Source organism: Gobio gobio (genome assembly GCF_949357685.1).
Source record: "Gobio gobio genome assembly, chromosome: 24".
Lineage (NCBI taxonomy): Eukaryota > Metazoa > Chordata > Actinopteri > Cypriniformes > Gobionidae > Gobio > Gobio gobio.
Window position 1 is genome coordinate 12,441,886 of NC_137120.1, and position 144,179 is coordinate 12,586,064.

Consider the following 144,179-nt stretch of genomic DNA (forward strand, 5'->3'; position numbering starts at 1 on the left):
TGTGGACTTCCAATGGCCGCTGCGTACAGCGTGTCCGTTAAGTCCACGAGACCGCAGTGTGTCCCATTTGTCAATTTAGGCCTCAGAAGGGTGTTCGCGAGTGCCCCCTTTGAGGTCGATATGTGCCCTCGATGCATACTTTTGCAGAGCCCGCACCAAGCCTACAGCACTCCTCTCAGAAACTGAAGCCTCCGCGCCTCGATAGCCCCCCGGTGGTTGGTCCCAGTATAGCTCATAACCCCCTCCCCTCCGTGTTTTCTAATAGACAAACTAAACAATTAAATTACACTTCAAATAACTGTTCCCTAAAGATGGTTTCTGTCATTTTAGGCAGTTTTTATCACGATGATTTCATGTCAAGCGTTCGCTTTTTAAATAAGTATGGTTTTTTAAATAAGTATGGTGCTATAAAATGGGGGGTTTGACATCATGATTGACAGCTGAGATTGACGGCTTCTCTGAGTGAAGTTGTCACTGAGGCACTAACAGACTTTTTCGGGATTTTTGGGAGGAGATTGGAGCTTTAGCTTTAATTTCTACATTTTCATAACTGTTTATTTCACACCAACATAATGAATTGTTCTGCATCTGTGAGAGTGTGGGCGGGCTTTTGATATCGTGTCTCTACTTCCTGCTCTCTACCGCGCAGATTCCGGTCCCGAGATCACTACTGCACAGACTCAGTCCCAAATCGGCGCAAGATGTCAGCGCCGTGTGCGGGCCTCCGGAGGCATCAACTCTCGTCAGCGGAAGCCAATGAAGTCACGTCGCCCATATTTGTTTTACGGTCTATGGCCCGCACTGGTGCGGGTTACGCAGCGGACTTCTTCCCGGCAGTCAAAGTGGCATTACGTCGTGAAAGTGCGGAGTCAGAGGAAGACCGTGAGGGTTTAGGGTGTCATTTGGGACAGGGCCAATTTCCCGAAACCGTATTGTCGCAAATATGTCGTTCAACCACGTTGATTAATGATGTCACGCAGATGGTGGCGTACTAACTGCTTTTAATGAATTATTTTGAGATCGAATTGATGCTAGATTTTTTGCTATAAATTATGGACATGGCACCTGAGGACTTATTCTTATTTTTCTCAGTTATTTTGCTTTATTTCCAGATTCAAATTGGCTCATTCTTACATACTAGAGGATGTCCGCACATGCGCACTCTTCCAAAAAGGTTCCTTAAATCTCTTGACAAACTAAAAGACATAAATTACATTTGTATGTATTCGAAATAAAAGATATAGATTGTACTACATGTCAGCTTGCTTATTTTGCTCAAGATAAGGATTTATGAAGTCCACATGTCGTGCAAACAAGAAACTATGCTTCTTAACCACAGGTCGAGAGCAGTCGTTCCAACCACACAAGTTTGCGATGCTGTTTGCGAGCGTTCGTTCGAACTATGGTTTCGGGAATCACCGACTGGTTGAACTAGCCTGTGTGCAGAATTATTAGGCACATTGATTTTCTGATCATATTTTTTTTCCAGGCACATTTGACCAATTCCAAACCACAGTAATCCTAATAACTACTATTAATTTAGTATTTAATAATGTATAAGTGATATATAATTGTTCATGAAGGCTGGAAATGAAAAACACCTTATATTCAGGTGTGCAGAATTATTAGGCATGTTTTCTTTTACAGATAAATTGAGCCAAAAAAGAGATTTAACTCAGACTGAAAAGTCAAAAATTATTAAATGCCCATGAGAAAGATGCAATACTAATGCAATACTAGACATTGCAGTTAAGGCATGACCATTGGACAGTGAAATCCTCGTTGGGTCAGAAGGGTCAGACAAAAACATGTGGCGGAGAAAAGACACCTGTTAACTGCGAAATAATTAAGGTGTTCACACTTACATCAAATTAAATAGAGTAAAGATTATGCGTATTTGGCGTGCTGTCCGGGGGAGGGCTCCGGGCTCGGAATTTTGGCCCGAACCCAGAGTATCCCCCGTGATAGAGATACTGTAGTCTAGAACTAGACTGTATTTTATTATGGATTGTCTAATAAGAGTTTATTACTTGGAACTTGCGACCATAGTTGGCTAACGATGCTTTTGGCAAACGCACCCCTGAGTAGCTCTCACTCTATTGCATACGCTCAAGCTCTTTGCATTTTTCCAAATTGATGTATTTTAAAAACATTAATCTCATCACGGTTGTAATTGTTTTTGGTTTCTGTTAAACAGTTCTAAAAAGATGTTCAACTCTACAGTGAAAAAAAACATTGAGTGTGAAATGTGAAGCTGAGAAGAAAAAGAACCCTTCAGTTTATATTCCACTCTGCTTAGTTTGATCTTTATCTCTCATCACAACTATTTTAGCACATTTTATTATTTTAGTCCACACTCAACTAAACCAGTGACATCAGCTGCATCAGTCTCTGAGTCACCACAAGATTTCCAGCAAGAGATAAGTACAATACAACAATCTCAATGATTTACATGAAAATCAACATATATTTTGTACAAATATACAGGTGCTGGTCATATAATTAGAATATCATGAAAAAGTTTATTTATTTTACTAATTCTATTCAAAAAGTGAAACTTGTATATTCTATTAATTCATTACACACAGACTGATATATTTCAAATGTTTGTTTCTTCTAATTTTGATGATTATACAACTAAAGAAAATCCCAAATCTCAAAAATTTGAATATTGTGAAAAGGTTCAATATTGAAGACACCTGGTGCCACACTCTAATCAGCTAATTAACTCAAAACACCTGCAAAGGCCTTTAAATGGTCTCTCAGTCTAGTTCTGTAGGCTACACAATCATGGGGAAGACTGCTGACTGGACAGTTGTCCAAAAGACGACCATTGACACCTTGCACAAGGAGGGCAAGACACAAAAGGTCATTGCAAAAGACGCTGGCAGTTCACAGAGCTCTGTGTCCAAGCACATTAATAGAGAGGCGAAGGGAAGGAAAAGATGTGGTAGAAAAAAGTGTACAAGCAATAGGGATAACCGCACCCTGGAGAGGAATAATGCCTAGAGGTATGCAAGACATGGGTTTCAGCTGTCGCATTCCTTGTGTCAAGCCACTCTTGAACAACAGACAGAGTCAGAAGCATCTCACCTGTGCTAAAGACAAAAAGGAAAAAAAGTGGTCCAAAGTTATGTTCTCTGATGAAAGTAAATTTTGCATTTCCTTTGAAAATCAGGGTCCCAGAGTCTGGAGGAAGAGAGGAGAGGAACACAATCCACATTGCTTGAGGTCCAGTGTAAAGTTTCCACAGTCAGTGATGGTTTGGGGTGCCATGTCATCTGCTGGTGTTTGTCCACTGTGTTTTCAGAGGTCCAAGGTCAACGCAGCCGTATACCAGGAAGTTTTAGAGCACTTCATGCTTCCTGCTGCTGACCAACTTTATCGAGATGCAGATTTCATTTTCCAGCAGGACTTGGCACCTGCACACAGTGCCAAAGCAACCAGTACCTGGTTTAAGGACCATGGTATCCCTGTTCTTAATTGGCTGACCTTAACCCCATAGAAAATCTATGGGGTATTGTGAAGAGGAAGATGCGATATGCCACCTGAGCAGTGCCACAGACTGATCATGCTCATACTTTTCATGTTCATGCTTTTCAGTTGGCCAAGATTTCTAAAAATCCTTTCTTTGTATTGGTCTTAAGTAATATTCTAATTTAATTTAATATTCTGAGATACTGAATTTAGGATTTTCCTTAGTTGTCAGTTATAATCAACAAAATTAAAAGAAATAAACATTTGAAATATATCAGTCAGTGTAATGAATGAATATAATATACAGGTTTCACTTTTTGAACGGAATTAGTGAAATTAATCAACTTTTTGATGATATTCTAATTATATGACCAGGGGCCTCATTTATAAACGTTGCGTACGCACAAAAGAAGGCGTACGCCGCTCTCTACGCAATAATTGGTATTTATTAAAAGCAAACTTGACAGGAAAATGTGCGGTCCTTCAAGCAAGCTCTGACCCAGGCGTACACACTAAAACGGGTGAAATGAGAAATGGCGACACCGTCGGCAGATGGAAGAAACACGTGAAAGTGTGTGAAACTGTAGACCGTTGTGTAAAAGAAATGGCAATACTGCCTCTCATAAATAACATGAAGACTTCACAAAGCAAGTATTACAATTAACAGCCTACACTCTAAAAAAAAAAAAAAAGGTTCTATATGGCACCAAAAATGGTTCGTGGCTTGTAATCATAGGGGAACCGTTTTTAGTGCTATATAGCACCACAATGTGGTGCTTCAGTGGTTCTTCAGCGGTTCTTCAGAGGTGCTATATAGCACCTTAGTCAAAGAACCGGTGAAGAACCTCTGAAGAACCACTGAAGCACCAAAATTGGTGCTATATAGCACTAAAAAGGTTCCCCTATGATTACGAGCCAAGAACCATTTTTGATTCCATATAGAACTTTTTTTTTTAGAGTGTACACAAACAACCGTTTGATCGATCTGCAGTGTAAAACAAACAAAATCAAACGAAAATTACAACAGAAATGCAAATTAACACATATTTACAAAAAGAAAAGTGAAATATGTTCTGCAATAATATTGGCATGTTATGCAATTCATCCTCATAAATAATATGGTAAACAGAAAGAAATAATGTACAAAACTGATATTCTCGTCAATGTGTCCATCTGGCGGAGCAGATATAGATGCAATTAGATAGACAGATAGATAGATAATTAGGGAGATATATAGATAGATAGATAGATAGATAGATAGATAGATAGATAGATAGATAGATAGATAGATAGATAGATAGATAGATAGATAGATAGATAGATAGATAGATAGATAGATAGATAGATAGATAGATAGATAGATAGATAGATAGATAGATAGATAGATAGATAGATAGATAGATAGATAGATAGATAGATAGATAGATAGATAGATGTATTAATTGTCCACTGGGGAAAGTTGTTTAGTAAAATGTCTGCATCAGCTACGGAATCATGGTATTCATGCATATGTGGAAGGATTCGGAGTGAACGCATCTTCAGACAGCAAAAAGACTTGCTGGCAAACGAGGACACACTCTGGCGATGGAGCGCTAGACGATTTTTTCCTCGACTTTGATGTCCGACCATTTCTTTTTTATTTCGGCCACGGTCCGAGGATGTGAGGCTACAGCATTTACGGCGTCTGCAACCTTTTGCCACTCAAGTGCCTTTTTGGCATTAGTATAATGCCCACACTGTGCCCTCCAAAATAAAATAAAATATTTCTCCTCTTTTCCACCTCGCCAACGATAACTTCTACTTCACATTGAGTGAAGTTACGTTTTTTTGATTTCCTCTCTGTGTTTGCCATGATTTCGCAATCAATGAATATTAACTTGTGGGCGTTTCACAGACTATTTATGGGCAACTATGGGCGTGACATGAAGCCGCAAAAGCTACGCTACATTTAGAATTCATTGTGATTTATTAAGGGAAAACTGCGTAGGATGTGCGTGCGCACGGTTTTATAAATCAGATTATTTCTGTGCGTACGCACGTCCTAAGTTTCATCCGTACGCCACTTCTGACGCAAATCCTACGCAAAGTTTTATAAATGAGGCCCCAGCACCTGTATAAGCAAGCAATCAAGTGAGAGCATATGTTAGAGAGGAGCTGTAAGACACTTTATCTGTAAACACGCTGCAGCTTAATGCAGATATTTCTGCTTATTTTCATGTGTGAGAAAGATAAAGTGTGAAAACCAGAGCAGGAACTGACCAGTGCAGTGGAAAGTTTGTTTTTAATACTGAACATTGACATTCAGACGTGCTTTATATAACACAATCATATTATGTCGATATATAAATTTTTTTAAGATTATAGAACATTATAGAATGTTTAGACTAAAGGTCAAAAGGTCAGACATCACACACAGTGAGCTGATTATCATATTAAATGGATTTTTATTCAGCAATTTATGGTCAGTCCACATGTAAGATTAATTTGTTTTGACTTGGTTTAATAGTTTACAGACAGTATGTCTCTCCTACTAGACTGACAATGGAAAATGCTTTGGGTTTGTTATGGAAAAATTTAATCATAGCTATACATTAAACATTGCGCATGAAATGTTTATTGATTTGCATATATTCATACAGAACCAGCTTACTGGTTAAAAGGTCATATATAGAATATAGAGAACACGTTCTACACTCAGGGGTCAGGATGGCCTAAACGTGGGGATCAGAGTTAAAATTAACAGCACACTTTGGATTTGAGCAAGTGCTGCTTTTCTTGTCATGTGTGGAAATTTACAGGAGGAGTGACTTTGTTTGGGAAACTGATAAAAAGCTGAGTGCTGTTATGTCTAGTTAGTGCACTCTGCAGACATTGAAGATGGCTGTATTACTGTGACTCATTTCTTGCAAGAAATTAAATCTTTATAAAGACAATTGGGCAAGGTTTTGTCTCTTATTCAGTAATGCGGCGATAGTAGAAATTTTGCCACGACAGTTGGTGTCAGAAGCGGAGATTCCATGGATGTGCCTTCTGGACCCCGGGAGCGGATGGTGACTGATCATCCTGGACTTTAGAGTCACAGCTCTACCCCGACATATTGAGGGAGAAAGGCCAACCGCTCGGGGGGTCCGGAGGGTCCGACCACTGGAACAAACGAACCCGAGGTGGCAACGGGACGCTTCTGGTAAGAGACAAACTTAAAATTCGGGGAAGAATTTTGATGAATAGAATTTGTTTAAATTGAAAATTGAGTTAAATTGAAAATTGAAATTGGGGTGGATAAACCATAGTGGGGTCTGACTCTGTGGCGAATGCAACGTGGTTGATTTGTTTATGGGATAGAAACTGAAACCATGTGGGCGAATTGCAACGTGATTAAAATTTAGAGAATTTTGAGATATCACATGGGCGAGAAGACCGTGCTGTGAGCCGGTTTTGGGCTATTGGGAGCCAATAAGAGAGGACACTACTGGGAGTGTCCGCCCGTCTGGTCTTGGGTGAAGAAGATCAGATCTGAACGGAGACGTCCGACAGATTCATTAGCGTACACTAGAGGGGAAAAACCACAGAGACAGACAGCCAGTATGGGGAAGTCCCAAAGCAAGCTAGCTGAATATGGTACACCGGTGTTTTGTCAAATGAGAAAATTATATGGGAAAAATGCATGCAAGAAAGAGAAGTTAATTAAATATCATGATTTCCCAAACAAGGGAGCACCAGACTGAAAGTGGTGAATGAGTCAGTTGAAAAGGGGAGATAAACTGAAGGGCTGTTGTGGGAAATATATGTGAGAAATGCGAACAAACAGTGAAATGTTGCTTAAAAGAGTCAGATAAGAGAGAAAGGAAAATGTTGTCTTATCACGCAGAAGTCACAGCTGTTTAAAGATCGCTGGTGAGTATGAACATTGACTAAATTCTGGCTAACATTTTTAGGGATATGATCGGTAATTTGATTAGTTGGTATAAAGATTTTGAGATGAACAAGAGCAAACGCTGTAAGCAGCTCCGCTCTGAAGGCCTGACTTCAAAGGAAATTGGTGGACCAGTGAAGGAAATGGGCAGAAATGTTTTTATTGTAATTGGAAAGTTGATCAGCAACTTGACTGGCTACATACAAAGAGAGAACAAGAAAATTCCAATTTCTAGATTCTTTTTTGTTTATTCATTAATTTGTAAAATGGGTAAGGTGCAGTACACCCGAAGGGAAAATCCCAGAAGTGACTGAGATATACAATTGAGTAACTAAAAGTGATGTTGGTGAAAAAGCAGATAGCACCATAAATTGCAAGCCATTGTTTGTTTTATTAGACCTCGAGCGAGCTCTGTTCTCAGACAGACACTTTTGGAGCACACAGGTTGCTGAACGTTGCTCCATAAGCTAAAGATGAGAGTGTTTTAATTGTGGTCAGCAGGGCTATTTTGGATGTAATTGTGTTCGAACACCCATAAGGCGTAGAAAGTGTGGCAGATCAGGCCACCAGACTAAATTCTGTAAACGAAACGCAGTAAAACGAAAGAAACAGAGATTTACACTCTAAGAAAATGAGATAACAATAAGGCTAATAAAGTCTTTGGTGATTATTTTTGAAGGAAGGATTTGAGATCATTTTAATATGAGGTTAAAATTAAAAATAAAGATGATAAAACGTGCTGCAAAGATATATAAATCCTGATTAACCGAGTTTCAAATAAAAACTATATAATAAATATGTTCTTGCTCTTCTCACTTTTGCAAAACTCTGATAATGATGATTTGATAGAATATTGGGTTGTTGAAGTAACTATAGGCAAGTTAAAATGTTGAAAACCCTAGAAGCTGATGTTTTAGTTTCAAAAGATAAGCTTGTGCTGAGCTAATAAACAATTTGTTATCTGAATCTAGCCACCACGTGGCCTAACTTGAGTAACAGAGACTCAATCTGAGTGAAAATTATAGTTTCTGAATTCACTGTGAGGGCAAAAGACAAATATAAAATTATGATCATTTGAAAATGTAATTTCTGGCAAAGGATAGAGTTAAAAGGAAAATGTCTGATGTTTATTTGGAAACAATTTTAATTTCTAGCCAGATTTTACACTGAGCTAGTGTGAAGAGTGAAACGTTTATGAAAACGCAGTGTACCAGACCTGAAGGTCTCAGTCTCTCTCTCTTCCCAGACCAGCTCAAAGCTGATATCTGAGCCTGTGCCACAGATGATAGAAGATATTGATGAGTAAAAGCACAGGGCATTATGTGAACATAAAAGACAGTTAGTTGTTAAGATATATAAAAAAAAAAGGTGCCATCAAGAGGGCAATAAGAGATGTTTTCAAAATACAGACTTTTAATTAACTGAAATTTTTTGACGAATGTATGATATGACCAGTAACTTCTGTCTGCTCTTAGCCTTCACCATGTACAGAACTGATGGCCTTGGTCACAGATGTAGCAGAACATTAAATTGAATGGACAGTTGTTTTGGCTAAATTTACTGAGAATAATCTAAGCACTGCTATGGGGCAGCTTTGAAGAAGTGATTAAGTTGTGTTATAATTAACCTGTCTCCATGTTTTTACTAATTTGAAAGCAGACATGATGGCTCTGGTGACTTTTGAATGCACTTTCCAAAAGGCTCCAGAAAATATCTGATCCTGTTGAGGGTCAAAGATCTCAAGCGATGACGAGGTGGGCATGATGTGGTTTTTCCCGATGACGGGTAAGACTTCCTATGGCCTGACGGGAGGCAACCCAAGCCAGGGAAATCACGATAAGTCATCTCGGACCCCCCCGAAAAAAAAAAGAAAAAAAAATGGAGGAGGGGGTTTTATGTGAGGTGTGTATGAGAGGTGAGGCAGATGTCTGTGAGGCCAGCAGCATCACTGATGTTGGGAGGAGAAGCTGTGTTTCGTAGGGGCCAAGGTCAACACTGGACACAGCAGCCCCTGCCCTAATAATGGCCCCTCTATACCGCTCACCAAATACCGCATAAATTGAGAGCCAGGAAACACCCTGAAGAAAAGAGCTAAGATTGGCATTTAAGAGCCAGCTGAGACCAGCTGTGATTGTGATTGATAACTTTGTGGAACAGAACAAAATTTATTTGTATCAGTAAAACTGTATGATATTGAAATAATATGTCTGTATCATAGTCTAAATCCTGCAGGTCATTAGGATGGCAGAGGATAATTTGGAGACATGGTGATGGCTTTAAGATGAGGATGGCTTTTGAAGTTTAAAGAGAAGGTCTGAATAACAGAGGTATCTAAACTAAAGATAACTTGAAACAATTTCACAGTATAACTTATTGGAGATGTTCTAATTTGAAAGTTAAACAGTTAAATTTCTAAACTTTGTGAAGGATTAATGACTAAGGGTTAGTGAATTTAACATTATAGAAAAAATCTTAGAAGACTGTTGAAAAGATAAATGTGGGTGAGAGAAGGAGAGAGAGACTGCTTCAGTGGAACAAGGGATTGTACTCTGTCTGCGATCTGAGACAAAACAAAAACAATGATATCAGAACAAAACAACCCAGCAGACTTTTCTAAAAATAGATTAGTAATGAACAGATTTGAAACGGGTTAAGAAACCATGTAAAAGCACATTTTGAGAATGAGCAGTTCATATTTATGTGTCCTGATTGAGTGTAGTGTGCTATTAACCTCTGGAATGAGTGTTTTTATCATTACAGATTAAGTGAGACGACAAACGCTAAAGAAGCTGATTATTCTGAGCGAATCTGGTGAAAAGATGATCCAGATCATGGACGAGCTTTAAATGGATTGGTATCCAGCTCAGTCTGTTAATGGTAATTATGACTACTTTGTCATTTATGATATTGTTTTTTGAATTAATCTATGGATTAGTGCATATGTTAAAGCGGAATAGTTAAAGATTGCCGCCCATCATTGTATAAATTCAACAGAGGGTCGGAGTTTAAATAATGTAAATTGATTAAGAATGGCAAATGTAAATTTTATAGACTGGACGGCAGAGACAAGGAGACAAATTAACTAAAGTCACACTATCTAAATTATCCAGAGACTCCCTAATATTTATGAAAGGCCAGAGGGCGAACAAAGGGAGAACTTATAAAAAGAGAGTTTTATTTTATGTTTCCTCTGAACGGAGGCATGACATTAGATGTCTAAGAGAGCTTCTATTTGTGTATTAAGGGCTGAAGGAGCAGGCAGAGAAGTCTTTCTGTGTGACTGGAATTGAGATAAGAGGAATATAATATTTTGGTTTCTGCAGAGCAGTAGAGATAAGAAACAATAATGATCACATGGTGCATCTGCAGACGAGCTCTTTGATAGAGGAATAATGTGACAAGTTAAAACAGAAGAGAAATAGCCCAAAAAGATTGATTTTTTGGTGGAAAATTGATTTTCAGACAGAATTATGAAAAATTTATGAACACCTGTAAAGTTAAATAGATTTAATATATATATGGAGTTGAAAAATCATTTTGAAACGGCTTTAAAGAAATTGATGGTACTTGTAGTACAAATTTGAATACTTTATACAGTGATATGGGAGATTATGAAAATTTGCAAGTTCTTGGTAAAGTTATAACAATTTTGGGTTTAAGTGGCAAGGTGAGGATTCGATGATAAGTTTAAGATTTTGGGCCAATTGGAGCATATGTCTAAAGAGTTTTAATGGACAGGGCATGGAGAAAAGGGTACTTTAAAAGAAAGCCCTGATGAATGGATTTTGGATGGTTTACTGATAACAGGAACTGAAAAGACTTTAATAAAAATTGGATATTGATTATGATTAAGTATGATGTCACAAGATAAAGATAAGTGAACAAGCTGATTGAATGTAATACGAATTGATAACTATGGCATTTTGATGAAGTGTATTTAAAATTAGCAAATTTAGATTTATGTTCATTAGTGGTTAAATATGGTGTGGGCTATGGTGAGTTAGAATGGGTCTGCTGGAAATAGTATGTTTAACAAAAACAGGGTGGTTTGTGAAGAATGGTGTTGAAACAACTGACTAGAGGAAGGTTGATTGTGAAGCGGAGTGAGAAACTGTGGGCATTTAGCAAAGTGACCCCATTGACAGACACAAAAAAAGAGACTCGGTGCATGACAGACATTTGTGCTTTGGAACTATGCCCTGCATGGGCAGAGGTGTCCTCTGAACTGTGAGCAAAGCACAAAATGTAAACTGAAGGATGGTTTATGTAGAGACTTAAAGTGCTAAGATGGATTATTATCTATCTTACTTATTTTTATCGTTTAGTTTGAGTTGTACCACTATTGTGTTTAGGACCGCAAAAAGGTCTGTTATGATTTTGATTAATTAAGAGAACCACTGATTGTTTGTTTCTTCATATGTGTTTTCTAAAGTGTGTATTGGGTCTCTGAGGAGCGACTGTGGGTCTGGCCTAGGGATGTGTGATGTGTTACTAAACGCTTGATAGCAACAAGGTGTCGTGTGTTTGGATTTTGTAGGTATCACACACCCCTAACATGTCGGGAGTGCAGTAACAGTGAGTACTCACTTAGTCCGGCTTCCAGAGATGAAATATGGATTTGTCTTTCATTTTATAGGATATTTTCAGTATGTTTTGGGGAAAACCTTCTGGTCAAGACTGCCATTCGTAGCTTGACGGGAGCATGCAAGCTGATGGAGGGTAAGAGTGTAACGATGTACACAGACAAGCGTTATGCGTTCGGAGTTGAGCACGATTTTGGGGCCCTGTGGAAACGCAAGAAAATTTTAAAGTCTGATGGGCGCACAATTATGAATGCTTCTTTTGTGTCTAATCTGCTAGACACAATTTTCTTGCCTGGCTAGGTTGCTATCTGTAGAATGCGCAGCGAAACTAACAACAAAGAGTTTATTTCAACAGGAAACTGTGAGAGCAGACACAGCTGCGAAGGCCATGGAATTGCAACAGACGACACAGCCAGAATGTTTTTATTATCTGAAATAACCACGAATGTTTTGCCTTCCTTATAGACTATGCAGTCTTTCAACTCAGGGCCAGAAAAAAGCAGCGATTGGAACAGTGACTACGTTTACATGGACAGCAGTAATCTAATTATTGACCTTACTCTGAATAAGACAATAATCTGATTAAGGCGTTTACATGAGTTGCTTTTAGAATATTACGTTCACGTTCCCATTTTACATGTTACAGAACATAGCTCGAATAATAGTACGTCATTACGTACCCATGCCACGCTACGCTGTCCGGCGTCCAATCATAGGACGCCGTAGGTCTGTTCAAATCAATGGGCTCAGGCAACCCGCTGTAACTTTACCTGCGGGTGTCACTGTTGGACAGTGTGACTTTATAAAAACGAGTGACTTTTATACTTTTTAATGTAAATATATTTAATTTATATTTAAATATTATTTTTAATGTATATATATAGTTTTATTTTTTGTATATATTGTGTCTTTCAGTTTTTTTTAAGAGACACTGCCCATCTTGCCTCCTTCTTGACAGCCAACATTTCGAATAATATCTTTGATTAATGATGAAAATTAAGGTTTCAAAATCGTGATTGTTTGGATTGTTTTTTTCTGCCATCGAGCCACAAGCGCCATATGGCTCGCGAGCCTAGAGGTTCCCGACCGCTGTTGTAAGCAGACAATTATGAATCTGGGATTACAGATACAAACGTATTGTATTTTACTTTTACAATGAGCAGAATTATTACAACACAAAGAAAAAAAATATAGAGGAGGCCATGTCCGAGTGAGCAGTCAAGCAAGACACGCAGTCACGCACCATAGCAACACGTCATGGCAACGACATTTCAGACTGAAAGATACGTAAAAGATAAACGGGAATTTGAGCGCATTGTTACTGTTTTGTACGCGCGGTTATATTAATTATAATCCAAATTCTGTTTTATTTGTCACAATATTATTGATGATTGTTTAGAGGGGCACTTTATATACTTTTGATACGAGCCCCCAAAGCCCTCCCCTCTGCACTTGCCTGGTGTGTGTGCCTGGTGTGTGTGTCCTGTCACAAAATGCGGCGAAAACTCATACACGACGTTAATAGTTAGATTAAGGTGTGTACATGTCTACAATGCACTTGGATAATGCGACTAAAATAGGCATACTCCACATGTCTTAATTCGATTTTTGTTTAATTCGAGTATGGCTTTAACCGGATTAAGGTAATTAGAAATCGCTGTTTACATGGTAGTTTCTTAATCAGAGTATGGTCTTAATCAGATTAATATCGGAGTATTGTTGTCCATGTAAACGTACTGAGTGTGACTGCACTGTGCAAAATGGCGTCTGGACGAGTAGTGATGGCAAGCCTTGTTTACCCCAAATTTTTTTTTTTTTCGATGATTATGATTAATGGCTGCATGGGTGATCACGCAGCCAAAGGGGGAATGATACTCAAATTCAAGTTTATGAGGAGGTTACAATATTTGCTGAAAATGTTTCGCATCTTGATGCGTATTGATATACACGAAAACGAGAAAAGGCCTCGATTAAATCTGAGACCGCTTGAGACCGTTTTTTGGAAGACCACCATTCATGGGAATGGAAGGGGGTAAACAATAGCTTACATCAATAGAATTGTGAATTATTGCATAGAGATGTCTTTTCTGTTGTCTAAGGTCTGTGTGCAGGTAAAATTTGGGGAAACCAGCTGGGACTCTTTTACATGACATCAAACCAGGTGATTTCGTGTTGATAGAGTGTCTGGCAACTGGAGGAGGAGCCTCCTAACAAACGCTTACCGCTGTAAAAGTGGCTGAGAGGGAGACGTGGGTACATGCAAGCCACTGCAGAAAGTTTTCCACCAGCAGGAAGGGGAGGAGCAAAACCGGAAGTGAAGAAAGCCATGACGAAGTGCCAGGGGAAACAAAGCCTGTACTTTTGCACGGCTGCAGAAACAACAGCTAGAGATAAAGACGAGCTGCTGGCTATGTCTGCAAATGTCCCATGTCTGCAAAGCAGTACCACTGACTGTTGTAACACTAAATGAAACTGACTGTTTGATCCCGCAGCAAATGACTGAGATAGTGAGAGCTGCGAAGAACATTGAGCACGGGAAAATCCCAACAAAACATCCAACATCTGACTGCGAGAGGACTGAAGTCAGAGTCTGAGTCAGAATTGACATGGTAGTGGGTGGCATTACAACTAATTTTACCTGCCAGGTTAGAAGACCGAATGACACTTCAACTGCGACAGTTTGGTTTTATGGTTAAGCGTATCATTTTATGGAGGGGGGAGTTTGGAAAATGCTTGGGGTATCATGTTGCTTTCATATTCCAGATTATAGTGACAATGTAACCAATATAATTGAGTAGCCTGCATGAGACAGGCTGTAAAAAACCTGAGAGAGAAGGAAAAAAAAAAAAAAAAATAGCTGATGACTCATGGTTTTGTTGGATGACAAATCTGAAGGGATGGGGATACTGGTTATGTTTTACTGTATTGCAGGGTTTTTAAATTATTGTGCTGATTTGTATGTGTTCACAATGTATTTTTCAACGCATTTCCAGGATAGTTCAACGAGTAGTGAAGCCCAGTGTATCACAACAGATGGTCAAATTAGACATTTATGACGAGTACGAAGAGTGGATGAACAAATCTAGTGATAGGAGATAGTGACTAGCAAAGTGAAGAATGAAAAAAAAAAATAGGGGATTATGTTTTCGTTGGTTTACATCTGGGCGGCCTTTAGAGGCCTCAGATATCTATGCATATTTTCTTTCTTCCTTCACAAATTCAAGAGTATAATGAGAATGGATTATTGAATTTAATTATTATTATTATTATTATTATTTTTCATTCAGTTTAGATTTTCGTTTTAATCATTTAAAACTTTACTATTACATTTATTCATTGTCATATTTACCCCATTTTAACCTTACTATTATGTTTACTTATTTTCGAGGTTGCAGTCATATATAATATATATACAATGATACAATTTTCATTATGGTTTATCAATGATGTGATAAAAAGAGGGGATTGTTATGGAAAAATGTAATCATAGCTATACATTAAACATTGCGCATGAAATGTTTATTGATTTGCATATATTCAAACAGAACCAGCTTACTGGTTAAAAGGTCATATACAGAATATAGAGAACACGTTCTACACTCAGGGGTCAGGATGGCCTAAACGTGGGGATCAGAGTTAAAATGAACAGCACACTTTGGATTTGAGCAAGTGCTGCTTTTCTTGTCATGTGTGGAAATTTACAGGAGGAGTGACTTTGTTTGGGAAACTGATAAAAAGCTGAGTGCTGTTATGTCTAGTTAGTGCACTCTGCAGACATTGAAGATGGCTGTATTACTGTGACTCATTTCTTGCAAGAAATTAAATCTTTATAAAGACAATTGGGCAAGGTTTTGTCTCTTATTCAGTAATGCGGCGATAGTAGAATTTTTGCCACGACACCACTTTTCGAATATTTTCAAAAATTTTAATTGAAAATAAACACCTTTCTGATCTGATATGTGATGGGAAAAGGAAGTACAGCGAGTTCGGCAAAAGGCGGATTCGAACCTCAGGTCAAATTGCGTCAAAACTTTGTGCCACGCACCTTACCCCTACACTATCACGACTGACAGACACTGATGGCGTGTTCCCGGCTTTACAGAATGAGCCTACACTTGGAATTGTAAAGTCTTACCGTAACTTGTGGCCTGATGGATGGGTTCTCTCCCGCGTTAATGCAAGTTTTTAAAAGTCCTTTTTATAGAATTATGCATCACTGCTGTTTATCTATCACACAACTGCAAATTATAGGCTAAGTGAATAGGTAAACACACTTCATGAACTCACAGGCACGAGCCGCGCAACATACATGAGACAGCCTGACACCTAATTGCCTAACACACAAACTCATCAAGCATTATGCAAAAACCATAGCTCCATAGTCTGATCATAGTCTGATCAGCTCCAACCCTGATCAGACACACGTGAACAAGCTAATCAATGTCTTCAGGATTACAAGAAACTTACAGACAGCTGAGTTCGATCAAGGCTAATTCATTATTCGGCCTCATTCTTTACCAAACATCACAACATAATGCATTTGTACAATCATTCATCTCTTACCGCATGAATAAGGAAATCTACTATAAAAGTGTTATATAGTCTTATAGATTTCACATGAGCACCCAACAATATAATCACTGAGAATAACAGATTTATACACTGACAAAAGCATTTTGTGATATAAAACAAAAACACTTCATATTGCTTCTGGATTCTGCAGTTACTTATATTCATTTAGCATTCACTATTATCTAGAAAATAATATATTAATCAGTGAATTCCAAACCTTGTGTTTTAAAAGGTGACAAACATTAATCTCATCATGCCCTTGGGTGTTTCTGTTGTTAAACAGTTCTAGGAAGATGTTGACGACAGGGGTGAGAAAAAAACGTTGAGTGTGAAATGCGATGAGGAGAAGAAAACAATTGACCACAGGCACATGTGGTCACGAAAACAAATGTGCGAACTTTAGTCATTTCAGTTTATATTCCACTCTGCTCTTAGTTTGATCTTTATCTCTCATAGCGACTATTTTAACACACATTTGCATTCATGGCTGTTGAACCCCATGAGTTTCTTGACATGTACTGATCTTCAGATGTTTGGCCTGATCAAGTCTCTCATTGTCCTTCAGCTGTTAAAATCATTGTTTAGTTTAGTTCGGTTTTGGTCCAGTGGTTTTCTGCTCTTCACAAACCATAATGAAACTCCACAGAGCAACTAAACCATCAGCATCAGCTGCATCAGTCTCTGAATCAGCACATCAAACGCTTTACAGCAAGAGACGAGTTCAATACAACAATCTGAATGATTTACATCAATAGAACATGTATTTGTGCAAATACAGTGAGTGATCAATTGAGATCAGATGAGAGAGAAGAACTGTAAGTGCAGAGACACTTTAACCTTTAAACACACTGTGGTTTACTGCGCTTCAGATTAAAAATAAATTCTAATAAGCAGAACTACTCGAAACTGAAGCTGTCAGGAGCTAAAGTGTCAAAAAAATGTGGATGTGAGAGAGATGAAGTGTGAAAACAGAGCAGAAACTGACCAGTGCATTGGAAAGTTTGTTCTTAATTTTATATATATATATATAATGTTTTAATATGTTCATGACATCAGACTTTTCTTCTGAAATGTCAGCGCCGCTCTTGGAAATGAATGAGACTCTGAACATGATCGACATTTCTGTCTTGAAAAATAGATTCGGATGAATCCGTATGACTCACTTCTGCAGTATTACTGTATTAAACATAAATATTTTTAGTTCTAATAACATTAGTATTTTATGAGAATTTTTAATAATTTAAAATAGATTTTCAACATGTTTAATGTGATCCTGAAGTCACTGTGTGATTAATTTAGACTAAAGGTCAAAATGACAAACATCACACACAGGCCCGTCGCAAGTGGGGTGTGAGGCCCTGTGCGAACGTGATGTGCGAGGCCCGGGGGTATAGCCTATTAACGGGGGTCTACTGTTGCTATAGTGACAAACAATTTGTTGTTTATGTGGAAATTTAAGGAAATATATTCAGTTTAACTGCATTAGGTTCAAGAAGTTAAGCTGTGTAACTGAACTGCGCAGTGCACACATTTTGACACTTAAATTATGTTCTTAATTATGAATGGGTCAAACGCGTTTGCCAAACGGCCTGAATCCACTTGAATGAGTTTGGACTGCTCTCTCACTGAATCATCTGAAGAGATTTCTCAGTCAGTTGTAAGACCGCGTGAATTCGCACCAAGGATCGGTAGCGAACCGCGGTGAAGGCCGCACGCGTTCAGTGTTTCAGCTGGAAGAATGGATTTGATTATAATATTCTTTATCTGACTCCATTTATCATAGTTGTCGCATTTAGAAGAGAATCCCAACCGGTTGTTTGATCATTTATATTTGATAGTTAATCATACATTTAGGCTCAATCCCATTTCTACCCCTTAGCCCTTCTCTTTCCCCTTCCCCTTCGTTTTGCGCGTTCACGTGAAGGGGTAGGGGTGTCTCGATTCTCTTTTTGCTGGAGTGGTAGGGCTAAGGGGAAGGGCCAGATAGCCCTTCAAACGAAGATTTTTCAGGACCACACTTCAAACGAAGGGGTAGGAGGAGTTTCCCTGATTACACCTGTTACACCGACAACATGGCTGCAGAAGCGAAGAAGGAGACCCATAAATGTAAGTATTTTGTACCATTAATAAGGATTTCAACAACAAATAATCGTTTGTTGTATGTAAAATGCAATGACGTTTTGACGTTTTCCAAAGAAACGTTCGCGGAAAAAATGCGCTAAAGTTTGCTAATGTTACTGACTTGCACGATAGTAGCAATATTTTAATTTCTGATACCGACTGACTTTACATAATAACATGTCAGAAATACAAGTTCAGTGGCAGGGAATTTGCTTATGTTTTGTCGCTTGTCTGCTATCAACGCAATGTTTTCTTGTGGTTACATCCATGAATAGGCTACGTGAATGCAATGTACAGTTAAATGAACAGTGCTTACAGTTTCGTGCTTATTGCAACAATATCCATAAGTCTTGTATGTTCTGTATCAACCAGGGACGCCTGAGGAAACCCGAAGGCTCATACGCTTTCGTGCTGAAAACGAACAATGTTTTCTGAAGTCTAAATACAGTGCAAAACAACTCTGGGAGTGAGTAATCTGTTAAACGTTATACTGTGCTTGCGGCTGATTTCTGTTAGATATGTGCACTTCGTTACTGTTCACATTGTTTATATGTAGGACACTATTAAAAGAAATGGGGTTGCAAGGAAAGGTGACAGGCCAACAAGCATCAAAGAAGTGGGAGAACTTAAAGAAAAAATATAAGGTAAGTATGCTCCTAATAATATAATATTCATAACTATTCATTTCATACCACTACACATTTCACATTAGTAATTGAGATGTTAAAGGTTTTCAAAATGCACATACACATGTGCACACAGAAATATTTGAGAAGCTGTAATTTCTTACAATATTTGCATATAATTATTAATGTAAAACATGTAGTGAAATTAAAATAATAATTATATTAGTTATATTATTATGAGTATTGTGTTTGCGTCTATTGTTTTCAGGACCTAAAAACACCTAAAACTGGTTCAGGAACAGATGCTGGAGAGGTAACAGCTTCTATGTGGCAGTACTTTGAAGACATGCATGAGGTGTTGGGTGGCAGGCCTTCTGTGGACCCTCCTGTGGTGGTTGCATCATTCATTGATGAGGAACCAACATCAATCATCATGGTAATCTTTTAAATACAAAGCTTATCATGTAATCCAGTATTTTTTTTTTTTATGGTCAGGAATTGATGTTTTTCAGAAGATATCTATTGCACATGACCACAGTACCCATTTCTGGATTGTAAGTACTTATGTATTGTGTTGTTCTCCTAGGAGATTGTTGAGCCCAGTACTTCTAGTGCAGGTGCCTCTTTGCCAAACACATCAGCCACAGCCTCTCTCAGTACAGCATCCCCCACAGCCACAGCAAGCCCCCAAAATTCCTCACCCAGGAAAAGAAAAAGAAACCCTATTCTGGACTTTTTAGTTGAGGAGTCCTTTAAGGAGCAGAAACGCCACGAAGAGACAGAGTCCAAGACCGAGCGGCTCTTGGGTCTCTTTGAGAAAATGATAGACAAAATGTAGTTGTCTTTCAGATGCTTTAAAATTTTGCACAATTATTTACAAGTTGCCTTTGTTATTTGTTCACAACTGTTTACATTTGTTGTTTAGAATATTACATACTTTTAAATGCTATATTTTGGTGTAAAAGCTGTATTTTATTGTTATTTACAAAGTTTTTATAAATTCAAGTGCAATATTTTTTTTAATGTGACTGATATTGCCATTCCTTTTTGTAACAGAGTTTTACACATAAGCCAATAAAAAGCACTATTGTTGTTTCTTAAAGTTGTTTCTGTGCATCAATAACATTACCAAACAGTTAAATACCTGACACTGAAAAACAATTCACCATGCAATATAGATGAAAACATTTTATTGCAAATAATACAGATCAATTGTAGGAACAGCATCTCCAAACATAAAGTAATTAATATGAAACCCTTTTATGCATAGGAAAACCTTTAAATTATACACATATATACACACATTAGGCTATATACATACACATTTGGGACATCTTCACTGGGCTTGCACAATGCCTGAAACTAGGCCAGCCAGTCTGTCCCTAGTAGCATTGCCAGAGGTTTCATTGTATGCCATGGGTTCACGGGGAGGTTGGCAGTCAAAAGTGTCCCTTGAAATGTCATCATCTGGCTCGAGCATGTCCCCATTGTCCAAACACACATTGTGCAAAAAGGCACAGGACGCAATGACCTGGGGTGCAAATGTTGGTTTGACTTCCAAGGCTCTAAACAGTGTAGACCTCCATCTTGTTTTCATAATTCCGAAAGCCCTTTCTATTATGCTGCGCCCCCTTGAGTGGTAGCAATTGAAGCGACCCTGGACTTGCCCATTCACTGGCTCTTTGTAGGGTGTGATCAAGCAGACAGGGGTGTCTAAACAGGGATACCCCCCATCACCCAGAATAATGTACCCTGTAGGAGGATACCGCTGTGCCCTATAAAATGAACTGTTTTTCATTACTCGAGTGTCATGAACTGACCCTGGATAGCCAACAAAGATGTCTAGGAATCGTCCACTAGAATCACATATTGCTTGCATGTTGATGGAATAAAAACCCTTGTAGTTTAAATAGTCCATTTGGTGGAGGCGCGGGGGTTTGATCCTTATGTGGGTGCCATCTATAGCACCAACAACACTGTTAAATGCAGGGGTTCTTGATATGTCTACAAATCCTTGCCCCACTGCCTGCAGGTCCTCTGCTTGTGGGAAGGAGATGGCTTTCTTCAGGTTTAGCCATATGTTTTGTGCCACTCTGTGAATTATGCGGTGGACTGTTGCCTTCGGCACATTGAAAACACTGGACACTACACGATATGATAGTCCATGAGCCAACCAGTAAACGTAGATTAGAGTTTCCAGGTAATTACCCCAGCCATGGTCCTGTTCTCTTTGCAACAGCCTCTGCAGAGCATTCATTGCTCTTCTGCTCAGGCGGAAATCCTGCTTCAGCTCAGACTCCACATCAAACCACAACCGCAAAATGGGCATGTTATGATTTAACCTGCAGTATGTTACTGGATGAGCAGCCTGGAAAAAAAGTAGTTTACGTTATTATTATTATTCATTAAAAAAACTATTGTAAACAATAGGCTACAGCTAGGTCATAGATCACGATCGCGTAACTTCAAAAGGTCGTTTAAATCCTGTAAACATTTCGCACAGTCAACACATAAATGGGTACAAACATAGGTCTGCTCCAACGGTTTCATACAACCCCACATAATACAAGTTCACAGAAGTTTTACATGTCCAGCTTCTATAACGTTACCGACTTGTGCAGTTAGCTACGTTAAATACAACACACCTTTGTAGCGATCATACATACCATAAACTGATCCACCAGCAAACTTAGGCGTCGAAGATATCGTCGTCTCCTTTGTCTTCTACGAATTGCAGAAGATAGATGCAAAAAAATAACTGTAAGCCACGCAATTGGGACAACTGCTGACGACGGCATCTTGGAAGTTTGCGATACATTGGCGCATCTCTGACGTAGGAGCTAGCGACAACTTTTGATGACGTGTAATGCTGTAGTAGTGGTGTCCCATTACTTAGGGGAATGTTTTCACCCCTTCCCCTTGCCACTCAGTTTCAAGGGGTAAGGGGGAGGGGGAGGCGTAGGGGTAGGGGAAGGCGAAGGGGTATAAAACAGAATTGGGATTGGGCCTTAATCGTTCCGTTTTAACCCTTTGTTGCAATTATACCGTTCCACATTGGAGATAGTTAATAATTACAGATTAATTCAGAAAGGATCAAAATGTAACAATTTATTAACAATCAAGTAAATGTAAAATGTAAATTACATCATAGACATAAATCTCTTTTAAAAGGAAACACAAATTCTAGTTATGGTTACACTTAAAATAGATGTAAACATAAACTCTTAATTATGCTCAGTAGGCCTCTGCCTAGAATGTTACCTGTGAGATAGAGAGAGAGAAAGAGAGAGAAAGAGAGAGAAAGAGAGAGAGAGAGAGAGAGCTAAAGAGCAGCTCTCTCTAGAGAAAGCCAGAGAATCCAAAAAAGAGCGAGCTACAGTTGAAATCCTCTTTTATCCTCTTCCCTGATGTCACCAAATCTGACTCTTTTAAAACTGACCAATCAGACCAAACCGTAAGACGTTTGAAAATAACCAATCAGACAAAACTTCCCCCATTGTATCAAAGGTGCGAAAACCATTTTGCCAGCCAACCATTCTTTTGTTCTTTTAACTCCAACTGGCCCTTCTGATGCCGTTGGGGGGGGGGGGGGGGGGGGGGGTTTTGAGTCAATTTCAAATATCTTGATCACGACGATGGCTGCTAACAGCAAAGCAGATGATTTTGTTCTATTTCAAATATCTTTGATTATTTTCCACCTTACAGTTCCCCGTTTGGCACCATTGGCCACAATCATTGAGTCCAAAGGTGGCATTGTCCACAAAGATATGCTTTCTGTTGTGTGTAGATGTTATTCTTCAGACTTCTCGTCCAGACTTGTTGCAAAAGCAGCTGATCAGCTTTCAGTCTTTGTTGTCCTTGTAGCCCTGCATGAGAACTTCATCATTGATATGCAAAACGTCCATTGAATACTTCACACCTCAAGAACAGTCACTCTTTTTGAGGCAGGACACAGGAGCGAACTTTTGCTGCAGGTATTCTGTGATTAAAAGATAATTTAGCACAACAAAGAACAAAAGCATACATGGCATTTTTCATTGGTCAGAAGTCTGATGTGGTCATATCAAAATAGTCTCTGGCAATAAGCCCTTAAATCAATATACTTAATAAAGTGGTCAAGGTTTGAGAATAAAAGAAGGTTTCACAAGCTAGTACATTGTTTCTGGGAACATTGAAATAAAATGCATTATAATAAAACAAATCATTGTTGATTTTAAGTCCCTCTTTTCATGAGGAGTATTAGCAAAATATTCAGTGTAACCAAGACTCGGAAATCAAAACTCAAAGTTCATCTAACTTTCCACTATTTTGGTGGTAGTGGAATTTAAGCATTTTGGTCAGTGCAATTGATACATTAAAAAAGATGGTACGCATCAATAAACCATATAAGAATAACAACAAATAAATCACATTTATGAAAGCATATATATATATATATATATATATATATATATATATATAAATATATAATAACCACTGTTTGTTCAGGAATCTTCCAATGTAATTAATGCAGATCTAAATACGTGTAGTCATACAATAATGGGTATTCCTGGTAACAGAGTGTGTGTGTGAGTGTGAGTGTGTGTGTGTGTGTGTGTGTGTGTGTGTGTGTGTGTGTGTGTGTGTGTAGCTATCTGGATCTGTTAGTGTGAAAAGATGAACAATAGATCTTTAGTGAAGTAACACTTTTAGACTCTATGCCATCTTTGTCGTTTATGATGTGTAGTGTTCAGCCTGAATAGATTTGGTCTATTCCAGGTGATGTTGTCGTGAGTGTAGGGTGTGTTCTGTGTTAATGTTTTGGAGATGGGTGGAATCTAGTCAATATCAATCTGTGTTGCATAATTTAATTCCAGTTTTACACTGGGAGGTCATGTAGACATATTGTGAGGTGTGATTGACCCCATCAAATATATATAAATATATTCGAACCCATCTCTCACATCTCAAGTTTTGAGATGCAGGGGGAGGGGGGCCTTTTGGCCGTCCGTCCTCCAAGGAATTACAAGTTTAGAGAGAAACACAGTTAATTGCTGCTAATGTTTCTGTGTATTAACACTTAAGGCTGTTCTGGCAGTCGAGCCTTCACAATCTGAGACTTCATTACAGTCATTTTGAGTGAAGGAGGAATTGGTTTTATATTATCTGTGCCACATTTTAGGATGAATTGGTTTTATATTATCTGTGCCACATTTTAACAGCACAACTCCCCTCCTTTTTGGCACTGGGAATTGAACCAATGAAAAGTATTAGAACTTGCTCAAATTTGAAATTGCAAAGGTCAGAGTTATTGGGTCCTGTTGTGATGAAGACATTTTCATGGTTAATGCAATTGTAATTCACACTGTAGCCACATGGCAATTATATGCTCCTGTACTTGGTTTAACTGCAGCTATATAGAAAATAGCAGAGTTTACAATTCGGAGACTAACAAATTCAACATAGACACACATGCAACTTGAAATTGCTGTACAATTCCAGTATTAAAGTTATTCCAATTTACACAAGATGCATGGCCTAGAATGCATAGCATTTACAGCCTTTATCCTAAGTGTTTCATCACTTACAGTAAAGCAATCATGTGTTTCAAAGAATAAACTTAACTAGTCTATGTGTATCTCGTAGCACAAACAACTATAATGTGTAATCAATGCGCACAATGTGTTATACAATTACAAATTTGAAAATACAAACAGGATCATTGATCAATCTGAATGTTTTACTATTAAACTCCTTTCTAAGAGGCTGCTAGCCCGCTCGCAAGTGAAGTTAATAGCTGAAGGCCTTGCATGAACACTGCAGTTAACTCACTGAGAGTTTTACCTGCAAATGAGCGCTGTTCTTTGCCCTTAGAAAGTAATTTCCTATTTTTCTGAAAATAAGGCGGAGGTCGACCTCTTCCCAGCGACCAGCATTTTCCCTCGGCATGACCGATTTTCTGACAGGATCTGCAAAACCTGTCCTCTTTGCCATTGGGTTGTATGCTATGTTCTCCTGGAATTTGAGGATGTTTATGACTCTCGAATGCTTGTAGATCATTCTGCATCACCTTAAGAATTGAAATAGGTACACTTTCTTGAACATTTTCTGAACTAAACGTTTCAGATTCATTAGAGCAAGTCACCTCATCTACGAAGTGAACATGCTTTTTAATCCCATTGCTGTTAAGCATTATGGGAGTCATGCACTTTTTAGCATTTAGCTTAGATTTCCATCTATTTTCTATTCTTGAGCCCCAGTCTACTATTGATTGGAACGTGTTTTTAACTGGATCGAAGCCATTTGACAAAGCCCGTTGGATTGGGATGCCAGCATTATTTTTTACAAGTTGTAATAACGCGTCATGGTCTCGATCTGCATTTTCTAATCCTGAGTGTTCTCTGTACGTTACCCATAACCGCTCGGCGTATGTCTCAAATGTTTCATTACTCTCCTGTTTCTAGTATTTTGCTCCAATCTGCGTGTGTCAGTCCCCTCATTTCTAATAATGCCTGTTTTAGTCGTTCATATCTGGCTTCGTCGGTCTATTATGCTGCCAGATTTCATGCCTTCGGTTAGTTTTGGTCTGAGCTCTTCAGGGAGAGTGAGAAGTGCTATTTGCCACACGTCCCTAACTTCTAGTTTATACACCGTGGCCTGTAACATCAATGTTTCCCAGTAGGGTTGAAACGGACATTTTCTTGGCATTAGTCCAACGACTTGTTTGTGTCTAGAACATTCTTCGCAGGTTAATGGACGGCTGATCGTTGTGATTTCGTCGTTCGCATTAGTCATAGTTTTAAGCACGGCGACCTTAACTGATTTCTTCGCTGTGTCGTTAGCTTTTGTGCGAGTCTTTATCAGGCTTCGTTGTTTTGGTTGTTCAGGCATTAACACAGGGGCTCGGTTACGAGTTTCTCTCTGTGGCCTGTATCCTAACGTAGCATCATCGTCATCACTTTCATTTGGCTTTGCTGGTTCAGAAATTTCATCCAGTGCTGCTTGTTTTACTGCGGCCACTGGAAATCCTGCATTATCACAACAATCTTCGAGAGCAGATATGTAATTATTGCCAGTTTGAAGTTTTCCTTGTAACTGATCAATTTTTGTTGCCATTTCTTCACGCTGTCTAGCCCACTCTAGTTGCTCGTATGAGACCGCTTCGACTTTTGTTCTTAACTTTTGTAATACGTCAGATCGCAATCTTTCAATTTCTTTGATATTTGCTATCGTTCGTTCGTTCTCGACCATTGTCTTGAGATCGTTACGACGAAGCAAATAAACAATTGCAGCGGGGATTTTCTTGTATTTTGATTCAGATGATAGTTGTGCGCCCATAGCAGTATACCAAGATATAATTTTGTTGTTACTCCATTTCAGGCCCAATCCTTTATCGCTTAATCGAACGAGGAGATCTTGTAGTTGTACGCCTAAGATTGCCATAATTTCCTCATCTGCACTGCTGCTGTTATTTACCTGAAAAGTCATGTTTCACGTCTAATTCTTACACAATATCGGATTTCTACGGTTCCGATCTATAGTGGGCATACCGCTATATAGAGTTGCAAATAAACTTTCCCTCAACAATTCTAAAAGGCAAAGAAGGTTTACTTACTCATTCTCTGGTCAGAGGGTCAGCTTTAATCCATTCACAAGATCAACAGAACAGCTGAAAAAAGAGAAGCTCAAATCTCTTGTTGATTTTAAATCCAATACTTTGCTGAAAATACGTTGCTCGTCTGAGTCGCAAGTTCTCACATCACGTCGGGGTCACCAACTGTAAGACAGCATGAATTCGCACCAAGGATCGGTAGCGAACCGCGGTGAAGGCCGCACGCGTTCAGTGTTTCAGCTGGATGGAATGGATTTGATTATAATATTCTTTATCTGACTCCATTTATCACAGTTGTCGCATTTAGAAGAGAATCCCAACCGGTTGTTTGGTCATCTATATTTGATAGTTAATCATACATTTAATCGTTCCGTTTTAACCCTTTGTTGCAATTATACCGTTCCACATTGGAGATAGTTAATAATTACAGATTAATTCAGAAAGGATCAAAATGTAACAATTTATTAACAATCAAGTAAATGTAAAATGTCAATTACATCATAGACATAAATCTCTTTTAAAAGGAAACACAAATTCTAGTTATGGTTACACTTAAAATAGTTTCAAATAGATGTAAACATAAACCCTTAATTATGCTCAGTAGGCCTCTGCCTAGAATGTTACCTGTGAGATAGAGAGAGAGAGAGAGAGCTAAAGAGCAGCTCTCTAGAGAAAGCCAGAGAATCCAAAAAAGAGCGAGCTACAGTTGAAATCCTCTTTTATCCTCTTCCCTGATGTCACCAAATTCAAATCTGACTCTTTTAAAACTGACCAATCAGACCAAACCGTAAGACGTTTGAAAATAACCAATCAGACAAAACTTCCCCCATTGTATCAAAGGTGCGAAAACCATTTTGCCAGCCAGCCATTCTTTTGTTCTTCTAACTCCAACTGGCCCTTCTGATGGCGTTAAGGGGGGGGGGGGGGTTGAGTCAATTTCAAATATCTTGATCACGACGATGGCTGCTAACAGCAAAGCAGATGATTTTGTTCTATTTCAAATATCTTTGATTATTTTCCACCTTACACAGTAAATAAACAGACAGTATTGAGAGAACTAACACTGTTTTCCAGTATTTCCTCTGTGAACATGCGCTAAATGGAGGTCTGACAACTTTGTTGCTTTTGGCAGTTTTGTTCCTTTTTTCAGATTTAAAAAAGTTTAAAACGTCTAGAGATAGAGAAGGCTTTACTGGTTCTGCGGTGCCATTGCTCTCACTGATTCTCTGAAAGATGGGTAATAGTTAGGCTGCGCTTATTTAACTTTAATAGTGTTAAAAAAATGCAGGCGTCCATGCTTTCTCTGTCCATGCAATAAATGCACATCCTTCAATGAGTGCGGATTTCTAGCGTATATTTACTTTAACTTCTTAGGTAATATCTATGGTTTGACCAAGCGGCAACCTCCCCCAGTTTCTCTTGAAGCCAATACAGAAGTGACTTAAACTGCAATTCATCGAATGGCCGCTAGAGACAGGCTCCAGAAGGGAGCAGAATCTCATTGAGCCCCATGTTAAAATGCCCAACTTTACAGCAAAATAAAACATGTTTACAGCCTGGGACAAATTGTGGTTTTGGTCTATATGGCTAATTTTGCCCTTCATGACAACTGTGAGGGGGGTGAATTTTTTAAAACTCATTCGTTTACATTATATAAAGCCTTAAAGTTCTGCATAATTAAGGGCGTGGCCACTTTGAGTGACAGGTGGATAGCCATTTATCTGCTGTCTGTTAGTCATCGCATCACCTCAGCTCCACCCACGTCCCGCCTTTTTGCCCATTTTCTGTTATCCGGGAGTGACGCGCGATGACGCGCTGCCAAGATGGCAACGGCCAGCTCGACCCTACTTTACGCTTCAAAACTGCTCTTCAGAAACCTATGGGTGACGTCACGGACACTATGTCCATATTTTTTTTACAGTCTATGGGTTTGACCCATATCAGAGGCAGCCAAAATCAGAATTTGAATGGACTTAATAAAGCTCTACGTGCGATGCTGACTGATATGCATTCGCGTGAATCACTGTCACACGCACAGAGAAATATGGTAAGTTACTGCATAATAAATTTAACAAGCCGAATAATACAGCATCAAGATACACATTTTTAGCTATGTCTTTTAACTATTATAGTATTTTAACTATTGGCTTTGCATCGTCAAGTCAGCTGACACTTTACTTTTGCGCAAGGCCCTGTGTGGTTGCACACTTGGCACAGCCCATGTGTCGGTACTGATCACACAGAAAGCTGATCATCATGATATTAAACAGACTCTTATCAGGGGTTTATGACCAATATACATGTCAGAGTCATTTTTAAACTTCAGATTCAGTCATTTTAACTCAGTTTAATGGTGAGTGTGTCTCTCCTAAAGACCCTGCTGGAGCGCCAACTAGTGACTGAACATGGAAAAACAACTTTCATGTATTTTAGAGTCAAAGGACTTAAAACTGACATGTGGAAACTTATTTTTTCAAGATATATTAAATATTCAATAATTCAACAATCTGTTGAAATATAGTTATGTGATTTTTGATGTGATCATCATCACTAGAATCTCCTGTGAAAACTGTCAGTATATTATTCTGTGATCTGTGTTTGATCAGAACATATCAACAGGGCTCAGTTAAAATGCTTGGTTAAAAACATTCAATAAAGATATTCTATAATGATATTACGCAGTGCCTGAAAATAGTCCCCATCACACTCCTTGTGCAAGCAGGTTGTCACATTGGTTATGTTGACGGAAGTTAGCCTATTTTCAGGTGGTGTGTAATATCATTGCGCCGCTGCACTCATGGTATGGCAGCAAAAGTTCCTTAATTATGAGAGGAATGAGAGTATAGTTCCTAGCCATATCGGCCAAGAAAAATCACAACTTTTCATTTTCCGTCGGTCTTAGTACACGATGTAACTACAGAAGAGTCAAGTTTTGAATAGGAAAAATATTTTTTGAGCGAGATGCTAACAGTCTAATCAGATTCAATGATCTATGCTAAGCTTAGCTAAAAGTGCTACCACCAGACTCGGAGATCGGCTGAATGGATTTGTACCTGCTGTTGTGATACTTTTGGAGCTGTGATCCGATTGGTCGTCGCTGCAGTGGTGGGCGTGGCTGTTGTTGCTGTGCTGTTTTATGACATCAGATCTACAAGAAGTGAAGAACACAGAAGAGACGTCAGCATCAGACCCATAGAGTGAAATCAGACCAATGGTGGAGAAGCCACCCAAGAAGGTGAAGATCCAGGCATTCTTGCTGAAGGTGTCTGTTTAATCCCCAAAAGATAAAACATACATTAATGCTTGCACAGCATTATTTATTGCACTCATTGGCTATTTATTGATCAAATCTGCACAGAATGAGGTTGACTAATCAATTTTGTAACTTGTGCAAATTTTTTTATAAAAACACAAATGATGGCAAGAATGATATCATACGTTTAGTTTCTGTTGGACCCTTAAAATTGATTTTCAAAGTTAACTACATGACATATATATATATTTTCTCCCACACTACTTGATCCACAACAATCTGATGGGCTATTTTGCACTGTAAAATCGTTTCCCCCAATAAGAATCCTTGGTAAAGTTACACTGAATTATTTAATGTAAATTAGTCACAAACGCTAACACACAGTAGGATTTTTCGAAGCGGTAGCATGGATCGATAGATATATAGCTATAATTTTGCGCTACAGTAGGAAAATCTGACAAGGTAGGACAAATCAACAGAACACCATAATTTCTCCTCTTGGGTTTTAGGTATGGGAAGGAAAAAAATTCCACCCCTCGTCCAAACTTTTAGGATACCGGGTATCAGATTTGCACAATCCATAAGCACAAAGCTTCGGCATGTTTCCCTCGCTCGAAAGCTTGACAGACCTTCAGGCGTGGCTTAGCGAAGGGGTCAATTGTGTTAAAACAAGCCAGCATTTTTTAGAGTGTGGGATGAGTCGGTTTATTATGTTGAGTGAACTAAACAAGAATGCTCTAAACATGTTTCTATCAAAAGTTTTCTTGTTGACCTTACTTAAGGTGATCTTCACACAGAACATGGTATACACAGTAAGTTCACTTCATTAGAACTAAACATATTTAAAGAGAAGAAAGCGTTGTTCTTAATTCATGGGATCCAGGCTTTAAAAAGCTCAATTGTTAAATTATTATCCTTTGTAATTGCTCTAATGAAAAGTTTCCATAGTTCTTGTGTAAAATCCAAAGTTTAACTGTAGTTATTAGTAAGATCATGTTAATCACGTGTAGAGTCATGCTTCTTATATTGTTGTTCCAAATGTACTTTTATTTGTTTTGTGTCATTTAAAGGTTCTGTGAAGGAGTGTTTTGAATGTTAATGTGATATTAAATCAAGGTCAAACATTAGCCCGGTTAATAATATAATATTGATTTTATGGCATAGCTTTCGAGCAGTGTTTTTGTTTTATTTATGTTTGCATTATTTGTGTCAGTGCTGTGTGTCTGTTGGTACAGTGAACCTGCTGGAGGTCCACCTAGTGGATGAACATGTGATTTCACCAACAGCTCTCTCTCACTGTGATATTTTAAATCAGGGGTTCTCAACTCTGACCCTCGAGATCCACTGTCCTGCAGAGTTCAGCTCCAACCCTGATCAGACACACGTGAACAAGCTAATCAATGTCTGCAGGATTACTAGAAACTTACAGACAGCTGAGTTTGATCAAGGCTGGAGCTAAACTGAACCCTGACAGGTGCCTGACCATCAAGGTGTTATCCAGCCCTCTCATCACCACCCAATCAAACAGCTTATCAAGAAGTGACAGAACCACTGATCTATATAAATGACTGGATAGCTCATCGCGTTCTAAACTGTCATCAGGCGGTGAAGCCACCGGAAGTGCTCGAGCGGCCATCTTACTATTCCCTACCAGCAGAGGGCATCATTGACGTACAGCCAAAACATTGACCTAAAATCACACGATTTGCAGCATCTCAGTCTCACAGGATCAGCTTTACGATATATGTATGTAAATTAATAGTAACTTCAGATGTTATCTGTAATGTTTATGGTCTTTTCGGAGAGGATGAGTCATATAATAAAATCGTTAATGTGGGTGTGTCTGCACACTGCCGACACAGGTAACGTAATGTTAACGTAACTGAACTAACACAAACATATTTCTTTATGTATGCAATTATGGAGGACATATTCATTATTAACGTATATCTGTGTTTAGCTGCAGAAATTGAATAGCTTATACAATATTAATACAAGCCTCTATATTGCACTATATTGTATTACAATTCAAAGTTTGCCATGCATCATCTCGGAAATAAAGTAGTCCGCGTTATTATGTGTGTATTTTATTTCCTGATTGAGCAACGTCTATTTCAGACTCTTAAAGACAGCGCAAATTTGTGCGTTACAGTTTCCACATGAGTTGCCATGTATGGCCATATACAATAAATGTTATATGAGTATAAGTATTTCATATAAGTGTTTTGTATGCCATATTGTTGAATTACATATTTATTTAATCATCATTTAAATCATTAACTGCTTCAAAATGCATGCTGTTAACGAAATCATTGTTGAAACATTTGCAGTTAGTCTACTGTATGAATAAAAACAATACTACAGCACAACATAAATGCATAAACGCAACAGTACAAGGCGATTTCAGGTTACAAGGCATAAATCTTTTTTTCCGATTTCAAAATGCACGCTTTGACAGTTGACAGTAATACATGCACAGAAGGGCCTAGTCCGCCCGCCGAGCTGATGTTCACTACTGTAATGAATATAAACATAACTTTTTAATCAGCTGGGGAAAATCCTGACTATAAACAGGACGTTTGTGTTGTAATAATGTTCGGGGAGACTTCAGATATAAAAACGGTGTCTCCTTAGGCAATGTTTTCTCAGTAATATCATATAATTCATTCAAAAGAACGCGTGAGCTGACTAGGGAATACCAACATGGCGGCGCGGCGGCTTCACTTTTTATGACGTCATGAGCAATCCAGTCATTTATATAGATCAGTGGACAGAACCCTGACAACTTTAGCCTCTGTCTGTACAATGTTAAATAAAGATGGTTTTACATATTATTTGAATATATTATTCGGCCTCATTCTTGACCTCTGAATAAATATTAGCAAACATCAAAACATAATACATTTGTACAATCATTCATCTCTTGCAGCACGAATAAGGAAATCTACTATAAAACTGTTATACAGTCTTATAGCTTTCACATGAGCACCCAACAATATAACCACTGAGAATAACAGATTTATACACTGACAAAAGCATCTTGTAATAACAAAATCACTTCATATTACTTCTGGATTCTGCAGTTACTTATATTCATTTAGCAGACACTATTATCTAAAAAATTATTTATTAATTAGTGAATTCATATTCAAACCTTGTGTTTTAAAAGGTGACAAACATTAATCTCATCATGGCCGCGGGTGTTTCTGTTGTTAAACAGTTCTAGGAAGATGTTGACGACAGGGGTGGGAAAAAAAACGTTGAGTGTGAAAGGCGATGAGGAGAAGAAAACAATTGACAACAGGCGCATGTGGTCACGAAAACAAATGTGCGAACTTTAGTCATTTCAGTTTATATTCCACTCTGCTCTTAGTTTGATCTTTATCTCTCATATCGACTATTTTAGCACATGTTTGCATTCATGGTTGTTGAACCCCATGAGTTTTTTGACATATACTGATCTTCAGATGTTTGGCCTGATCAAGTCTCTCATTGTCCTTCAGCTGTTAAAATCATTGTTTAGTTTAGTTCGGTTTTGGTCTCCACAAACCATAATGGATCTCAGAGCAACTAAACCATCACCATCAGCTGCATTTGTCTCTGAATCAGCACATCAAACGCTTTACAGCAAGAGACGAGTTCAATACAACAATCTGAATGATTTACATCAATAGAACATGTATTTGTGCAAATATAGTGAGTGATCAATTGAGCTCAGATGAGAGAGAAGAGCTGTAAGTGCAGAGACACTTTAACCTTTAAACACACTGTGGTTTAATGCGCTTCAGATTAAAAATAAATTCTGATAAGCAGAACTACTCGAAACTGAAGCTGTCAGGAGCTAAAGTGTCAAAAAAATGTGGATGTGACCAGTGCAGTGGAAAGTTTGTTCTTAATTATATATATATATATATATATATATATATATATATATATATATATATATATATATATATATATATATATATATATATATATATATATATATATATATATATATATATATATAATGTTTTAATATGTTCATGACATCAGACTTTTCTTCTGAAATGTCAGCGCCGTTCTTGGAAATGAATGAGACTCTGAACATGATCGACATTTCTGTCTTGAAAAATAGATTCGGATGAATCCATATGACTCACTTCTGCAGTATTACTGTATTAAACATAAATATTTTTAGTTCTAATAACATTAGTATTTTATGAGAATTTTTAATAATTTAAAATAGATTTTCAACATGTTTAATGTGATCCTGAAGTCACTGTGTGATTAATGTAGACTAAAGGTCAAAATGACAAACATCACACACAGGCCTGTCGTAAGGGGGGTGTGAGGCCCTGTGCGAACGTGATGTGCGCGGCCCGGGGGTATAGCCTATTAACGGGGGTCTACTGTTGCTATAGTGACAAACAATTTGTTGTTTATGTGGAAATTTAAGGAAATATATTCAGTTTAACTGCATTAGGTTCAAGAAGTTAAACTGTGTCTGAACTGCGCAGTGCACACATTTTGACACTTAAATTATGTTCTAAATTATGAATGGGTCAAACGCGTTTGCCAAACGGCCTGAATCCACTTGAATGAGTTTGGACTGCTCTCTCACTGAATCAGAGGAAGAGATTTCTCAGTCAGTAAATAAACAGACAGTATTGAGAGAACTAACACTGTTTATTTCCTCTGTGAACATGCGCTAAATGGAGGTCTGACAACTTTGTTGCTTTTTGCAGTTTTGTTGCTTTTTTCAGATTTAAAAAAGTTTAAAACGTCTAGAGATAGAGAAGGCTTTACTGGTTCTGCGGTGCCACTGCTCTCACTGATGCTCTGAAAGATGGGTAATAGTTAGGCTGCGCTTATTTAACTTTAATAGTGTTAAATAAATGCAGGCGTCCATGCTTTCTCTGTCCATGCAATAAATGCACATCCTTCAATGAGTGCGGATTTCTAGCGTATATTTACTTGAACTTCTAAGGTAATATCTATGGTTTGACCAAGCGGCAACCTCCCCCAGTTTCTCTTGAATCCAATACAGAAGTGACTTAAACTGCAATTCATCGATTGGCCGCCAGAGGTGGAAAGAGTAACAAAATATTCTACTCAAGTAAAAGTACTATTAGTTCAATGAAATTTTACTTAAGTACAAGTAAAAGTACTGATCTAAAAATGTACTCAAGTAAAAGTAAAAAGTAGTTAATTTAAAATGTACTCAGAGTAAAAGTTACTGAGTTACTTTTTTTAACAGCGGGGTGGGGGACTCTCCCGTGTAGGGTTGTAATAGAATGAGATTTTCACGATATGAAAACATCAGTTTCACAGCATCACGGTATTAATTATTTAATAAATAAACTGTATTATTATTAAAGGGTTAGTTCACCCAAAAATGAAAATTATGTCATTAATTACTCACCCTCATGTCGTTGGACACCCGTAAGACCTCCGTTCATATTCGGAACACAAATGAAGATATTTTAGTGTAAAGCTGATGCTGAGAAAGGCTTCACACAGGCCTCCATTGGCATTCAGTACATTGACACTTCCAAGATCCATGAAAGGCACTTAAAACGTCGTTACAAAGTCTATCTCACCACAGTGGCTCTACAATAATCATACAATGCGACGACAATAGTTTTTGTGCGCAAAAAAAAATCAAAATAACACCTTTATCCAACTTGTTCTCGACTTCCGTGTATGCCTCCACGACGCATGCGCGAGAATATGACGCAGATCCGGCGTTCGGACATATGACCCAGAAGCGATTTGTTTACGAGCAGAGGAAGACGCGTGTGTCTAAGCTGTTGGATTCTACATTGATCGTGCTTTAGGTCTCGGCGTAGTGCTCAAAATGGAGCTTAAGTGTGTATTTCATCGATTCCCGAACACCGGCGCTACGTCATATTCTCGCGCATGCGTCGTGGAGGCGCACACGGAAGACAAGAACAAGTTGGATAAAGGTGTTATTTTGATTTTTTTTTGCGCACAAAAACTATTGTCGTCGCATTGTATGATTATTGTAGAGCCACTGTGGTGAGATAGACTTTGTAACGACGTTTTAAGTGCCTTTCATGGATCTTGGAAGTGTCAATGTACTGAATGCCAATGGAGGCCTGTGTGAAGCCTTTCTCAGCATCAGCTTTCAACTAAAATATCTTCATTTGTGTTCCGAATATGAACGGAGGTCTTACGGGTGTCCAACGACATGAGGGTGAGTAATTAATGACAGAATTTTCATTTTTGGGTGAACTAACCCTTTAAGTTATGGTTATTATTATCACCAGTTAAAATGGCATTAAATTAATGAAAATTTTGTTTTGTTTTTTGGTTGAACAAATGCTTTATTATAACAAACTTGAAACCATTTTCTTTATTAAAATTTCAATAAAACATGTCTAATGAACTAAATAAATTATTATGAATTAGATTAACAACTTTAAGAATAATAAAGTCCTAAGAAATTTTTCTTTTTATGATTTAATACAAATAGATTACCAAAACGGTGGTAATCAAATACTTATCCTTCAATTTTTTGGGCAAAGCGCTGCTGTTTTACTAAATTAAACCATGGATTTAAAAATATATTCTTAAATAATATTTAAATTATGTAATATTATTATTGTTGTTATTATTATTATTTTGACAAGTATTCTTTAGGCCTACAATAGTAATATATTTCTGTCACAATTTCGTCTAGTTAAACCGTTTATTTTGACGGGTTTTAGTAAGGACCTATTTCAGGGAAGATCTGTTTCAGAGTGTATTTGATAATGGCTTTTAATCAAATAAAATGATGAAAATGTTCATTGGGGGTCTCAGATCAGCTCTGGAAATGTTCATACTGTATGTTCATGTCCAAATATGTTTTTTGAGACGTTAAACACCACGAGCATCGAGTAGGCTACTTAAGTATGTAGTAGACGAAACAGCGCTGCTCATTCACACAGAGACAGAAAAAGCAGATCATATAGGCTATTCATATAGCAGTGTTTTGAGCTTTAATATTCACAGACCATGTCGCGATTTGATTTATTGTACAGCTCTACTGTCGATGTATTCATTCATCCATCAGTTTGCGTGTTTTACGTGACATCTGCGTTATACTGTAATTCCGGGATTCACTGAAAAAATTCTGCCTTAAGTTATAAACGTACTTTTATCTGCACAGAGGGATGGTGTTCCCGAACATGTTCTATGTGTTTCCTCCTTTGCATCAACATTTTTTTTGCTAATTTGATATCCTCCAGGACAACACCCGGCTATTTTTTGTCTATATCCAAAGTATTTCCATACTATCCAGGGGTTCAGCTGCAGTCTGACGTCTGTCTTGTCTGTCCGTCTCCATCTTTTTGTGATTTTTGCGTTCATTCTCCCGCCCTTCAATTCAATGCAGTATTTTCTGGATTGCGTTTTTAACCCCCTTTGTATTATTTATTTTTACTCAGTAACGGGTGTGGTTTAAAATGTAGCGAAGTACAATACTTCAAACAAAACAGCACACGATTTATAAATCGAGGAAACAAATGAGTAAATCGCGTGGATGGTTGAGCAAATCGAGGGAACAAATTTGTACATTTTGCGCACAATTTACTTTTTTTTTCTTGCACGTCATGTGTGGGGCTCGATCCGTACATATTAACTAACACACTGCTTTAATCTATTTTACAAACAAATCTAAATTAGCATTTCAAATAATATCTATGCGTTACATAATGGCGTAGTTTTGCCTTGCGATTACGTAATGACGTCATAGCGCAATGACGTCACAACGTCATTTAGCAACTTTTAGCAACAACTCGATCTGCCTTTAGCAACTTCCCCTGAAAAGTTGTTGGCAACAGTGGTTTCTGGTGGGACACTCATTAGTGGCGCTCTCGGTGCTCCTAGCGTGTTAGTTGTGTTCCTTCTGTATTGCTGGCATTTTCATCAAATAATATATGTTGACTGCTTTGGTTAACCGAAATAATAATTCAAGACATGTTTGTATGATTGTTGTATTGGGATATTTCTGGAGGTGTGTACTTTAATTAACTGTATTTTTTAATTGTTTAAATGTAACTTATATGCTTCGATTAGCATTAGCCGGTGGATGCGCCCTGTTTTTCATGTAAACATGACTTATGTGTGTCTTTACAGGTATGTTTGGGCTTTCTTTTAAGTCCATATATGTTTAATTATATAAATATAAATAAAAGAACTAGCCTACAAATACTTTTTCTTTGTTTTTTGTACCAAGGGTGTAAAGGAATAAGGATTCTTAGTATATATGTTTATTCATTTTGATGAATGAATTGTTAGTGCATCATTGTGTCATGACTTTACTTCAAGGGGCATGGCATTACTGTCTCATGGTTAACTAACCATACACTAACATCAACTAATGGCTTGTTACCGTATGACTAAGTCATGACTTTACTTGAGGGGGCACATCATGATTAATTCATTATTAACTAACCACACACTAACATCAACTCATGGCTTGTTAATGCATCATTGTGTCATGACTTTACTTCAAGGGGCATGGCATTACTATCTCATGGTTAACTAACCACACACTAACATCAACTCATGGCTTGTTACTGTATGACTATGTCATGACTTTACTTGAGGGGGCACATAATGATTAATTCACTATTAACTACTTATCAAATTCAGCTCATGATTTATCATAAACTTACTATCAAATACACATGTAACTAGTATAACTAGTATTCAGCCCAGTTAAGAGAATGGAGGTACAGTATCATCACGGCCTGTGTCTGGGTGGAGAGAGAACTGTACGGATTCCAGCAGACGATCCCTCACTTCCTGACTTTACTGCATGTTTCCTGTTTGGTTATTTTTTGGTAACTGATATCTCAGGAACTGTTCTAAGTCACAGAAGGTTTAGTTTGATGGGAAAGAGAATATCACAAAACAGACTGACCTTTTGAGATAAAATATAGCAGATTTAGTATTTTCTATGTTTAATAAGGGTGATCAGTGAAAGTAATGAGAAACTATTCATGTGGCTTTCAGTAATATTTATGATGAAGCTTCTGATAAAAATGGTTTAAATTATGACAATAATAAATTTTAAAATGTATTTCAAAGTCAAAATATGTGTTATTCATTCTTAGAAAGCCTGTTTGATTTAGTTTACTCATACATGTTAATTAATGCATTAATTATCAAACATGTACTAACATGTATTAATGCTGCTGTTATTCATGCATGAATCAATATATGACTCCTGTCTTAGTTCATGATAGCTCCTCATTTGTTCATGATTAGTTCATATCTTCACTAATCATGAGTTCATGTTGAATTAACTATTAATTAATGTATTAATACATGATTATTCATGTACTGTTATTGTAAAGTGTTACCCACATTTTTAGCTGTCTTTTAACTATTATAGTATTTTGAAGGACAAAAACATGAACTTTAACTATTGGCTTTGCATCATCAAGTCAGCTGACACTTTACTTTTGCGCAAGGCCCTGTGTGGTTGCACACTTGGCACAGCCCATGTGTCGGTACTGATCACACAGAAAGCTGATCATCATGATATTAAACGGACTCTTATCAGGGGTTTATGACCAATATACATGTCAGAGTCATTTTTAAACTTCAGATTCAGTCATTTTAACTCAGTTTAATGGTGAGTGTGTCTCTCCTAAAGACCCTGCTGGAGCGCCAACTAGTGACTAACATGGAAAAACAACATTCGAGTATTTTAGAGTCAAAGGACTTAAAACTGACATGTGGAAACTTATTTTTTCAAGATATATTAAATATTCAATAATTCAACAATCTGTTGAAATATAGTTATGTGATTTTTGATGTGATCATCATCACTAGAATCTCCTGTGAAAACTGTCAGTATATTATTCAGTGATCTGTGTTTGCTCAGAACATATCAACACACTTTATTATACTCTGATTAAATGTATTTAATATTTATCATAGTGAAGGTGATTGAAATCCTGTTTGCTCGATGCACACTGTTTACCTTTTTTCAATGATTATATGAAATCATGTCCTCATTTCAGCAGCACATATACTAAGATTAAATGGGTTCATGAAATCACACTTATGAAGCATAGAAATTTCTGATGACAAGTTTAACTAAAAGTTAATATTTAGTTATATTTAGTAATATATAAAAACATATTTCTTATAATAAGGCCCGAATTGATTAATGTACACCTTTTGCACTAAATAGATTTAAATAGTAATAAAAGTACAACTAGTTTGGTCATTAATAACCTACAAACTTATTTTAGAGTCTTAGTTCGTGTTCATGTTTGTTCTCTAGATGTGACAGATGAAGTGGAGTCAGTGTCAGTGATGGAGGGAGATTCTGTCACTTTACACACTGGTGTCACTGAAGTACAGAAATATTTGAGGATACGGTGAATGTTTGGAAGCACAAATAGCTCAAATCAGCAGACTCACGCAAACCAGCTCTACGTTTGGTGGTCCTGATGGGAGATTCAGAGACTGAAGCCAGATCAAACCGGATCTCTGACCATCACAAACACCAGAACCACAGACTCTGGACTATATGATCTATCACTTACCAGAGGAGAGACCACATACAGGAGAGTCAATATCAAAGTCTTTGGTGAGTAGAGAATGTGTAAATTGCATTCACTTCACTATTCACTAGGGATGCAACAATACAGTTAGTCTACGGTTCAAAGTCCTCGGTTTTTAAACCACTGTTTTCGGGTCGGTTCGGTTCGGTTCTGATGGCTTGTCACATCAGTTTTTTGCTATTCTATTCTTAAAGATAGGGTAGGTAGGATTTGGTTAAAAAACTGTTTTTCCAAATTTGTTTAAAATTTCTTTATATATCAATACATAATTAAAATGTAAGTACTCAGAAAAAGAAAGTATAAAAATTGAGTGTCTGTAGACCTCTCACGACTGTTTTAAAGACAGCTCATCATTTCCATTCACTCCACCTTCTCCCTTCTGGGCTCTTTCCAAAGCCACGCCCCCAAAACACATGAACGCACCACGCCGACCGTCAGCTGAAAGACGCATTATTTACCCGAGACGAGAGGAGAAGAAGTGCATGTAGTGACATCATGTCAGAATCACATGTAATAAAAAATAAACAAATAAGATGTCTTTTAGTACTCACTCTCAAGCTAGAATAACGATACTGGTAAAGTTTAAAATACACACACAACACAGTGTCTACGACACACACAGATACAAGATAAAAACATCAACATAAACATTGATAGAGAATATAAAAACAAACCAAGGGCCGAAATAAACGTGCAGGTAAAGTTCCCGGTGAACATGGTAAAAGAGTTTAGACAGAGGGTAGTATCTAAAGCTAACTTAGTTCTAAAAAAGTTCCTGGATGCGGTGTACTAGCTTTTACACATGCATTTTGTTATCTAAAGTTACATTTTGCGAAATTCAACACGACAGCGATCAACTCGAGCTAAGCATATTGAGTATTTATCATCTCTACTAATGGTTCGCTAAGTGTATAACATTGTAACTTTATGCTAAGTAATGTTATGTTAGCTATATTAGGCAGCTACGTGTGCTAGTGAGACATGCTTCATGAAAACATAAACCAAAAAAATTTATAATCAAAATGAAAGATTACCTGTCCAGCAGAAATACAGCCTCTTGAACTCCTAAAATTAAACGGGTGCGCCAGGGTTGCCAGGTTTTCTCAACAAAATCCGCCCAATTGCTACTCAAAACTAGCCCAAAACAAGCCCAATCGTGTTTCTCCGGTAAAAATCGCGTTTGGGGGGTAAAATATGTGTCTTTTTGGTAGGGCTGCCTGCTAAAATTCGCAAATTCCGGGGCAAAATATCACATAATTGGGGTCGCTTCAACCGCGGACATGAAAAACAGCCCGCGGCAACAGTGTTTGAAGTAGCCCGACTTGGCAACACTGGGGTGCGCGCATGTGGGCAGATCCTGTAGCAAAAGCGGCGGTAGCCATGGTAGCGAGAGAGAGTGACAGTCGCCCAAGCCAATCACTTGTTTCGGCCCGAACGAAAATAATGAGCGGTGTTTATTGCAGATTAAAAAGTCTAGAGTCACTCGATTTTTATACTCTCTTTTTCAGAGTACTTAAATTTTAATTATGTATTGACATATAAAGAAAGTTTAAACAAATTTGGACAAAAGTGTTTTAGATCATTCTTACCTACCCTACCTTTAAGCGACAGGAACAGAAAGAGGTTAAGGAGAAAAAAATTATACTTTATTTTACTTAGAAGACTTGAAAAACCTTACTTAAACTTAAAACTTTACTTAAAAAAACCCTTGTACACATTCCTAGTGTTGTATAATATAAAATAAATATATATAAAGATTAACATTGGCAGCTCAGAACTGTATAGCAGCATTTAAGTATGAAATTGAATGAATAAATGTAAAAACACTACACTACATAGACTTCACTATAAAATATACATTGATTCTGTCACGAACCACACACGGGAAACAGGGGTTAGATCCAATAGCAGTTTTATTGGGATATTCCGTAACGTAATCCAGTCCCAACAGGGGTCAACAACATCCAATTAAGCAATCCAAAACACAAGACCAGAACAGGTAAGAAAACAGACCACAGAAGTGGCGTGATAAATACAAGGACTCCGTAACAAACACTAAAACAGACAGGGTATAAATACACACAGAACTAACAATCATGATGGGGAACAGCTGGGAACAATGACAGTGATGAGTGCAGACAAGGATTGTGGGAAATGCAGTTCCAGAATGAACGGTGACAATAAGAGAGAGACCTCTAGTGGACCCCCGGGGAAACACAAACCAGACACTGTGACAGATTCTTATTAAATTTACTGTATTAAAGTTTTTCAGTCAAGAGCAGCGACTGATTTTCTCTTTGTCTTTTGTTGTTTTATTAATAGTTCACTCAAAATTAAAATTCTATCATCGATTACTCACGCTCAAGTTGTTTTAAACATGAATAAAGTTCTTTCTTCTGTTGGACATAAAATATATTTTGAAGAATGTTGGAAACCAAACAGTTGCTGGTCCCCATTGTAGGAAATGATAATATCAATTGCTACCATCAACTGTCTGTGTTCAACAGAAGAAATGAATACAGGTTTGGAACAACATTAGAGTGAGTATATTTTAGAGGTGAACTGTCGCTTTAAGGACAAGCGGCAGGCTGCGGCTGTCAATTTAAGACCTGCATGCATCTAATATACAGACACACGCCGATTTTACTTTCTCTTTAGACATAACCGACTGTGTTTAGGTAAACCTTGTGTGTATTTGACAGTGTTAGCGCAGTAAGACTACTTCCAGTAATCACGTGTTTGACAGGCTTTTAGTGAGTGCGCTCGGAAAAGCGCATGTGGATAAGCACGCGAATGAAACGTTAAACCGGCAAAGCTTTAAAACGCATGCAAATAATGAACTTTCGTGATTGTGAATAACTATAGTGTTCCGTGAGTATACCTCTACCACTAACGTGTGATGTGAATGTATGTTGCGTTGTTCAGTATTGGGAAGAAGGCTAATGATAGAATGTGTAGAAAAATAATTATTTAAATGCAAAACTGATATATTAATATTGCAATTCACAAACGGTTCAATATTATATTAAGAATTGTGGCATCCCTACTATTCACACGTTTAAACCATAGTAGAAAAAAATACTGTAGTAATGAATGGGGCTCAGGATCTGCTTGGTTAAAAACATTAAATAAAGATATTCTATAATGATATTACGCAGTGACTGAAAATAGTCCCCAGCACACTCCTTGTGCAAGCAGGTTGTCACATTGGTTATGTTGACGTAAGTTAGCCTATTTTCAGGTGCTGTGTAATATCATTGCGCTGCTGCACTCATGGGACGGCAGCAAAAGTTCCTTAATTATGAGAGGAATGAGAGTATAGTTCCTAGCCATATCGGCCTAGAAAATCACAACTTTTCATTTTCCGTTGGTCTTAGTACACAATGTAACTACAGAAGAGGCAAGTTTTAAATAGGAAAAATATTTTTTGAGCGAGATGCTAACAGTCTAATCAGATTCAATGATCTATGCTAAGCTTAGCTAAAAGTGCTACCACCAGACCCGGAGATCGGCTGAATGGATTTGACAACGTTAAAAATCAACTGTTTAACTCTAGGGGAGTTGGAAAATGAGCCTATTTTCAAAAAAAAGTGGCGTGTTCCTTAAACCAGTACAGCTAATGTTATTTGGCTAAGCAAGGAAAGTGTGCGTGTTCCAATGGATGCTTGAGCACATAATTACCCACAAATCCTGCACCTATAAGTCTGTTTGAAAGAGACCTAAATGCACAATTCTCATTCAGTGCTCTTTTTTTCAGACTGTACCTGCTGTTGTGATACTTTTGAAGCTTTGATCCGATTGGCCGTCGCTGCAGTGGTGGGCGTGGCTGTTGTTGCTGTGCTGGTTTATGACATCAGATCTACAAGAAGTGAAGAACAAGGAAGAGACGTCAGCATCAGACCCATAGAGTGAAGTCAGACCAATGGTTTGAGTTCACAAGAAGGTGGAGATCCAGATATTCTTGCTGAAGGTGTCTGTTTAATCCACAAAAGGCAAAACATACATTAATGCTTGCAATGTTTGCACTCATTGGCTATTTATTGATCAAATCGGCACAGAATGAGGTTGACTAATCAATTTTGTAACTTGTGCAAAAAAAATTATGAAAACACAAATGATGGCAAGAATGATATCATACGTTTAGTTTCTGTTGGACCCTTAAAATTGATTTTCAAAGTTAAATACATGACATGAACATCATTTGTCTCTTTAAACCAGAGGCACACAGTTTCAATCGGGCAAATAAGTTGCACAAGCACATATAGCTCAACACATCAACACGTCTCATGTCCCAAATTTGACCCAAAATTTACCCTTCGCTAAACCCTGCCCTCCTTAGTTACTGTTGCTACGTCTGGTGAAATATCTAAGAGAGCAAGACAAAAGGGACTGCATGTATGTATGTATATATATATATATATAATACTAGGGCTGTAACGATTTGACCAAAAATAAAAACCTCGATTAATTGAACATTTTACCTCGATTACGATTAATGAACGATTATTTTGCTCTTTTTTTTATTTCTTTTTTTGCTTTCCATTTTTTGCCCTCATAAGGTTTTTGAGTAAGTTCCTGATAAGGTTTTTACAGTAAATATTTTATACGTGTTCGTTTGTCACAATATATCAGGCATTAGTTCAACATAATACACATCTGATGGTCTAAAATCGCTCCAAAGTTCAAATTGGCAGGCCTTAAAACACATATAAATGACAAAGCTTTGTGAGGACGCAGGTGAATCTGCCTTCAGGGCGTGCTCAAAGACGCGATACGGCTCAACTCTCCGTGTAACAGAAAGAAGCTGAGCACTGAACCGATAAGTTTTCCGTATTGTTGTTTTTGAATAGTGCACAGTCGCTTTAAATGTTCAAGCTTTTAAACGCATTTACTTGACAAACTTTATGAGGACGAAAGTGAAAACGATCTGGCTTCGGGGCTTGCGCGCGCCGTGTGTGTGTGTGTGTCGCAGCGCGTAGGCTATAAGAAGAATGGCAATTAACTTACCAGTATAAACTGTGTAAAACTAACATGCAGTTACTATAGTGATTCTGGGCATCTATAAACAAAGATAACTGCTCCGGCATCTCTCTGTGTGCCTGCAAACTGCACTTGATGTGACTGATGGGGCGGAGTCATGTGACTAAAACCGAAATAACCGACATGGGAAAAATATGTCGGTTACAGGTTCTGAATTTCGGTTTCAATTATTTTTCGATTAATCGTACAGCCCTATATAATACACACACACACACATACATATACATTATATATATATATATATATATTCTCCCACACTACTTGATCCACAACAATCTGATGGGCTATTTTGCACTGTAAAATCGTTTTCCCCAATAAGAATCCTTGGTAAAGTTACACTGAATTATTTAATGTAAGTTAGTCACAAACGCTAACACACAGTAGGATTTTTCGAAGCGGTAGCATGGATCGATAGATATATAGCTATAATTTTGCGCTACAGTAGGAAAATCTGACAAGGTAGGACAAATCGACAGAACACCATCATTTCTCCTCTTGGGTTTTAGGTTTGGAGAAGGGAAAAAATTCCACCCCCTGTCCAAACTTTTAGGATACCGGGTATCAGATTTGCACAATCCATAAGCAGAACGCTTCGGCATGTTTCCCTCGCTCGAAAGCTTGACAGACCTTCCGCGCCTAGTTACGGTTGCTAAGCCACAATTGGCCAGTGGCGGTTTTCGGGCGTGGCTTAGCGAAGGGGTCAATTGTGTTAAAACAACGCATTATTTTTTAGAGTGTGGGATGAGTCGGTTTATTATCTTGAGTGAACTAAACAAGAATGCTCTAAACATGTTGCTAACAAAAGTTTTCTTGTTGACCTTACTTAAGGTGATCTTCACACAGAACATGGTATACACAGTAAGTTCACTTCATTAGAACTAAACATATTTAAAGAGAAGAAAGCGTTGTCCTTAATTCATGGGATCCAGGCTTTAAAAAGCTCAATTGTTAAATGATTATCCTTTGTAATTGCTCTAATGAAAAGTTTCCATAGTTCTTGTGTAAAATCCAAAGTTCAACTGTAGTTATTAGTAAGATCATGTTAATCACATGTAGAGTCATGCTTCTTATATTGTTGTTCCAAATGTACTTTTATTTGTTTTGTGTCATTTAAAGGTTCTGTGAAGGAGTGTTTTGAATGTTAATGTGATATTAAATCAAGGTCAAACATTAGCCTAGTTAATAATATAATATTGATTTTGTCATAGCTTTTGAGCAGTGTTTTTGTTTTATTTATGTTTGCATTATTTGTGTCAGTGCTGTGTGTCTCTGTTGGTACAGTGAACCTGCTGGAGGTCCACCTAGTGGATGAACATGTGATTTCACCAACAGCTCTCTCTCACTGTGATAGTTTAAATCAGGGGTTCTCAACTCTGACCCTCGAGATCCACTGTCCTGCAGAGTTCAGCTCCAACCCTGATCAGACACACGTGAACAAGCTAATCAATGTCTTCAGGATTACTAGAAACTTACAGACAGCTGAGTTTGATCAAGGCTGGAGCTAAACTGAACCCTGACACTAGGGCCAGGGCGACGTACATCGCGTTCAGGAAGCAGAGTCCTCCCTGGACTCTGGTCGCGGGCTGGAGTCATCACTGGATGCTGGTCAGGGGCTGGAGCCATCACTGGACGCTGGTCAGAGGCTGGAGCCTTCACTGGATGCTGGTCAGAGGCTGGAGTCATCACTGGATGCTGGTCAGGGGCTGGAGCCTTCACTGGATGCTGGTCAGGGGTTGGAGCCATCACTGGACGCTGGTCAGGGGCTGGAGCCTTCACTGGACGCTGGTCAGGGGCTGGAGCCTTCACTGGATGCTGGTCAGGGGTTGGAGCCATCACTGGACGCTGGTCAGGGGCTGGAGCCTTCACTGGATGCTGGTCAGGGGCTGGAGCCATCACTGGACAATGGTCCGGAACTGGCCACGGCAGGGCAATGCAATTGGGCAGCTCTGGCAGAGCAAGGAGTCTGGGCGGCGTGGAGGGCCAGGCGCATGGACAGCGCGGGCAGGGCAAGGTGCCTGACCATCAAGATGTTATCCAGCCCTCTCCTCACCACCCAATCGAACGGCTTATCAAGAAGTGACAGAACCCTGACAACTTTAGCCTCTTTCTGTACAATGTTAAATAAAGATGGCTTTACATATTATTTGAATATATTATTCGGCCTCATTCTTGACCTCTGAATAAATATTAGCAAACATCACAACATAATGCATTTGTACGATCATTCATCTCTTACCGCATGAATAAGGAAATCTACTATAAAAAGTGTTATATGGTCTTATAGCTTTCACATGAGCCCCCAACAATATAACCACTGAGAATAACAGATCTATACACTGGCAAAAGCATCTTGTAATATAAAACAAAATTCTGGATTCTGCAGTTACTTATATTCATTTAGCAGACACTATTATCTAGAAAATAATATATTAATCAGTGTATTCATATTCAAACCTTGTGTTTTAAAAGGTGACAAACATTAATCTCATCATGGCCGCGGGTGTTTCTGTTGTTAAACAGTTCTAGGAAGATGTTGACGACAGGGGTGGGAAAAAAAACGTTGAGTGTGAAATGCGATGAGGAGAAGAAAAAAATTGACCACAGGCACATGTGGTCACGAAAACAAATGTGCGAACTTTAGTCATTTCAGTTTATATTCCACTCTGCTCTTAGTTTGATCTTTATCTTTCATAGCGACTATTTTAGCACATGTTTGCATTCATGGCTGTTGAACCCCATGAGTTTCAGATGTTTGGCCTGATCAAGTCTCTCATTGTCCTTCAGCTGTTAAAATCATTTAGTTTAGTTTAGTTCGGTTTTGGTCCAGTGGTTTTCTGCTCTCCACAAACCATAATGAATATCAGAGCAACTAAACCATCAGCATCAGCTGCATCAGTCTCTGAATCAACACATCAAACGCTTTACAGCAAGAGACGAGTTCAATACAACAATCTGAATGATTTACATCAATAGAACATGTATTTGTGCAAATATAGTGAGTGATCAATTGAGATCAGATGAGAGAGAAGAGCTGTAAGTGCAGAGACACTTTAACCTTTAAACACACTGTGGTTTAATGCGCTTCAGATTAAAAATAAATTCTGATAAGCAGAACTACTCGAAACTGAAGCTGTCAGGAGCTAAAGGTGTCAAAAATCTACAGTTACTTCTGCTTTTGTGCATGTGGACGTGTGAGAGAGAGATGAAGTGTGAAAACAGAGCAGAAACTGACCAGTGCAGTGGAAAGTTTGTTTATATAAATATATATACAGTCAACCCTGAAGTGATTCATACCCTTGGTAAATATGACCAAAGAATGCTGTAAAAATAAATCTGCGTTGTTAATCCTTTTGATCTTTTCTTTTAAAAATGTATAAAATTCTAACCTTCCATTGGAGAATAAGAATTTTAAATTGGGGGAAATCTCTTTATGAAATAAATGTTTTTCTCTAATACACATTGCTCATAATTAATCATACCCTTTTATTCAAACGTTTTGCAACCTCTTTTTGCCAAGATAACAGCTCTGAGTCTTCTTCTATAATGCCTGATGAGTTTGGAGAACACCTGACAAGAGATCAGAGATCATTCCTCCATACAGAATCTCTCCAGATCCTTCAGATTCCCAGATCCATGTTGGTGCTTCTTCTCTTCAGTTCACCACACTCATCTTCTATAGTGTTAAGGTCAGGGACTGGGATGGCCATGGCAGAAACTTGGTTTTGTACTCATTTTTGTGTTGATTTTGATGATCACTGTCCTGTTGGAAGATCCAACCACGGCCCATTCCAGGATCTTTGGAAGAAAGATAGGCCCACAACATTAAAGATACAGCAGAGTATTTCATTTTACACATGGGGTACTTTTTTATCCCTGTGTGCACCAAACCCATCTTGAGTGTTTGCTGACAAAAAGCTTTTTTTTTCCATCTGACCACAGAACCAAGTCCCGTCTAAAGTTCCAGTAGTGTCGTTACTTTTCAAACGTTCTATGGTCAGATGAAAAAACAAAAGCTTTTTGTCAGCAAACACTCAAGATGGGTTTGGTGCACACAGGGATAAAAAAGTACCCCATGTGTAAAATGAAATACTCTGCTGTATCTTTAATGTTGTGGGCCTATCTTTCCAAAGATCCTGGACATTTTGCTCAGATACATGGTACCATGGATTCTAAAAAATTAAAACCTGACTATCCCAACTAGAAAACTAATAATGGGCCAAGGTTGGATCTTCCAACAGCACAGTGATCCAAAACAAACATCAAAATCATCACAAAAATGTGTCACTGAGTACAAAACCAAGTTTCTGCCATGGCCATCCCAGTCCCTGACCTTAACACTATAGAAGATGAGTGGGGTGAACTGAAGAGAAGAAGCACCAACATGGATCTGGGAATCTGAAGGATCTGGAGAGATTCTGTATGGAGGAATGATCTTTGACCTCTTGTCAGGTGTTCTCCAAACTCATCAGGCATTATAGAAGAAGACTCAGAGCTGTTATCTTGGCAAAAAGAGGTTGCAAAAAGTATTTAATAAAAGGGTATGATTAATTGTGAGCAATGTGTATTAGAGAAAAACATTTATTTCATAAAGAGATTTTCCCTCCATTTAAAATTCTTATTCTCCAATGGAAGGTTAAAATCCAGAATGCAGCGGCACGTCTGGTCTTCAACGAGCCCAAAAGGACCCACGTCACACCACTCTTCATCTCTCTGCACTGGCTACCACTCACTGCTCGCATCAAGTTTAAGTCGCTGACGCTTGCCTACAGAGCCACCACGCACTCAGCTCCTGCATACTTTGACTCGATTCTACGTCGCCACACCCCCACCAGAAGCCTTCGTTCAACCAAGGAGCGAAGGCTTGTGGTACCTTCACAGAGAGGCAAAAAATCCCTTTCCAGAACATTTTCATTCAACGTTCCCAGCTGGTGGAACGATCTGCCCACCGCCATCCGAAATGCGGATTCATTGACAACATTCAAAAGTCAACTAAAAACTCATCTCTTCCGTGAGCACTTAACCTCCTAAAAAAAAAAAAAAAAAAAAACACTTTCCTTTCCTCTTTTCCTCCTCTTTCCCGCCCTACTCTAGCCTGTGCAACACTGAGAAATTTACACGGACCAAGTATTTCAGGCACTTGTTGCGCTCACTCGACTCTTCACGACCAATCGCTTATTGTACCCCCAAGTTGTAAGTCGCTTTGGATAAAAGCGTCTGCTAAATGCATAAATGTAAATTTAAATGTAAATGTTATACATTTATAAAACAAAAGATCAAAAGAATTAACAACGCAGATTTATTTTAACAGCCTTCTTTGGTCATATTTACCAAGGGTATGAATAATTTCGGGCTTGACTGTATAAATATGTTCAAACTAGTGACTGAACATGAAAAAACAACGTTATTTTACAGTCAAAGGCCTTAAAACTGACTTGTGGATTGGTGGTGGTTGAGGAGATTCCCCCCTACTATATGTAAAGCGATTTGGGTACCTAGAAAAGCGCTATATAAATGTAACAAATTATTATTAATATTATTATGGCATCAGACTTTTCTTCTGAAATTGTCAGCGCCGTTCTTGAAAATTAATGAACTCTGTACATGATCGACATTTCTGTCTTGACTGAAGAGAAAAATTAGTTCTGATGAATCCATATGACTCTCTTCTGCAGTATTACTGTAATAAACATTCATATTTTTAGATTTAATATCATTAGTATTTTATGAGGATTTTAAATAATTTAAAATTGATTTTCAACATGTTTAATGTGATCCTGAATGTCACTGTGTGATTAATTTCGACTAAAGGTCAAAAGGTCAAAAATCACACAGAAAGCTGATCATGATGGGATATTAAGCGGACTCTTATCAGGGGTTTATGACCAATATACATGTCAGAATCAAATTTTAAACTTCAGATTCATTCATTTTAACTCAGTGTAATGGTGAACAGACAGTGTGTCTCTCCTAAAGACCCTGCTGGAGCGCCAACTAGTGACTGAACATGGAAAAACAACCTTTTACAGTCAAATGTCTTAAAACTGACATGTGGAAACTTATTTTTTCAAGATATATCTGTTGAAATATAGTTATGTGAATTTTGATTCAAATTCAGTCTGATTATCATCACTAGAAGCTCCTGTGAAACTGTCAGTGTATTATTGAGTGATCTGTGTTTGATCAGGAAATATCAACAGACTTTATTAGCCGCTCAGTTTCCTCACTGAACTCTGATTAAATTTCTTTAATGTTTATCATAGTGAAGGTGATTGAAAAAAAGTTTTTCCAGAGATGGATTCATGAAATTCAAAGGACATTCATAATTTTTTTTTCACAGTATATGTATTTTCATGGCTCATAGTGTGGTCTGTTCGCTCCTGCTGGCAGATGTTGTAGCTACACTTATTATCTAGGAACACAAGGCATCTTCCTTCCTTGAAGACCATTCAAACGTAAATGTGTAACTTAGTCTGATAAAACTAAAGTATTTGCAAGAAACAACGATGATTGCAAATATTTCAATATATTGTATTCTACTTGTATTCTATCTGACTAATATTTTGTGGATGCTTTCAGGAAGATGTACAGCAACATAACTCTCCTGTTGCAGATTGAGCTGCTTTAGCTCCCTCTTGTGACTGAATATGAACCACAGTCTGTTTTAACCGCTCTCTCTGTGGAAACTTTGTCAATAATCACATGCATGTTTGTATAATATTATATGCCGCACTTACCTAATGAACATGTTGAATCTGCCGATGTAGTTATGACTGTTGATAAACAATAGACTTTTGCCTCCGCTGCTAAAAGAAAAAAGAAGAAAAAAACAATCGCCATTGAGTATTTCACTCTCTCAGCGTAATCTCTGGGTGCGTCTCAATCAGCTCCACATCTTCCTAGGTCGTGAATCAGTATATCGTGTACATGAATGTGGCTCACTCCCTGATTAGTGCCCTGACCACTGCACTAGGGAGCTGATTGAGACACAGCCTCAGTCAAATGTTTGCTCAATACACTCTGTTTATCTTTTTTTCAATGATTAGATATGTAATCACATATACTAAGATTAAATGGGTTCATGAAAGCACACTTATGAAGAATAGAAAGAACTAATGACGTAATTAAGTTTTTCTACAAGTTAATATTTAGTTATATTTAGTAATATATATATGTAGATGGGTCAAAGACGAGACGTCACAATTTTGGTGTCCGCATCAAATTATGTTTACAAAAGTCATTTTAGATACATAAAAAACATGTTAAATGCAAGTAAACTGTCTACTTTACTATTTCAAATAACTTTTGTCAAAATAAAATGTCAACATTTAGGGGAAATAATCTTCCAAAGTGTAAAATTGTCATTCAGCGTAATGGTCCGTACTTTGATTTTGCCATTACATCTTTACATAAATGTATAAAATAACAAGTAAAAAAATATATTTGTTTTCTTGGCATTTTCAAATATGTGTTGGCTGTGTTATATTAAAAGGACTATGTCTTACTTATTTTTTTAAGTATTTAAATAACCAGGGGACTTTTGTCCCGAAAATCCAGTTTGTAAGAGATCATTCAGTGTAACAGGATCAAGAAGCCATTCTGAAATCATATAAAAAACATCATCAAAAGGCCCCCTGAAGACCATGTGGTGCAGCAGAAAAGTGAATTCATTGCTCTTAAATATTTGATAATTCCACCTTTTCATGGTGTGGTATCCTAAGTTACAAAACCGCACGTCATTCAGTGAAATGCCAAAAAAAACATTTATATTGTTAGAATTTTTTAAAAATAAGTTGTGAATAATTGTGATTAACTTTACTGGTCAAGCTCACTTTTTGATATAGATGGCCAGCTTATGGCCTGCAATATAAGCTGAAGTAGAATTTCGTCATTCAGGGTAATGCTTTTTCATTCAGTGTAACAGATATATTTATGTAAAAAATTAAACAATATACTTATTCTAACCTGTAATCATTAAATATATATATATAATATAATGTGATCATACAAAATTGTATTATATTTTAAATGATTTTCACTTCCTTACAAAAACTTCTTGCTGGCAAATGGGTAAACCTAGTGGTTTGAAGGATAGTGGCAAAGTATAAAGATTTAAAAATTACAATTAATTAGTATTTGTGGGCTGGACTTTGATACTTAAATAGAGTCTTTTAATATGCCATCAAATGATTCCTGTTTTAAATATGCCTAATAAGATTTTCTGATACATAAATATTGTTACACTGAATGACATTTTAGTGGGTGTCTTCTGTAAATCATGGTAAAAAATGTGTGATAGTCATTATTTTTTGCTAAGAAAATATAAAATTAAACAGGACACATTCTAATGTACAGGAAAAAACTAAATTTAAAGCTGTATTACACATTTATTTTTTTGATGCTTGAAAACCCCTGTTTCGTCTTTGACCCAGATATATATTCACAGCCCAGTATTCATAGTATCACATGTTCATGGGTGTTGATTCATATTACAGCTGGTGGGTGCAATACATTTTAAAGGGCTTACAATCACAGATTTCTATGGGAGCTGAGAATAATTATATAAAATAAAACAGTACAGCTAATGTTATTTGGCTAAGCAAGGATAGTGTGCATGTTCCAATGGATGCTCGAGCTCATAATTACCCACAAATCCTGCACCTATAAGTCTGTTTGAAAGAGACCTGAATGCACAATTCTGATTCAGTGCTCTTTTTTTCAGACTGTACCTGATGTTGTGTACTTTTGAAGCTGTGATCCGATTGGTCGTCGCTGCAGTGGTGGGCGTGGCTGTTGTTGCTGTGCTGGTTTATGACATCAGATCTACAAGAAGTGAAGAACAGAAGAGACGTCAGCATCAGACCCATAGAGTGAAATCAGACCAATGGTTTGAGTTTACAAGAATGTGGAGATCCAGATATTCTTGCTGAAGGTGTCTGTTTAATCCCCAAAAGGCAAAACATACATTAATGCTTGCACAGCTGTTTATTAACATATTATTTTTTGCACTCATTGGCTATTTATTGATCGAATCTGCACAGGATGAGACTGATGCTCTTAGTTTGATCTTTATCTCTCATCGTGACAATTTTAGCACATGTTTGCATTCATGGCTGTTGAACATGAGCTTCAGATGTTTGGCCTGATCAAGTCTCTCATTGTCCTTCAGCTGTTAAAATCATTGTTTGGTTCAGTCTGTGTTTCTCTGCTCCTCACAAACCATAACGAAACTCCACAGAGCAACTTAACCATCAGCATCAGTCTCTGAATCAGCATATCAAACGCTTTACAGCAAGAGACGAGTTCAATACAACAATCTGAATGATTTACATCAATAGAACATGTATTTGTGCAAATATAGTGAGTGATCAATTGAGATCAGATGAGAGAGAAGAGCTGTAAGTGCAGAGACACTTTAACCTTTAAACACACTGTGGTTTACTGCGCTTCAGATTAAAAATAAATTCTGATAAGCAGAACTACTCGAAACTGAAGCTGTCAGGAGCTAAAGTGTCAAAAAGCTGCAGTTACTTCTGCTTTTGTGCATGTGGACGTGTGAGAGAGATGAAGTGTGAAAACAGAGCAGAAACTGACCAGTGCAGTGGAAAAATACTGAACATTTACATTCAGATCTGCTTTATTTAACATAATCATATCATGTAAATATGTGTATATGTTCATGGCATCAAACTTTTCTTCTGAAATTGTCTGCGCCGTTCTTGAAAATGAATAAGACTGAACATGATCGGCATTTCTGAGTGGACTGAAGAGAAAAATGAATTATGATGAATTATGACTCTCTTCTGCAGTATTACTGTATTAAACACAAACCATTCAACATTTTTGACATGTTTAATGTGATCCTGAATGTCACTGTGATTAATTTAGACTAAAGGTCAAAAGGTCAAACAGATTCAGTCATTTTAACTCAGTTTAATGGTGTACAGACAGTACGTCTCTCCTAAAGACCCCGCTGGAGCGCCAACTAGTGACTATACAACATACTTACAGTGTCAGGGCCTTACAACTTGAACCTATATGTTTATGTCTACAGTGTTAGTGTGGTCTGTTCGCTCCTGCTGGCAGATGTTGTAGCTACACTTATTATCTGGGAACACAAGGCATCTTCCTTCTTTGAAGAACAATTCAAGAGTAAATGTGTAGTCTGATAAAACTAAAGTACTTGCAAGCAAATAGGCTACAACTGCAAATATTGTATTTTACCAGTGACTAATACATACGCCGCACTTACCTATTTAACGTGCTGAAACTTCCGAAGTGCCGATGTAATTACAACTGTTGATAAACGATAGACTTGTGCCTCCGCTGGTAAAAGAAAAAAGAAGAAAATAAACAATCACCATCGAGTATTTCACGCTCTCGGCGTAGAAGCCAATCACCATCGAGTATTTCACTCTCTCAGCGTAGAAGCCAATCACCATTGAGTATTTCACTCCACGTAGAAGCCAATCACCATCGAGTATTTCACTTTCATTCGAGAAACACTTTTGAGACACACAGACGAGACGTAATTTTGAAAACCTCACCTACCTATTTATTAAACATTTGCCCATTCAATTAGCTACTAGAACAGCAGCTACAAATTAAAAATGAAGGCAGACGGTTAATTATACAGCGCAAATCATCACTTACACGGATATTTAATTTCTTTGAGTGATGTTAGACGAGTTAAATTATTTTTTCCCCTTTGTCTTGCTGTAATACCTTATACTTATATATACATACTGGCTGGGGAAAACCCTGCTTAAACTAGGCTGAATGGTTGGCGCGTGTTGTTTTCAGACTGGCTCAGATGGTGTTCAGCTGGTCACAGCCTGTGGTCAAAATCAGTCTGCTAAACCAGCTGTGACCAGGATGGGAGACAGGCAGCCTCATCTAATCCTCCATATTTCAGCAATGAAGAGATTTCAGCAGCCACAAGATGGCGCCCCAGCAGTGTCATCTGTATTATGAGACATGTTTGAACTTTTTATCATTATTAAAGCTCTAACAAAACATACCCTGCAAGTGTACATACTCCCTAACCTAAACATTATTGAATATTACTAATGTTTCATACTAGGATGGATAGTATGCACATGAGATGCAGGCATAGTGAATAGCAGACAAGATTCTTACATTACTGTGTGTGTGCTTGGAGATGGGTCTGTTCCAGAGAGTGAATTTTAAGTTTTTAAATGAACATAGAAAATATGTATAATGTGGTCTGGTTGTTAGATCAAGATCATTATGATGTTGTGTTTGACAATGCATGACCGCAAACATTATAAAACCTGAGGTGGGAATTTGGCCTACACAAAAACCACAAATTATTAAATAATTGTGGAGCAACAGCCAGGGTTTTCTTCCAAAGTGATTAATCACGTATGCAAAAGAAAAGAGCAATATCAGCTTCGTCATTTTGTTGTAGGATCCAAGAACATATATGACTCGAGCTCCTAAAATATGAGCTGAATTGCTGGTGTCCAATCTCTATGAATTTAGTCGTGTCCTTGCTTGTAGTTGTCATTGTATACTCATGATGGCAGAGCAAGGCAAACCTGATCACAGATCAGTAGGCTATCTATTTTCCATTTTACTCATATGTTTGCCAGATTTTAGAGACCAAAAGTTTTCATTTGAACATTAAACATGGAATCAACATAAGACTATCACTGGTAAAAAATTATGTGTTGGATTTACTTAAAATATATATGCACCATTTTTGCATCATACTTTTTAAGTAAACCCAACTTGGAATAATTTTACTTAAAATTAACAAGAAAACCTTTGTTATATGTACTTAAATATTTGAGTTCCCTCAACATTCTTTACTTAAAAATATATGTAACACGATAGAATCTACTAAATAATGTTAAGTTAACACAACTTGCACATATTTGCATGTTACATATATTTTTAAGTAAAGAATGTTGAGTGAATTCAAATATTTAAGTGCATATAACAAAGGTTTTCTTGTTAATTTTAAGTAAAATTATTCCAAGTTGGGTTCACTTAAAAAGTATGATGCAAAAATGGTGCATATATATTTTAAGTAAATCCAACACATAATTTTTACCAGAGTGAAACCAAAAATCATGACTGTAGTACTTCTAGGAAAAAATGTGACAATTTGACAAAAAGAAAGTCTCTAAAGGATCATCCATGAAGCCACCTTCGTGATAATCCTCAGTGTGTGTCCTGTTGCAGTTCCTCGAGGTCACCATGACTATCCTAAAGAAAAGAATAGCAAATGTGTATTTACTTACAACATTACTTGGTAGTTTCAGATTGTTTTACAGTGGGAAAAATATAATGCATTTATATAACACAAAATTAGATATCATTTTTTGAAATAACAAGAAAAAACACCTTTATATTTAATAAATAAAATAAATGTACAGTTTATTGTTTTATTTCTGTTTTATTTGGGTGAAATTGATGCCCTTATTAAGATGATTATTGAGCTTTGCAGTAGGAATGTCAAAGCCCTATTCGGATAGTAGCTAAATGTTTCTCATGTGGACGTCTGTTAAAATAAATTTGCATGGCGCTTCAGTGACAACTCATGTATTCGGGTGGCAATTTTTTTTTACGACAATTGCTGTAAATGAAATTTTATATGCTGATATGTGTAATAATATCCTATTTATTATTTAATTATTTAAATCTCTTGCTCAAACAAATTATAAGATAGACATGCCATAGTTTAAATAGTTTTCTGTATTACATTTTATCTCAAAATGAGGCATCGCCATAAAAAACATCACAGACTAGCCCCTGTAAATGTTGACAATGTTTTACGTCCCCATGAGAAACAGTCACTGTCGAATAGGGCTTCACTCCAAAAAATGCTTGGTTAAAAACAACCCGAGTTGGGTTGAAAATGGACAAACCCAGCAATTGGGTTGTTTTAACTCAGCGGTTGAGTTAAATGTTTGCCCATGTATGTGCTGGAAAGTTTTATTTAACTCAACTGTTGTTTAAAAATTACTGTATTCCTTGCTAAAAATGACCCAAAGTAGATTGGACATTAACATTTATTAATATGTTTAATAAATTAACACTAAACAATTAAATTGCTTATTTATAAGTGTTCACCTTTTGATTATTATTGTTACCTCTAGTAATTATGTGTCTGATTTTAAATTTTGGTTTCATTTTAATCCAGCCATACAGTAATTTTTAAACAATTTAAAACCATGATTAAAAACCACTGCCATATATTGATGTATTCTGTCTGATGTATTCCAGACACTCACCTGGTAATGCCTGATGAGATTATCAGCGCTGTCAGAGAGGTACAGCATTAAAGGGTTAGTTCACCCAAAAATGAAAATAATGTCATTTATTCCTCACCCTCATGCCGTTCCACACCCGTGAGACCTCCGTTCATCTTTCGGAACACAAATTAAGATATTTTTGTTGAAATCTGAAGGCTCAGTGAGGCCTGCATAGCCAGCAATGACATTTCCTCTCTCAAGATCCATTAATGTATTAAACACATATTTAAATCAGTCCATGTGAGTACAGTGGTTCACTATTAATATTATAAAGCCGCGAGAATATTTTTGGTCCGCCAAAAAAAACAAAATAACGACTTATTTATTATATATGATATACTTATATAGTGATGGTCGATTTCAAAACACAGCATCATGAAGCTTCGGAGCGTTATGAATCACTGTATCGAATCAGCAGTTTGGAGCGCCAAAGTCACATGATTTCAGCAGTTTGGTGGTTTGACACACAATCCGAATCATGACTCAACACACTGATTCGATACGCTCCGAAGCTTCATGAAGCAGTGTTTTGAAATTGGCCATCTCTATATAAGTCGTTATTTAATTATTTTGGTGCACCAAAAATATTCTCGTCTTCATTTGTGTTCGAAGATGAACGGAGGTCTTACAGGTGTGGAACGGCATGAGGGTGAGGAATAAATTACAGAATTTTCATTTTTGGATGAACTAACCCTTTAAACACTGAATCAACTTATCTGTGTTTTTCCACAGCATTAGTCTGAAAAGTACATGAAACAAAAAAGTTGATTTTCATGGTCGACACACACAAGCTTTTATATCTAAACTGACTGAGAAAAATGTCTTTAAAGCAGACAAATCATCCAAAATGCAGAAAATATGCCAGGTTCACCTTTTTTGCTAAAGCCAATTTGTCAAAAGCTATTAATAGTCAAGTATGAAATTATTATAATAATTTTTTTACCTCCAATAATTGATCTAACAGGATGCACCATATCCTGCTATTCTTGCACCACAACTGTTGACACTGGAAAGACAAAAAAAAAATAGTATTACAACATTATTTTTCAACTTTTGTTATATATTATTTTTGGAGCTGAGTGAAAGCTCAGTGCATGCACTTAATGCATATGCATTTGTGCAAACTCCATAATTTTACCTTATGCAGTCTTCATGAATACATGCAAACATAAGCATTTAAGCACTCAACAATAAGTTTGCTGGAAGCATGTACATTTATAAAATATAATTGCGTGCAAACCGGTTTTCTTGATTCATGTGCAATAAACTTACACATTTAAGAGCTATTTGCAAGGTATTCAAAAGTAACATTCTGATTGCTGAAGAATTCATAGGAAATTAAATATATATTTTTAACGAATCCCCAGTGACTATGCATTAAAAGAGTGGACGTAGATGGCACACTTTATTTTGTTAATATAAAGCTAAGCTTAGCTTATTTCCTTTCACCACATTGCGCTTCAGAAAACGTTGCATTACTTCCAGTATAGGAATACACCCCAATAAAACATTAAATGAGTGTTAATTAAAGTTAAAAATGTCAAAATCGAATGTTTTACTTATTAATATAAATATAAGCTTTAGCTTACCTCCTTTCACCATCTTCACCACATTGCACTTCAGAAAACGTTGCATTGTGCTTCTTCCAGTTAAGGAACAAACTCCACTAACACAATAAACAAGTGTTAATGAATGTTAAAAAAGTCAAACTCTAATATTTTACCTAGTTTTTTTCAAAGACAGCTTACCTGACAGAGTCTTCACCACATCACGCTTCAAAATGGCTCCCGCTTCTGCTCATTGGCTGGATAAAATATTTGCATATGACGCAGCTCACAAATATGTAAAATTTTATGTTAGGTTTACTTAATTTGAACCAAGTTGTAATGCTAGTTGATGTCACTTACGTTTTTTCATTTACTTTACGCATACACTTATGTTCACCTTTTAATTTATTTTATTTTTTTTGCATACACTAGAACATGTTAAGTAGAGCTTGCAAAGTTATAAATATATATATATTTGAGTTTAATCTATTTCTCTACGAAGTAATGGATGTTGAGCCAACGAATCGTTTTTAGTTTGTATACATGGCCAGATAATGTATTTTAATAAAGATGAAAAACAAAAAGGTATTTCTACACTTGACATTAATGAATGATAACATTTAAGAAAATGTAAGCCCATTGAAAAGATACATGCTATTGTTTTCATAAGATGATTTGTATTGTAAATTACACATCTGAGTACTGACTGCACAGTTGCTATATGACTTCACCTGTAAACAAGGAACTGCACCTCATCTCATCAAGAAACAGTTTCAGAGATCATTTCAAATAAGCCTTTGCCGCTTTAGACTTGTGGAGAGTTATTAGAGCAGTCTGCGAGCTCTTGAAGAAAATGCGTTTCACATTTGTTTTTTTCTGTCTGTGGATACTGTACTTAGCTGGAAAGTATTAAATGTTTTTTTTATTTACAGTTTTAGTAATGCAGCATCAGTTGTGACTGTGAAACTTTTGTTCTCCAGGGGCCCGTTTCAGAAAGGAGGTTAAGTGAAAACTCTGAGTATGTTAACCCTGAAATAAGGGAAATCATTAATAGGTATGTCAAACCCAAGAAAGCAGGGTAAGTCAAGCCCGTTTCTGAAAGAGAGGTAACTTATACTCAGAGTTAGTTACCAGGGTAACTTGGCGAAGTTTACTTAAAACAAATTAAATTATCTGCCACTTGACAAAAATACAAAGTAAGAAAAGCATTCTTGCAGTGAAGGTACATTCATTCATTGCTTATATTTTCATCATGAGGACACTGTCAAAGTGACAAAAATGGCATGCCCTCTTATACAGGATCCTGACATTCACTTGCTAAACCTCTAGAAGTATATATTCCTTTAGGATTTCCAGTGGTTGGACGCATTGATGACACTCATATTCCCATCATCACACTTTCTGAAAACGGATTATTGTATGGAATGGAAGGATGCTGCCAGATGGTAGTACAAGATATATGCCATAACCACCACCACAGCTGTTAAATACATTTATTTACATACAAATACTTTATTCTTTTTCCTGTTGGATGTTAATATTCTTCCTCCATCTCCTCTTCATCTGTCAGTGGTGCTGGTGTTTGGCTGGCCTGAGTAGAAGTCAAATGTTAATGTCATTACCCTGATTAATAAATGTAACAGGTGGGATCAGAGAACATGTCATTATGTGAAAAGAGCATAGACCCTTTTCACATTTCTGGGTTTCAGAAGCTGAAGTCGTCATAGTTGGGTTAACTTTTATAGCGGTGAATGAAAGAATACATTAAATATATATTTTTGTGTCCCCATTTGTCCAAAAAGCAAAATAAAAACTCCACAATAGGGATTTCACAACTTTCAAAAAGAGGGGAAAAAATAGAGTGAATTTGATAACGGAAGTGAAAAGAGAGAAAGATGTAAATTTTTACCATCAAGACGCTGTATTAGAAACACCCTCACAGCAGCAGTAACTTGTTTTTTGTAATTTGATGCAAAAGTAATATAATACAAAGTATTAGTGTTATAAATGTACATACATAAAAAAATATACATATAAAAAACTTTGCAGGTTTACGAAATATGATGACTGTTAAACGCGTCATCACAGTCAGTGAAAAGGGTCTATGTGCGAATAGCTGCTGCACATTGGACACTGAATGATATTTATTCTATATGTCAAATGTTTGTAAAGTCATTAAACCTACACCCATGAACATTTTATGCTTAAAGCTTTACCTGATTGAATTATGTTTTTATTTTTCATTTTTAGCTGCTGCCACATTCTTTTTTTGCCTTTGGATACCATGAAAATTTAATTAAAATTATTAAGAATTAAACTTACATATTGACCCGGAAATATGCAAACATCTTTTTGTTGGGTGCTGTTGCCATGGTGAATCGTAATTTCGGAGCTCCATTGATCGTGGCTTTTCATAGTTGGAGTGCATGTGCTTACCACTAGCTGTGTCTCATTTCGAAAAGTTGCATCCTCCAGAGGTCGCATTCGTAGGCTGCATGCGTCATCAAGGCTGTCTCATTTCAGAAAAGTAAGTAGGACACTCCGAATGCGACCTTCGAATGCGCCCTTCTTTTCAGGAATTCGGAGTGTGCATGAGGTGTATCCTTCACTGCAGATAACCCACAATTCTTTGCGTCGACATTAACAACCATCATGTTTTTTAAGTATTATTTGAAAAAATGGCGCCGCCGGCAGAAATACATGCAAACGAAGATGTGGTGTTTAAACTTAAGTAGTTTCACGCTTGTTTTTGTTTTTAAGCTGTATTACCTCAAATAGATAGTTGTGGTTAACAGGATTACAAGTGTTCAGTGATTTTTAAACGTTTAGAACAGTAATTTGCTGTCAAGACAAGAAACATATCATAGTCATTTTTCAAGTTATAAATAATTTTCATTCATATAACTGGTATGAGAGCGCCATGCCACTGTGAACATGTTGGCATAGCAACGTGACACTTCCTGCCTGTGTGTCCTACGAAGGACGTCTCATTTAATTCTGATTAAGGACACTCTGTATACCGCATCCTTCACAGGATGTGTCCTCCAGAGAACGCAGCCTTCAAAATTAAATGAAATGAGACACATCTTCAGAGTCAGTCTACTCAGAGTTGATTGAACTACCTCAATTCAGCTGTTCTGAAACCCCAAACTCAGAGTTTCCCATCTCAGAGTAAGTCAACTCAGAGTTCAGGTTTAAACTCAGAGTTGGTTGAACCTCCTTATTGAAACAGGCCCCTGGTGTGTTTGGTATTGACACCAGTGAAATAGAGACAATATCAGCGATGGAGGGAGATTCTGTCATTCTAAACACTGATGTTACTGAACTACAGAGACATGTGATGGTTTGGACCTCAGGACACTCACATCACTAAAATCAACAGAGTGCACAATGAGACCTTCCACGATGGTGCCGATGGGAGATTCAGAGACAGACTCGAGCTGGACTCTCAGACTGGCTCTCTGGGGAACTTGAAAGTTCTGAGAGGGAACGCCAAGGTTTTGCAAGCAAACGCAAAGTTTCTCTGGCGAACGCAAACGTTTTGAGAGGGAACGCAAAGGTTTTCGCGAGCGATCACAAAGTTTATAGTGAGTAGTGACTAAAAGATTATGTAGGGCAAGGTACCTGAGATAAAGGTGGAGTTTGAGGTGGTGAGAAGCTGGAACATCTGAGGAGAGGTAAGCAGCTGTTTATATACTGTTGGCTGTTGATTGGAGTTTTAGATGGGCTCGCTCCTCCCTAAATTACGTTTGGAACTTCACTTAAAAGGTTTTGCAACCAAATGCAAAATTTGTCTGGGGAACGCAAGAGTTTTGAGAGGGAACACAAACACACTGAAATATATATATTTTCCACCCATCTAATATTTTTCCCCATCACTATGTTCCTTTTAAGGGCTCCCATACTTCATCTATGGAAAATATTTCACTTGGTCTGTTATTGTGGTATAGCTTAAAATACATAAAAAACTGAACTATTTGTGGTTGGTACTTTTCATGTTGGTCAGGCTTTTCTCTTTTTTTTTTTAAAGCTTCAGGTGATGAAAGGCAATTCAGAGTTTTTTAACCAGATTTAAACCATAATGTGAGGGAAATAAAAATCATTTTGATGAGGAAGTTTTCAAAGCAAAACTCATCACTTCTCTATTCAGGCAAATTGTGGTTCAAATATGGGAAGTATCTAGACTGGGACCCAGCCCGATCTGCCAGCGATTTGATTTTGTCCTGCAGCTCAGGCTGGAAACCTGTACATATTTCTATCCTGCTTCTGTTACAATTTTGCAGGGACTAATCACAAACCGGCTTATCCACCTGGCGCACTATTGGCGGGTTTAACACAATGATGGATAGAGAAGCGATGGATTGTTGGTCTGATTGGTTGAAGGACTATCCAATTTCGTACAGAGTCATTTTAACTATGCCCGTTGATCACGCCTCTTGTGCAGTAGAAAATACAGAGCAGACTACCCAGACTAATGTTCAATCTTAAAAGATTGAGCCAGACAAGGAAGTATTCAAATATTGTATCCTATTTCTCCCACCAAAAAACTGACTTTATATTTCACAGCTGTGACGTTACTTCTAACACTTCTTAAAATTGCGACTTCATAATGGATTTCACAATTACTACATTATACCTCAAAATTGCAACTTTATTGCTCAGAAGTGCGATTGCATTTGCTTTATTTTTCTTATATTTCTGGGTTTATAAACTCAGAATAAAACACTGTAAAACAAAGAAGCCTTCTCACTGTTCTGACTTTGTTTTGGGGTCTCTTTATTTTCTTGTGTTATTCAGCTCTTCTGCCCATTCCTGTCATCAGCAGATACTGTGCACAACATCCTTCATCATCAAGCACAACATGTGAGCTGCTGTGTTCAGTGGTGAATGTGAGTCATGTGACTCTCTCCTGGTACAAAGGAAACAGTTTATTGTCCAGCATCAGTGTGTCTGATCTCAGCAGCAGCATCTCTTTGCATTTGGAGGTGGAATATCAGGATAACAACACCTACAGCTGTGTGCTCAACAATCCCATCAGAAATCATTCTCAACATCTGGACATCAGAGAACTCTGCCAAATACATTCAGGTATGACAGTGATGACATTAGTGATATGATGGGGTGAGGTGAACTATCCCTTTTAAATACGACTTTTGCTCCTCTTTTGAGCACTTTAAAAGTACAAGCTTTTGTAATATACAGGAGTGACAAAAAAATTCTACAACCAAATGAATTAGGCTACATAACAAAACTGAACAAATAATAGTACAAACAAACCAGCTGCTCTGTTCCCTTTAAGATGGTGATGCAGTTCACATAAGATTCTCAGGTGAACGAAGCTTTGGCCGTCATAAATCACATACTCTTGGCAAAAACTGATCAAGCACTGATCCAGTGCTTCAGTGTGAAATATGTTGTTCTTGACAGATCGTAGCTTTGGTGTTGAACGTAACATCACTAGACAACAGTAATACACAACCTATCTTCACAAAATAAACACATACACGCAAATATATGTGGGTGATTCTATAATTTCAGGTAAATTTTTTTCAGATGGTTATATTTGTAATTATTTACTCATTGTCTTGGATCACAATATGTTACATTCCACAACAATATAATATGTTTTGTAAAAAGTGTCTTATATAGCTGAAAATCATGATTTCTTGTTGTCCGAATTAGCCAGTGTATTTTTTTTTTTTCATTTTGATTTAGATTTTTTATTTGATTTATTAGACATAATCGTGAAAATACACTCATTTGTCAAGGATAGCACAATAAAGTTTAAACAAAACTTATTTCCATTGTGGTCCTTGCTGTAGAGCACAACTCATGGTGATAAAGGCATTGCATACTATTCAGATTATACAACACATTACCAACACACACTTCCAAAATTTACATTACAAGTAATCATCCACCCAAAAGCACGAATACAAATTCATCATAAAATCAACCTATCTAATAGCATAATGTATCATTGTGTAAACAAAATACTTTATTTGACTTTTGTTTAGATAATATTTCATGAATTTTATTTATAAAATAATTACAATTTTCCTATTTCTACAACATTAAATTGTTTAAAAATAACTTATCTTGTAAAAATGTGTGCCCATAAATCTTGTGTCAATTCTGTTACCATATTTGCCTTTAAATTGGTGGAATTATCTCCCACAAGATACAGGAAATGATGTCACTTTCCCTCATAAGAGCTGAAGCACTGAAAGGTGTGTGTACTCTGAGAAAATAATTTAATCTAAAAAGTTATTTTGTAAAAACGGCACAATTGTTGCCACAATGTCAAAAGGAAACCAGATTTGATCAATGATCACACATGGGTTGTTTAAAGTCTTTTAATCAGGATTTCGTGCCATGTGCTCTTAGCATTTATGCTAGCAAGTGGAGTTTTTGGACGGAAGTAACTTGTGTTTGGCAAGCACTGAGTTATTAAAATCCAATATGTTTTCAATAAGATACTGGAAAGAATTTCTGTTGATGAACAGTTTTTTTCCTTAACTTTTTGAAATGCAAAATGTACCTCCAATTATAGAATCACTATTGTATTCTGGAAATAAACACTAAAAACGCGACTTTACATATTTATCATCTTGTCAAGTACATCAAATGTCTAGAGATGTAATAAATGGTCCTGGCAACACTGCAAAGAGAGCATGTGTTGTTTCAGTTTTTCCAGTATTAACAAAATACAGCTTGTATGTGAACGGTAGTTTGCCTAATATGTGTTTTTGGCTTGCTTTTTTTATAGCGAGTGATCATTCTCACTCCCAAGGCATCAAAATCTGAAGCATGGTCAAGTGCCTTCCGCGTCACAATGAAGACGCTAAAGGCTGATTTATACTTCTGCGTTGGACCTGCCTCTATGCCGTGGGCTATGCGTTGATTTTCATTTATACTTTTGTGTCCTTGCACGCGTTGTGTCCTTGCAACAAGGAAGTGGTTTTTCCATTTGTCCTTAGAAAAATATCGATAATTAAAACTTTATAAAGTAAAGTTTCAGTCGACCGTTTTCAAACCGCCTTCCGTGTTCAATTTATGAAAAAAGTGTTGAAAGGTCCTCTGCGGATTGAAAGACTAACGCGACCAGGTCCGCTCAGACGTCACATACGCATCTTGAGTTTCACTTTCAACACTTTTCCACGGAAGGCGATCGGCTGGAACTTTACTTTATAAAGTTTTAAATATGGATATTTTTCTTACACAAATGCATCGATTTGCATCAGAAGGCCTTTATTAACACCCCGGAGCAGCGTGAAGCACATTATTCGATGGACAGGTGCATTTTTTATGCACTCTAAAAAAAAAAAGGTTCTATATTGCACCTAAAATGGTTCTTGGCTCGTAATCATAGGGGAACCTTTTTTAGTGCTATATAGCACCAATTTTGGTGCTTCAGTGGTTCTTCAGAGGTTCTTCAGAGGTTCTTCAGCGGTTCTTCAGAGGTTCTTTAGCGGTTCTTTGACTAAGGTGCTATATAGCACCTCTGAAGAACCTCTGAAGAACCACTGAAGCACCAAAATTGGTGCTATATAGCACTTAAAAAGGTTCCCCTATGATTACGAGCCTTTTTTTTTAGAGTATGGACTTCTAAAACAGAGCAACTATTAATGCAAGTATAATGCTTGGATTAGCCTGGACTTTTTAAATATAACTCTGATTATATTCGTGTGAAAGAAGAATGTCATATACACCTAGGATGACTTGAGGGTGAGTAAATCATGGGCTAATTTTCATTTTTGGGTGAACTATCCCTTTAATGTTTTAATCGCTGAAATGATGATTCCACCGCTCCATGAACGCACAAACGCACTCAGTCAGTCAGTCAGTCAGTCATCTCTCATTCAAAATGACACACACGACTCTTGAGCATGACGCAATCGCTCACAAGACACACAAGAGCCAATGACATTTCACTATCAAATCTGATGTAATGACACAATCGGTCACGAGACATACGAGGACCAATGCAATTTCACTATGATATTTGACATTTGATCTTCAGCACTTATGGGGATTTTCTTCACACAAATCAATCGTTTGGCCTCGGAACACTTGGAATATTTGTACTTTTTGAATAAATTGTGCCTGCAGACGTATCTGCCTGTTACATCCTGTGTTTTATATCATATCATTCACAAATAGGTAGGTTTAGGCATGGCTTACATGTTCAAACATGTCTAAATGGCGTAAATATGAATGTAAATAAAATTATGCTGATTAAATTGAGAATCACACTCCAACATGTCAATGGCAAAATCATAATCCAATATAATTTCATCTTGACTATAACGTTCCCATGCCCAACTCATCTGTATATGATGCCAAAGGTTTCTCATTGAAATCAATGGAGCACCTGAATAATGACACTCAGGGGCAACTTTAGCGTCTTCATTGTGACACGGAAAGCACTTGACCATGCTTCAGATTTTGACGCCTTGGGAGTGAGAACGGGTTAAAAATAGGTACACAGCCATCAAACAACATTATAGTTATCAGTATTACTATTACAGTTCTATAAACATGCTGAACCATAATTTCTCATGCGTTTTCCAACCGTTAAAGTATGGCTTGCCATTAACAGCCAAAAACTGATGGTTAAGCGCTTAGAACAGAACTATCTGCTGTACGCTTTCCATAGTTTAGTTTAAGTACTGAAGTCTTTAAATTATTTTTAAATGTTACTTTCCTCTCATCCCTAGACTATGTCCACTATTATGGGTTTGCTGAAGCTGTGATCCGATTGGCTCTCTCTTCTCTGGTGGGCGTGGCCGCTGTCGCTGTGCTGGTTTATGACATCAGATCAAGACGAGTTTGACAGGGGAGGACAGAAAGACGTCCTGCTACGTGTTTTTCCTCTTGCAATAAAAACAACTGTGAATGCCTCTTGAAATGTTTATTTTGTCACTGACAGATGGACTTTTAGTTGCTTGTTTCTATTTTATGTGCAAGGCTGAACTTTAAAGTTTTCTAATCATGTAAATGGAATGTAAACATCAGGTCAAAGGGCTGCTTTCATTAATAATGATTTTGATTATAGAAAAGTAAGGAACTTTCATCTTACAGGTTCATTTAAAAGAGTATTGAATCTGAAATAAAAATACGAAAGATAAGAATCTCTTCAGCTCTTTAGACTCAGACAGTTGAAGGATGTTATTGTTCAAACAGTGAGAAAGCGAAACAGTGAGTTTCTGCGTAGCTGTAAAGGGTGTATCTGAAAGTGTTGAAACGCTTTTATCAGATTGAACATGACAGGCTGAAGTGAAGATAATGGATAGACGTTCAGTCTAGGTGCTAATTCTGGGTTTATTACCAGGTTCACTCAGGTGTGTCGGCCAGAACACCACTTAAGGCCAAATCTCCAGAGTATGAAATGAAGAGAGGAGAGATAGTTCTTTTTATTCTGTTTATTCCTTCTTCTTTCTTGTATAAGTGAGTTTTAAGGTGAGTATAATTTCGAGTGTGGTTTCTATAAAGATAGAACGAATACAAATGAATAAAGGAAACATATGCATACACTCATTCTTCCTTAAGCACTAATACACATTACAAACATAAAATAAACAGTAGTCAGAATATGACTATATCTCTTAAACTCTAAATGTAAGCAGAGAGAAAGGATTCAAATACTTATCAGATTTTCTACCATGCATTAAGTTGCAAATAATGTAGATAGAATTTACTGTCGTCTATGATATACTTTAAAGCATCAATAGCGGTCCAGATAATGATATCTAACATCACTTAATATTTTATTCAACTACAGAATACTTAACATTCATCACATCAAGTATTGAATGAAGTAAACATGTCTAAACCCATTTAACCCGACGCAGTCTGATGGACCGAAGCTAGAAAGTAACGTGCGAACGTGGATATAATTAACACAACGATCGTGTAGTGACCCTTACACTCCTAACTCTCATCCATATCGAATATCAAAATAACAGCTGACAAAGAAATACAATATCTCGAGTAATGCAGCAGATTTACTTACTTCTTTCATTCACGCACACTCTGAGGAAAATGTCACTCACAATAGTCCAACCGACCGATGATCTCTATCATACTGAATACTAACTGCGTGACAACCGACTGATCATCTCTATCGTACTGCATACTAACTGCGTGACATCAGATATAGTATACAAACCAGCGCGCGCTCTCGCTACCCTATTACACGCACTGAATAAACGGGAGTGAAAGTGAAACATAAAGCACATTATGGTCAACTGTACTAAATAATAGCAACACTAACATAACTTTGGGGCCTTTTCTACACAGGCAGTACAAACTCCACCAGACTCTCACAATGAAACATTGTCAGAATAAAATCCAATCACTCCATGCTACTGTTAAGCAGAATGGTGATGTTCTGAGACTCCAGTCTGAGGCACTGATAGGCCTGAGGGCGTCAGGGGTCGGGCCCGCAGAGGAAGTACTTAGTGGGTTGGGCTCCCCAGAGGCCAACACTCACCTAGACAGAGAGGACTCATGCCTGTAATGCAGGGACTTCCAAATTGTAAAATCTGGCGAATGTGGATGGTGAGGACCAGCTGGCCATCGTTCAGATGTCGCCAATGGATACACCGCTGGACCATGCCCAAGAAGAGGCTATGCCTTTAGTGGAGTGAGCTCTGACGCTGATGGGGCATTGAAGGCCCATCGAAACGTAGGCCAAGGTGATGGCGTCCACTATCCAGCAGGATAATCTTTGAGACCGGGAGCCCTTTGGTGTGGCCACCGAAGCATACAAAGAGCTGCTCTAACTGCCCAAACTGGGCAGAGTGCTCTATACTCTTAGGGCCCAGACGGGGCAGAGTAAATGTTGTTCTGTCGTCTTCCGATGAGGGAAGAGCAGACAGCGAGATGACCTGGGCTCTGAACGGAGTTGAAAGCACCTTTGGTACATAACCATGACCTGGTATGAGGACGACTTCGGAGTCACTGGACCCAAACTCGAGACAGGAAGCATTCACGGAGAGCGCTTGCAAATCGGCCACTCATTTGGCCGATGCTAGTACCAGCAGGAGTGCGGTCTTGAGCGAAAGTGACCATAGTTCGGCTGACTGGAGTGGCTTGAAGGTGGGGTGGGATCCCTGAGGACCGTGGATAGGTCTTATGGCCTTCTGGTCCCCTTGAGGTAGCGAACAACCAGGTTGTTTCCTAGTGACTGGCTGGCTACAGGAGCTTGAAATATAAATGTAAACCTTGAGCGTGGAGGGGTGTGACCCACGACCATTAGACAAGACCATTTAAGGGCATAGATGAGTCTCGTGGACAGGGCTCTAGCCTCAGAAATAGTGTTCAGGACTCTCTCTGGGAGGTCTGTAGGTACCCGTTGAGGGGCCATACATGGAGGGCCCACAGCTTAGGGCAGGGGGGCCAGATTGTCCTGTTCACCTGAGAGGGAGAAAAACACAAGCCTTGTTGCAGGGTGGTCTGGCCACAGCGAGACTTCACTCCCTCTTTATTTTTTTGATGAACGTGGGATGCACAGTGTTTTTAGAACAAACGCCAGTGGAAAGAAACTTTTAGGGAGAATTATGCTATGACTCTCAGCTGATAAACACAGGAGAGAGCATCATACTTAGGGCTGTACTCAGTTGAGTGTAGCCAGCCTTGTGCTCGCTCTCACAGAGAGTGAGACATGCGGTAATAGACCAACGTGAGCTTTCTGTTTATTCAGCCCTGCGGCCCCATTGTTTCTTCATCTCGTGATTGAGCGAAAGAGAATGGCGGAGAAAACATGAGAAGCCACTTCACGAATGCAGCGAGAGGAGATGAACACAGCTGTCTTCAATGAACACGGCTTATGGGGGGCGGGCCCGGCAAGCAAACGCAGGCGAAAATATACTCTTTTAGAGAAATAACCTGGTAGTTACAGAGGAGGAGCGTCTTTCTCAGCCGCCGAGTGTCAATTTGCCCAAAGTAATCGCCGGAGAGCCACAGGTATTTGTGGTCACCATTATGGTGATCAGAGTTTCATTTAGTTGGGCAGTTTGACAGTTTGTTGTCTTTGTAACAGTGTTTAAAAAAAAAAAAACAATTTGTTGCAAATAATTTAAAGCCAGAAACAAATATGCTCAAGTGAATTATTTTTCGGCATCATACAATAGAATTATTCATTAAAATTATGCCTCACTTGATTTTGTTTTTCACAGTAGTCATCACACTGAAAACCAATGCTGCCTCTCAGTCTTTTTGCCACTCAGTGGGTGTAACCACAGTCACTCCGGCTGACGTGATGTCACATGCATACCTTCTATAGCTGTACGTTGCTAAAATGTGACAAGCACGTTTTAACGACCAAATTGGCATGTTGAGGACGTAACCTCAAAGGACCATATTAGTTGCAGCGACGTGCCTAATAATGTTCCAGTGATGTAACTTTGTGATTCCTGTATTTGTTGTGATGACGTTATAGTGGTATACGTCACTGGAATGTTGCAGGTACGTCCTAACAAACAAAATACCACGTCCACCTTTATTTGAATAGTCTTCTCACCTTTAGTCCGGGGAATGAAGATGTGCTTGGTCCATAACCTTGAAATCCACATAGAACTGATAAACTCAAACATTTTATCTTCTGCTGTAAAGACTTGTACATTCTAATAGGAAATTGTATTGTTTTTAGTTAACACATTTAAGGATCAAAACAATACAAACCAATACAAACCCCTATTAAATTCTAATAGAAAATGGCCCAAAACCACACTGCATTAATTTATTAATCAGCATTTATTCCGTGTTACTTTGTACAATTACTACTAAACCAATACATTTTGAACATTAACAGGGTAGAAATGTAACATCAATTCATTAATCAAACAACATAATCAATGAATAATGTAACCAGTTATTGAAGTGTTTTATTCTTTTTATTGAAAAAAAAGTGTCTAGTCATAGGGATGGATGTAGTTATTTTAATCACTGATACTTATCAATACTCTTACTGATACTACTCTCTATAATTTGGCGCAACAAAAATAAAGACATGAAAAAGAGAATTCTTTATTATTACTTTTATTTGCAGAAATTGTCCTGTGAGGCACCTGCTACAAATGTCTGGTGGTGATGTGCTCTATTGCTTCATTACCAGTAGCTAAACCTGAACAATGTCACAATTACCAAATATCTATAGTCCTTGAACTTCTCTGAAGCTAATAAATAAAGAAAATAACGTTCATAAAGAGTAAAGATATGTAAAAAGCACAAGATATGTAAAAAATTGCTCTGATCTGTTTTTCTGTTCATGTGTTTCTAGATACGTTTTCATATAGTTCAGTTCATGTTTGCCTCTGTTGGATTGTTTTATCCCTGTCACATGTGTTGTTAATTTGTCTGCTGTGTCTCGTTTCTTTTATTAGTTCTGTGTATTTAAGCCCTGTGCTTAGTCCTATTCAGTTGTCTGTCGTTGTCCGTGTGTAGTTGGTTATGTCCCTGATCTGTGAAATTCTGTTTGTTTTTGTAAAGTTTATTAGTGGTGGTGAGATGAAGCTTTCTGAAACAGTGAATTATATCAGAAAAAGGTTCATTACTCAAAGCTTTTCAAATCAGAGCTCAACGAGGACCTCTGCTGGTGAAAGTGAGGGAAAGCGCTGTGTCGCAAAATGTTTCGCGACCATAATCTTAAAAGCCAAAATGTTTTGGGAATTATGGATGGATGGATGAATAAATGCAGTGCCGCTGCTCCCTATACGCAGGGTACGCAGATTGCGTAGGGCACCAACCATCTCAGTTGCTCAATTTTTTTTTTTAAAAATAAAATAAACCTTTTATCGGAAATATCTGCTGTTGGACGTTATAGTTTCATTTTAGTTTCAACATGTAGGCCTACACTACCAGTCCAAAGTTTGGAAACTGTACCATTTTGATTGTTTTTGAAAGGTCTCTTCTGCTCACTGCATTTTATTTATTGTGAAATATTATTAAAATGTAAAACTGGGATTTTAGGATTCTTTGATGAATAGAAATGTCAAAAGAACAGTATTTATCTGAAATGGAAAGCTTTTGTAACATTGTACTACCGTTCAAAAGTTTTGGGTTGGCAAGATTTTCTCTTTTTTTTGGGAAAGAACTTAAAGAAATGAATAGCCTACATTTATTTCACAAGGATGCATTAAATTGATCAAGTGACAGTAGACATTTATAATGTTGCAAATCTTTATATTTCAGATAAATGCTGTTCTTTTGAACTTTCTATTCATCAAAGAATCCTGAAAACTTGTTTTTTTAGCACTCATAAACTTTATCCGATTAATCGGATTATCAAATCAACCAACTAATCGATTATCAAAACAATAATATTTATTATTTTAAAATGTTTTTAATCAATATGTATAATTTGAGTTTGTATGTTCTTGCTGTAGAGCTATAGTTGTAAATGACTAATTAAAATTTATTTTATTAAAGTTCTATTTTGACCCCTAAAGTAGGTGTTTTTTTTTTACTTCCATAATATTCGAAGGGGGGGAGGGGGGTTACCACAATACAAAAATTCTGCACCCATTTGGCAAGCAGTGGCCCTGAATAAATGAATGAATCAATAAATCAGATAATTGATAACAATCTGTTCTACTGCATACTATTAACTCAACCCAATAAAGATACAATTTTGTATTGTGAATGTGGATATCTTTCCTGTTTGTAAACAAATAAAACTCATGAATAGAGGAAGTAGGCTAAATAAATGCAGGTGCGCGCGCACACACACGCCTACAGACCAACAACGTAGGACAGCTGAGGCCCGTTGCACAAAAGTAGAATTAAGACATCCAGGATAAATGACTGAGCTGAGCTCAATGAAGCCAAAACAAGTGCATCCAGGCTTAATTGGTTGCACAAAGACCAAGCCAGGATGAGCAGACACGGATTCATCAAGCCAGGTTAAACCAATCTTGGATAGGTGCGCGCTCACGGCTCACTCAAATAGACCCGCCACCGATCACAGATTCACTGATTCACCATGGCAACTAGAGCGGCGTACTTTTCCCCGTCAGAGGCACAAATCCTCATGGAGGCATACGAGGAGGTAAAATACATAATTAAGAAGAAAGGCAACACCACCACAGTGATAAAGCAAAGAGAAAAAGCATGGCAAAGTATTGCAGACCTCCTGAATGCGTAAGTAGTGCACAATTACACACTCACCGCTCCGCTGAAACATCACAATTACAATCCAAATAGTTAATTCACATCTCCAAAAATGCAGTTGTACACTGATTATGAAACAGTTTAACTTTTAATTGAAATGGACAACAGATATGAGTGTAAAGTAACCCCATCACACTGTATAAGGCTTTGATAAATTATTATCAAAGGCTTAACAGTTACATAATTACTACGCTCAGTAGTACAGTTTAATCTTAGCCGTTGTAGCCTACTCTGCTTCTTATGCTGTCCACCGATTTTTTTTTTTTTTTTGGCCTCTTATGCTGCGTTCACACCAAACGCGAATTGAGCGTCAAAATCGCGTCTACCGCGTCTAGTTTCACGCGCAAACATTTTGAATGCATTCGCGCGTCAGCAGAGAATTGGACGCGCGTAGAAATCGAGCGCTGGAAGCGAAATTGACGCGCGTTAAAGGCACTCCAGGAGAAATATGTCATAAAACACCACTCTGCCTCTTTTCATTTTCATTAAACATATATATTAAGCATTAATAGCCACACAAATGTGGTCCAGGCAACTCGTACATCATCTTCAGTACATGTATATTTAAATATCCTTAAAATATAAAGTTATTATACTTCTCTTTGCCCTCAGTCAAAACGATTTGGCAGACAACAAATTATAGATTCATGAGAGCAAAGCTTGGCTGTTAGATCTACACAAAACGAACCACTACAGGACATCAGAGCCAGCGGCAGACGCCAGAAGGACTGGCCGAGGAAAGGCTGCCTTCGCCGGGGTTATGAGCAGTGATTGCCCGGTGATCGCCTGGATCTCACAATTCCAAAAACACAAGATTATTTTTTTAAATAGGCGCTCTCTTTATAAATAAACCACAGATTTGAGCTTTAAACAACTACATTCCCACCTGAAAACGTCTTAAAACTACATTTTGTGACACAATAGTACTGTTTTTAATTTATGCAGGGTTTCTCATACACGTCACTTTACCACGTGACAGCAGCGAGCAGGCTCCTGATTGGTTAACGCGGCGCGAATTGACGCCAAAGTTCAAATTTTTCAACTCGGGCGTCAGACGCGAATTCGCTTCAAACGCGTGAATGCACAAAAGCACCATTCGCGTGTAACGCGCGTATCGCGCAAGACGCTCAATTCGCGTCCAATTCGCGCCATTCGCGCGAACTGGACGCGCGAATGAGGCGGATTCGCGTCCTTCGCGCCGCGGGACCTCCAGACGCGCGTCAACGCGCCTTTCCATTGACTTAACATTGAAATCACTCGCGCCTGACGCTCAATTCGCGTTTGGTGTGAACGCAGCATTATGATCTTTGTGCTGTATACTGTGTGTAATACAAGCTTGCAGGGAGGCTACTGCATCCATTCATTTGTCTGTTCAGTTGATGTGTATGGGTTTGTCCTGCATTTATTTCAGTGTGCAGACAAGCGGGGTGTGTTATATATATATATATATCTTTGAATGTGTATTCATCCTTTTGTTGTATAATCCTTTTGTTGTATTGTTGAGTCACTGTGTGACTTCAGTTTCGAAAGGAGCTGGGCTGCATTTCCCGATAACGTTGTCTCTTAGCGCGCTACGAAGACTCTAAAGGTATAACTTAACTAAAGGTATACCATTTCTAGGTGTGTTCCTCGAACTATACCTTAGGAGGTTACTTAAGGTAAACCTTCTTAAGTGCGACGTTAGCAGGTGCTGTCCGTGGCGGCGGTGCTGAAGTGGCTTATGTCGATAGCTCAAGAATCGATTATTTACTCTATGCAGGGGTTGTTTCACTGCTTTATGCGAATTTTTTATATTTAATTTTTTTTTATAAAAGAAGCACTTCAGAAAGAGTTGAACTTGCAAACTAAATTTTATATAATTCTGACATGAGTAGGCTACGCGAACCAGCAATTTCATGCTCAACCGCATCATGCGTCAACCCGCTACACTAACTGGCAGTATGCCTTCACTGGCATTTGAAAGAGTCAATAGGGGCCAAGCACCGAAGGTGCGAAGGCACCTATTGAAACCGTTCCCGTTCCTATTATTATTAGGGGCCAAGCACCGAAGGTGCGAAGGCACCTATTGAAACCGTTCCCGTTCCTATTATTATTAGGGGCCAAGCACCGAAGGTGCGAAGGCACCTATTGAAACCGTTCCCGTTCCTATTATTATTAGGGGCCAAGCACCGAAGGTGCGAAGGCACCTATTGAAACCGTTCCCGTTCTTATTATTATTAGGGGCCAAGCACCAAAGGTGCGAAGGCACCTATTGAAACCGTTCCCGTCTTTTTTTCTTCCGCCATGGGAGTCTATGGCAGCCCATAGAACCGTATGGTAAAAAGTTGTGAAATTTGGCACACTAATAGAGGACGGTCTGGTATGTCACCATGGCAATTTTGGTGTCTCTATCTCATTCCCTCTAGCGCCACCACCTGTCCAAATGTGTACTCATGTTTATGCTAATAACTTTTGAACCGTAAGGGCTAGAAACGAAATTCCTTTTTCCTCTAATTTCTGAGCTCGTGCCAATTCGATTGCACCCTATGACGTCATTTTCCATCTTGGATATATCCCCGCCATTTTCAATTAACCGGAAGACCTACTTTTGCAAACTCGTCCTAGACGGTTCATCCGATTTGCACGAAAATTTAACCAGATCATCTTCAGACAATATTGACAAAAAATCTTGCAAATCAAGTTGATTCGTCTAATCGTTTTTGATAAACGCGCGAACAAATTTTACATAACGTTTGCAAAAACACACTTAAGGCAATATCTCCGCAACGCTTTATCGTGTTCAAACCAAACTTGGTACATGTCATCATAAGCCTGACTCGAGGCTACATGCAGCGTTTCGGCGCTGTGCCACCTACTGGTCTGGAGATACAAAAAATGGCTATTTTAGCTTTTCTTTGCTGAACCGTTTGTCCAAATATCATAAAAGAGGCCTCGTTAGATTCGGGACGTCATGCAGAGTCGACGGATATCCAATTTTACCTTATCGGCCATTTTGGCTGTCGGCCATCTTGAATTATGTGCTAAAATGCTGTATTTTATCAACGCATGAACGGATTGTTACGAAACTCGGTATGGGTCATCACCACGAAACCCCAAAGTAGCCTGACAAGTTTCGAAACAGCGCCACCTAGTGGAGATTTTTTTTTAAAAATGCTCAGAACTTTGGGTGTGGTTGACTTATTTTCACGAGACTCATCTCCTTAGACTCCTGAATCGTTGCCGAGTCCAACGATACCACACTTGCCAGGTTTCGCCGTATGGTTTGTGCACCGTTGTAATTTAGCGCTTAAAACATTTTTGCCGATATCTTCGAAACCGCTAGTCCGATCGAGACGAAACCAGCGTCAGAAGTTCGGAAACATAGGTCGTTAGTCAAAATCGCGAGCCCAAATGTCAAAATATTGATAGTAAGGGGTAGTAAAATCCAATCAAAGTCAGGTGTCAGGCTGAAACCCTATTGTAATTGTTCATTTTCCCATGATGCATCATTCTCCAGCTAAAACTGATCGGGCAGACCAAACCGTAAGTCGTAGAGACTTGAAACTTGCAGGGCTGGTAGTACTCACAACGACTACTGACGTCACCGAAGCCCGCCCCGATCGGCCTGACGGGGGCGCTACAGCGATCAAAAGTACCAAACGGCGATCAAAAGTACGAAACGGCTCATAACTCCTCAACCGTAAGGCGTAGCCTCGAGTGCCTTAAATCGCTGGAATCCTTGGCTCAAGGCGGACAAAATGCATGCCTCGGATTTGCTCGTCAGAGTGGGAAAAATTTCGGCTATTTGGGATTTTTTGCAAAACCTACTTTTGTGAACTAGTCCTAGGTTATTGGCCCGACCGGAACCAAACCAGCGCAGCGAGATTCTCTGGAGTCGGATTGTCAAAGGTTATTAAAAAAAAGTGGAAATTTGGGTTCACGGTCCCTAAGGGCCGCCAAAACGTTGGAAGGGGGAGGAGCCACTTTTACTAAATTGGCTATAACTCGTGAACGGAAAGAGGTATTTTCACCAAACTCAGCACGCATATGTAAGAGCTCGTTCTGTGGCCGCATGAAAAAGGACGTGGCGATTGGCCACTTGGTGGCGCTATAACGGTTAAAAAGGGGTCACAATGATGTATTTCTATGGAAAATCCCATTTAATGCCTGAAAGCGGCCCTCTTCCTGCCTGATTTGCATACAGCTTCACAAAATCACGCGTGCGCATGCGTCACGTGACCCTAAAGAGGCTTGCAGACTTTTATGGCCGCCGTGGCGCTTTAACTGTTATAAAGGTGAAAAAAATGCTCTATATTATCCTATGCGAAATGACATTTAAATGACTAAAAATTGCCTGCACTGCACAGAACTTCACCAAATCGGCTAAGCATGTGCGCCGCATTATTGTAAAGACGCGTGCAAACTTTGACGGAGATCGGGCCATCAGTAGAGGCATACCAGTTTAAAAGGTAAAAAAAAAAAACACCACTTTTCCATGATAAATGAGCTGAAAAGGCAAAATTTGACCTTTGACCTCTCCGATGCACATGTCACCAGGCTTGATAAAGTTTTTGCAACCAGCAGCTCAAAAATCAAGTGCTCAGACCCTATAGTCTTTTTTTTATAGGCCTTTTTAGACCCTTTTTATGCCCTTTTTATTAGGGGCCAAGCACCAAAGGTGCGAAGGCACCTATTGAAACCGTTCCCGTCTTTTTTTCTTCCGCCATGGGAGTCTATGGCAGCCCATAGAACCGTATGGTAAAAAGTTGTGAAATTTGGCACACTAATAGAGGACGGTCTGGTATGTCACCATGGCAATTTTGGTGTCTCTATCTCAATCCCTCTAGCGCCACCACCTGTCCAAATGTGTACTCATGTTTATGCTAATAACTTTTGAACCGTAAGGGCTAGAAACAAAATTCTTTTTTCCTCTAATTTCTGAGCTCGTGCCAATTCGATTGCACCCTATGACGTCATTTTCCATCTTGGACATTTCCCCGCCATTTTCAATTAACCGGAAAACCTACTTTTGCAAACTCGTCCTAGACGGTTCATCCGATTTGCACGAAAATTGAACCAGATCATCTTCAGACAATATTAACAAAAAATCTTGCAAATCAAGTTGATTCGTCTAATCGTTTTTGATAAACGCGCGAACAAATTTTACACAACGTTTGCAAAAACACACTTAAGGCAATATCTCCGCAACGCTTTATCGTGTTCAAACCAAACTTGGTACATGTCATCATAAGCATGACTCGAGGCTACATGCAGCGTTTCGGCGCTGTGCCACCTACTGGTCTGGAGATACGAAAAATGGCTATTTTAGCTTTTCTTTGCTGAACCGTTTGTCCAAATATCATAAAAGGGGCCTCGTTAGATTCGGGACGTCATGCCGAGTCGACGGATATCCAATTTTACCATATCGGCCATTTTGGCTGTCGGCCATCTTGAATTATGTGCTAAAATGCTGTATTTTATCAACGCATGAACGGTTTGTTACGAAACTCGGTATGGGTCATCACCACGATACCCCAAAGTAGCCTGACAAGTTTCGAAACAGCGCCACCTAGTGGAGATTTTTTTTAAAAAATGCTCAGAACTTTGGGTGTGGTTGACTTGTTTTCACGAAACTCATCTCATTGGACTCCTCAATCGTTGCCGAGTCCAACGATACCACACTTGCCAGGTTTCGCCGTATGGTTTGTGCACCGTTGTAATTTAGCGCTTAAAACTTTTTTGCCGATATCTTCGAAACCGCTAGTCCGATCGAGACGAAACCAGCGTCAGAAGTTCGGAAACATAGGTCGTTAGGCACAATCGCGAGCCCAAATGTCAAAATATTGATAGTAAGTTGTAGTAAAATCCAATCAAAGTCAGGTGTCAGGCTGAAACCCTATTGTAACTGTTCATTTTCCCATGATGCATCATTCTCCAGCTAAAACTGATCGGGCAGACCAAACCGTAAGTCGTAGAGACTTTAAACTTGCAGGGATGGTAGTACTCACAACGACTACTGACGTCACCGAAGCCCGCCCCGATCGGCCTGACGGGGGCGCTACAGCGATCAAAAGTACGAAACGGCGATCAAAAGTACGAAACGGCTCATAACTCCTCAACCGTAGGGCGTAGCCTCGAGTGCCTTATATCGCTGGAATCCTTGGCTCAAGGCGGACAAAATGCATGCCTCGGATTTGCTCGTCAGAGTGGGAAAAATTTCGGCTATTTGGGATTTTTTGCAAAACCTACTTTTGTGAAATAGTCCTAGGTTATTGGCCCGAACGGAACCAAACCAGCGCAGCGAGATTCTCTGGAGTTGGATTGTCAAAGGTTATAAAAAAAAGTGGAAATTTGGGTTCACGGTCCCTAAGGGCCGCCAAAACGTTGGAAGGGGGAGGAGCCACTTTTACTAAATTGGCTATAACTCGTAAACGGAACGAGGTATTTTCACCAAACTCAGCACGCATATGTAAGAGCTCGTTCTGTGGCCGCATGAAAAAGGACGTGGCGATTGGCCACTTGGTGGCGCTATAACGGTTAAAAAGGGGTCACAATGATGTATTTCTATGGAAAATCCCATTAAATGCCTGAAAGCGGCCCTCTTCCTGCCTGATTTGCATACAGCTTCACGAAATCACGCGTGCGCATGCGTCACGTGACCCTAAAGAGGCTTGCAGACTTTTATGGCCGCCGTGGCGCTTTAACTGTTATAAAGGTGAAAAAAATGCTCTATATTATCCTATGCGAAATGACATTTAAATGACTAAAAATTGCCTGCACTGCGCAGAACTTCACCAAATCGGCTGAGCATGTGCGCCGCATTATTGTAAAGACGCGTGCAAACTTTGACGGAGATCGGGCCATCAGTAGAGGCATACCAATTTAAAAGGTAAAAAAAAACACCACTTTTCCATGATAAATGAGCTGAAAATGCAAAAATTGACCTTTGACCTCTCCGATGCACATGTCACCAGGCTTGATAAAGTTTTTGCAACCAGCAGCTCAAAAATCAAGTGCTCAGACCCTATAGTCTTTTTTTTATAGGCCTTTTTAGACCCTTTTTATGCCCTTTTTATTAGGGGCCAAGCACCAAAGGTGCGAAGGCACCTATTGAAACCGTTCCGGTCTTTTTTTCTTCCGCCATGGGAGTCTATGGCAGCCCATAGAACCGTATGGTAAAAAGTTGTGAAATTTGGCACACTAATAGAGGACGGTCTGGTATGTCACCATGGCAATTTTGGTGTCTCTATCTCAATCCCTCTAGCGCCACCACCTGTCCAAATGTGTACTCATGTTTATGCTAATAACTTTTGAACCGTAAGGGCTAGAAACGAAATTATTTTTTCCTCTAATTTCTGAGCTCGTGCCAATTCGATTGCACCCTATGACGTCATTTTCCATCTTGGATATTTCCCCGCCATTTTCAATTAACCGGAAAACCTACTTTTGCGAACTCGTCCTAGACGGTTCATCCGATTTGCACGAAAATTGAACCAGATCATCTTCAGACAATATTAACAAAAAATCTTGCAAATCAAGTTGATTCGTCTAATCGTTTTTGATAAACGCGCGAACAAATTTTACATAACGTTTGCAAAAACACACTTAAGGCAATATCTCCGCAACGCTTTATCGTGTTCAAACCAAACTTGGTACATGTCATCATAAGCATGACTCGAGGCTACATGCAGCGTTTCGGCGCTGTGCCACCTACTGGTCTGGAGATACAAAAAATGGCTATTTTAGCTTTTCTTTGCTGAACCGTTTGTCCAAATATCATAAAAGGGGCCTCGTTAGATTCGGGACGTCATGCCGAGTCGACGGATATCCAATTTTACCATATCGGCCATTTTGGCTGTCGGCCATCTTGAATTATGTGCTAAAATGCTGTATTTTATCAACGCATGAACGGTTTGTTACGAAACTCGGTATGGGTCATCACCACGATACCCCAAAGTAGCCTGACAAGTTTCGAAACAGCGCCACCTAGTGGAGATTTTTTTTTAAAAATGCTCAGAACTTTGGGTGTGGTTGACTTGTTTTCACGAAACTCATCTCATTGGACTCCTCAATCGTTGCCGAGTCCAACGATACCACACTTGCCAGGTTTCGCCGTATGGTTTGTGCACCGTTGTAATTTAGCGCTTAAAACTTTTTTGCCGATATCTTCGAAACCGCTAGTCCGATCGAGACGAAACCAGCGTCAGAAGTTCGGAAACATAGGTCGTTAGGCACAATCGCGAGCCCAAATGTCAAAATATTGATAGTAAGGGGTAGTAAAATCCAATCAAAGTCAGGTGTCAGGCTGAAACCCTATTGTAACTGTTCATTTTCCCATGATGCATCATTCTCCAGCTAAAACTGATCGGGCAGACCAAACCGTAAGTCGTAGAGACTTTAAACTTGCAGGGATGGTAGTACTCACAACGACTACTGACGTCACCGAAGCCCGCCCCGATCGGCCTGACGGGGGCGCTACAGCGATCAAAAGTACGAAACGGCGATCAAAAGTACGAAACGGCTCATAACTCCTCAACCGTAAGGCGTAGCCTCGAGTGCCTTATATCGCTGGAATCCTTGGCTCAAGGCGGACAAAATGCATGCCTCGGATTTGCTCGTCAGAGTGGGAAAAATTTCGGCTATTTGGGATTTTTTGCAAAACCTACTTTTGTGAACTAGTCCTAGGTTATTGGCCCGAACGGAACCAAACCAGCGCAGCGAGATTCTCTGGAGTTGGATTGTCAAAGGTTATAAAAAAAAGTGGAAATTTGGGTTCACGGTCCCTAAGGGCCGCCAAAACGTTGGAAGGGGGAGGAGCCACTTTTACTAAATTGGCTATAACTCGTAAACGGAACGAGGTATTTTCACCAAACTCAGCACGCATATGTAAGAGCTCGTTCTGTGGCCGCATGAAAAAGGACGTGGCGATTGGCCACTTGGTGGCGCTATAACGGTTAAAAAGGGGTCACAATGATGTATTTCTATGGAAAATCCCATTTAATGCCTGAAAGCGGCCCTCTTCCTGCCTGATTTGCATACAGCTTCACAAAATCACGCGTGCGCATGCGTCACGTGACCCTAAAGAGGCTTGCAGACTTTTATGGCCGCCGTGGCGCTTTAACTGTTATAAAGGTGAAAAAAATGCTCTATATTATCCTATGCGAAATGACATTTAAATGACTAAAAATTGCCTGCACTGCGCAGAACTTCACCAAATCGGCTAAGCATGTGCGCCGCATTATTGTAAAGACGCGTGCAAACTTTGACGGAGATCGGGCCATCAGTAGAGGCATACCAGTTTAAAAGGTAAAAAAAAAAACCACCACTTTTCCATGATAAATGAGCTGAAAAGGCAAAATTTGACCTTTGACCTCTCCGATGCACATGTCACCAGGCTTGATAAAGTTTTTGCAACCAGCAGCTCAAAAATCAAGTGCTCAGATCCTATAGTCTTTTTTTTATAGGCCTTTTTAGACCCTTTTTATGCCCTTTTTATTAGGGGCCAAGCACCAAAGGTGCGAAGGCACCTATTGAAACCGTTCCCGTCTTTTTTTCTTCCGCCATGGGAGTCTATGGCAGCCCATAGAACCGTATGGTAAAAAGTTGTGAAATTTGGCACACTAATAGAGGACGGTCTGGTATGTCACCATGGCAATTTTGGTGTCTCTATCTCATTCCCTCTAGCGCCACCACCTGTCCAAATGTGTACTCATGTTTATGCTAATAACTTTTGAACCGTAAGGGCTAGAAACGAAATTCCTTTTTCCTCTAATTTCTGAGCTCGTGCCAATTCGATTGCACCCTATGACGTCATTTTCCATCTTGGATATTTCCCCGCCATTTTCAATTAACCGGAAAACCTACTTTTGCGAACTCGTCCTAGACGGTTCATCCGATTTGCACGAAAATTTAACCAGATCATCTTCAGACAATATTAACAAAAAATCTTGCAAATCAAGTTGATTCGTCTAATCGTTTTTGATAAACGCGCGAACAAATTTTACATAACGTTTGCAAAAACACACTTAAGGCAATATCTCCGCAACGCTTTATCGTGTTCAAACCAAACTTGGTACATGTCATCATAAGCATGACTCGAGGCTACATGCAGCGTTTCGGCGCTGTGCCACCTACTGGTCTGGAGATACAAAAAATGGCTATTTTAGCTTTTCTTTGCTGAACCGTTTGTCCAAATATCATAATAGGGGGCTCGTTAGATTCGGGACGTCATGCCGAGTCGACGGATATCCAATTTTACCATATCGGCCATTTTGGCTGTCGGCCATCTTGAATTATGTGCTAAAATGCTGTATTTTATCAACGCATGAACGGTTTGTTACGAAACTCGGTATGGGTCATCACCACGATACCCCAAAGTAGCCTGACAAGTTTCGAAACAGCGCCACCTAGTGGAGATTTTTTTTTAAAAATGCTCAGAACTTTGGGTGTGGTTGACTTGTTTTCACGAAACTCATCTCATTGGACTCCTCAATCGTTGCCGAGTCCAACGATACCACACTTGCCAGGTTTCGCCGTATGGTTTGTGCACCGTTGTAATTTAGCGCTTAAAACTTTTTTGCCGATATCTTCGAAACCGCTAGTCCGATCGAGACGAAACCAGCGTCAGAAGTTCGGAAACATAGGTCGTTAGGCACAATCGCGAGCCCAAATGTCAAAATATTGATAGTAAGGGGTAGTAAAATCCAATCAAAGTCAGGTGTCAGGCTGAAACCCTATTGTAACTGTTCATTTTCCCATGATGCATCATTCTCCAGCTAAAACTGATCGGGCAGACCAAACCGTAAGTCGTAGAGACTTTAAACTTGCAGGGATGGTAGTACTCACAACGACTACTGACGTCACCGAAGCCCGCCCCGATCGGCCTGACGGGGGCGCTACAGCGATCAAAAGTACGAAACGGCGATCAAAAGTACGAAACGGCTCATAACTCCTCAACCGTAAGGCGTAGCCTCGAGTGCCTTATATCGCTGGAATCCTTGGCTCAAGGCGGACAAAATGCATGCCTCGGATTTGCTCGTCAGAGTGGGAAAAATTTCGGCTATTTGGGATTTTTTGCAAAACCTACTTTTGTGAACTAGTCCTAGGTTATTGGCCCGAACGGAACCAAACCAGCGCAGCGAGATTCTCTGGAGTTGGATTGTCAAAGGTTATAAAAAAAAGTGGAAATTTGGGTTCACGGTCCCTAAGGGCCGCCAAAACGTTGGAAGGGGGAGGAGCCACTTTTACTAAATTGGCTATAACTCGTAAACGGAACGAGGTATTTTCACCAAACTCAGCACGCATATGTAAGAGCTCGTTCTGTGGCCGCATGAAAAAGGACGTGGCGATTGGCCACTTGGTGGCGCTATAACGGTTAAAAAGGGGTCACAATGATGTATTTCTATGGAAAATCCCATTTAATGCCTGAAAGCGGCCCTCTTCCTGCCTGATTTGCATACAGCTTCACAAAATCACGCGTGCGCATGCGTCACGTGACCCTAAAGAGGCTTGCAGACTTTTATGGCCGCCGTGGCGCTTTAACTGTTATAAAGGTGAAAAAAATGCTCTATATTATCCTATGCGAAATGACATTTAAATGACTAAAAATTGCCTGCACTGCGCAGAACTTCACCAAATCGGCTAAGCATGTGCGCCGCATTATTGTAAAGACGCGTGCAAACTTTGACGGAGATCGGGCCATCAGTAGAGGCATACCAGTTTAAAAGGTAAAAAAAAAAAACACCACTTTTCCATGATAAATGAGCTGAAAAGGCAAAATTTGACCTTTGACCTCTCCGATGCACATGTCACCAGGCTTGATAAAGTTTTTGCAACCAGCAGCTCAAAAATCAAGTGCTCAGATCCTATAGTCTTTTTTTTATAGGCCTTTTTAGACCCTTTTTATGCCCTTTTTATTAGGGGCCAAGCACCAAAGGTGCGAAGGCACCTATTGAAACCGTTCCCGTCTTTTTTTCTTCCGCCATGGGAGTCTATGGCAGCCCATAGAACCGTATGGTAAAAAGTTGTGAAATTTGGCACACTAATAGAGGACGGTCTGGTATGTCACCATGGCAATTTTGGTGTCTCTATCTCATTCCCTCTAGCGCCACCACCTGTCCAAATGTGTACTCATGTTTATGCTAATAACTTTTGAACCGTAAGGGCTAGAAACGAAATTCCTTTTTCCTCTAATTTCTGAGCTCGTGCCAATTCGATTGCACCCTATGACGTCATTTTCCATCTTGGATATTTCCCCGCCATTTTCAATTAACCGGAAGACCTACTTTTGCAAACTCGTCCTAGACGGTTCATCCGATTTGCACGAAAATTTAACCAGATCATCTTCAGACAATATTGACAAAAAATCTTGCAAATCAAGTTGATTCGTCTAATCGTTTTTGATAAACGCGCGAACAAATTTTACATAACGTTTGCAAAAACACACTTAAGGCAATATCTCCGCAACGCTTTATCGTGTTCAAACCAAACTTGGTACATGTCATCATAAGCATGACTCGAGGCTACATGCAGCGTTTCGGCGCTGTGCCACCTACTGGTCTGGAGATACAAAAAATGGCTATTTTAGCTTTTCTTTGCTGAACCGTTTGTCCAAATATCATAAAAGGGGCCTCGTTAGATTCGGGACGTCATGCCGAGTCGACGGATATCCAATTTTACCATATCGGCCATTTTGGCTGTCGGCCATCTTGAATTATGTGCTAAAATGCTGTATTTTATCAACGCATGAACGGATTGTTACGAAACTCGGTATGGGTCATCACCACGATACCCCAAAGTAGCCTGACAAGTTTTGAAACAGCGCCACCTAGTGGAGATTTTTTTTTAAAAATGCTCAGAACTTTGGGTGTGGTTGACTTATTTTCACGAGACTCATCTCCTTAGACTCCTGAATCGTTGCCGAGTCCAACGATACCACACTTGCCAGGTTTCGCCGTATGGTTTGTGCACCGTTGTAATTTAGCGCTTAAAACATTTTTGCCGATATCTTCGAAACCGCTAGTCCGATCGAGACGAAACCAGCGTCAGAAGTTCGGAAACATAGGTCGTTAGGCACAATCGCGAGCCCAAATGTCAAAATATTGATAGTAAGGGGTAGTAAAATACAATCAAAGTCAGGTGTCAGGCTGAAACCCTATTGTAACTGTTCATTTTCCCATGATGCATCATTCTCCAGCTAAAACTGATCGGGCAGACCAAACCGTAAGTCGTAGAGACTTGAAACTTGCAGGGCTGGTAGTACTCACAACGACTACTGACGTCACCGAAGCCCGCCCCGATCGGCCTGACGGGGGCGCTACAGCGATCAAAAGTACAAAACGGCGATCAAAAGTACGAAACGGCTCATAACTCCTCAACCGTAAGGCGTAGCCTCGAGTGCCTTATATCGCTGGAATCCTTGGCTCAAGGCGGACAAAATGCATGCCTCGGATTTGCTCATCAGAGTGGGAAAAATTTCGGCTATTTGGGATTTTTTGCAAAACCTACTTTTGCAAATTACTCCCAGGTTCTTTGCCTGATCAGAACCAAACCACTGCAGAAATGTTCTCTGGAGAGTGCTTATCAATAATTATAAAAAAAATATCATATTTTGATTCATGATTGGTAAGAGGAGCCAAAATGTACGATGTGACCGGGACCTCTTTTACTAAAATGGCTATAACTCGTGAACAAAATGAGATATTTTCACCAAGTTCAGGTCACATATGTATGAGCTCAATCTGAGATCACATGAAAAAAATCGCAATTATTGACCACTTGGTGGCGCTATATTAGGGGAAAAACACATGAAAATGCAATATACACACCCAAACATTAGTCAGATGAAAATGGGCATTCATTGTCTTCGTCCAGGGTGCCATGATAGTCTATGAGGAAATTGGTGTATCTCAAAAAACTTTCTATATGTCATTGCCACAATGCCCTGAAGGAGCCTGAGAAATTTCAAGCCTACGTTTTTCACAGCATTCACCTCCTTAGACTTCTGAATCCTTGCCGAGTCCAATGATACCAAACATGCCAGGTTTCACCTTACGATTTGTAAAAAGGTGTACTTTAGCACCTAAAAAACCTTTGCGAATGTCTTCGAAACAGTTAGTCCGATCAAAACAAAACCACATCAGCAAATTCAGAAACATAGGTCAATAGCTAAACAATAATGACAAAAAGCCAACATTTTGGAAGGAAGTGGCAAAAAAATCCAATTAATGCAGCCCATGCTTTCATAAATATAAGTGGCTATAACTTCAAAACAAAATGAGATATTTACAACAAATTTGACACATATTTATGGGCACACATTGAGGACACCTAAAAAAAAAGCAGAGATGTGTTATAACTGTAAAAAACCCCATATTTTTCATTAGTTAAATTGCCTGTATTGCCGTGAATGCTCTTTCCCATCTTTGATCTAAGTTTATTTATTTCTTTGGATCCTCATTAGCCAACAACTAGGCAGTGACTACTCTTCCTGAGGTCCCAAAAAGTAAAAACTACAAACCTACATTAAAGCTGCAAGAGCAACGAAAGGGTCCTCGCTCCTGTGCCACCTCCAGAGTATGTGAGCAGAGTGGAGCGGCATCAATTTCCCATTCACGCTCTAAGCGTTCAATAATCACTCCGCTCCAGCTCCACTCCGGGTTCACCATTTCCCACTCCCAGCTCCACTCCTCGCTCACTGATATCAGAAACACTGCTTCGTCTTCGCTCCGAGGAAATTTGCGTCTATTTAAGTAAGCTCAGAAATGTCACAAAAATTTGCTTTATAACATTCATTAAATGAAAAAAAAACAAATAATAATAGGCGATAGTTTCAACGTGCTTTATTGGAACATTGTGTGCAAAAAAAAATACGACATGCCAAGCTCATTAGGCTTTATCAGCATTAAAAGTTAAATATCATTTCTGCTTTTTGCAGTGCAAATTTAGTTGAGAATCATGAAAATAGTACTACGTTTTCATCCGTTATTTTATCTACGGCTCACTATACATTACAGATTTCTGCTCATTCAAAATAAGATCCAGATAAGCAGATAAGCACTGTAAGACTACATTTGTTTGAATGCATTAGAGAGAATGCTTGTGTGTGTGAATAAGTGCTACCTGTTTAAAATGTGCTTTCACCCGATCATATTCAGTATGTAGAAGGTACAAAAAATTCCTTGAACTATAACATCCCGCTCATGTCCGTCGTCGTCATCATAACCTTTACATTCTTTCTGATTTGAATGATCCATCTGTGTGGTAGAAGCGGCAGTACTGAAGCTAGTTAAACGTGTTTAACGTGTGTGTTTATTGTGGATAAAAAAGCAGTTTTATTATGGGCCATTGACAATAATTGCACTTGTGATGGAGCGGTAGTGGAGACTTTTTAAAAAATCACGCCGCTCGACTCCTCGCTCCGCTCCCACTCCACTCCGCTCACATACTCTGGCCACCACCACCTTGTGGGCTTTAGGAACACAGAGCATGGTGGGCAAAATGCATTTAAGTATATAAAAATAGGAGGACTAAATCAATCATTTGTATTTGCCACACTTCCTGCTACCAGCTGGTAGCACTATGACTAACTAAAATTTTGGCAAAACATCAGAATTTGTCAGGATGCCGCGGACACGCCGTTCAACAAAACTCAAGATCTTTGAAATTTAACATCACTAAGGCTTAAGATTAGACTGACGAAATATGATTCTGGTTCAATCTTAATGAGGAGTTACCCACAGGTGGCACTATTACCAACTGAATATTGGCATGTAGACCGCCATCGGTACTCGGGCCCTAATTAAATCAACAACAATAAAATTAAACATACAAATCCCATTAAATGTTCCTTCCATTTAAAACTAATTTTACTTCTTAAAATATGTAATATCTGATAGTAAATCATTCCATATTTTCATTCCTCTATATATTATAGTCCATTGTTCTGCAGTGATTTAAAAAAAAAAAATACATGACAGTCCGTGCACACTTTAAAACAGGAGAAAGATCATTGGAAAAATAATGATGACAATAATAGTCCTAAACAACTTCCTTGAGGAACACCACATTGCTCTTTAAAATCTGAATAACTTCCATAATAACATAAACATTGTCACATATTAAACAGATAACTTTTAAACCAATGCAGACAGTAAGAAGTACATATGTGACATTTCAATTTATCCAGCAATAATTTATGATCCATTACATAAAATGCTGAGCTAAAATCTAACAAGAATTTTACCAAAATCGACACCCATATGTATGGACTCTGAGGACACATAAAAAAAGTGGTGGGATTGTGCGTCTTGGTGACGCTATAATAGAACACAACATGAAATTCCCATTGACTACAATGTAGTATTTTTTTAACTCGTCCTAGACCGTTTGTCCGATTTCCACCAAAATGAAATCGTATCATCTTCAGACTGTGCCGACAAAAAGTTATGGATTTTGCATCAATAGATGAAACAATGTTTTAGTTTACCACAGTGACGAAGTTGAGGCATGATGCCAAAATGACTCTTGAGGCTTTATCTCTGCAATGCTTTGACATATTGGCATCAAACTTTGCCTGTCATTGTTCCCTTATTTTGACCACACCACATTTATTTCGTAAATGTGCCACCTATTGGTCAAAAGTGATTAACCATTAACTTATATTATCAGTGACTCTATATATTATATTTCAGCCATTTTGCCTAATCTTCTTAAACTGTATAATTGTTCATTGTTGCAGTTGGTCTGACACTCTCAAACTACAATGCATTTTCAGCCTTTTGTCTAAAATCATCTTAAAATGTGATTAATTGCTCATTGCTGCAGTTGATCTGACACTGCCAGCCATTTTGGCATGTCTTGTCTTCTTCTTTGCGCTTGGCCCCGGTATTGCTGCTTGCAGCTATATTTAGGGGCCAAGCACCGAAGGTGCGAAGGCACCTATTGAAACCGTTCCCGTTCTTATTATTATTATTCATCTTCTTCTTCTTCTTCTTCTTCTTCTTCTTCTTCCGCCACGAAGTCTATGGCAGCCCATAGAACCGTATGGTAAAAAGTTGTGAAATTTGGCACACTAATAGAGGACAGTCTGACATGTCACCGTAGCAAATTTGGAGTCTCAAACTCAATCCCTCTAGCGCCACCATCAGTCCAAAATTTGACTCATGTTTATGCTAATAACTTTTGAACCATAAGGGCTAGAAAAAAAATTCTTTTTTCCTCTGATTCTTTGGCTCAAGACGATTCCATTGCACCATATGACGTCATTTTCCGTCATAAAAATTTTCCCGCCATTTTGAATTTTCCGAAAAACCTACTTTTACGAACTCGTCCTAGACGGTTCATCCGATTTGCACGAAAATTGAACCAGATCATCTTCAGACCATGCTGACAAAAAATCTTGCAAATCAAGTTGATTCGTCAAATCATTTGCGATAAACGCGCAAACAAATTTTACGTAGCGGTTGCAAAAACACTCTTAAGGCAATATCTCCGCAACGCTTTATCGTATTCAAACCAAACTTGGTACATGTCATCACAAGCATGACTTGAGGCAACATACAGCGTTTCGGCGCAGTGCCACCTACTGGTCTGGAGATACAAAAAATTGCAATTTTTGCTTATAACTTCTGAACTGTTTGTCCAAAAATCATAAAAGTGGTCTCGTTACATTCAGGACGGCATGCCGAGTCGTCTGATATTCAATTTTACCATATCGGCTATTTTGGCTGTCGGCCATTTTGAATTTTGTCAAAAAATGCTATATTTTACAAATGCATTAGTATATTGTTACTAAACTCGGTATGTGACTTCCTTGCTATGCCTTGAAGGTACTCAAAAAGTTTTAGGGCAGTGCCACCTTGTGGTCAAAAGATATAACAAACTTGACAAAAATGCTAATAACTTTTGATTAAATTAGCCTAGTATATTGAAACTGGTCATAATAGAGTCATTGGCTCATGCCGATTCAATTGCAACCTATGATGTCATTTTCGGTCATGATAATTTCCCCGCCATTTTTAATTTTCCAAAAAACCTACTTTTACGAACTCGTCCTAGACGGTTTGTCCGATTTGCACGAAAATTTAACCAGATCATCTTCAGACCATGCTGACAAAAAATCTTGCAAATCAAGTTGATTTGTCAAATCGTTTTTGATAAACGCGCACACAAATTTTGCGTAGCGGTTGCAAAAACACTCATAAGCCTATATCTCCACAACGCTTTATCGTATTCAAACCAATCTTGGTATATGTCATCACAAGCATGACCTGAAGCAACATGCAGCGTTTCGGCGCAGCGCCACCTACTGGTCCGGAGATACAAAAAATGGCTATTTTTGCTTATAACTTTTGAACTGTTTGTCCAAAAATCATGTCTTCCGCACCATGCTTTGAAGGTACTCAAAACGTTTTGGGGCAGTGCCACCTTGTGGTCAGAGGTTATAACAAAATTTACAAACATGCTAATAACTTTTGATTAAATTAGCCTAGTTTAATGAAACTGGTCATAATACAGTCATTGGCTCATGCCGAGAACAGAGATACTAATTTTTCCATATTTGGTCAAACATCCTGTCCTCAATGTTCTTATTTGATCAAAACCTACTTTTTCAAACTCATCCTAGACCACAATTTCCACCAAAATCGAATCGTATCATCTTCAGACTGTGTCAACAAAAAGTTAGGGATTTTGCATCAATAGATGAAACCGTTTTTGTAAACCGCAGCGACGAAGTTGAGCCATTATGCCAAAATTACTCTTGAGGCTGTATCTCTGCAATGCTTTGACATATTGGCATCAAACTTTGCATGTGTCATTGTTCCGTTATTCTGACCACACCACATCAATTTCGTATCTGTGCCACCTATTGGTCAAAAGTGATAAACCATTAACTTATATTATCAGTGACTCTATATGATATTTCAGCCATTTTGCCTAATCTTCATAAACTGTATAATTGTTAATTGTTGCAGTTGGTCTGACACTCTCAGACTACAATGCATTTTCAGCCTTTTGCTTAAAATCATCTTAAAACGTGATTAATTGCTCATTGCTCCAGTTGATCTGACACTGCCAGCCATTTTGGCATGTCTTGTCTTCTTCTTTGCGCTTGGCCCCGGTATTGCTGCTTGCAGCTATATTTATTCATCTTCTTCTTCTTCTTCTTCTTCTTCTTCTTCTTCCGCCACAAAGTCTATGGCAGCCCATAGAACCGTATGGTAAAAAGTTGTGAAATTTGGCACACTAATAGAGGACAGTCTGAAATGTCACCGTAGCAAATTTGGAGTCTCAAACTCAATCCCTCTAGCGCCACCATAAGTCCAAAATTTGACTCATGTTTATGCTAATAACTTTTGAACCATAAGGGCTAGAAACAAAATTCTTTTTTCCTCTGATTCCTTGGCTCAAGCCGATTAGATTGCACCCTATGACGTCATTATCCGTCATAAAAAATTTCGCGCCATATTGAATTTTCCGAAAAACCTACTTTTACAAACTCGTCCTAGACGGTTCATCCGATTTGCACGAAAATTGAACCAGATCATCTTCAGACCATGCTGACAAAAAATCTTGCAAATCAAGTTGATTCGTCAAATCATTTGCGATAAACGCGCAAACAAATTTTACGTAGCGGTTGCAAAAACACACTTAAGGCAATATCTCCGCAACGCTTTATCGTGATCAAACCAAACTTAGTACATGTCATCACAAGCATGACTTGAGGCAACATACAGCGTTTCGGCACAGCGCCACCTACTGGTCCGGAGATACGAAAAATTGCTATTTTTGCTTATAACTTCTGAACTGTTTGTCCAAAAATCATAAAAGTGGTCTCGTTACATTCAGGATGGCATGCCGAGTCGTCTGATATTCAATTTTACCATATCGGCCATTTTGGCTGTCGGCCATTTTGAATTTTGTCAAAAAATGCTATATTTTACAAATGCATAAGTATATTGTTACTAAACTCGGTATGTGACTTCCATGCTATGCCCTGAAGGTACTCAAAAAGTTTTAGGGCAGTGCCACCTTGTGGTCAAAAGATATAACAAACTTGACAAAAATGCTAATAACTTTTGATTAAATTAGCCTAGTATATTGAAACTGGTCATAATAGAGTCATTGGCTCATGCCGATTCAATTGCAACCTATGATGTCATTTTCGGTCATGATAATTTCCCCGCCATTTTTAATTTTCCAAAAAACCTACTTTTGCGAACTCGTCCTAGACGGTTTGTCCGATTTGCACAGAAATTGAACCATATCATCTTCAGACCATGCTGACAAAAAATCTTGCAAATCAAGTTGATTTGTCAAATCGTTTTCGAAAAACGCGCACACAAATTTTGCGTAGCGGTTGCAAAAACACTCATAAGCCTATATCTCCACAACGCTTTATCGTATTCAAACCAATCTTGGTATATGTCATCACAAGCATGACCTGAGGCAACATGCAGCGTTTCGGCGCAGCGCCACCTACTGGTCCGGAGATACAAAAAATGGCTATTTTTGCTTATAACTTATGAACTGTTTGTCCAAAATTCATGTCTTCCGCACCATGCTTTGAAGGTACTCAAAAAGTTTTGGGGCAGTGCCACCTTGTGGTCAGAGGTTATAACAAAATTTACAAACATGCTAATAACTTTTGATTAAATTAGCCTAGTTTAATGAAACTGGTCATAATACAGTCATTGGCTCATGCCGAGAACATAGATACTAATTTTGCCATATTTGGTCAAACATCATGTCCTCAATGTTCTTATTTGATCAAAACCTACTTTTTCAAACTCATCCTAGACTGTTTGTCCAATTTCCACCAAAATCGAATCGTATCATCTTCAGACTGTGTCAACAAAAAGTTAGGAATTTTGCATCAATAGATGAAACCGTTTTTGTAAACCGCAGTGACGAAGTTGAGCCATGATGCCAAAATGACTCTTGAGGCTGTATCTCTGCAATGCTTTGACATATTGGCATCAAACTTTGCATGTGTCATTGTTCTCTTATTCTGACCACACCACATACATTTCGTAACTGTGCCACCTATTGGTCAAAAGTGATAAACCATTAACTTATATTATCAGTGACTCTATGTATGATATTTCAGCCATTTTGCCTAATCTTCTTAAACTGTATAATTGTTCATTGCTGCAGTTGGTCTGACACTCTCAGACTACAATGCATTTTCAGCCTTTTGCCTAAAATCATCTTAAAACGTGATTAATTTCTCATTGCTGCAGTTGATCTGACACTGCCAGCCATTTTGGCATGTCTTGTCTTCTTCTTTGCGCTTGGCCCCGGTATTGCTGCTTGCAGCTATATTTATTATTAGGGGCCAAGCACCGAAGGTGCGAAGGCACCTATTGAAACCGTTCCCGTTCTTATTATTAGGGGCCAAGCACCGAAGGTGCGAAGGCACCTATTGAAACCGTTCCCGTTCTTATTATTAGGGGCCAAGCACCGAAGGTGCGAAGGCACCTATTGAAACCGTTCCCGTTCCTATTATTATTAGGGGCCAAGCACCGAAGGTGCGAAGGCACCTATTGAAACCGTTCCCGTCTTTTTTTCTTCCGCCATGGGAGTCTATGGCAGCCCATAGAACCGTATGGTAAAAAGTTGTGAAATTTGGCACACTAATAGAGGATGGTCTGGTATATCACCATGGCAATTTTGGTGTCTCTATCTCAATCCCTCTAGCGCCACCACCTGTCCAAATGTGTACTCATGTTTATGCTAATAACTTTTGAACCGTAAGGGCTAGAAACGAAATTCTTTTTTCCTCTAATTTCTGAGCTCGTGCCAATTCGATTGCACCCTATGACGCCATTTTCCGTCTTGGATATTTTCCCGCCATTTTCAATTAACTGAAAAACCTACTTTTGCGAACTCGTCCTAGACGGTTCATCCGATTTGCACGAAAATTGAACCAGATCATCTTCAGACAATATTGACAAAAAATCTTGCAAATCAAGTTGATTCGTCTAATCGTTTTCGATAAACGCGCGAACAAATTTTACATGACGTTTGCAAAAACACACTTAAGGCAATATCTCCGCAACGCTTTATCGTGTTCAAACCAAACTTGGTACATGTCATCATAAGCATGACTTGAGGCCAAATGCAGCGTTTCGGCGCTGTGCCACCTACTGGTCTGGAGATACGAAAAATGGCTATTTTAGCTTTTCTTTGCTGAACCGTTTGTCCAAATATCATAAAAGGGGCCTCGTTAGATTCGGGACGTCATGCCGAGTCGAAGGATATCCAATTTTACCATATCGGCCATTTTGGCTGTCGGCCATCTTGAATTATGTGCTAAAATGCTGTATTTTATCAACGCATGAACGGATTGTTGCAAAACTCGGTATGGGTCATCACCACGATACCCCAAAGTAGCCTGACAAGTTTCGAAAACAGCGCCGCCTAGTGGAGATTTTTTTTTTAAAAGGCTCAGAACTTTGGGCGTGGTTGACTTATTTTCACGAGACTCATCTCATTAGACTCCTGAATTGTTGCCGAGTCCAACGATACCACACTTGCCAGGTTTCGCCGTATGGTTTGTGCACCGTTGTAATTTAGCGCTTAAAACTTTTTTGCCGATATCTTCGAAACCGCTAGTCCGATCGAGACGAAACCAGCGTCAGAAGTTCGGAAACATAGGTCGTTAGGCACTTTCGCGAGCCCAAAAGTCAAAATATTGATAGTAAGGGGTAGTAAAATCCAATCAAAGTCAGGTGTCAGGCTGAAACCCTATTGTAACTGTTCATTTTCCCATGATGCATCATTCTCCAGCTTAAACTGATCGGGCAGACCAAACCGTAAGTCGTAGAGACTTGAAACTTGCAGGGATGGTAGTACTCACAACGACTACTGACGTCACCGAAGCACACCCCGATCGGCCTGACGGGGGCGCTACAGCGATCAAAAGTACGAAACGGCGATCAAAAGTACGAAACGCCTCATAACTCCTCAACCGTAAGGCATAGCCTCGGGTGCCTTATATCGCTGGAATCCTTGGCTCAAGGCGGACAAAACGCATGCCTCGGATTTGCTCGCCCTTCAGGCGCCAATTTCGAGATATTTTAGGTTTTTTGTAAAACCTACTTTTGCAAATTACTCCCAGGTTCTTAACCTGATCAGAACCAAATCACTGCAGAAATGTTGTCTGGAGAGTGATTATCAATAACTATAAAAAAAAAAACCACATTTTGATTCATGGTCGCTAAGGGGAGCCAAAATGTTTGATGTAACCGTGACCTCTTTTACTAAAATGACTATAACTTGTGAACGGAATGAGATATTTTCACCAAATTCAGGTCACATGTATGTGAGCTCAGTCTGAGATCACATGAAAAAAATCGCAACTATTAACCACTTGTTGGCGCTATAACAGGGGAAAAACACGTGAAAATGGCAATACAGGCACCCAAACATTAGTCAGATGACAATGGGCATTCATTGTCTTCATCCAGGTTGCCATGATAGTCTATGAGGACACTGGCATATCTCAAAAAACTCTGTATACGTCATTGGCACAATGCCCTGAATGAGCATTCACCTCCTTAGACTCCTGAATCATTGCTGAATTCCAGTGATACCAAACATGCCAGGTTTCACCTTATGGTATGTGAAAAGGTGTATTTTAGCACCTAAAAAACCTTTGCGAATGTCTTCAAGACACATAACATAGGTCAATAGCTAAACAATAATGACCAAAAGCCAACATTTTGGAAGGAAGTGGCAAAAAAAAAAAATCCAATCAATGCAGCCAATTCTCTATATAAAATAAATATAAGTGGCTATAACTTTAAAATAAAATGAGATATTTACAACACATTTTACACATATATTTTTGGGCACACTTTGAGGACACCTAAAAAAAAGCAGAGATGTGTTAAAACTGTCAAAAAAAACATATTTTTCCTTAGTTAAATTGCCTGTTTTGCCGTCAATGCTCTTTCCCATCTATGATCTAAGTTTATTTGTTTATTTGGATCCCCATTAGCCAGTACCTAGGCAGTGACTACTCTTCATGAGGTCCCAAAAAGTAAAAAATACAAAACTACATTAAAGCTGCAAGAGCAATGAAAGGGATCTCGCACCTGTGCCACCACCACCTTGGGGCTTTAGGAACACAGAGCACGGTGGCCAATATGCATTTAAGAATATAAAAATAGGAGGACTACATCAATCATTTGTATTTGCCACACTTCCTGCTACCGGGCTGTATTCAGATCAGATGGTGGACCTGCACCTGGACATGACCAATGCATCCCTGATATGTCTAAAGAGAGCCTGTCAACTAAACTCTGCCCTGTAAATGCTGCATCTAAACGACACCCTCATTAAACCCGTCTCCAGCACGACGACTCCAATCTATCGAATAATCTTACGAATATCTATTTATCTAATATGACTTCTGAACTGTAATGTTGCCAGAATTATAATCATACACTGTTTGTTCGTCGGCCAGAGGACAACTGGCACCCAAACTGGTTTCTCCCAAGGTTTCTTTTTCTCCATTCTGGCCTTGAAAGGTATTTTGGTTCCTTGCCACCGTTGCCTTTGGCTTGCTCAGTTGGGGACATCTCAATTTCAAATATATTACCGTTCTGCCCGCATTGACACTATATGAAAATTGAAATTAGCTGGATAGTTAGATAGTTAACACTGTGAAGCTACTTTGAAACAATTGGACTTGTTGAAAGCGCTATTTAAATAAAGGTGACTTGACTTGACCAGCTGGTGGCACTATGACTAACTAAAATTTTGCAGAAACATCAGACTTTGTCAGGATGCCATAGACAAAACTCAAAACTCAGTTCAACAAAACTCAAGATCTTTGAAATTTTACATCACTAAGGCTTAAGATTACACTGACCAAATATGATTCTGGTTCAATCTTAATGAGGAGTTAATCACAGTTTACTGTTGCCCACAGGTGGCACTATAACTGACTAAATATTGGCATGTAGACCACCATCGGTGCTCAGGCCCTAATTAAATCAACAACAATAAAATTAAACATACAAATCCCATTAACAAATTCCATTAAATGTTCCTTCCTTGTAAAACTCATTTTATAATATCTGATAGTAAATCATTCCAAATTTTCATTCCTCCAGATATTATAGTCCATTGTTGTGCAGTGGTTTTCAAAACAAAATACATGACTGTCTGCGCACAGTTTAAAACAGGAGGAAGATCATTGATAAAATAATGATGATGATAATAATAGTCCTAAACAACTTCCTTGAGGAACACCACATTGCTCTTTAAAATCTGAATAACTTCCATAATAACATAAACAGTGACTATGTTTACATGGACAGCAGTAATCTAATTATTGCCCTTAATCTGAATAAGACAATAATCTGATTAAGGTGTTTACATGAGTTGATTTTAGAATATTCCGTTCATGTTCCCGTTTTACATATAGAACATAGCTCGATTAATGGCACGTCATTACGTCTCCATGCCACCCGACGGCCAATCATAGTGCGACTTTCATGGGTCTGTTAAAATCATTAGGCTCAGGCAAACCGCTGTAACTTTAGGCTACCTGCGGGTGTCGCTGTCGGACAGTGTTCCTTTATAAAAATGAGTGATTTTTGTACTTTTTAATGTAATATATATATATATATATATATATATATATATATATATATATATATATATATATATATATATATATATATATATATATATATAGGCTACGTTGTTTTATTTTTGTAATATTATATGTTGTGTCTTTCAGTTTTTTTTTTTCTCTTTCTTGACAGCCTACATTTCGATTAATAGCTTTGATTAATGATGAAAATTGAGGTTTCAAAATCGTGATTGTTTGGATTGTTTTTTTCTGCCGTCGAGCCACAGGCGTTCACTGAATGGCCATATGGCTCGCGAGCCTAGAGGTTCTCGACCGCTGTTGTAAGCAGACAAGTATGAATCTGAGATTACAGATACAAACTTATTGTATTTTACTTTTACAATGTACTTTTACATATTACAACACAAAGAAAAAAATATAGAGGAGGCAGTGTCAGAATGAGCAGTCAAGCAAGACACGCACCAACCATAGCAACACGTCATGGCAACGACATTTCAAACTGACAGATACGTAAAAGATAAACGGGACATTTGAGTGCCTTGTTACTGTTTTGTACGCGCTGTTATATTAATTATAATTCAAATTCTGTTTTATTTGTCACAATATTATTGATGATTGTTGAGAGGGGCACTTTTGATACATTTTTAAAAAGGACAGGGGCTCGCGCTCCAAGGCCCTCCTCCGCTCTGCACTTGCCTGGTGTGTGTGTGTGTGTCCTGTCACAAAATGCGGCGAAAACTCCTACACGACGACGTTAATAGTTAGATTAAGGTGTATACATGTCTACAATGCACTTCGATAATGCGACTAAAATAGGCATACTCCACATGTCTTAATTCGATTTTTGTTTAAAGGTCCCATGGCATGAAATTTTCATTTTATGAGGTATTTCAACATTAATATGAGTTCCCCTAGCCTGAATATTGTCCCCAAGTGTATAGAAATGTTGATCGGTGTAAAACCGAGTTCTGGCTGTCTTTCTCTGCCTTTGAGAAAATGACAGGCCAGACGAGCCAATCCTGAAGTCTCCTGGTTTGACGTCCAAGCAGGAACGGTTACCTCCCTTTCCTCCGCCCAGAGAATCTGGCACGCCCTTGCAAGCGCTCGAGAGATCATTACTTGTGAACGAGTGAACGCTGGCAGTTTCTCAGTGTTTGGATGTACAAATGAAAACAGAAGTCTTTCTTCAGTTCCTTCTGATCTGTGATCATTAATTTCTTATGTGTAGCTAATTATTTATTATTTGTGCACACACTGCGGCTTCTCTCCCGACAGAAAGGTGTTTTCTATCTTGTGAGTCAGTGTTTTTGTACGTCCTCGTCGCGTCTATCTGTTCTTAAATGTGCATACAGTCTTAAATGTGCAGTGAGATTAAGCAGAAGGAGGGTAAGCATGAGCATATCTGGGCTAGGCTAGCCAGCTTTCCCCACAATAAACTGGATTACATTCGATTACTGCTGTTGTGTCTTTGTTTGCGCTGTGTAACGTTACTCAATGCGCGTCACTGACGCTTTTCATATGATTGGAACATATCTAGAAATAATGCTATACTCAACACTTACTAACTCGTTCATCTCGCTGTAATGGTGCATTGCATGTGTTACAAAGTTGGTAGAATAATGATGAAGACGGACTCGGCGTGACTGGGACTCGTGTTTATTCAAAACTCTCAGATACAAACACAATAAACTCGCGCTGACAGACAGCGCTCTCATAACTCAGTAGTTACTATAAATAACTTTGTTAGCAATCGCTCCGTCTCCGTGATGTCCGGTTCGAGAACGAATCATTCTTTTGAATCGGTTCTTTTTAGTGAACCGAACCAGTTCACCAAATCGGACTGAATCGTTCTAAACGGTTCGCGTCTCGAGTCAGCGCTGATCCACATGAGTGACAGTCCCTCCGACTAGAAATAAACAAATAACCTGAAGTATATGCTAGTAACTGCAACAGTTCACCCTGAACTGAGACATGCTGAGAGAACTGATGAGAAGTGAACACAGGTCCATCCGTCTCTGGCAAACTCGTGCCTGCTCGTGCCTCGTTAAACCACGCCCCCTCCGCTCATTTAAAATGCAAAGATGTCAGCCAATCACAACAGTGGGCGTTTTTACTGAAGTCTCTTGAAACAGGGCAGTCAGCCACAGGGCAAACAGCAATATAGAAAAAATGCCTTTTATTTCTAAATTATGACATTTTATGATGTAAAAATCATACTAACAATATAAGTACACCTCAGTAAACACTATAAAATAATAGAAAAATGCCATGCCATGGGACCTTTAATTCAAGTATGACTTTAACCAGATTAAGGTAATTAGAAATCACTGTTTACATGGTAGATTCTTAATCAGAGTATGGTCTTAATCAGATTAATATCGGAGTATTGTTGTCCATGTAAACGTAGTCATTGTCACATATTAAACAATCAATTTATCCAGCAATAATTTATGATCCATTACATAAAATGCTGAGCTAAAATCTAACGATACAGCTTCTACTAAGTTTTTGTCATCAATTTGTGCTCATACTACTCCCTAATATTGATCTGTAATTCATATTTAGACATTATAAAATCACTATTATAACATTTACAATCACATTTTGTAAAATGCATCACTTCCTTTCTATTGAAGTATTGGTATTGACAATTGTGCCACATGATGAGTAATGTGAAACCTGAAAAAAACTTGCAGTAAACATTTTGTTCCCACCATATATTTCACATATCTGTATCTACAACAAAATGTGTGTTTGTGTGTGTGAGCATGTTTAGTCTGTATAAAATATTATTGTTTAAGCCTATTGTTTAAGTATTATTGTTTAAGTATTCATTTTCCGCCATATTTTGTGGTCTCAGTAATACATTTTTGGTTGACATAGGGTTGACAAAACTCAGTATGGGTCATCACCACGATGCCCTGAGGTAACCTGAGAGGTTTAGAAACAGCACCACCTAGTGGAGATTGCCCCTCCCAAATGCTTATAACTTTGGGTGTGGTTGACTTGTTTTCATAGGAGTAACCTTTTTTTGTCTCCTGAATCCTTGCCAAGTCCAAAGATACCAGACTTGCCAGATTTCGCAGCATGGTAACTTAGCGCTAAAAAAACATTAGCGGATATCTTCTAATGCTAGTCTGACCAAGACAAAACCAGCGTCAGAAGTTCTGAAACATAGGTCGATAGCCAAGTGTTAATACCGAAATGTCAAAATATTGACATTAAGGGGAAGTAAAATCCAATCAAAGTCAGGTGTCAGTAATTTTGTATGTGTTTTTTCATATAAATGTCTATAACTCAAAAACAAAATGAGATATTTTCACCAAAATCGACACATATGTATGGGCTCACTCCGAGGACACATAAAAAATGGTGGTATCATATCTCTTGGTGGCACAATAATAGAAAAAACATGAAATACAGGATTATGAAAAAAATTAATTCTAGGCCTTTGTTTAATAACGCTTTGGAGTATAATTATGAAACTCGTTATGTGTTCGAGTTCTGCACCATGCCCTGAAGGTACTCAAAAGGTTTCAGGGCAGCGCCACCTTGTGGTCAAAATGTATAACAAGATATACAAAAAGGCTAATAACTTTTGAATAAATTTGTCTATAATAATGAAACTGGTCATAATACATTCCTTGGCTACTGCTGAGAACATAAATATAAATTTTGCCATACGTGGTAAAAAACTTCCTGTCCTCCATCTTGCTATTTGTTAATAAACTACTTCTTCAAACTCTCCTAGGCCGTTTGTCCGATTTTCACCAAAATTTAATCGTATCATCTTCAGGCTGTGCCAAGAAAATATTATGGATTTTGCGTTTATAGGCAAAACCTTTTTTGTATATCGCTGCGACGAATTTGAGCCATGATGCCAAAATGACTCTTGAGGCTGTATCTCTGCAATGCTTTGACATATTGGCATCAACCTTTGCATGTGTCATTGTTCCCTTATTCTGACTGCACCACATCAATTTCGTAACTGTGCCACCTATTGGTCAAAAGTGATAAACCATTAACTTATATTATCAGTGACTCTATATATGATATTTCAGCCATTTTGCCTAATCTTCTTAAACTGTATAATTGTTAATTGTTGCAGTTGGTCTGACACTCTCAGACTACAATGCATTTTTCAGCCTTTTGCCTAAAATCATCTTAAAACGTGATTAATTGCTCATTGCTCCAGTTGATCTGACACTGCCAGCCATTTTGGCATGTCTTGTCTTCTTCTTTGCGCTTGGCCCCGGTATTGCTGCTTGCAGCTATATTTATTAGGGGCCAAGCACCGAAGGTGCGAAGGCACCTATTGAAACCGTTCCCGTTCTTATTATTATTATTCATCTTCTTCTTCTTCTTCCGCCACGAAGTCTATGGCAGCCCATAGAACCGTATGGTAAAAAGTTGTGAAATTTGGCACACTAATAGAGGACAGTCTGAAATGTCACCGTAGCAAATTTGGAGTCTCAAACTCAATCCCTCTAGCGCCACCATCAGTCCAAAATTTGACTCATGTTTATGCTAATAACTTTTGAACCATAAGGGCTAGAAACAAAATTCTTTTTTCCTCTGATTCCTTGGCTCAAGACGATTCCATTGCACCCTATGACGTCATTTTCCGTCATAAAAATTTTCCCGCCATTTTGAATTTTCCGAAAAACCTACTTTTACGAACTCGTCCTAGACGGTTCATCCGATTTGCACGAAAATTGAACCAGATCATCTTCAGACCATGCTGACAAAAAATCTTGCAAATCAAGTTGATTCGTCAAATCATTTGCGATAAACGCGCAAACAAATTTTACGTAGCGGTTGCAAAAACACTCTTAAGGCAATATCTCCGCAACGCTTTATCGTATTCAAACCAAACTTGGTACATGTCATCACAAGCATGACTTGAGGCAACATACAGCGTTTCGGCGCAGCGCCACCTACTGGTCCGGAGATACGAAAAATTGCTATTTTTGCTTATAACTTCTGAACTGTTTGTCCAAAAATCATAAAAGTGGTCTCGTTACATTCAGGACGGCATGCCGAGTCGTCTGATATTCAATTTTACCATATCGGCCATTTTGGCTGTCGGCCATTTTGAATTTTGTCAAAAAATGCTATATTTTACAAATGCATTAGTATATTGTTACTAAACTCGGTATGTGACTTCCTTGCTATGCCCTGAAGGTACTCAAAAAGTTTTAGGGCAGTGCCACCTTGTGGTCAAAAGATATAACAAACTTGACAAAAATGCTAATAACTTTTGATTAAATTAGCCTAGTATATTGAAACTGGTCATAATAGAGTCATTGGCTCATGCCGATTCAATTGCAACCTATGATGTCATTTTCGGTCATGATAATTTCCCCGCCATTTTTAATTTTCCAAAAAACCTACTTTTACGAACTCGTCCTAGACGGTTTGTCCGATTTGCACGAAAATTGAACCAGATCATCTTCAGACCATGCTGACAAAAAATCTTGCAAATCAAGTTGATTCGTCAAATCATTTGCGATAAACGCGCAAACAAATTTTACGTAGCGGTTGCAAAAACACTCTTAAGGCAATATCTCCGCAACGCTTTATCGTATTCAAACCAAACTTGGTACATGTCATCACAAGCATGACTTGAGGCAACATACAGCGTTTCGGCGCAGCGCCACCTACTGGTCCGGAGATACGAAAAATTGCTATTTTTGCTTATAACTTCTGAACTGTTTGTCCAAAAATCATAAAAGTGGTCTCGTTACATTCAGGACGGCATGCCGAGTCGTCTGATATTCAATTTTACCATATCGGCCATTTTGGCTGTCGGCCATTTTGAATTTTGTCAAAAAATGCTATATTTTACAAATGCATTAGTATATTGTTACTAAACTCGGTATGTGACTTCCTTGCTATGCCCTGAAGGTACTCAAAAAGTTTTAGGGCAGTGCCACCTTGTGGTCAAAAGATATAACAAACTTGACAAAAATGCTAATAACTTTTGATTAAATTAGCCTAGTATATTGAAACTGGTCATAATAGAGTCATTGGCTCATGCCGATTCAATTGCAACCTATGATGTCATTTTCGGTCATGATAATTTCCCCGCCATTTTTAATTTTCCAAAAAACCTACTTTTACGAACTCGTCCTAGACGGTTTGTCCGATTTGCACGAAAATTGAACCAGATCATCTTCAGACCATGCTGACAAAAAATCTTGCAAATCAAGTTGATTTGTCAAATCGTTTTCGATAAACGCGCACACAAATTTTGCTTAGCGGTTGCAAAAACACTCATAAGCCTATATCTCCACAAAGCTTTATCGTATTCAAACCAATCTTGGTATATGTCATCACAAGCATGACCTGAAGCAACATGCAGCGTTTCGGCGCAGCGCCACCTACTGGTCCGGAGATACGAAAAATTGCTATTTTTGCTTATAACTTCTGAACTGTTTGTCCAAAAATCATAAAAGTGGTCTCGTTACATTCAGGACGGCATGCCGAGTCGTCTGATATTCAATTTTACCATATCGGCCATTTTGGCTGTCGGCCATTTTGAATTTTGTCAAAAAATGCTATATTTTACAAATGCATTAGTATATTGTTACTAAACTCGGTATGTGACTTCCTTGCTATGCCCTGAAGGTACTCAAAAAGTTTTAGGGCAGTGCCACCTTGTGGTCAAAAGATATAACAAACTTGACAAAAATGCTAATAACTTTTGATTAAATTAGCCTAGTATATTGAAACTGGTCTTAATAGAGTCATTGGCTCATGCCGATTCAATTGCAACCTATGATGTCATTTTCGGTCATGATAATTTCCCCGCCATTTTTAATTTTCCAAAAAACCTACTTTTACGAACTCGTCCTAGACGGTTTGTCCGATTTGCACGAAAATTGAACCAGATCATCTTCAGACCATGCTGACAAAAAATCTTGCAAATCAAGTTGATTTGTCAAATCGTTTTCGATAAACGCGCACACAAATTTTGCTTAGCGGTTGCAAAAACACTCATAAGCCTATATCTCCACAAAGCTTTATCGTATTCAAACCAATCTTGGTATATGTCATCACAAGCATGACCTGAAGCAACATGCAGCGTTTCGGCGCAGCGCCACCTACTGGTCCGGAGATACAAAAAATGGCTATTTTTGCTTATAACTTTTGAACTGTTTGTCCAAAAATCATGTCTTCCGCACCATGCTTTGAAGAAACTCAAAACGTTTTGGGGCAGTGCCACCTTGTGGTCAGAGGTTATAACAAAATTTACAAACATGCTAATAACTTTTGATTAAATTAGCCTAGTTTAATGAAACTGGTCATAATACAGTCATTGGCTCATGCCGAGAACAGAGATACTAATTTTTCCATATTTGGTCAAACATCCTGTCCTCAATGTTCTTATTTGATCAAAACCTACTTTTTCAAACTCATCCTAGACCGTTTGTCCAATTTCCACCAAAATCGAATCGTATCATCTTCAGACTGTGTCAACAAAAAGTTAGGGATTTTGCATCAATAGATGAAAACGTTTTTGTAAACCGCAGCGACGAAGTTGAGCCATTATGCCAAAATTACTCTTGAGGCTGTATCTCTGCAATGCTTTGACATATTGGCATCAAACTTTGCATGTGTCATTGTTCCGTTATTCTGACCACACCACATCAATTTCGTATCTGTGCCACCTATTGGTCAAAAGTGATAAACCATTAACTTACATTATCAGTGACTCAATATATGATATTTCAGCCATTTTGCCTAATCTTCTTAAACTGTATAATTGTTAATTGTTGCAGTTGGTCTGACACTCTCAGACTACAATGCATTTTCAGCCTTTTGCTTAAAATCATCTTAAAACGTGATTAATTGCTCATTGCTCCAGTTGATCTGACACTGCCAGCCATTTTGGCATGTCTTGTCTTCTTCTTTGCGCTTGGCCCCGGTATTGCTGCTTGCAGCTATATTTATTCATCTTCTTCTTCTTCTTCCGCCACGAAGTCTATGGCAGCCCATAGAACCGTATGGTAAAAAGTTGTGAAATTTGGCACACTAATAGAGGACAGTCTGAAATGTCACCGTAGCAAATTTGGAGTCTCAAACTCAATCCCTCTAGCGCCACCATCAGTCCAAAATTTGACTCATGTTTATGCTAATTACTTTTGAACCATAAGGGCTAGAAACAAAATTCTTTTTTCCTCTGATTCCTTGGCTCAAGACGATTCGATTGCACCCTATGTCGTCATTTTCCGTCATAAAAATTTTCCCGCCATTTTGAATTTTCCGAAAAACCTACTTTTACGAACTCGTCCTAGACGGTTCATCCGATTTGCACGAAAATTGAACCAGATCATCTTCAGACCATGCTGACAAAAAATCTTGCAAATCAAGTTGATTCGTCAAATCATTTGCGATAAACGCGCAAACAAATTTTACGTAGCGGTTGCAAAAACACTCTTAAGGCAATATCTCCGCATCGCTTTATCGTATTCAAACCAAACTTGGTACATGTCATCACAAGCATGACTTGAGGCAACATCCAGCGTTTCGGCGCAGCGCCACCTTCTGGTCCGGAGATACGAAAAATTGCTATTTTTGCTTATAACTTCTGAACTGTTTGTCCAAAAATCATAAAAGTGGTCTCGTTACATTCAGGATGGCATGCCGAGTCGTCTGATATTCAATTTTACCATATCGGCCATTTTGGCTGTCGGCCATTTTGAATTTTGTCAAAAAATGCTATATTTTACAAATGCATTAGTATATTGTTACTAAACTCGGTATGTGACTTCCTTGCTATGCCCTGAAGGTACTCAAAAAGTTTTCGGGCAGTGCCACCTTGTGGTCAAAAGATATAACAAACTTGACAAAAATGCTAATAACTTTTGATTAAATTAGCCTAGTATATTGAAACTGGTCATAATAGAGTCATTTGCTCATGCCGATTCAATTGCAACCTATGATGTCATTTTCGGTCATGATAATTTCCCCGCCATTTTTAATTTTCCAAAAAACCTACTTTTACGAACTCGTCCTAGACGGTTTGTCCGATTTGCACGAAAATTGAACCAGATCATCTTCAGACCATGCTGACAAAAAATCTTGCAAATCAAGTTGATTTGTCAAATCGTTTTCGATAAACGCGCACACAAATTTTGCGTAGCGGTTGCAAAAACACTCATAAGCCTATATCTCCACAACGCTTTATCGTATTCAAACCAATCTTGGTATATGTCATCACAAGCATGACCTGAAGCAACATGCAGCGTTTCGGCGCAGCGCCACCTACTGGTCCGGAGATACAAAAAATGGCTATTTTTGCTTAAAACTTTTGAACTGTTTGTCCAAAAATCAAAAAAGGGGTCTCGTTAGATTCAAGACGGCATGCCGAGTCGTCTGATATTCAATTTTACCATATCGGCCATTTTGCTTGTCGGCCATTTTTAATTTTGTCAAAAAATGCTATATTTTACAAATGCATTAGTGTATTGTTACTAAACTCGGTATGTGACTTCCATGCCATGCCCTGAAGGTACTCAACAAGTTTTAGGGCAGTGCCACCTTGTGGTCAGAAGATATAAAAAACTTGACAAAAATACTAATAACTTTTGATTAAATTAGCCTAGTATAATGAAACTGTTCATAATAGAGTCATTGGCTCATGCCGATTCAATTGCACCCTATGATGTCATTTTCGGTCATGATAATTTCCCCGCCATTTTTAATTTTCCAAAAAACCTACTTTTGCGAACTCGTCCTAGACGGTTTGTCCGATTTGGACAGAAATTGAACCAGATCATCTTCAGACCATGCTGACAAAAAATCTTGCAAATCAAGTTGATTTGTCAAATCGTTTTTGATAAACGCGCACACAAATTTTGCGTAGCATTTGCAAAAACACTCATAAGCCTATATCTCCACAACGCTTTATCGTATTCAAACCAATCTTGGTATATGTCATCACAAGCATGACCTGAGGCAACATGCAGCGTTTCGGCGCAGCGCCACCTACTGGTCCGGAGATACAAAAAATGGCTATTTTTGCTTATAACTTTTGAACTGTTTGTCCAAAATTCATGTCTTCCGCACCATGCTTTGAAGGTACTCAAAAAGTTTTGGGGCAGTGCCACCTTGTGGTCAGAGGTTATAACAAAATTTACAAACATGCTAATAACTTTTGATTAAATTAGCCTAGTTTAATGAAACTGGTCATAATACAGTCATTGGCTCATGCCGAGAACATAGATACTAATTTTGCCATATTTGGTCAAACATCCTGTCCTCAATGTTCTTATTTGATCAAAACCTACTTTTTCAAACTCATCCTAGACTGTTTGTCCAATTTCCACCAAAATCGAATCGTATCATCTTCAGACTGTGTCAACAAAAAGTTAGGAATTTTGCATCAATAGATGAAACCGTTTTTGTAAACCGCAGTGACGAAGTTGAGCCATGATGCCAAAATGACTCTTGAGGCTGTATCTCTGCAATGCTTTGACATATTGGCATCAAACTTTGCATGTGTCATTGTTCCCTTATTCTGACCACACCACATACATTTCGTAACTGTGCCACCTATTGGTCAAAAGTGATAAACCATTAACTTATATTATCAGTGACTCAATATATGATATTTCAGCCATTTTGCCTAATCTTCTTAAACTGTATAATTGTTAATTGCCGCAGTTGGTCTGACACTCTCAGACTACAATGCATTTTCAGCCTTTTGCCTAAAATCATCTTAAACGTGATTAATTTCTCATTGCTGCAGTTGATCTGACACTGCCAGCCATTTTGGCATGTCTTGTCTTCTTCTTTGCGCTTGGCCCCGGTATTGCTGCTTGCAGCTATATTTAGGGGCCAAGCACCGAAGGTGCGAAGGCACCTATTGAAACCGTTCCCGTTCCTATTATTATTATTATTAGGGGCCAAGCACCGAAGGTGCGGAGGCACCTATTGTAATCGTTAGATTTCTTATTATTATTATTATTCCGCCATGGAAGTCTATGGCAGCCCATAGAACCGTTTGCGGGAAAATTATGAAATTTGGTACACTGATAGAAGTCATTACCAATAGTACCCACACCAATTTTGGAGTCTCTAAATCAATTTCTCTAGCGCCACCACCTGTCCAAAGTTTGACTCATGTTTTTGCTAATAACTTTTGAACCATAAGGGCTAGAAACAAAATCTTTTTTTCTTTCGATTCATTGGTTCAAGCCGATTCGATCACACCCTATGACGTCATTTCCGTCATTACAATGTTCCCGCCATTTTTAATTAACCAAATCCCAACTTTTTCGAACTCCTCCTAGGCCGTTGGTCCGATTTACACCAAAATTAAACCAGAACATCTCCAGACAGTGATGACAAAAAAACATGGAATTCAAGTTGATTCGTTAAATCGTTTTTGATTAACACGCAAACAAATTTTACGTAAACCTTGAAAAAACACACTTAAGGCAATATCTCCGCAACGCTTTATTGTATTCAAACCAAACTTGGTACAAGTCATCACAAGCATGACTTGAGGCAACATGCAGCGTTTCGGCGCAGCGCCACCTACTGGTCCAGAGACGGCATGCCGAGTCGTCTGATATCCAATTTTACCATATCGGCCATTTTGACTGTCGGCCATTTTGAATTATGTGCTAAAATGCTGTATTTTATGATCGCATGAACGGATTGTTACAAAACTCAGTATGGGTCATCAGCACGATGTCCTGAAGTAGCCTGAGAAGTTTCGAAACAGCGCCACCTAGTGGATAATTTTTTTTTTCAAATGCTTATAACTCTGGGTGAAATTGACTTATTTTCATGGGAGTCACTTTTTTTGTCTCCTGAATCCTCACCGAGTCCAACAATACCAGACTTGCTAGGTTTCGGCATACGGTTTGTGCAGCGTTGCAATTTAGCGCTTTAAAAACATTAGCTGATATCTTCGAAACTGCTAGTCTGATCGAGACGAAACCAGCGTCAGAAGTTCGGAAACATAGGTCGATAGCTATACGCCAATGCCCAAATGTCAAAATATTGATTGTAAGGGGGTGTAAAATCCAATCAAAGTCAGGTGTCAGTCATTTTTCATGTGTTTTTTCATATAAATGTATATAACTCCAAAACTAAACAAGATATTTTCACCAAAATTGACACAGACATGTATGGGCTCACTCCAAGGACACATAAAAAAAATGATAGGATTGTGCCTCTTGGTGGCGCTATAATAGAACAAAACATGACATTGGCACAATACAACTCAATGTTTTAATGTGGTGTTTTAACGGTTTTGCTTCAAATGTCTTTACTCATTTTTTCAGTTGGTCTGCTGCTATCTTCCTTGTTTGCTTCTGTTGCGCTTGGCCCCGTTAATGGCTGCTTGCAGCTATATTTATTATTATTATTATTCCGCCGAAAGTCTATGGCAGCCCATAGAACCGCTTGCGGGAAAGTTATGAAATTTGGCACACAGATAGAGGACAGGCCCAGCATTAACCAAACCAATTTTGAAATCTCTAAAACAATCCCTCTAGCGCCACCACCTGTCCAAAGTTTGACTAATGTTTTTGCTAATAACTTTTGAACCATAAGGGCTAGAAACACAATCTTTTTGTCTTTTAATTCCTTTGCTCAAGACAATTCGATCACACCCTATGACGTCATTTCCGTCATTACAATTTTCCCGCCATTTTGAATCAACCGAAACCCAACTTTTTCGAACTCCTCCTAGGCCGTTGGTCCGATTTACACGAAAATTGAACCAGATCATCTCCAGACAGTGTTGACAAAAAAACATGGAATTCAAGTTGATTCGTTAAATCGTTTTTGATTTACACGCAAACAAATTTTACGTAACGCTTGAAAAAACACACTTAAGCCAATATCTCCGCAACGCTTTATTGTATTCAAACCAAACTTGGTACAAGTCATCACAAGCATGACTTGAGGCAACATGCAGCGTTTCGGCGCAGCGCCACCTACTGGTCCAGAGATACGAAAAATGGCTATTTTTGCTTATAACTTCTGAACTATTTGTCCAAAAATCATAAAAGTGGTCTTGTTAGATTCAGGACAGCATGCCGAGTCGTCTGATATCCAATTTTACCATATCGGCCATTTTGACTGTCGGCCATTTTGAATTATGTGCTAAAATGCTGTATTTTATGAACGCATGAATGGATTGTTACGAAACTCAGTATGGGTCATCAGCACGATGCCCTGAAGTAGCCTGAGAAGTTTCGGAACAGCGCCACCTAGTGGATTTTTTTTCAAATGCTTATAACTCTGGGAAAGATTGACTTATTTTCATGGGAGTCACTTTTTTTGTCTCCTGAATCCTTGCCGAGTCCAACGATACCAGATTTGCCAGGTTTCGGCATATGGTTTGTGCAGCGCGGTAATTTAGCGCTTAAAAAACGTTAGCTGATATCTTCGAAACCGCTAGTCCGATTGAGACGAAACCAGCGCCAGAAAATCGGAAACATAGGTCGATAGCTATGTGTCAATGCCCAAATGTCAAAATATTGATAGTAAGGGGTAGTAAAATCCAATCAAAGTCAAGTGTCAGTCATTTTTTACATAATTTTTCATATAAATGTCTATAACTCCAAAACGAAATGAGATATTTTCACCAAAATTGACACACACATGTATGGGCTCACTCCGATGACACATAAAAAAAATTGTAGGATTGTGCCTCTTGGTGGCGCTATAATAGAACAAAACATGACATTGGCACTGTACAACTCAATGTTTTAATGTGGTGTTTTAACGGTTTTGCTTCAAATGTCTTTACTCATTTTTTCAGTTGGTCTGCTGCTATCTTCCTTGTTTGCTTCTGTTGCGCTTGGCCCCGTTAATGGCTGCTTGCAGCTATATTTAGGGGCCAAGCACCGAAGGTGCGAAGGCACCTATTGAAACCGTTCCCGTTCTTATTATTATTATTCATCTTCTTCTTCTTCTTCCGCCACGAAGTCTATGGCAGCCCATAGAACCGTATGGTAAAAAGTTGTGAAATTTGGCACACTAATAGAGGACAGGCTGAAATGTCACCGTAGCAAATTTGGAGTCTCAAACTCAATCCCTCTAGCGCCACCATCAGTCCAAAATTTGACTCATGTTTATGCTAATAACTTTTGAACCATAAGGGCTAGAAACAAAATTCTTTTTTCCTCTGATTCCTTGGCTCAAGACGATTCCATTGCACCCTATGACGTCATTTTCCGTCATAAAAATTTTCCCGCCATTTTGAATTTTCCGAAAAACCTACTTTTACGAACTCGTCCTAGACGGTTCATCCGATTTGCACGAAAATTGAACCAGATCATCTTCAGACCATGCTGACAAAAAATCTTGCAAATCAAGTTGATTCGTCAAATCATTTGCGATAAACGCGCAAACAAATTTTACGTAGCGGTTGCAAAAACACTCTTAAGGCAATATCTCCGCAACGCTTTATCGTATTCAAACCAAACTTGGTACATGTCATCACAAGCATGACTTGAGGCAACATACAGCGTTTCGGCGCAGCGCCACCTACTGGTCCGGAGATACGAAAAATTGCAATTTTTGCTTATAACTTCTGAACTGTTTGTCCAAAAATCATAAATGTGGTCTCGTTACATTCAGGACGGCATGCCGAGTCGTCTGATATTCAATTTTACCATATCGGCCATTTTGGCTGTCGGCCATTTTGAATTTTGTCAAAAAATGCTATATTTTACAAATGCATTAGTATATTGTTACTAAACTCGGTATGTGACTTCCTTGCTATGCCCTGAAGGTACTCAAAAAGTTTTAGGACAGTGCCACCTTGTGGTCAAAAGATATAACAAACTTGAAAAAAATGCTAATAACTTTTGATTAAATTAGCCTAGTATATTGAAACTGGTCATAATAGAGTCATTGGCTCATGCCGATTCAATTGCAACCTATGAAGTCATTTTTGGTCATGATAATTTCCCCGCCATTTTTAATTTTCCAAAAAACCTACTTTTGCGAACTCGTCCTAGACGGTTTGTCCGATTTGCACAGAAATTGAACCATATCATCTTCAGACCATGCTGACAAAAAATCTTGCAAATCAAGTTGATTTGTCAAATCGTTTTCGATAAACGCGCACACAAATTTTGCGTAGCGGTTGCAAAAACACTCATAAGCCTATATCTCCACAACGCTTTATCGTATTCAAACCAATCTTGGTATATGTCATCACAAGCATGACCTGAAGCAACATGCAGCGTTTCGGCGCAGCGCCACCTACTGGTCCGGAGATACAAAAAATGGCTATTTTTGCTTATAACTTTTGAACTGTTTGTCCAAAAATCATGTCTTCCGCACCATGCTTTGAAGGTACTCAAAAAGTTTTGGGGCAGTGCCACCTTGTGGTCAGAGGTTATAACAAAATTTACAAACATGCTAATAACATTTGATTAAATTAGCCTAGTTTAATGAAACTGGTCATAATACATTTATTGGCTCATGCCGAGAACATAGATACTTATTTTGCCATATTTGGTCAAACATCCTGTCCTCAATGTTCTTATTTGATCAAAATCTACTTTTTCAAACTCATCCTAGACCGTTTGTCCAATTTCCACCAAAATTGAATCGTATCATCTTCAGACTGTGTCAACAAAAAGTTAGGGATTTTGCATCAATAGATGAAACTGTTTTTGTAAACCGCAGCGACAAATTTGAGGCATGATGCCAAAATGACTCTTGAGGCTGTATCTCTGCAATGCTTTGACATATTGGCATCAAACTTTGCATGTGTCATTGTTCCCTTATTCTGACCACACCACATCAATTTCGTAACTGTGCCACCTATTGGTCAAAAGTGATAAACCATTAACTTATATTATCAGTGACTCTGTATATGATATTTCAGCCATTTTGCCTAATCTTCTTAAACTGTATAATTGTTCATTGATGCAGTTGGTCTGACACTGTCAGACTACAATGCATTTTTCAGCCTTTTGCCTAAAATCATCTTAAAACGTGATTAATTGCTCATTGCTCCAGTTGATCTGACACTGCCAGCCATTTTGGCATGTCTTGTCTTCTTCTTTGCGCTTGGCCCCGGTATTGCTGCTTGCAGCTATATTTAGGGGCCAAGCACCGAAGGTGCGAAGGCACCTATTGAAACCGTTCCCGTTCCTATTATTATTATTATTCATCTTCTTCTTCTTCTTCTTCCGCCACGAAGTCTATGGCAGCCCATAGAACCGTATGGTAAAAAGTTATGAAATTTGGCACACTAATAGAGGACAGTCTGAAATGTCACCTTAGCAAATTTTGAGTCTCTAACTCAATCCCTCTAGCGCCACCATCAGTCCAAAATTAGACTCATGTTTATGCTAATAACTTTTGAACCATAAGGGCTAGAAACGAAATTCTTTTTTCCTCTGATTCCTTGGCTCAAGACAATTCGATTGCACCCTATGACGTCATTTTCCGTCATAATAATTTTCCCGCCATTTTTAATTAACCGAAAAACCTACTTTTGCGAACTCGTCCTAGACGGTTCATCCGATTTGCACGAAAATTGAACCAGATCATCTTCAGACCATGCTGACAAAAAATCTTGCAAATCAAGTTGATTCGTCAAATCATTTGCGATAAACACGCAAACAAATTTTACGTAGCGGTTGCAAAAGCACTCTTAAGGCAATATCTCTGCAACGCTTTATCGTATTCAAACCAAACTTGGTACATGTCATCACAAGCATGACTTGAGGCAACATGCAGTGTCTCGGCACAGCGCCACCTACTGGTCCGGAGATACAAAAAATGGCTGTTTTTGCTTATAACTTTTGAACCGTTTGTCCAAAAATCATAAAAGTTGTCTCGTTAGATTCAGGACGGTATTCAGAGTTGTCTGATATTCAATTTTACCATATCGGCCATTTTGGCTCTCGGCCATTTTGAATTATGTGCTAAAATACTATATTTTACAAACGCATTAGTCAATCGTTACGAAACTTGGTATGGGTCTTCCGCACCATGCTTTGAAGGTACTCAAAAAGTTTTGGGGCAGTGCCACCTTGTGGTCAGAGGTTATAACAAAATTTACAAACATGCTAATAACTTTTGATTAAATTAGCCTAGTTTAATGAAACTGGTCATAATACATTTATTGGCTCATGCCGAGAACATAGATACTAATTTTGCCATATTTGGTCAAACATCCTGTCCTCAATGTTCTTATTTGATCAAAACCTACTTTTTCAAACTCATCCTAGACCGTTTATCCAATTTCCACCAAAATCGAATCGTATCATCTTCAGACTATGTCAACAAAAAGTTAGGGATTTTGCATCAATAGATGAAACCGTTTTTGTAAACCGCAGTGACGAAGTTGAGCCATGATACCAAAATGACTCTTGAGGCTGTATCTCTGCAATGCTTTGACATATTGGCATCAAACTTTGCATGTGTCATTGTTCCCTTATTCTGACTACACCACATCAATTTCGTAACTGTGCCACCTATTGGTCAAAAGTGATAAACCATTAACTTATATTATCAGTGACTCTATAAATGATATTTCAGCCATTTTGCCTAATCTTCTTAAACTGTATAATTGTTAATTGTTGCAGTTGGTCTGACACTCTCAGACTACAATGCATTTTTCAGCCTTTTGCCTAAAATCATCTTAAAACGTGATTAATTGCTCATTGCTCCAGTTGATCTGACACTGCCAGCCATTTTGGCATGTCTTGTCTTCTTCTTTGCGCTTGGCCCCGGTATTGCTGCTTGCAGCTATATTTCATCTTCTTCTTCTTCTTCTTCCGCCACGAAGTCTATGGCAGCCCATAGAACCGTATGGTAAAAAGTTATGAAATTCGGCACACTTATAGAGGACGGTCTCAAGTGTCTCCATAGCAAGTTTGGAGTCTCTAACTCAATCTCTCTAGCGCCACCATCAGTCCAAAATTTGACTCATGTTTATGCTAATAACTTTTAAACCATAAGGGCTAGAAACAAAATTCTTTTTTCCTCTGATTTCTTGGCTCAAGACGATTCGATTGCACCCTATGACGTCATTTTCCGTCATAAAAATTTTCCCGCCATTTTGAATTTTCCGAAAAACCTACTTTTGCAAACTCGTCCTAGACGGTTCATCTGATTTGCACGAAAATGGAACCAGATCATCTTCAGACCATGCTGACAAAAAATCTTGCAAATGAACTTGATTCGTCAAATCGTTTGCGATAAACGCGCAAACAAATTTTATGTAGCGGTTGCAAAAACACACTTAAGGCAATATCTCCGCAAAGCTTTATTGTATTCAAACCAAACTTGGGACATCTCATCACAAGCATAACATGAGGCAACATGCAGTGTTTCCGCGCAGCGCCACCTACTGGTCCGGAGATACAAAAAATTGCTGTTTTAACTTATAACTTTTGAACCGTTTGTCCAAAAATCATAAAAGGGGTCTCGTTAGATTCAGGACGGCATGCCGAGTCGTCTGATATTCAATTTTACCATATCAGCCATTTTGGCTGTCGGCCATTTTGAATTATGAGCTAAAATGCTGTATTTTATGAACACATGAACGGATTGTTACTAAACTCGGTATATGACTTCCATGCCATGTCCTGAAGGTACTCAAAAAGTTTTAGGGCAGTGCCACCTTGTGGTCAAAAGATATAACAAACTTGACAAAAATGCGAATAACTTTTGATTAAATTAGCCTAGTATATTGAAACTGGTCATAATAGAGTCATTGGCTCATGCCGATTCAATTGCAACCTATGATGTCATTTTCGGTCATGATAATTTCCCCGCCATTTTTAATTTTCCAAAAAACCTACTTTTGCGAACTCGTCCTAGACGGTTTGTCCGATTTGCACAGAAATTGAACCATATCATCTTCAGACCCTGCTGACAAAAAAACTTGCAAATCAAGTTGATTTGTCAAATCGTTTTCGAAAAACGCGCACACAAATTTTGCGTAGCGGTTGCAAAAACACTCATAAGCCTATATCTCCACAACGCTTTATCGTATTCAAACCAATCTTGGTATATGTCATCACAAGCATGACTTGAGGCAAAATGCAGCGTTTCGGCGCAGCGCCACCTACTGGTCCGGAGATACAAAAAATGGCTATTTTTGCTTATAACTTTTGAACTGTTTGTCCAAAAATCATAAAAGTTGTCTCGTTAGATTCAGGACGGTATTCAGAGTTGTCTGATATTCAATTTTACCATATCGGCCATTTTGGCTCTCGGCCATTTTGAATTATGTGCTAAAATACTATATTTTACAAACGCATTAGTCTATCGTTACGAAACTTGGTATGGGTCTTCCGCACCATGCTTTGAAGGTACTCAAAAAGTTTTGGGGCAGTGCCACCTTGTGGTCAGAGGTTATAACAAAATTTACAAACATGCTAATAACTTTTGATTAAATTAGCCTAGTTTAATGAAACTGGTCATAATACATTTATTGGCTCATGCCGAGAACATAGATACTAATTTTGCCATATTTGGTCAAACATCCTGTCCTCAATGTTCTTATTTGATCAAAACCTACTTTTTCAAACTCATCCTAGACCGTTTATTCAATTTCCACCAAAATCGAATCGGATCATCTTCAGACTATGTCAACAAAAAGTTAGGGATTTTGCATCAATAGATGAAACCGTTTTTGTAAACCGCAGTGACGAATTTGAGCCATGATGCCAAAATGACTCTTGAGGCTGTATCTCTGCAATGCTTTGACATATTGGCATCAAACTTTGCATGTGTCATTGTTCCCTTATTCTGACTACACCACATCAATTTCGTAACTGTGCAACCTATTGGTCAAAAGTGATAAACCATTAACTTATATTATCAGTGACTCTATATATGATATTTCAGCCATTTTGCCTAATCTTCTTAAACTGTATAATTGTTAATTGTTGCAGTTGGTCTGACACTCTCAGACTACAATGCATTTTTCAGCCTTTTGCCTAAAATCATCTTAAAACGTGATTAATTGCTCATTGCTCCAGTTGATCTGACACTGCCAGCCATTTTGGCATGTCTTGTCTTCTTCTTTGCGCTTGGCTCCGGTATTGCTGCTTGCAGCTATATTTATTATTCATCTTCTTCTTCTTCTTCTTCTTCTTCTTCCGCCGCGAAGTCTATGGCAGCCCATAGAACCGTATGGTAAAAAGTTGTGAAATTTGGCACACTAATAGAGGACAGTCTGAAATGTCACCGTAGCAAATTTGGAGTCTCAAACTCAATCCCTCTAGCGCCACCATCAGTCCAAAATTTGACTCATGTTTATACTAATAACTTTTGAACCATAAGGGCTAGAAACAAAATTCTTTTTTCCTCTGATTCCTTGGCTCAAGACGATTAGATTGCATCCTATGACGTCATTTTCCGTCATAAAAATTTTCCCGCCATTTTGAATTTTCCGAAAAACCTACTTTTACGAACTCGTCCTAGACGGTTCATCCGATTTGCACGAAAATTGAACCAGATCATCTTCAGACCATGCTGACAAAAAATCTTGCAAATCAAGTTGATTCGTCAAATCATTTGCGATAAACGCGCAAACAAATTTTACGTAGCGGTTGCAAAAACACACTTAAGGCAATATCTCCGCAGCGCTTTATCGTGTTCAAACCAAACTTGGTACATGTCATGACAAGCATGACATGAGGCAACATACAGCGTTTCGGCGCAGCGCCACCTACTGGTCCGGAGATATGAAAAATGCCTATTTTTGCTTATAACTTTTGAACTGTTTGTCCAAAAATCATAAAAGTGGTCTCGTTAGATTCAGGAAGGCATGCCAAGTCGTCTGATATTCAATTTGACCAAATCGGCCATTTTGGCTGTCGGCCATTTTGAATTATGTGCTAAAATACTATATTTTACAAACTCATTAGTCTATCGTTACGAAACTTGGTATGTGTCTTCCGCACCATGCTTTGAAGGTACTCAAAAAGTTTTAGGGCAGTGCCACCTTGTGGTCAAAAGATATAACAAACTTGACAAAAATGCTAATAACTTTTGATTAAATTAGCCTAGTATATTGAAACTGGTCATAATAGAGTCATTGGCTCATGCCGATTCAATTGCAACCTATGATGTCATTTTCGGTCATGATAATTTGCCCGGCATTTTTAATTTTCCAAAAAACCTACTTTTGCGAACTCGTCCTAGATGGTTTGTCCGATTTGCACAGAAATTGAACCATATCATCTTCAGACCATGCTGACAAAAAATCTTGCAAATCAAGTTGATTTGTCAAATCGTTTTCGATAAACGCGCACACAAATTTTGCGTAGCGGTTGCAAAAACACTCATAAGCCTATATCTCCACAACGCTTTATCGTATTCAAACCAATCTTGGTATATGTCATCACAAGCATGACCTGAAGCAACATGCAGCGTTTCGGCGCAGCGCCACCTACTGGTCCGGAGATACAAAAAATGGCTATTTTTGCTTATAACTTTTGAACTGTTTGTCCAAAAATCATGTCTTCCGCACCATGCTTTGAAGGTACTCAAAACGTTTTGGGGCAGTGCCACCTTGTGGTCAGAGGTTATAACAAAATTTACAAACATGCTAATAACTTTTGATTAAATTAGCCTAGTTTAATGAAACTAGTCATAATACAGTCATTGGCTCATGCCGAGAACAGAGATACTAATTTTTCCATATTTGGTCAAACATCCTGTCCTCAATGTTCTTATTTGATCAAAACCTACTTTTTCAAACTCATCCTAGACCGTTTGTCCAATTTCCACCAAAATCGAATCGTATCATCTTCAGACTGTGTCAACAAAAAGTTAGGAATTTTGCATCAATAGATGAAACCGTTTTTGTAAACCGCAGCGACGAAGTTGAGCCATTATGCCAAAATTACTCTTGAGGCTGTATCTCTGCAATGCTTTGACATATTGGCATCAAACTTTGCATGTGTCATTGTTCCCTTATTCTGACATCACCACATCAATTTCGTATCTGTGCCACCTATTGGTCAAAAGTGATAAACCATTAACTTATATTATCAGTGACTCAATATATGATATTTCAGCCATTTTGCCTAATCTTCTTAAACTGTATAATTGTTAATTGTTGCAGTTGGTCTGACACTCTCAGACTACAATGCATTTTCAGCCTTTTGCTTAAAATCATCTTAAAACGTGATTAATTGCTCATTGCTCCAGTTGATCTGACACTGCTAGCCATTTTGGCATGTCTTGTCTTCTTCTTTGCGCTTGGCCCCGGTATTGCTGCTTGCAGCTATATTTATTATTCATCTTCTTCTTCTTCTTCTTCTTCTTCTTCTTCTTCTTCTTCCACCACGAAGTCTATGGCAGCCCATAGAACCGTATGGTAAAAAGTTGTGAAATTTGGCACACTAATAGAGGACAGTCTGAAATGTCACCGTAGCAAATTTGGAGTCTCTAATTCAATCCCTCTAGCGCCACCATCAGTCCAAAATTAGACTCATGTTTATGCTAATAACTTTTGAACCATAAGGGCTAGAAACGAAATTCTTTTTTCCTCTGATCCCTTGGCTCAAGACGAATCGATTGCACCATATGACGTCATTTTCCGTCATAAAAATTTTCCCGCCATTTTTAATTTTCCGAAAAACCTACTTTTGCGAACTCGTCCTAGACGGTTCATCCGATTTGCACGAAAATTGAACCAGATCATCTTCAGACCATGCTGACAAAAAATCTTGCAAATCAAGTTGATTCGTCAAATCATTTGCGATAAACGCGCAAACAAATTTTATGTAGCGGTTGCAAAAGCACTCTTAAGGCAATATCTCCGCAACGCTTTATCGTATTCAAACCAAACTTGGTACATGTCATCACAAGCATGACTTGAGGCAACATGCAGTGTTTCGGCGCAGCGCCACCTACTGGTCCGGAGATACAAAAAATGTCTGTTTTTGCTTATAACTTTTGAACCGTTTGTCCAAAAATCATAAAAGTGGTCTCGTTAGATTCAGGACGGCATGCCGAGTCGTCTGATATTCAATTTTACCATATCGGCCATTTTGGCTGTCGGCCATTTTGAATTATGTGCTAAAATGCTATATTTTACAAATGCATTAGTGTATTGTTACTAAACTCGGTATGTGACTTCCACTCCATGCCCTGAAGGTACTCAAAAAGTTTTGGGGCAGTGCCACCTTGTGGTCAAAAGTTATAACAAACTTGACAAAAATGCTAATAACTTTTGATTTAATTAGCTTAGTATAATGAAACTGGTCATAATACATTCATTGGCTCATGCCGATTCAATTGCATCCTATGACGTCATTTTCGGTCATGATAATTTCCCCGCCATATTTAATTTTCCAAAAAACCTACTTTTGCAAACTCGTCCTAGACGGTTTGTCCGATTTGCACGAAAATTGAACCAGATCATCTTCAGACCATGCTGACAAAAAATCTTGCAAATCAAGTTGATTCGTCAAATCGTTTTTGATAATCGTGCACACAAATTTTACGTAGCGGTTGCAAAAACACTCATAAGGCTATATCTCCGCAACGCTTTATCGTGTTCAATCCAAACTTGGTACATGTCATCACAAGCATGACTTGAGGCAACTTGCAGCGTTTCGGCGCAGCGCCACCAACTGGTCCAGAGATGCAAAAAATTTATATTTTTGCTTATAACTTTTGAACCGTTTGTCCAAAAATCATAAAAGTTGTCTCGTTAGATTCAGGACAGTATTCAGAGTTGTCTGATATTCAATTTTACCATATCGGCCATTTTGGCTCTCGGCCATTTTGAATTATGTGCTAAAATACTATATTTTACAAACGCATTAGTCTATCGTTACGAAACTTGGTATGGGTCTTCCGCACCATGCTTTGAAGGTACTCAAAAAGTTTTGGGGTAGTGCCACCTTGTGGTCAAAGGTTATAACAAAATTTACAAAAATGCTAATAACTTTTGATTAAATTAGCCTAGTTTAATGAAACGGGTCAAAATACATTTATTGGCTCATGCCAAGAATATAGATACTAATTTTGCCATATTTGGTCAAACATACTGTCCTCAATGTTCCTCAAATCTACTTTTTCAAACTCATCCTAGACCGGTTGTCCAATTTCCACCAAAATCGAATCGTATCATCTTCAGACTTTGTCAACAAAAAGTTAGGGATTTTGCATCAATAGATGAAACCGTTTTTGTAAACTGCAGTGACGAAGTTGAGCCTTGATGCCAAAATGACTCTTGAGGCTGTATCTCTGCAATGCTTTGACATATTGGCATCAAACTTTGCATGTGTCATTGTTCCCTTATTCTGACCACACCACATAAATTTTGTAACTGTGCCACCTATTGGTCAAAAGTGATAAACCATTAACTTATATTATCAGTGAATCTTTATATAATATATCAGCCATTTTGCCTAAAATAATCTTAAAACGTGATTAATTGCTTATTGCTCCAGTTGATCTGACACTGCCAGCCATTTTGGCATGTCTTGTCTTCTTCTTTGCGCTTGGCCCCGGTATTGCTGCTTGCAGCTATATTTATTATTAGGGGCCAAGCACCGAAGGTGCGAAGGCACCTATTGAAACCGTTCCCGTTCTTATTATTATTATTCATCTTCTTCTTCTTCTTCTTCTTCTTCTTCTTCCGCCACGAAGTCTATGGCAGCCCATAGAACCGTATGGTAAAAAGTTGTGAAATTTGGCACACTAATAGAGGACAGTCTGAAATGTCACCGTAGCAAATTTGGAGTCTCAAACTCAATCCCTCTAGCGCCACCATCAGTCCAAAATTTGACTCATGTTTATGCTAATAACTTTTGAACCATAAGGGCTAGAAACAAAATTCTTTTTTCCTCTGATTCCTTGGCTCAAGACGATTCCATTGGACCATATGACGTCATTTTCCGTCATAAAAATTTTCCCGCCATTTTGAATTTTCCAAAAAACCTACTTTTACGAACTCGTCCTAGACGGTTCATCCGATTTGCACGAAAATTGAACCAGATCATCTTCAGACCATGCTGACAAAAAATATTGCAAATCAAGTTGATTCGTCAAATCATTTGCGATAAACGCGCAAACAAATTTTACGTAGCGGTTGCAAAAACACTCTTAAGGCAATATCTCCGCAACGCTTTATCGTATTCAAACCAAACTTGGTACATGTCATCACAAGCATGACTTGAGGCAAAATACAGCGTTTCGGCGCAGCGCCACCTACTGGTCCGGAGATACAAAAAATGGCTGTTTTTGCTTATAACTTTTGAACCGTTTGTCCAAAAATCAAAAAAGTGGTCTCGTTAGATTCAAGACGGCATGCCGAGTCGTCTGATATTCAATTTTACCATATCGGCCATTTTGCTTGTCGGCCATTTTGAATTTTGTCAAAAGATGCTATATTTTACAAATGCATTAGTGTATTGTTACTAAACTCGGTATGTGACTTCCATGCCATGCCCTGAAGGTACTCAAAAAGTTTTAGGGCAGTGCCACCTTGTGGTCAAAAGATATAACAAACTTGACAAAAATGCTAATAACTTTTGATTAAATTAGCCTAGTATATTGAAACTGGTCATAATAGAGTCATTGGCTCATGCCGATTCAATTGCACCCTATGATGTCATTTTCGGTTATGATAATTTCCCCGCCATTTTTAATTTTCCAAAAAACCTACTTTTGCAAACTCGTCCTAGACGGTTTGTCCGATTTGCACAGAAATTGAACCATATCATCTTCAGACCATGCTGACAAAAAATTTTGGAAATCAAGTTGATTTGTCAAATCGTTTTTGATAAACGCGCACACAAATTTTGCGTAGCAGTTGCAAAAACACTCATAAGCCTATATCTCCACAACGCTTTATCGTATTCAAACCAATCTTGGTATGTCATCACAAGCATGACCTGAGGCAACATGCAGCGTTTCGGCGCAGCGCCACCTACTGGTCCGGAGATACAAAAAAAAGGCTATTTTTGCTTATAACTTTTGAACTGTTTGTCCAAAATTCATGTCTTCCGCACCATGATTTGAAGGTACTCAAAAAGTTTTGGGGCAGTGCCACCTTGTGGTCAGAGGTTAAAACAAAATTTACAAACATGCTAATAACTTTTGATTAAATTAGCCTAGTTTAATAAAACTGGTCATAATACAGTCATTGGCTCATGCCGAGAACATAGATACTAATTTTGCCATATTTGGTCAAACATCCTGTCCTCAATGTTCTTATTTGATCAAAACCTACTTTTTCAAACTCATCCTAGACTGTTTGTCCAATTTCCACCAAAATCGAATCGTGTCATCTTCAGACTGTGTCAACAAAAAGTTAGGGATTTTGCATCAATAGATGAAACCTTTTTTGTAAACCGCAGTGACGAAGTTGAGCCATGATGCCAAAATGACTCTTGAGGCTGTATCTCTGCAATGCTTTGACATATTGACATCAAACTTTGCATGTGTCATTGTTCCCTTATTCTGACCACACCACATACATTTCATAACTGTGCCACCTATTGGTCAAAAGTGATAAACCATTAACTTATATTATCAGTGACTCTATATATGATATTTCAGCCATTTTGCCTAATCTTCTTAAACTGTATAATTGTTAATTGCTGCAGTTGGTCTGACACTCTCAGACTACAATGCATTTTCAGCCTTTTGCCTAAAATCATCTTAAAACGTGATTAATTTCTCATTGCTGCAGTTGATCTGACACTGCCAGCCATTTTGGCATGTCTTGTCTTCTTCTTTGCGCTTGGCCCCGGTATTGCTGCTTGCAGCTATATTTCATCTTCTTCTTCTTCCGCCACGAAGTCTATGGCAGCCCATAGAACCGTATGGTAAAAAGTTATGAAATTTGGCACACTAATAGAGGACAGTCTGAAATGTCACCATAGCAAATTTTGAGTCTCTAACTCAATCCCTCTAGCGCCACCATCAGTCCAAAATTAGACTCATGTTTATGCTAATAACTTTTGAACCATAAGGGCTAGAAACGAAAATCTTTTTTCCTCTGATTCCTTGGCTCAAGACATTTTGATTGCACCCTATGACGTCATTTTCCGTCATAATAATTTTCCCGCCATTTTTAATTAACCGAAAAACCTACTTTTGCGAACTCGTCCTAGACGGTTCATCCGATTTGCACGAAAATTGAACCAGATCATCTTCAGACCATGCTGACAAAAAATCTTGCAAATCAAGTTGATTCGTCAAATCATTTGCGATAAACGCGCACACAAATTTTACGTAGCGGTTGCAAAAGCACTCTTAAGGCAATATCTCCGCAACGCTTTATCGTATTCAAACCAAACTTGGTACATGTCATCAAAAGCATGACTTGAGGCAAAATACAGCGTTTCGGCGCAGCGCCACCTACTGGTCCGGAGATACAAAAAATGACTGTTTTTGCTTATAACTTTTGAACCGTTTGTCCAAAAATCAAAAAAGTGGTCTCGTTAGATTCAAGACGGCATGCCGAGTCGTCTGATATTCAATTTTACCATATCGGCCATTTTGCTTGTCGGCCATTTTGAATTTTGTCAAAAGATGCTATATTTTACAAATGCATTAGTGTATTGTTACTAAACTCGGTATGTGACTTCCATGCCAAGCCCTGAAGGTACTCAAAAAGTTTTAGGGCAGTGCCACCTTGTGGTCAAAAGATATAACAAACTTGACAAAAATGCTAATAACTTTTGATTAAATTAGCCTAGTATATTGAAACTGGTCATAATAGAGTCATTGGCTCATGCCGATTCAATTGCACCCTATGATGTCATTTTCGGTTATGATAATTTCCCCGCCATTTTTAATTTTCCAAAAAACCTACTTTTGCAAACTCGTCCTAGACGGTTTGTCCGATTTGCACAGAAATTGAACCATATCATCTTCAGACCATGCTGACAAAAAATTTTGGAAATCAAGTTGATTTGTCAAATCGTTTTTGATAAACGCGCACACAAATTTTGCGTAGCAGTTGCAAAAACACTCATAAGCCTATATCTCCACAACGCTTTATCGTATTCAAACCAATCTTGGTATGTCATCACAAGCATGACCTGAGGCAACATGCAGCGTTTCGGCGCAGCGCCACCTACTGGTCCGGAGATACAAAAAAAAGGCTATTTTTGCTTATAACTTTTGAACTGTTTGTCCAAAATTCATGTCTTCCGCACCATGATTTGAAGGTACTCAAAAAGTTTTGGGGCAGTGCCACCTTGTGGTCAGAGGTTAAAACAAAATTTACAAACATGCTAATAACTTTTGATTAAATTAGCCTAGTTTAATAAAACTGGTCATAATACAGTCATTGGCTCATGCCGAGAACATAGATACTAATTTTGCCATATTTGGTCAAACATCCTGTCCTCAATGTTCTTATTTGATCAAAACCTACTTTTTCAAACTCATCCTAGACTGTTTGTCCAATTTCCACCAAAATCGAATCGTATCATCTTCAGACTGTGTCAACAAAAAGTTAGGGATTTTGCATCAATAGATGAAACCTTTTTTGTAAACCGCAGTGACGAAGTTGAGCCATGATGCCAAAATGACTCTTGAGGCTGTATCTCTGCAATGCTTTGACATATTGGCATCAAACTTTGCATGTGTCATTGTTCCCTTATTCTGACCACACCACATACATTTCATAACTGTGCCACCTATTGGTCAAAAGTGATAAACCATTAACTTATATTATCAGTGACTCTATATATGATATTTCAGCCATTTTGCCTAATCTTCTTAAACTGTATAATTGTTAATTGCTGCAGTTGGTCTGACACTCTCAGACTACAATGCATTTTCAGCCTTTTGCCTAAAATCATCTTAAAACGTGATTAATTTCTCATTGCTGCAGTTGATCTGACACTGCCAGCCATTTTGGCATGTCTTGTCTTCTTCTTTGCGCTTGGCCCCGGTATTGCTGCTTGCAGCTATATTTCATCTTCTTCTTCTTCCGCCACGAAGTCTATGGCAGCCCATAGAACCGTATGGTAAAAAGTTATGAAATTTGGCACACTAATAGAGGACAGTCTGAAATGTCACCATAGCAAATTTTGAGTCTCTAACTCAATCCCTCTAGCGCCACCATCAGTCCAAAATTAGACTCATGTTTATGCTAATAACTTTTGAACCATAAGGGCTAGAAACGAAAATCTTTTTTCCTCTGATTCCTTGGCTCAAGACATTTCGATTGCACCCTATGACGTCATTTTCCGTCATAATAATTTTCCCGCCATTTTTAATTAACCGAAAAACCTACTTTTGCGAACTCGTCCTAGACGGTTCATCCGATTTGCACGAAAATTGAACCAGATCATCTTCAGACCATGCTGACAAAAAATCTTGCAAATCAAGTTGATTCGTCAAATCATTTGCGATAAACGCGCACACAAATTTTACGTAGCGGTTGCAAAAGCACTCTTAAGGCAATATCTCCGCAACGCTTTATCGTATTCAAACCAAACTTGGTACATGTCATCAAAAGCATGACTTGAGGCAACATGCAGTGTTTCGGCGCAGCGCCACCTACTGGTCCGGAGATACAAAAAATGGCTGTTTTTGCTTATAACTTTTGAACCGTTTGTCCAAAAATCATAAAAGTGGTCTTGTTAGATTCAGGACGGCATGCCGAGTCGTCTGATATTCAATTTTACCATATCGCCCATTTTGGCTGTCGGCCATTTTGAATTATGTGCTAAAATGCTATATTTTACAAATGCATTAGTGTATTGTTACTAAACTCGGTATGTGACTTCCACTCCATGCCCTGAAGGTACTCAAAAAGTTTTGGGGCAGTGCCACCTTGTGGTCAAAAGTTATAACCAACTTGACAAAAATGCTAATAACTTTTGATTTAATTAGCTTAGTATAATGAAACTGGTCATAATACATTCATTGGCTCATGCCGATTCAATTGCATCCTATGACGTCATTTTCGGTTATGATAATTTCCCCGCCATATTTAATTTTCCAAAAAACCTACTTTTGCGAACTCGTCCTAGACGGTTTGTCCGATTTGCACGAAAATTGAACCAGATCATCTTCAGACCATGCTGACAAAAAATCTTGCAAATCAAGTTGATTCGTCAAATCGTTTTTGATAAACGTGCACACAAATTTTACGTAGCGGTTGCAATAACACTCATAAGGCTATATCTCTACAATGCTTTATCGTATTCAATCCAAACTTGGTACATGTCATCACAAGCATGACTTGAGAAAACATGCAGTGTTTCGGCGCAGCGCCACCTACTGGTCCGGAGATACAAAAAATGGCTGTTTTTGCTTATAACTTTTGAACTGTTTGTCCAAAAATCATAAAAGTTGTCTCGTTAGATTCAGGACGGTATTCAGAGTTGTCTGATATTCAATTTTACCATATCGGCCATTTTGGCTCTCGGCTATTTTGAATTATGTGCTAAAATACTATATTTTACAAACGCATTAGTCTATCGTTACGAAACTTGGTATGGGTCTTCCGCACCATGCTTTGAAGGTACTCAAAAAGTTTTGGGGCAGTGCCACCTTGTGGTCAGAGGTTATAACAAAATTTATAAACATGCTAATAACTTTTGATTATATTAGCCTAGTTTAATGAAACTGGTCATAATACATTTATTGGCTCATGCCGAGAACATAGATACTAATTTTGCCATATTTGGTCAAACATCCTGTCCTCAATGTTCTTATTTGATCAAAACCTACTTTTTCAAACTCATCCTAGACCGTTTATCCAATTTCCACCAAAATCGAATCGTATCATCTTCAGACTGTGTCAACAAAAAGTTAGGGATTTTGCATCAATAGATGAAACCGTTTTTGTAAACCGCAGCGACGAAGTTGAGCCATGATGCCAAAATGACTCTCGAGGCTGTATCTCTGCAATGCTTTGACATATTGGCATCAAACTTTGCATGTGTCATTGTTCCCTTATTCTGACTACACCACATCAATTTCGTAACTGTGCCACCTATTGGTCAAAAGTGATAAACCATTAACTTATATTATCAGTGACTCTATATATGATATTTCAGCCATTTTGCCTAATCTTCTTAAACTGTATAATTGTTAATTGTTGCAGTTGGTCTGACACTCTCAGACTACAATGCATTTTTCAGCCTTTTGCCTAAAATCATCTTAAAACGTGATTAATTGCTCATTGCTCCAGTTGATCTGACACTGCCAGCCATTTTGGCATGTCTTGTCTTTTTCTTTGCGCTTGGCCCCGGTATTGCTGCTTGCAGCTATATTTCATCTTCTTCTTCTTCTTCTTCTTCTTCTTCTTCTTCTTCTTCTTCCGCCACGAAGTCTATGGCAGCCCATAGAACCGTATGGTAAAAAGTTATGAAATTTGGCACACTTATAGAGGACAGTCTGAAGTGTCTCCCTAGCAAATTTGGAGTCTCTAACTCAATCCCTCTAGCGCCACCATCAGTCCAAAATTAGACTCATGTTTATGCTAATAACTTTTGAACCATAAGGGCTAGAAACGAAATTCTTTTTTCCTCTGATTCCTTGGCTCAAGACAATTCGATTGCACCCTATGACGTCATTTTCCGTCATAATAATTTTTCCGCCACTTTTAATTAACCGAAAAACCTACTTTTGCGAACTCGTCCTAGACGGTTCATCCGATTTGCACGAAAATTGAACCAGATCATCTTCAGACCATGTTGACAAAAAATCTTGCAAATCAAGTTGATTCGTCAAATCATTTGCTATAAACGCGCAAACAAATTTTACGTAGCGGTTGCAAAAGCACTCTTAAGGCAATATCTCCGCAACGCTTAATCGTATTCAAACCAAACTTGGTACATGTCATCACAAGCATTACTTGAGGCAACATGCAGTGTTTCGGCGCAGCGCCACCTACTGGTCCGGAGATACAAAAAATGGCTGTTTTTGCTTATAACTTCTGAACTGTTTGTCCAAAAATCATAAAAGTGGTCTCGTTAGATTCAGGACGGCATGCCGAGTCGTCTGATATCCAATTTTACCATATCGGCCATTTTGGCTGTCGGCCATTTTGAATTATGTGCTAAAATGCTATATTTTACAAATGCATTAGTGTATTGTTACTAAACTCGGTATGTGACTTCCACTCCATGCCCTGAAGGTACTCAAAAAGTTTTGGGGCAGTGCCACCTTGTGGTCAAAAGTTATAACAGACTTGACAAAAATGCTAATAACTTTTGATTAAATTAGCTTAGTTAAATGAAACTGGTCATAATACATTCATTGGCTCATGCCGATTCAATTGCACCCTATGACGTCATTTTCGGTCATGATAATTTTCCCGCCATATTTAATTTTCCAAAAAACCTACTTTTGCAAACTCGTCCTAGACGGTTTGTCCGATTTGCACGAAAATTGAACCAGATCATCTTCAGACCATGCTGACAAAAAATCTTGCAAATCAAGTTGATTCGTCAAATCGTTTTTGATAAACGTGCACACAAATTTTACGTAGCGGTTGCAAAAACACTCATAAGGCTATATCTCCGCAACGCTTTATCGTGTTCAATCCAAACTTGGTACATGTCATCACAAGCATGACTTGAGGCAACTTGCAGCGTTTCGGCGCAGCGCCACCAACTGGTCCAGAGATGCAAAAAATTTATATTTTTGCTTATAACTTTTGAACCGTTTGTCCAAAAATCATAAAAGTTGTCTCGTTAGATTCAGGACAGTATTCAGAGTTGTCTGATATTCAATTTTACCATATCGGCCATTTTGGCTCTCGGCCATTTTGAATTATGTGCTAAAATACTATATTTTACAAACGCATTAGTCTATCGTTATGAAACTTGGTATGGGTCTTCCGCACCATGCTTTGAAGGTACTCAAAAAGTTTTGGGGTAGTGCCACCTTGTGGTCAAAGGTTATAACAAAATTTACAAAAATGCTAATAACTTTTGATTAAATTAGCCTAGTTTAATGAAACGGGTCAAAATACATTTATTGGCTCATGCCAAGAATATAGATACTAATTTTGCCATATTTGGTCAAACATACTGTCCTCAATGTTCCTCAAATCTACTTTTTCAAACTCATCCTAGACCGGTTGTCCAATTTCCACCAAAATCGAATCGTATCATCTTCAGACTTTGTCAACAAAAAGTTAGGGATTTTGCATCAATAGATGAAACCGTTTTTGTAAACTGCAGTGACGAAGTTGAGGCATGATGCCAAAATGACTCTTGAGGCTGTATCTCTGCAATGCTTTGACATATTGGCATCAAACTTTGCATGTGTCATTGTTCCCTTATTCTGACCACACCACATAAATTTTGTAACTGTGCCACCTATTGGTCAAAAGTGATAAACCATTAACTTATATTATCAGTGAATCTTTATATAATATATCAGCCATTTTGCCTAAAATAATCTTAAAACGTGATTAATTGCTTATTGCTCCAGTTGATCTGACACTGCCAGCCATTTTGGCATGTCTTGTCTTCTTCTTTGCGCTTGGCCCCGGTATTGCTGCTTGCAGCTATATTTATTATTAGGGGCCAAGCACCGAAGGTGCGAAGGCACCTATTGAAACCGTTCCCGTTCTTATTATTAGGGGCCAAGCACCGAAGGTGCGAAGGCACCTATTGAAACCGTTCCCGTTCCTATTATTATTATTATTAGGGGCCAAGCACCGAAGGTGCGAAGGCACCTATTGAAACCGTTCCCGTTCTTATTATTATTATTAGGGGCCAAGCACCGAAGGTGCTTGGCCCCTATTGAAACCGTTCCCGTTCTTATTATTATTATTCATCTTCTTCTTCTTCTTCTTCTTCTTCTTCTTCTTCTTCCGCCACGAAGTCTATGGCAGCCCATAGAACCGTATGGTAAAAAGTTGTGAAATTTGGCACACTAATAGAGGACAGTCTGTAGTGTCTCCATAGCAAATTTGGAGTCTCAAACTCAATCCCTCTAGCGCCACCATCAGTCCAAAATTTGACTCATGTTTATGCTAATAACTTTTGAACCATAAGGGCTAGAAACAAAATTCTTTTTTCCTCTGATTCCTTGGCTCAAGACGATTCGATTGCACCCTATGACGTCATTTTCCGTCATAAAAATTTTCCCGCCATTTTGATTTTTCCGAAAAACCTACTTTTACGAACTCGTCCTAGACGGTTCATCTGATTTGCACGAAAATTGAACCAGATCATCTTCAGACCATGCTGACAAAAAATCTTGCAAATCAAGTTGATTCGTCAAATCATTTGCGATAAACGCGCAAACAAATTTTACGTAAAGGTTGCAAAAACACTCTTAAGGCAATATCTTCGCAACGCTTTATCGTATTCAAACCAAACTTGGTACATGTCATCACAAGCATGACTTGAGGCAACATACAGCGTTTCGGCGCAGCGCCACCTACTGGTCCGGAGATACGAAAAATTGCTATTTTTGCTTATAACTTCTGAACTGTTTGTCCAAAAATCATAAAAGTGGTCTCGTTACATTCAGGACGGCATGCCGAGTCGTCTGATATTCAATTTTACCATATCGGCCATTTTGGCTGTCGGCCATTTTGAATTTTGTCAAAAAATGCTATATTTTACAAATGCATTAGTATATTGTTACTAAACTCGGTATGTGACTTCCTTGCTATGCCCTGAAGGTACTCAAAAAGTTTTAGGGCAGTGCCACCTTGTGGTCAAAAGATATAACAAACTTGACAAAAATGCTAATAACTTTTGATTAAATTAGCCTAGTATATTGAAACTGGTCATAATAGAGTCATTGGCTCATGCCGATTCAATTGCAACCTATGATGTCATTTTCGGTCATGATAATTTCCCCGCCATTTTTAATTTTCAAAAAAACCTACTTTTACGAACTCGTCCTAGACGGTTTGTCCGATTTGCACGAAAATTGAACCAGATCATCTTCAGACCATGCTGACAAAAAATCTTGCAAATCAAGTTGATTTGTCAAATCGTTTTCGATAAACGCGCACACAAATTTTGCGTAGCGGTTGCAAAAAAACTCATAAGCCTATATCTCCACAACGCTTTATCGTATTCAAACCAATCTTGGTATATGTCATCACAAGCATGACCTGAAGCAACATGCAGCGTTTCGGCGCAGCGCCACCTACTGGTCCGGAGATACAAAAAATGGCTATTTTTGCTTATAACTTTTTAACTGTTTGTCCAAAAATCATGTCTTCCGCACCATGCTTTGAAGGTACTCAAAACGTTTTGGGGCAGTGCCACCTTGTGGTCAGAGGTTATAACAAAATTTACAAACATGCTAATAACTTTTGATTAAATTAGCCTAGTTTAATGAAACTGGTCATAATACAGTCATTGGCTCATGCCGAGAACAGAGATACTAATTTTTCCATATTTGGTCAAACATCTTGTCCTCAATGTTCTTATTTGATCAAAACCTACTTTTTCAAACTCATCCTAGACCGTTTGTCCAATTTCCACCAAAATCGAATCGTATCATCTTCAGACTGTGTCAACAAAAAGTTAGGGATTTTGCATCAATAGATGAAACCGTTTTTGTAAACCGCAGCGACAAAGTTGAGCCATTATGCCAAAATGACTCTTGAGGCTGTATCTCTGCAATGCTTTGACATATTGGCATCAAACTTTGCATGTGTCATTGTTCCCTTATTCTGACCACACCACATACATTTCGTATCTGTGCCACCTATTGGTCAAAAGTGATAAACCATTAACTTATATTATCAGTGAATCTTTATATAATATATCAGCCATTTTGCCTAAAATCATCTTAAAACGTGATTAATTGCTTATTGCTCCAGTTGATCTGACACTGCCAGCCATTTTGGCATGTCTTGTCTTCTTCTTTGCGCTTGGCCCCGGTATTGCTGCTTGCAGCTATATTTCATCTTCTTCTTCTTCTTCTTCTTCTTCCGCCGCGAAGTCTATGGCAGCCCATAGAACCGTATGGTAAAAAGTTGTGAAATTTGGCACACTAATAGAGGACAGTCTGAAATGTCACGGTAGCAAATTTGGAGTCTCAAACTCAATCCCTCTAGCGCCACCATCAGTCCAAAATTTGACTCATGTTTATGCTAATAACTTTTGAACCATAAGGGCTAGAAACAAAATTCTTTTTTCCTCTGATTCCTTGGCTCAAGACGATTCGATTGCACCATATGACGTCATTTTGCGTCATAAAAATTTTCCCGCCATTTTGAATTTTCTGAAAAACCTACTTTTACGAACTCGTCCTAGACGGTTCATCCGATTTGCACGAAAATTGAACCAGATCATCTTCAGACCATGCTGACAAAAAATCTTGCAAATCAAGTTGATTCGTCAAATCATTTGCGATAAACGCGCAAACAAATTTTACGTAGCGGTTGCAAAAACACACTTAAGGCAATATCTCCGCAGCGCTTTATCGTGTTCAAACCAAACTTGGTACATGTCATCACAAGCATGACATGAGGCAACATGCAGTGTTTCGGCGCAGCGCCACCTACTGGTCCGGAGATATGAAAAATGCCTATTTTTGCTTATAACTTTTGAACCGTTTGTCCAAAAATCATAAAAGTGCTCTCGTTAGATTCAGGAAGGCATGCCAAGTCGTCTGATATTCAATTTTACCAAATCGGCCGTTTTGGCTGTCGGCCATTTTGAATTATGTGCTAAAATACTATATTTTACAAACTCATTAGTCTATCGTTACGAAACTTGGTATGTGTCTTCCGCACCATGCTTTGAAGGTACTCAAAAAGTTTTAGGGCAGTGCCACCTTGTGGTCAAAAGATATAACAAACTTGACAAAAATGCTAATAACTTTTGATTAAATTAGCCTAGTATATTGAAACTGATCATAATAGAGTCATTGGCTCATGCCGATTCAATTGCAACCTATGATGTCATTTTCGGTCATGATAATTTCCCCGGCATTTTTAATTTTCTAAAAAACCTACTTTTGCGAACTCGTCCTAGACGGTTTGTCCGATTTGCACAGAAATTGAACCATATCATCTTCAGACCATGCTGACAAAAAATCTTGCAAATCAAGTTGATTTGTCAAATCGTTTTCGATAAACGCGCACACAAATTTTGCGTAGCGGTTGCAAAAACACTCATAAGCCTATATCTCCACAACGCTTTATCGTATTCAAACCAATCTTGGTATATGTCATCACAAGCATGACCTGAAGCAACATGCAGCGTTTCGGCGCAGCGCCACCTACTGGTCCGGAGATACAAAAAATGGCTATTTTTGCTTATAACTTTTGAACTGTTTGTCCAAAAATCATGTCTTCCGCACCATGCTTTGAAGGTACTCAAAACGTTTTGGGGCAGTGCCACCTTGTGGTCAGAGGTTATAACAAAATTTACAAACATGCTAATAACTTTTGATTTAATTAGCCTAGTTTAATGAAACTGGTCATAATACAGTCATTGGCTCATGCCGAGAACAGAGATACTAATTTTTCCATATTTGGTCAAACATCCTGTCCTCAATGTTCTTATTTGATCAAAACCTACTTTTTCAAACTCATCCTAGACCGTTTGTCCAATTTCCACCAAAATCGAATCGTATCATCTTCAGACTGTGTCAACAAAAAGTAAGGGATTTTGCATCAATAGATGAAACCGTTTTTGTAAACCGCAGCGACGAAGTTGAGCCATTATGCCAAAATTACTCTTGAGGCTGTATCTCTTCAATGCTTTGACATATTGGCATCAAACTTTGCATGTGTCATTGTTCCCTTATTCTGACCACACCACATCAATTTCGTATCTGTGCCACCTATTGGTCAAAAGTGATAAACCATTAACTTATATTATCAGTGACTCAATATATGATATTTCAGCCATTTTGCCTAATCTTCTTAAACTGTATAATTGTTAATTGTTGCAGTTGGTCTGACACTCTCAGACTACAATGCATTTTCAGCCTTTTGCTTAAAATCATCTTAAAACGTGATTAATTGCTCATTGCTCCAGTTGATCCGACACTGCCAGCCATTTTGGCATGTCTTGTCTTCTTCTTTGCGCTTGGCCCCGGTATTGCTGCTTGCAGCTATATTTCATCTTCTTCTTCTTCTTCCGCCACGAAGTCTATGGCAGCCCATAGAACCGTATGGTAAAAAGTTGTGAAATTTGGCACACTAATAGAGGACAGTCTGAAATGTCACCGTAGCAAATTTGGAGTCTCAATCTCAATCCCTCTAGCGCCACCATCAGTCCAAAATTTGACTCATGTTTATGCTAATAACTTTTGAACCATAAGGGCTAGAAACAAAATTCTTTTTTCCTCTGATCCCTTGGCTCAAGACGAATCGATTGCACCATATGACGTCATTTTCCGTCATAATAATTTTCCCGCCATTTTGAATTTTCCGAAAAAACTACTTTTGCGAACTCGTCCTAGACGGTTCATCCGATTTGTACGAAAATTGAACCAGATCATCTTCAGACCATGCTGACAAAAAATCTTGCAAATCAAGTTGATTCGTCAAATCATTTGCGATAAACGCGCAAACAAATTTTACGTAGCGGTTGCAAAAACACACTTAAGGCAATATCTCCGCAACGCTTTATTGTATTCAAACCAAACTTGGTACATGTCATCACAAGCATGATTTGAGGCAACGTGCAGCGTTTCGGCCCAGCGCCACCTACTGGTCCGGAGATACAAAAAATGGCTATTTTTGCTTATAACTTCTGAACTGTTTGTCCAAAAATCATAAAAGTGGTCTCGTTAGATTCAGGACGGCATGCCGAGTCGTCTGATTTTCAATTTTACCATATCGGCCATTTTGCTTGTCGGCCATTTTGAATTTTGTCAAAAAATGCTATATTTTACAAATGCATTAGTGTATTGTTACTAAACTCGGTATGTGACTTCCATGCCATGCCCTGAAGGTACTCAAAAAGTTTTAGGGCAGTGCCACCTTGTGGTCAAAAGATATAACAAACTTGACAAAAATGCTAATAACTTTTGATTAAATTAGCCTAGTATATTGAAACTGGTCATAATAGAGTCATTGGCTCATGCCGATTCAATTGCACCCTATGATGTCATTTTCGGTCATGATAATTTCCCCGCCATTTTTAATTTTCCAAAAAACCTACTTTTGCGAACTCGTCCTAGACGGTTTGTCCGATTTGCACAGAAATTGAACCATATCATCTTCAGACCATGCTGACAAAAAATCTTGCAAATCAAGTTGATTTGTCAAATCGTTTTTGATAAACGCGCACACAAATTTTGCGTAGCAGTTGCAAAAACACTCATAAGCCTATATCTCCACAACGCTTTATCGTATTCAAACCAATCTTGGTATATGTCATCACAAGCATGACCTGAGGCAACATGCAACCTTTCGGCGCAGCGCCACCTACTGGTCCGGAGATACAAAAAATGGCTATTTTTGCTTATAACTTTTGAACTGTTTGTCCAAAATTCATGTCTTCCGGCACCATGCTTTGAAGGTACTCAAAAAGTTTTGGGGCAGTGCCACCTTGTGGTCAGAGGTTATAACAAAATTTACAAACATGCTAATAACTTTTGATTAAATTAGCCTAGTTTAATGAAACTGGTCATAATACAGTCATTGGCTCATGCCGAGAACATAGATACTAATTTTGCCATATTTGGTCAAACATCCTGTCCTCAATGTTCTTATTTGATCAAAACCTACTTTTTCAAACTCATCCTAGACTGTTTGTCCAATTTCCACCAAAATCGAATCGTATCATCTTCAGACTGTGTCAACAAAAAGTAAGGAATTTTGCATCAATAGATGAAACCGTTTTTGTAAACCGCAGCGACGAAGTTGAGCCATGATGTCAAAATGACTCTTGAGGATGTATCTCTGCAATGCTTTGACATATTGGCATCAAACTTTGCATGTGTCATTGTTCTCTTATTCTGACCACACCCCATACATTTCGTAACTGTGCCACCTATTGGTCAAAAGTGATAAACCATTAACTTATATTATCAGTGACTCTATATATGATATTTCAGCCATTTTGCCTAATCTTCTTAAACTGTATAATTGTTCATTGCTGTAGTTGGTCTGACACTCTCAGACTACAATGCATTTTCAGCCTTTTGCCTAAAATCATCTTAAAACGTGATTAATTTCTCATTGCTGCAGTTGATCTGACACTGCCAGCCATTTTGGCATGTCTTGTCTTCTTCTTTGCGCTTGGCCCCGGTATTGCTGCTTGCAGCTATATTTCATCTTCTTCTTCTTCCGCCACGAAGTCTATGGCAGCCCATAGAACCGTATGGTAAAAAGTTATGAAATTTGGCACACTAATAGAGGACAGTCTGAAATGTCACCATAGCAAATTTTGAGTCTCTAACTCAATCCCTCTAGCGCCACCATCAGTCCAAAATTAGACTCATGTTTATGCTAATAACTTTTGAACCATAAGGGCTAGAAACGAAAATCTTTTTTCCTCTGATTCCTTGGCTCAAGACATTTCGATTGCACCCTATGACGTCATTTTCCGTCATAATAATTTTCCCGCCATTTTTAATTAACCGAAAAACCTACTTTTGCGAACTCGTCCTAGACGGTTCATCCGATTTGCACGAAAATTGAACCAGATCATCTTCAGACCATGCTGACAAAAAATCTTGATATCCAATTTTACCATATCAGCCATTTAGGCTGTCGGCCATTTTGAATTATGTGCTAAAATGCTATATTTTACAAATGCATTAGTGTATTGTTAATAAACTCGGTATGTGACTTCCACTCCATGCCCTGAAGGTACTCAAAAAGTTTTGGGGCAGTGCCACCTTGTGGTCAAAAGTTATAAAAAACTTGACAAAAATGCTAATAACTTTTGATTAAATTAGCTTAGTTAAATGAAACTGGTCATAATACATTCATTGGCTGATGCCGATTCAATTGCACCCTATGACGTCATTTTCGGTCAAGATAATTTTCCCGCCATATTTAATTTTCCAAAAAACCTACTTTTGCGAACTCGTCCTAGACGGTTTGTCCGATTTGCACGAAAATGGAACCAGATCATCTTCAGACCATGCTGACAAAAAATCTTGCAAATCAAGTTGATTTGTCAAATCGTTTTTGATAAACGCGCAAACAAATTTTACGTAGCGGTTGCAAAAGCACTCTTAAGGCAATATCTCCGCAACGCTTTATCGTATTCAAACCAAACTTGGTACATGTCATCACAAGCATGACTTGAGGCAACATGCAGTGTTTCGGCGCAGCGCCACCTACTGGTCCGGAGATACAAAAAATGGCTGTTTTTGCTTTTAACTTTTGAACCGTTTGTCCAAAAATCATAAAAGTGGTCTCGTTAGATTCAGGACGGCATGCCGAGTCGTCTGATATCCAATTTTACCATATCAGCCATTTAGGCTGTCGGCCATTTTGAATTATGTGCTAAAATGCTATATTTTACAAATGCATTAGTGTATTGTTAATAAACTCGGTATGTGACTTCCACTCCATGCCCTGAAGGTACTCAAAAAGTTTTGGGGCAGTGCCACCTTGTGGTCAAAAGTTATAAAAAACTTGACAAAAATGCTAATAACTTTTGATTAAATTAGCTTAGTTAAATGAAACTGGTCATAATACATTCATTGGCTGATGCCGATTCAATTGCACCCTATGACGTCATTTTCGGTCATGATAATTTTCCCGCCATATTTAATTTTCCAAAAAACCTACTTTTGCGAACTCGTCCTAGACGGTTTGTCCGATTTGCACGAAAATTGAACCAGATCATCTTCAGACCATGCTGACAAAAAATCTTGCAAATCAAGTTGATTTGTCAAATCGTTTTTGATAAACGTGCACACAAATTTTACGTAGCGGTTGCAAAAACACTCATAAGGCTATATCTCCGCAACGCTTTATCGTGTTCAATCCAAACTTGGTACATGTCATCACAAGCATGACTTGAGGCAACATGCAGTGTTTCGGCGCAGCGCCACCTACTGGTCCGGAGATACAAAAAATTGCTGTTTTTGCTTATAACTTTTGAACCGTTTGTCCGAAAATCATAAAAGTGGTCTCGTTAGATTCAGGACGGCATGCCGAGTCGTCTGATATTCAATTTTACCATATCGGCCATTTTGGCTGTCGGCCATTTTGAATTATGTGCTAAAATGCTGTATTTTATGAACACATGAACGGATTGTTACGAAACTCGGTTTGGGTCATCAAGACGGTGCCCTGAATGAGCCCAAGAAGTTTCGAAACAGCGCCATCTAGTGGAGATTTTTTTTTTCAAATGCTTATAACTTTAGGTGAGATTGACTTATTTTCATGAGAGTAACTTTTTTCGTCTCCTGAATCCTTGCCGAGTCCAACGATACCAGACTTGCCAGGTTTCGGCGTATTATTTGTGCAGCGTTGTAATTTAGCACTTTAAAAACATTAGCTGATATCTTCGAAACCGCTAGTCCGATCGAGACGAAACCAGCATCAGAAGTTCGGAAACATAGGTCGATAGCTGATCGTTATTGCCCAAATGTCAAAATATTGATAGTAAGGGGGTGTAAAATCCAATCAAAGTCAGGTGTCAGTCATTTTTCATGTGTTTTTTCATATAAATGTATATAACTCCAAATCTAAACAAGATATTTTCACCAAAATTGACACAGACATGTATGGGCTCACTCCAAGGACACATAAAAAAAATGATAGGATTGTGCCACTTGGTGGCGCTATAATAGAATAAAACATGAAATTCCCATTGACTACAATGCAGTTTTATGATATAAAATGCTATGCTTCACAAATGAATTGGTGTATCATTACGAAACTTGAAATTGGGCATCAGCACCATGCCTTTAAGCTGCTTAAACGGTTTCAAAACAGCACCGCCATGTGGTCCATACTTATAATGAAAAGGCCTCTTGAGGCTA